Source organism: Bubalus bubalis, chromosome 7, assembly GCF_019923935.1.
Source record: "Bubalus bubalis isolate 160015118507 breed Murrah chromosome 7, NDDB_SH_1, whole genome shotgun sequence".
Taxonomy (NCBI): Eukaryota; Metazoa; Chordata; class Mammalia; order Artiodactyla; family Bovidae; genus Bubalus; species Bubalus bubalis.
The window spans coordinates 95,843,588-95,987,766 of NC_059163.1; the positions used below are offsets into that span (position 1 = coordinate 95,843,588).

General features: G+C 38.3%; 1 protein-coding gene and 1 long non-coding RNA gene across 4 annotated transcripts; both read left to right on the forward strand.

Annotated features, from left to right (window-relative positions):
• Positions 1-16,001: 16,001 nt before the first annotated feature.
• On the forward strand, positions 16,002-58,220 carry LOC123334497. The gene is made up of 3 exons (XR_006552466.1): positions 16,002-16,308; positions 44,930-45,100; positions 56,386-58,220. It is a non-coding gene; the product is annotated as an uncharacterized LOC123334497 (long non-coding RNA).
• A 7,216-nt stretch (positions 58,221-65,436) lies between these two features.
• CXXC4 (CXXC finger protein 4) lies at positions 65,437-96,707 on the forward strand. 3 transcript variants are annotated; one of them, XM_025290342.3, is made up of 4 exons: positions 66,300-66,604; positions 66,728-66,803; positions 69,256-70,583; positions 89,899-96,707. In XM_025290342.3, exons 3-4 carry the CDS (start codon positions 69,513-69,515, stop codon positions 89,941-89,943), a joined length of 1,116 nt encoding a protein of 371 aa, XP_025146127.2. In that variant the 5' UTR covers positions 66,300-66,604; positions 66,728-66,803; positions 69,256-69,512; the 3' UTR covers positions 89,944-96,707. The 3 variants fall into 3 exon arrangements, with proteins under 3 accessions (XP_044802089.1, XP_025146127.2, XP_025146125.2); XM_044946154.2 differs by lacking the exons at positions 66,300-66,604; positions 89,899-96,707 and adding an exon at positions 65,437-66,129 and having other exon boundaries at positions 69,256-76,729; XM_025290340.3 differs by lacking the exon at positions 89,899-96,707 and having other exon boundaries at positions 69,256-76,729.
• Positions 96,708-144,179: the final 47,472 nt, after the last annotated feature.

A 144,179-nucleotide genomic window follows, 5' to 3' on the forward strand; every position in this document is an offset into this window, starting at 1 on the left:
CTTTGGACACAGTTATTGCTGCTAGATAGTCTCTATCTCAGAGTAATCTTAAGTTTTTTTCTGTGGAATTCTGGGTATATAGTTGTCCTGAATGCCTCATCACCATCTGCTGAAAAGCAGATGAGATGTGATGTGATTGCCTAACATAACTCTTTGTCTATATAGTATTGAATACATGGTTAGTTAAGAACCTTTCCTGATAAGGCCAATCACATTTGTATTAAAAAAACAAAAACAAAAACAAAACGTTCTGCTGAAACATTTCGTTGAGGGAAATTTGGATTCCAGCTCAGGAAAAAAAATGATAGATTCCTTCCAACATGTATCAATATACTGTTACTGCCCAGACATATATAAAGATACTGAGAAATGAAGGAAGGTTTCAAGAGAACATATTTTGGAGAACACACAGAGAAGATTTAGGGAAGAAGACGATTCCATATTAGGACTGTGATGCAGGTACAATAATAGCAGTTTTAGTTACCTTAGAAATTAAGTATGTGCTACTTCTGCTTTTCTCTCTCCTTTTATTTAAGTCACTACCCAAGACTGCTATTTCTGCAAATACTAGAGTACCTGGCCTTTCAAAGCATATAAGTAATATTCAATTCATATAAAAGTCTAATTTTAGTTTCTTTTTACATATTTTTTCTGCTCTATTTCACATTGATGATGACTCTATTCCTTTTGAAATTCTTTACCCCCATTTTTTCAGAAGCAACCTGCTTTTGGCCCTCCTCCATCTTAAGTACATTTGTCCCAATTCCTAAAGTGTCCTCTCTTATTCTGCTGGGAGGCAGGGCAGTGTAGTGGTTGCAAGCACAAGCTCTGGAACCAAACCACCTGGACACGAACCTTGATTTTGCCATTACTAGCTCTCTGACTTTGGGCTGCTTACAAAAACTCCCCTTGCTAGGCATTTGTGGTACAGAATTTATTAATACATTAAGATTGAAAAGCTTGAGGGGAGGAGCAACATGGCAGAGTAGAAGGACCTTGAACTTACCTCCTCTCAAGAGCACACCCAAATCACAAATAACCACTGAATAACCATCAATAAAAAAGACTGAAATCTACTAAAAAAGATAGTCTGCATCCAAAGACACAGGAAACTATAAGACAAATTACAAAATGGGAAAGGTCATGGTAAAGGCCAACATACAGTAAAGGTAGGAAATCATCCACACACAAACATGGAATCACAAATGCAGGATATTTAAAGTACATTTGAAATTAAGAGATCAGCAACTTTAAACAATCATATCTATACACCATGTACTTTATATCATGTACTATACATAAAATATAGATTGCTATGCCAAAACCTCATGATAACTGCAAACCAAGAACCTATAATACACACAAAAATGCAAAACAAATCCAAACACAACACTAAATACAGTCATCAAACCACGAGAACAAAAGAGAAAAGGAAAACAAAATAGTCCTCCAATGTACCTACCTTAACACTTGTACTTTCAGCATGCATGCTTCCTTCTGCTCAGATCCTGAACAAGGTACTATAATAGCTACTCAACCCTCCAACCAATCGGGTCAGAATTCAAAGAACCTGGAGCAGCTCTGAGGTCCATATACTCACATGATTCCTTCAATATTAAACATAACAGTAACTGCCACTTAACTAAGCATTTTGAGTCCTCGATTAGACCCTGGACATGCATTCATTTTCATTTGCTTAGGAAGACCATCTGAGGATAAAGTTACTCAAGATCACACAAACCCAGCTTGGATACTAGAACCTATGTTCTTTCTATGTCAATGCTTATGAACAGGGACCTCTCAACCTGGGTCTCTAGGTTAAAGTGTTTGTTTCCTCCTTTCAGGCTGTAATCCTATCCTGAATATAGACAGTCTTCATTGAGTCTCTGACACCCATGTGTGTCTTATTAGCCCCTTCTCTGCAATGGTTGGACCTGACTTGTGGACTCAGTTACTAGCCAAAGTTCTGCTTTTTCAGGAATGAGTTTCTGGCAACAAGCTAATTGGTCACTGGTCACTGTCCAGACCAGTATTACTGTCCCCATCACCACCACAGAAGTTCTGGGGTGGAACTAGTTCACCCAGGCAGATCTACTTTCAATGCCTTCTCCAGAATAAGTGCTGATGAGAGATGTTCGAATGGTCACCTACCATGGGCCAACATTACATTAAGCACCTAAAATTTATTGTTGAATTTGAATGGTACACATCCACCCTGGACCCTGAAATTGTCAGGATGTGGGAGTGACATCCAAGTCCACATCAGATCATGGCCAAATATGTTGACATAGTTGAAAAGCACTTGTGTAAAATATATACCAAGAAATAACAAATGTGAGATGTACACAGAGACACTCTGGATTCTTGCAGAACCTTGGGTTGTGGGTCCTAGTTCATACTGTCAGTGGGAAATTCACCCATCATAGGTTTGTAAAATTATCAGTAGTGATAAGGAAGTTAGGAAAAGTAGAGATTGGTAAGGCTGAGTCACAAATAGTCACAGGCGGGAGCATTTCATCCTATAGGCGCTAGCAACACCATGCATTAGTTTTTCACAGTGTGCATGAAAGTCACCTGTGGCTCTTGTTACACTGTGGATTCTAAGTCAGTACATCTAAGGTAGGGCCTGAGGCTCTGCATTTCTGAAAGCTTCCCTAACGCGCTGATAGCCACTGATCCTCAGACCACACTTTGCATAGCAAGCCCATAGACCTCCTTGACACAGGTATAGTTGACTTACTTAGATTAAAGTCACATGTAGGTGGCAGTAGACTCTTCCAGCCAAGGTGCATGATCTTACCCTAAAAGCAATCATTTATAGAGAAAAAAAGACCAACCCAGGGCTGAGTCTCAGAGTATGAGGGAGATGGAACCTCGGGTTGAGGGGTCTGAAACCCCATACCGAAATCGAGAGAGGGAAAGGATGGGCAGCAGTCATAGAAACAGCAACAGCAGCGTTCACCTGAATATCTGCATTTGAAAAGCAGAGAAGGTAGCCTGGGGTATTTCAAACCAGGTCCAGGGAATGCCAGGCCAAGGACACGAGACTTACTGGCATAGAAAAGGCAAACTCAAAGTCTAAACAACGAGCAGTGAAATAATCAAACCAACACCGCCAAAGGCGAGCGTAGGGTCACAAACGTCCAGAAGGCAACCCAGGTCAGTTCTCAGATGTGGGAAGTGAACTTACCTGCTTATATTCAGCTTCCAGGAGGAACTGAGCAAGGAAGTCAGTGTCCTAGTCCCAGACGAAACAGCACGTCCAGCAAAGAACCCAGGACGGGATGAAATGCCAGAGCTAAAAAACTCAACTCTGTTACTCACACGGAATACGCTGAAAAGGTACGTCTTAAGTTACGTCCTACGGAACCAATGAAAGGCCTGTATTCCTTCTTACCTCCGTGGGGCAGAATCAACACAACATGTGTGAATTAAGTGGCTCTCGCTGTGAAAATCTGCAAACAGTAGGAGGCACAAGGCACGCTGGTAAAGCCCGGAGTCTCAAAAGGAGCTTCCCAGAGCAGCAGTATCAGCATCACCTGGGGAGCTGTTAGGAAATGTGGTCTCAGCCCCGCCCCTATCCTATCAGTCAGAAGGTGGCGCGGGTGGCACCTTGTAGCCTTCGTTCCAGCAAGCCCTCCAGGTGATTCCGATGCACGCTCACAGCCATACAATCTATTGAAAACGTGTGTGTGCTCTCAGTCGTTTCTGGCTCCGAGACTCTATGGACTGCAGTCTGTCTAGCTCCTCTGTCCATGGAATTATTCAGGCCAGAATACTGGAGTGGGTTGCCAGTTCCTCATCCAGGGGATCTTCCCCACCTAGGGACAGAATCTGCATCTCCTGCTTTGCAGACAGATTCTTGACAGCTGAGACACCCAGGAAGCTAAAGAGCTAGTGAAGACTAAAGCCTGCCTACAGGGAGAAGAAAACTCAGTAGAAATTTGATAATGGGCATTAACATTTTTGCCTCTTAAGGTTTTTATTTCCCAAACACATAAATGTGTCTACTGGTAAGGACACAATTAGGAATTTTCAATAATCCAAATGTCTCTTTCTCCAGCATGGTATGGGAGACCCACTACATTAGGTAGGTAGCTCTCTGGTCAGAGTGGTCATTTAATATAAATGTATTTAACAGAGAATCCAGAAAAAAAAAATGCTAAAAATCCTGAGCCCTAAACATGTCTTCATAAAATCACACAGTACAATAAAAATGGGAATAGCAAAAAATGACATTGAAAAGTTTAATTTTCATGTCTAATCTGAACAAGGATCTAGATGCTAACCAGATTCACCTCCTAAATTCAGAATTACATAGGGTATGCTTACTTTGGGATGCTTTTGACTCTATGTAACAGAAATCCTCTTGGGGTAGACTTATAGAGAAAGGACATGTGTGTATTTGTAAATGAGCAAGCCCAGAGCTTACTTTGCTCTCTTACTTTGCTGTTCTTCACAGACTTTTGGACTCTGTGGGAGAAGGTGAGGGTGGGATGATTTGAGAGAATAGCATTGAAACATGTATATTATCATATGTGAAATGGATCGCCAGTCCAGGTTTGATGCATGAGACAGGGTGCTCAGGGCTGGTGCACTGGGATGACCCTGAGGGATGGGATGGGGAGGGAGGTGGGAGGAAGGGTCAGGATGGGGAACACATGTACACCCATGGCTGATTCATGTCAATGTATGGCAGAAACCACCACAATATTGTAAAGTAATTAGCCTCCAATTAAAATAAAAAAAACAAAAACAAAAAACACTTTGCTGTTCTTCAGGATATGTCCTGAGTTTTTCCCGTGGTTCAGTGAGGCCACATGGACCAGATTCTTTCTGCTACTTGGCTGCCCACATTCAGATTCCATTCTCAGGTTCCCCATTGTGGCAGGTTTATTGCCAGTAGTAATCTGGACTTTGTGCCTGTTCACTTGGCTTCGGCTGGGGGATAGTAGAGGGTGATGGGGAGAGCTCAGAGAGTGAAAAGAAAAGCTGCTGAATTCCTGAGAAGAGGTTCCTCCCCCAGAGCCCCTAGCAAGTTTCTCCTACTCTCTCATTGACGCACAATGTCTTAGTCTTCCCCATCCCTAAAAAGGGTGAAATTAGTATGACTAGTTAGTCTAATTTGCTAGGAGAGGGGGAATAAGACATAGGAAAATAACTGCTACAATGCCAAACTATTTTGGATGTAATGATTAAAAACTGGTGAAATGAGAGTATTTGATTAATAAAATAAATTTCATTGTTATGGAAATTACTTCATAATCATGTGATTCGAATTGTGTGTTAGGAACTATGTGGCTGCCATGTTGGAGACATTGCCATTTAAATTACTATTAAATAATTTATTTCATTAAAATAATATATTTTATATAATTAAATTATGCCCCAGATTATTTTTATGTGGCCTGTGACTAGATGATTTTAATCTCTGGACTGCAGAGGATATAGAAAAAAACACTAATCAACTATCACTCCATGTACAAACATTAAAAATGGAGACCAACTTATAAAAAACAACAGCAAAGATTACACTAGTATTTATTGTGTGAATATCTGTTCTGTTATGGAAAAATGTTCTTAAAGTAACAAATACACACATCCATCTTTCCATGTGCCTCAACTAGAAGAGCTATTTCTCACAATTATTCAAATGAGAAGGCAAGTAAAATTAGAATGGAGTGGAAAGCCAACTGAATTCTATTGAGGTATGTTCATAATCATATCACCAAAAAACACAAGTATGCCATAAGTTGCCTAGGAATTAAAGTTTAAAATTGAAATATATAAGAAGACCGGTAATATTTAAGTCCTAGAAAAACTGTGTAGACCTTTAAACTCGTTCAAGATGAATGCATCATGTTTCAAAGATCACTTGGATTTATAGATTAATTTTACAGGTCAATGAGGTTGTCTATAATTTTTACAGAATTATCTTTAATGAGTGTGAGAAATGCAGCAGAAAGAACATATTTAATTTTAGTAATCTTAGATATTCTCTTAAAAGTTAAAATTAAGTTCCATTGAACATTCTCATGCCACCAGAAGGAAAATGGATAGAAGAACTACAAATGAGGAGTAATGATGAATAATGCTATTTTATGTCAAAGGAATATCCAACCAAGTCACGAAGGTATAGTCATGTTTAATGTCTACATTAATCACCTGGAACTGGGAGTAAACAATATGTTAATGAAATTTGTAGATGATACTAAATTAAAGAGTGCTGTTAGCATGCATAATGACAAGATAAATGATTTTGAAAGAATGGAGCAAAAATGACCTTTTACTTTACTTAAAAATCAGATGAATATTATAGGTGTAATTTTTTTAAAGAGTCAGTCTATGAAGTAAAAGCAAGTCACACTAGATGTTCAGAAAGAATGTAACATCTTACAGATTTGACTTTGGTAATGATGTAAGGCACTTAAAAACTAATATAATATTTGAGGACTAGCTATGTTAAATTTTCACTTTACAATGAGAGGAAAACACTGTTTATATAGTTCTGATGAGACTAATATTTAAATATTGAAAACAATTGGATGTTTGTCAACACATCCAAATTTAGGAAAATGGGATTAAACACATCTGAAATGGGCAATAAAAATGACTAAGAAGTCAGGCTATTAAACTTAAAAGATTAATCTTGTAGTCTGCACACCCAATAAAAGGAAGCACAAGGGACAGTATGTAATAACTTTCTTCACTAAGGAATTATATGGTAAACCCCATTCACTCAAAGGGCTTGGCCTTCCTTTGTGTAACCCAGAGTATCTGGTATTTCATTAAAACAACTATGATGTGATCTCTGACAGATGGTAAATAAGCAGTTGTAGCAAGTTAAGCAACTATTTACTATGTAATCATTTCATGTATTCCAGGGCCATATGAGTAAAGAAAGGTGACAAAATCAGAACCAGTAACAGGAGCAATAACTCCTGAAAGTCGAATAGTTATCCAGTGGCAGTCTTGACAATACTGTTAATATCTTCTCAAGGAGAGCAGATGGAGTTTCCCACCTTGGGTTTTAGGCATGGCTTCAAGGTCTCTGTGATTGAGATGATCCTTTGTCAGAGCCCAAAGCAAACAATATCAGTTTGTTTTCCCACTTCTTCATTTGTTAAAAACGTATATGCTTATTTTACTCAGGAACTGTTTCAAAACTAATATGTTATTGGCATTTATTTTTTATATGCTTTTGTTTTGTCTTGTTTAATCTCAGAAATATAGATATCACATGATGTCAAACAATTCTTTGCAATAGCTATATGAACAAGAGTCTAGTCCTCTACATATAGGTTACTCACCTTTCTCAGAAAATAATTAATTTTAACAACAACCAAAAAATGGGTTCTTACCCAAAATTGGGAGCAGTTTTGATAGTTTATGTGTGGGTCAAAAGTAGGTGGTCAATAAAGGCAACAATTCCAACAAGTAATTAAAGGGAATATTTCTGTCTCATTTATTCTTCACCATCCCGCCATTCACCCTAGTTGATTTGCCTGGGCACTATAGACAGAACTGGGAAGACATGTTAACTCTAGGGTAAAATGGAGTTCAGTTGGATCAGCCCTAGAACAGTGTGTGTCTGTTCTGGAGTGGTATAAATGTGTTCTAAAATACTTACAAAGAAGGAAGGACAATAGTCTATTAAAAAACTAGTTTAGAAGGATCCAGAAAACTACTGAGTTACATATAACCTTCAGTAGTTTATGTGTTCAGGGCTAAATTCAAAGATTTGCAAGGCCTTTTATGATTTGTTTCCACTACTGCCATTCTCCTAGCACCACCCCCTCCCTCAAAATCATCCACACCAAAACTGGATATTCCCCAGGCATGTATGCACAAGTTGTTCCCTCTGATTAGAATGTTTTTCTTCCCTTTATCTGCCAATAAAACTTCTGCCAGTCTTTCTAGATGCAGTTCAAATGCCACCCTGCTTTGGGAAGCCTCACAGTACCTTCCTTTCAACATCTTCCTGCTCACTAAGACAAAATTGGTCATTTCTTTTTTGTACCCACAATACTTACATATGTTATCACACTGATAACAAAAAGCAACCACAGTCATAACAGAATTGCAAGCGTCATTTATTAGGTACTTAATATGTGCCAACACTATGGTAGTTTTCTTATCTCTACAAAAACATCTGAAGGTAGGTGTTATTCTCTCCATGCATAAATGGAGACCCAGAAATGTTGAGGAATGTGTCCAAAATCATAGGACAGTTGATAGAACCCTACTCACTCCAAAATCTGCACATTTTCTGTGATCCTCTTGCCTCTTTGGCATGTCTCAATACTCACCCTTTTAAATGGCTTCCCTGGTGGCTCAGTGGTATAGAATCTGCCTGACAATGCAAAAGATGTGAGTCCAGTCCCTGGGTCAGGAAGATCCCCTGGAGAAGGAAATGGCAACCCACTCCAGTACTCTTTCCTGGGAAATACCATGGACAGAGGACCCTGGCAGACTGCAGTCCATGAGGTCACGAAAGATTTGGATACAACTTAGGGACTTAACAACAACATAAGTATATTCAGTTGTTTTTTCTTTGTGAGGACATAGAATAACATTATCTTTAAAAAGCATGCTTTGTAGCCTTACTGTGTGGTTTTAAATCCTGCTTCTGACTCTTATTAGTTGAGTTACCTTGAGTGATTGATTTAGCACCTCCATGCCTTAGGTTCATTAACTACAAAGTGAGAAGACAACTCCTACTTCATGGGGTGGCTTTGAGGATTAAACAAGTTAATACATATAATAAATATAATAGCATCTGCCTGTTATAAGTAATCATACCTCATTACAGTACTCCATACCTGTTAGCTGTGATTATTGGTTTATACACTTCTCTTTTATATAGATTGTGAATGCCTGAAAGGCAGGAATAATATCTCATTCATCTTTTCATATCCTCCACCTACCACAGTGTCTTGCAAATACCAACAACTTGCAATGTAGAAATACAAAAGGAGATTTACATGGGTGGTGAGTAAGTGTGTGGCGGAGGGGTCAGAGGAACAGGGAAGAGAGAGTCATATATGACACCAATATATGATTGCTATGAGTCACTTTTTCCTGACAGGGGGAAAAAAAAGAAAGAACCTGTCAGCCGTGGTGGACTCCAGCGATCCATAATTGCACTCTTCCATCTGGGAGGCTACGATATAGGCTGCGGAGCCAATTTCCCCTTGCAAAAGGTACTGAACAGATAGCGAAAACCCTCAAGAGCCAAGACGGCATGCTAAGGTGTCAGGAGCTGCTCACCAGCAGCTGCTACTGATCCCCCATCCCCTTAGCCCACAGCTGCCAATTCTGCTTCTTCATGCTGTGCCTAGCCCTGCAATCCAGAATTTGTTCCCTCTGTTTGCAATGGTAAAAACTCCCACGCGGGAGGGATGTGCTTCCATGATTAAGGGCTACCGACACACCTTTGTGCTCTGCTCCCCTGCTTGCTGTTGTTCTGATCCTTTCTATTCTGATAAATTCCCTGATTTCTGCCCACTTGTCCAGGATTTCAAACTGTCCTCCTCCTCAGTCCCTCCCAAATGTCCAGTGTTCTTGGTTCCTTGTGCCCCATCTTCTGTCCTCTTGCCTTATAGCTGACTCCTGAACACACTGATGTAGGATATTTATCCCTGCTTCCTTTCATGCCGGGTGGAACTTTCCAGTCCTAATCCTGTGTCCAGCCTAGCAACACTGATGACCAGCCTCGCTGTAAGGAAGCAAATTTCCACGTATTCTCAAGTAACAGGCCCTTTATACACACACACATACACAAAGCACTCTTACAAAATAAGCTATATAGAATAGTAGATAACAAAGTCATGGGAATCAGAATTAGACAGATCTCACTTAGAATCTCAGCTCTACCATGCTTCCTCTATGACTATGGGCAAAATATTGACCTGTCTAAACCTCAGTTTCCTCCTCTGTATGAGACACACAGTGAATCTCTCCTTGTAGGACTACAAAGTTAGGTATCTAATTAATATGTAAGTTAGAATTAATATTATAATTAAAAATATTAAAATTATATAAGTTATATATTATTGTATTAATTAATTAAGTTATATATTGTTATAATATATTATATATATTATTATATATATTAAAACTATATAAAGTTATAATTAAAAATAGATTCCCAAAGTACCAGTTCAGAGATGAACCATGAATAAATATAAGGCTCAAAAAATTAAAAATCATCATTATTATCAAAATAGCTTATTTTAGATATAGAAATCACCTTAAATATCCAATCATATTCTTTACAAGATGCAGAAATTGTGAACTGGAGAGCAGGAGTCATATTTCTTTCACTTGCAAATTCCAAATGAAGATTTTTGGCCTAAATTTCACAATTGGAATTTTAACATCTTTATTCAATTTATTCATGTCTCCATTCATTCTTCTACTTATCCACCCATTATCCATCCATAAATCCACCCATTCTTTAGGAAACATTTACTATACAGTACCTGCTATGTGCCAATCTTCTTGAGACCTGGAAATTTGCAATCATAGTCCTTACCTTCATAGTGCTTTCATTCTTCTTCCTCAGACTGCTTCCCCATCACTCTAAGCTTGTGTTTCTGTCATTAGAAAATGCATCGATGTATTTTCTGTGTGTCAAGAGTAGCCCTTTTAGAAAGACATTAGCAGCAGCAAATCTTGAGAAAGTTCTCATTGATAGAACTGAGTGTCATAATTTCAACAAAAAGTCACTTAGAAGCCTTTAGATAAGTATATGTGCCATGTAAACATAGTGAACTCTCTTTTTCTTCTTGTCTTCTCTTGCCTTTGATGTGATCTCTTTCCTTAACACAATACAGTGCAACAGACTAGGACCCTGAACAAATGTAGAAAACTGAAAAATACGTGAGTTTTAATGGACTGTAAACTTCAAAACAGCAGGGACTGTATTTTATATCATTTTTGGACCCCTAACACTTTTGAGGTGCCCAAGAAATGTATGCATAATAGCAATGAAGTTTCAATGAATAGTTAGAAGCTCTTCTGCAAAATGGTTAATTAATGACTACTGTTAACAGCTGAAACTGTCAACCTTTTTCTTTTCACTTTTGCTTTTGTCTAGGATGAGTGTGCTTTGGGACTAGTCAGCAGGTGGGGTAAGTACTGCCTGACTGGCAGCTGATAGTAATCAATGCAATTAAAGAGGAGTTGTCCCTTCAGCATTTATGCCTCAAAGTGTCCCATTTATGACAAAGCTATGCTCACCCAGAAAGCTTTTTGACATCTTAAGAACTGTAGTTATTTGGAAGCTGAAAATATTCAAGGTAAAAAAGATGGGAACCTAGGGGGAAATTTTAACTATGTGGAAGCCATTCATAAGGTGTTCCTTGTAGTGTGGGAAAGATGGAAGCTGCTGGAATGATTCCTGAGCAGTCTTGTTTGATGTAGTAATGGTTGATGAAAGCTTTCTCCTTTGCTCATAAGATCCAACTCATTTATCTATGCTCTTGTTTGCTAAACAAACAACCCACAGAATTTCTTGGTCTCACAAAGAATAAATTTATGAATCAGATGCTCCTCTTAAGCTTCAACAGAATACTCACCCATCTAGCTCTCCTTCTCTCTTTGTCCACTTCCAGCCTCATCTTTCCAGTATATCTACCCAGTGCTTCAAGCCAACGATTTTGGCATCATCCTTCACTTTTGTCCTATAGTCTACATTCATTATGTCACCAGGTCCTGCAGTTCCTACCCTCAAATATATATGGAATCAGACTACTTCTCACACCACTGCTACTACTTTAGCCTGTTTATCTATTAAGCTATTTGATAGCTTCTGAACCAGTTTCCCTACATTGCCCATGCCTCCTTCAGTCTATAGTCAACAGAGGAGCTAGAGTGATTCTATTTCAAGGGGAGTTAGTTCATTTCATCTATGAACTAAATATTCATTGATTGCTTCCCATCTCTCTCACAATCAGTGCTTAAAACTGACAATGACCAGTGGGTCTCTACATAATATGACTCTCATTCCCACTGTGACCTCATTTTCCACCCCTTCCTCTTGCTCTTCCACACATGCCAAGCCCACTACTACTTTAGGAATTTTACACCTACTGTACCTTCTACCTGGAGTCCTCTTCCCCCAACTCCTCCCTGGCTGACCCTCTCATCTTCTTTGGGTCTTTACTCAAAATTATCATCTCAGTGAGACCTTCCCTATTAATAGTATCTAAATTGGTAATCTACCACGTGTACTTTCTATCTTCCTTCCTGTGCTTTTTTTTCATCTTTGTGTATTTGTATGTCTATTTCATCTAATATCATTAGATTGTGTTATCACTATCTAATGTGCTATGTATTATGCTTACTATTTATTGTATGAGCCCCTGATGAGCCTCCAAAGGACTATGAGGCAAGAATGTTTGTGTTTTATTGTTTTATTTCTAGTGCCCATAACTGTACCTGGAATAGAAGATACTCTGTGCATATTTGTCCCAAAATGGATGAATAACTTTATAGGAGGGGTGTGGTAGTTAATTTCTTTGGTATCTCATTCAGTTCATGGCCTCCTGGTATCACTTTTGTGGCAAGTTGTGTTTTCCAACATTATCTCCTCTATCACATGTTCTTCTTTAATGTGGTCTTGCCACTGTCACATCAAGAGGTAGAGGTGGGCTCATTACTGTTTCAGCTATTAGGGTTGAAGCCTCTTGGAAAAGACTCTGATGCTGGGAAAGATTGAGGGCAGGAGGAGAAGGGGGCAACAGAAGATGAGATGGTTGGATGGCCTCACCGACTCAATGGACATGAGTTTGAGCAAATTCCAGGAGATAGTGAAGGATGGGGAAGCCTGGCGTGCTGCAGTCCATGGGGTTGCAAAGAGCTGGACACAAGTGAGGGACTGAACAACAAAGCCAAGGGTCTGATAATCTAACCCTTCATTAGGACCTCAGAAAATTAACATATTAATACTTCATGCTGCTGCTGCTGCTAAGTCACTTCAGTCGTGTCCAACTCTGTGCAATCCCATAGACAGCAGCCCACCAGGCTCCCCCGTCCTTGGGATTCTCCAGGCAAGAACACTGGAGTGGGTTGCCATTTTCTTCTCCAATGCATGAAAGTGAAAAGTGAAAGGGAAGTCACTCAGTCATGTCCAATTCTTAGCGACCCCATAGACTGCAGCCCACCAGGCTCCTCCGTCTATGGGATTTTCCAGGCAAGAGTACTGGAGTGGGCTGCCATTGCCTTCTCCGTATTAATACTTCATAGAACTTCTCAAACAGATGAAAATCTTTCTAAGGAATACAGGGCATAGTCCTTCGAGTGGGAAAAACTATGGTTGGAATGTTGGAACTGAGGATCACTATCTGTGGTTAACCAGTTATTCCCGCTCTTCTTATACCTGTGCTTCCAAGCCCAGAGACCAAGAGAACATGCAGGAGGGACTATTTTCTCTATATTACTCATTAATGGGAAAAAGTAATTCTTCTCATTTTGCCATTCTACTCCTTGTATCAAATCCAATGAACATACCTTGGCTGACTTTATACCAGCCCACTTCCTCTGTAGGATCAGACTTAACACATATAATGACATAAAGTGCTATATAAACAAACAGTGTTACCATGCTCCCAAACCTAGAAAGAGAAAAAAGGAGTAACTTTTAAAGTGCAGCTAAAGAATTCAAATTTTCTCAAAGCCAAATTGGAATATGGAAAAAGATTTTAAAAATTCTAAATTTAGGTGCAATGGTTTTCATGTGTTTAGAATCTGGCAAACCAGCTTCTTCTCTGCCCTACTTTATAAAGGTTGCATAGAAGAGGGAGAAAGAAGTTCTGTTTAGCTGTAGATGAAGACTTTATGGTCCACACCCAAATAATAATACATAAATGTTTACATCATCCATATGTCAAAACAAAAAATTAAATGGATAATTTTAAAAGGATCTATTTTTAAATTATATTGCTTTCCTTGAAAGACTAAGCATGTAGTTTTTTATATAGAAATAACCAGTTTCCCAATGTAGAAACGTGTCCCTTACAGAACACAACTTTCTATCCTTGGGATAAGAATGATGCAATGAGGAAAGTTAAATTTGTGAATTTTATGATCTAATGGAAGAAAGAGTAATGCTATATAAGGGAAATAATTTAATAAGGAAATGAACACCAAGAACCTGAACCTTGAAACTTGTATTTTTATTTTTCTTTGAAATGATATTTTAGTGATAACTTTATAAGAATACAAGTAACCTGAGATCAAATTGCTTTCCTTGATGCTGCACACACTATGGCTGGTTAATACTACCATTGCTGAGCAAGGAATGGTAATACTACCCATTCCTTCTGAGATTCAGAAGGAATTTATAACCTTGTGTAAGTGACTGTTTCCTGGTTCTATTTTCTAGGCCCATGCCTTCTGGGGGAGGTTAGGTTAGGAGTAGAAGGATATAATTAGTTTTGTTAAATTCTGGTTTCCTTTAGAACATTCAGAGGGGAGACACTTGGTCTGGGACTCAGTGTTGGATGACTGCTGCAGATATTTAAGTCAGGAGATATGTGAGATTGCCCTATGAGGCAGCAGAAAGTGAGAAACCAGTGGAATTGCAAGGACCTCCAGTGTTTTAAAGGGATTGGAGGAGGAAGACCTAAAAGGAAGTGAGACGGTGGTGGTTTAGTCATTAAGTCGTGTCCAACTCTTGTGACCCCATGGACTGTAGCCCACCAGGTTCCTCTGTCCATGGGATTTTCCAGGCACGAATACTGGAGTGGGTTGCCATTTCCTTCTGCAGGGGATCTTCCTGACCCAGAAATCGAACCCAGGTCTCCTGCATTGCAGGCAAATTCTTTACCAACTGAGCTATGAGAGAAGCCCTAGTGAAATGGTAACAAGGATGAATTTATCAAAAGAGGTTAATACCAGAGAGACTGATGAGATCTGAGACAGGTCCATAGGATTTGATGACTAGGAAACCACTGTAAATTAGCAGGGATAGTTCTGGTGGGGTGGCTGGAATAGTAATTTTCAAAGGTCAGAGACATGAATATTGTTCGGGAAACATAGCCATAGATGTAAAATAATGTTAGGAATGTTTATATAAGAAGGAAAAGGAAGCATAAATATAGGGAGATAAAAATCAGTAGTGAGAGAAAAAATGTGGGACCAGTTGAAGAAGTTGAAAGTTGATAAGCCAGTTATTGGGATATTTGTCCACTTTGTTCTTGCTGCAGATATAGCAACTTGTCATGCATGGCCTCATCCAGAGACTTGACAGAAATGTCCATCAGAACAGAGGAGAAAGGGTTCCCAAAACACACCATTGAAGTCCTCCACCCAGAGGTTTCACATTACTGAAATATCTTTAGGTATCTTGTTTCAACAATATTGTTGCTCTGAGAAATTTTCTGGGTCTATCTGGATGACCTGTAGTATACTTATATTTATGTTTCCTTTGTTTTTCATTTAAATTCCCCAACTCCACCCTCTGGATTTCTCTACAGTTAGAAAGTTCCTTGGTATTTTCTATATTACTTTGCTTCCCCTCCCCACCCATCTTCTTCTTTTAACCAAGAATCATTCTACTTCCACTTTCCACATATGGTTTTGTCTTATAAAAGTTCAGTTCTCTTCAGAGAGCTCATTTATTTCCTTAGTTTAAAATCTTAAGTTAACTAAGTTGACTTTATATAATAGACAAACATGAGACTGCAAATTTTGCTTCTCACTCCATCCCTAGTATATTTTACAGTGAATTATAAATCACTTTTACATCTAATGGTCATCCCATCTTAGCCAACAAAGGCCACTATACATACAGAGATTCTATTTGGAAATGTTCCTCTCTCTTCCCAGTTTCTTAGATTAGAATATCCTTCTTCTGCGTGTCTGTCTGTCTCTTAATTTTTAAAAACATTATCTGAGTTCTCAGAGTTCTACCATTAGATTAATCTGATTTTTTGCCTTATTAAAATAATGAGTTATATTTCCTGCAGGTGGTGGAATATGGAGCAGGAGAGACAACAGGCAGGAACTTGAGAGCAGGTCTCTAGTGAGGAGCTCGTGTTTAACATTTCTCCATAGTCACCTGAGTTGGGTACTCTCCTGACCTTTGTACAAACTGTTGAAAAAAAACCTCTCTGAAACTGGTTTATCAAGTATAAGTCATCAAAAACTAAGCCTTGCCTAATCAGTTTTGAGCCTCTGTATAATAGGAGCCTTAACTTCATGATTGCAACACAATTTAAAATTACTCGGCTTACCTCATTCCCAAAGTTGGCCTCTTCACAGTTTTCCATGGAAACATTCTAATTCGACTAAAGGATTGTGGTAAGATTCTGTGACATTCTGGTTTACTTGCTTCTTTGTGTTTTAATCAGTAAAGTTCATGGAATTCTTTATTGTTATTATATTTTTTCTTTTCTTTTTTTTCTTCCATGCTTAGAATGGCAAATATTTTTTATGGATTTTTTCTTTAATGTCTTTACTCATTACACATTTGAAGGATGCCATGAATTTTTATACATCTTGGAGTTTGTCCTGTACCAAATGAGTCCCCTGGCCCTTCTCGCTCTCACTTGTACAAGTTTTAAAATTTTAAGTCAGATTTATTTTATCAAGCACTGAAGTGAATGATACCATTTTCGCAGAAGCCTCTGAGAAGTATAATTGTGTCTGAGTTAAACTGGGAAAGTTGTATTGACTGAAAGGAGAAACTTGGAAAAGGCTAAAGTTTGGAAAGAATTCCGAATAATTAAGGAGAATGACTGCTAAGCCAAGTACCATATTCTTAGTTGTATAGTCTATAGAAATTGAGAGTGGGAAACAGATGGAAGTTGAGGTATAGACTCAATATCACTGGGAATGTCAGATCAGAAATTATTTTTGGAAGTGTAAAAGGAGCTTTGTGTGTGGGTGGAGCTCAAGAGGTGGGATGCAAATCCTGGGAGGTACTCGACAAAGAATGAAAAACCAAGTCTTGGGTAGTTAGTAGGGCTTATCTGCGTTGTGGAGGAGCAATTTGATATTTCTCTAAGTACTGATTACACACATTTATCAAATCTCATAGCTGCTGAATTTTTAAATTTGAATGCAAAGCCAGATAACTTATAACTATTCCATATAAGAACGGGGCGTCTTTATGTGATTTTCTTCACTTAACCCTTCTCTTCCACTGTACTGTTCTAGAGGTATCACATGTATCTAGATTTAATTCTCATGTGGATTTTTAGCTTCTAGAGATCACAGAGTAGATGGAACAGCTAAACGGGTAAGGCAAAATAATGAAAGGATTTACCAGACTTAAGGTCTTGAGGAAGAGATTGAACGCAGGAAAGCCTCTGTGCGTGCATGCCTGACAGGACTTGCAGTGTTCATGCAATCTTGGGGAGGAACAAAGGGCTGGCAGGTGAAAGAGAGCAGCAAACACTGTCAGGCCAGGTGTTCGGCATTAAAACTCGGCTGTACCAGGGATCCCAGATGGCTTGAAAGAGAGGTGCGAATGAAATGACCCAGAGAAGGCAGGAGATGGGAGAGGAAGGCAATAAGCTACAGTTAGGGTCCTTGCAATTAGAGGGATTTCAATCGCTTGGCAGTTATTTGAGTGATAATGAATGTTTGAATCATTCCTGAATAGTGCATAGATCTATTTACTTTTGAAGAAGTATTGTCTAGCCTCTTTTGTCTTCAGCTTTCTCTAACCTGCTCTCAATTGCTTTCATTTTGAATGAGCATGAATATATTTAAGGACTTTTAAAACCAGAATGAAAGGCAGAAATTTTAAAATATATGCTATCTAATCATATGTATTATCAAAATATAAGAATCTAAGATACTAAAAATAAGTTGTCCATATTGAAATATTTACATATAACCTATATATTATATATACTATGTAATACATATAATTCTATGTATATTATATGTACATATAATATACCCTGTAAAACAAATGTGGCCTATCAATACATTATATATATATAGGCTACTTTTTTTTTACAGTGGACTAGTGGTGGGATTTTTCTTTTCTGCAGATGAAACATTTGAAATAATATCTAGTGTGTGTATGCCAATGTATCTGTAGCAAACATTCTATTGCATATACATTTTAATTCTGCCTAACAAACACAACTGAGTGACTGAACTGAACTGAACAAATAATATTCTCCATCATTTTCATAAGTAACATAAAATAATTTTGTGTATGTTTTGTATAATTATAGGAATATATAAACTTCAAAATTTTTTAATATATGTACATTTTGCAAATATAGTACTAATTCTACCAAGTGTTATTATCTTATCCTAAATTTTTTTTTTGTATTTTGGTTTTTATATATGATTGACAAGCTTATTTGGAAATATCTTCTTTAAAAAATTGAACTATTTTTTATGACATGGAGGCAAGATGAAAAACAAGTTTGCTCTAAAAATGCCAAAAACTGATAAAGACTTTATATACCTATAGACTTTGTGTATTTGAGAAGCTGAAGAAGAGGTTCACAATCTTGAAACATACACAGGTAAAGTCACTAGACATAAAATATTTAAGCTGTAAGAGAGAGGAAGGTCATATATCCCAATAAGGTTAATGTGAATATGTAATTCAGTATTTATTTCATATGGTCAGAAATTATCACAAAGTACTAAATACATTGCAAATAATTGTTGGGGGAAAATTCCTCCAAAGATGTCTTGCATCTCTGCGCATCTTGAGAGCGAGGTACAAACTGCTCTTTGTTCTAGACTACCTTTCAAAGATTTTTGTATAGCAAACATCCTTGGGAGGTAGAGATAGTGTCTTCCTCCAGAGCAGAGGGCAGACATGATACCTGTGCATTTATACATAAAGGATTCAGGATCTCCAAGTTCAGAGGTCTTCTGTAATGCAAACTATTGGATGCATTGCTCTGTGGGAAATGAAGCTTGAGGAACCAGCACAAGAAAATCCTGATACTCTGGCTATTGCTATCCCTGTAAATAACAAAATTCTTTATATCTGACTCAGGAGTCTCATGAGTCTGGGACAGCATTCATGACATTATGGCAAGCTAGTTTGTTACCTACGAAGAGAAGATCCTTTCGAGTTCCTTACAATGATTGTTAGTAGGGAAAAATTGCAAGTACCTTGAAAGTACAGAAACCCTTTACTGCAAGACTGCTTAATCATATGGTGTGCATTACAGTACTCCACTAGCAGGTGTAATAGTTTCATATGGTACAAAACTTACATACTTGTTACAATATAATGTGTCCCGATTTTTTAAGTAACTTTACAGTGCATTGGAGAAGGAAATGACAACCCACTCCAGCATTCTTGCCCGAGAATCCCAGGAACGGGGGAGCCTGGTGGGCTGCCGTCTATGGGGTCGCACAGAGTCGGACACGACTGAAGTGACTTAGCAGCAGCAGTAGCAGCACAGTTCTAGAAAGTGTATATACTATATATATACATATATATATGTATATGTATGTTTCTAATTCTTAGGAATGCTACAGAAGATTTAATGCAAAAATCTGCTAACATGTATATTTTAGGGATTTATTTTATAATGCCTATTGAGTTTGAAATATTTTATTTAAGTGATGAAGGGTCTACTCCACATTAGTTGATCATTGAAAAGATGTGCATTGTACAGTTTAGAATATTATAGTACTATCAAGCAGATGTGATCCTGGTTATACAATGAAACAGATAAGTATGGTAGCCTGATTTCTTTTGATGAGTACCTTTTCCCTTTCTCCCCTGATCATCACATTTCTCACAGCAATTGTTATTCTTTTCTTCCAAACATAATAATATATGCTCAAGTTTTTCCCTTTAAGACAAATATAGCTTGATTTTTCCTGGAAACTTTATATTTTAAATGGGCTTTCTGAAAAGATTCAAAAACAAAAACAAAAAACCTGTGAGGGACCTTTTAATCAAGGCAGGGTAGTAAAATTCCAGGTAGTGAGAATGAAACTTTCCAGCATATATCATGACTAACACCAGTCCTTATTGTCCTTACTCTATTCCAGTCCACAAAGATTGTTCCTCTGTCTCTTGGGTTTATGATTATATAAATTATGTAAAAAAAAAAATTGGTAGATTTAAAAACCTATCTATTTGGAAACAGATGACTTGGCTACAAGTCTTACTCCGAGATTTAGTTAATTGAATAAACTGAGGAAAGTTACTGAATTGCTGTGAACATCTTTTCCTTGATTTATAAAGTAGGGAAACAATAAACAAAGTTCCTTCTCATAGTTATGTTGAGAATCAAACTAAATGATATGCCAGAACATTCTTTTAATGATTAAGTTATACACAAATATAACTAGGAAATCAAAAAATGAGCAAATATCTCTTGGGGCAGAGTTGAATAAACTATGTATTTTAATTCTTGTCAAAGTCTCTATAAGTTTATATCCCTACATAAGTCTACAGGTTTACCAGCATCACACATTTAATGCTATTTTTTGAGCCAGTTCTGCACTGTGGACATGTTGAAAATTCTTGTTTTATGATTTAAGAAAAAGATGCCACTGTCCGGTTATTCTTCATTGCTGGGCCTTGATGAAGATACTTTTAAAAATATGAGTTTAATTAAGTTACTTTTCAACAATAACCCTAGACATAGCCTAGCAAAAATTGTTAAGTCTGGGGATAAATAAACGATCAGACAGGAGAAAAAAGTCACCTGAAAAAATAAAAACATGGTGGCTGACTAGCTCTGCTTCACAGTACTAAATTCCAGAATATAATCTGAGATAAAGTTTTCATAGGGCAGAAAAAAAAGATAGATCTAAGAATTGAACAGCAAGCCAAATAGTTAACAATTTGTGAGGAATATAGAAATGATACATTCTCCAATATGGAAGTGCTTAAAAAAGAAACATTATTAGTTATGACTAGATGTGAATAAATTAAACTCTACATTTAAAAAGCTAAAATTTGTATTTGAATTAGAATATATGTCTATACAGAAGCAAGTTTAATGAATAGCAGTGGAGGTGGAGTGCTTAAATAAGCCAGTACAAATCCAGATAATTTAATGTCATCCAACTATAAAAAAAATCATACTTAAAAATATTTAATAATACTGATTGGAAAGTTCAGAAAATAATACTTAATGAAAAAAGTAGAAAACAAAACTAAAGATAGATATCATTTCATTTCTGTTAAATATATTAGGCATAAAGAAGGCAGGGAAAATATCAGTATGATGACAGAAGTAATTGCTAGGTGGCATGATTATGCCTGATTGTAAATTTTATGTTACTTTCAAGGTAATGTTTAATATCTAATATTCTATAATGGCCATGTTTTACCTTTATAATCAGAAATTAAAGAAAGGAACACAAAAGAGCCACTGACAAATCCTGCACAAAATAAGCATACAAAGAGGGGGTCTGAGATTGAGAAAAAACAAGAGATGGAGGAGGACTTGCTAAGAAAGAAGATGATTTGACGATAAAGCAAACAACTAAGTCTCAAATACTACAGTGCAATCAAAGATGGGGGATGAAGGAAGTCCACTGGGAGTGTCTAATTGAAGTAGTCATGGGTGGCTTTCTCAACAGTAGTCCCAGGCTTTTGCCAGCTTGTTTGCCAGACTTGGCTACTGTAGTTTGATGCATAAATGGAGGAAGAAATCATAATTCATTCTTTTGAGGAACTTGGCTTTGAAAAGGAGAATAATTGAATTTTCTAAAGAGTAATATAAAACTAAAGGTTTTTGTTGTTGTTGTCCTTTGCTTGTTTTTTAAGACATGAAAAATTAGGCAAGAATTGAATAATGTTACTATAGTGTTTAAAAGTGAATGGTTTGAATTAGATGAACCAGACTTAAATTTGGATTTCAGGAAGATTGTGATATAGAGGGAACACGCAGTAGATGCCATTCAAGTTATGGGAATGTTATGGGAAATTTTAGTTAATTTGCTAATTTAAAATATAAATTTAAATGGGGAGTAATGAAGTATAACACATATTTTTAAAGTTGATTTTAACTTAATGTATAAAAGGACACATTTTTCAGCAAATTCTACATATAGATCAAAGCCTTTGTTTAGTTCTTGAACAGCTTTTTGGAATAAATGACACTCATAATACTTATAATATCCAGGTCTTTAAAGTGAAGTTAAAATTTAAAGCCTTTAGGAAACAAAAGCTTTGTCAAACTTTTACAGATTGTTTCTGTCCACACTGAATTAAATTACAATTTATAACTTAAAATTTTTAAGACTTTTCAAAGCATTAGGTTTAATTTTCATGGAAACTAATTGGAGTTTTTGTTGTTGTTGTTGATTTTTTTCACAAATACCTAGATGATTTACATAATATTAATTTTATTTTTGAGCAGAAAAGTTTTATTTATTTATTTATATTCTTTTAATATAAATTTATTTATTTTAATTGGAGGCTAATTACTTAACAATATTGTATTGGTTTTGCCATACATCAACATGAATCCACCACAGGTGTACACATGTTCCCCATCCTGAACCCCCTCCCATCTTCCTCCCCACACCATCCCTCTGGATCATCCCAGTGCACCAGCCCCAAGCATCCTGTATCATGCATCAAACCTGGATTGGCAATTTGTTTCACAAGTGATATTATACATGTTTCAATGCCATTCTCCCAAATCTTCCCACCCTCACCCTCTCCCACAGAGTCCAAAAGACTGTTCTATATATCTGTGTCTCTTTTGCTGTCTCACATACAAGGTTATCGTTATCATCTTTCTAAATTCCATATATATGCATTAGTATCCTGTATTGGTGTTTTTCTTTCTGGCTTACTTCACTCTGTATAATAGGCTCCAGTTTCATCCACCTCATTAGAACTGATTCAAATGTATTCTTTTTAGTGGCTGAGTAATACTCCATTGTGTATATGTACCACAGCTTTCTTATCCATTCGTCTGCTGATGGACAATCTAGGTTGCTTCCATGCCCTGGGTATTATAAACAGTGCTGCAATGAACACTGGGGTACATGTGTCTCTTTCAATTCTGGTTTCCTTGGTGTGTATGTCCAGCAGTGGGATTGCTGGGTCATAAGGCAGTTCTATTTCCAGTTTTTTAAGGAATCTCCACACTGTTCTCCATAGTGGCTGTACTAGTTTGCATTCCCACCAACAGTGTAAGAGGGTTCCCTTTTCTTTACACCCTCTCCAGCATTTATTGCTTGTAGACTTTTGGATCGCAGCCATTCTGACTGGTGTGAAATGGTACCTCATAGTGGTTTTGATTTGCATTTCTCTGATAATGAGTGATGTTGAGCATCTTTTCATGTGTTTGTTAGCCGTCTGTATGTCTTCTTTGGAGAAATGTCTGTTTAGTTCTTTGGCCCATTTTTTGATTGGGTCATTTATTTTTCTGGAATTGAGCTGCAGGAGTTGCTTGTTTATTTTTGAGATTAATTCTTTGTCAGTTGCTTCATTTGCTATTATCTTCTCCCATTCTGAAGGCTGTCTTCACCTTACTTATAGTTTCCTTTGTTATGTAGAGCTTTTAATTTTAATTAGGTCCCATTTGTTTATTTTTGCTTTTATTTCCAATATTCTGGGAGGTGGGTCATAGAGGATCCTGCTGTGATTTATGTTGGAGAGTGTTTTGCCTATGTTTTCCTCTAGGAGTTTTATAGTTTCTGGTCTTAAGTTTAGATCTTTAATCCATTTTGAGTTTATTTTTGTGTATGGTGTTAGAAAGTGTTCTAGTTTCATTCTTTTACAAGTGGTTGACCAGTTTTCCCAGCATCACTTGTTAAAGAGATTGTCTTTTCTCCATTGTGTATTCTTGCCTCCTTTGTCAAAGATAAGGTATCTATAGGTGCATGGATTTATCTCTGGGCTTTCTATTTTGTTCCATTGATCTATATTTCTGTCTTTGTGTAGGTACCATACTGTCTTGATGATTGTAGCTTTGTAGTAGAGCCTGAAGTCAGGCAGGTTGATTCCTCCAGTTCCATTCTTCTTTCTCAAGATTGCTTTAGCTATTCGAGGTTTTGTGTATTTCCATACAAATTGTGAAATCATTTGTTCTAGCTCTGTGAAAAATACCATTGGTAGCTTGACAGAGATTGCATTGAATCTATAGATTGCTTTGGGTAGTATACTCATTTTCGCTATATTGATTCTTCCGATCCATGAACACGGTATATTTCTCCATCTATTAGTGTCCTCTTTGATTTCTTTCACCAGTGTTTTATAGTTTTCTGTATATAGGTCTTTTGTTTCTTTAGGTAGATATATTCCTAAGTATTTTATTCTTTTCATTGCAATGGTGAATGGAATTGTTTCCTCAATTTCTCTATTTTCTTATTATTAGTGTATAGGAATGCAAGGGATTTCTGTGTGTTGTTTTTATATCAACTGCAACTTTACTATATTCATTGATTAGCTCTAGTAATTTTCTGGTAGAGCCTTTAGGGTTTTCTATGTAGAGGATCATGTCATCTGCAAACAGTGAGAGTTTTACTTCTTCTTTTCCAATTTGGATTCCTTTTATTTCTTTTTCTGCTCTGATTGCTGTGGCCAAAACTTCCAAAACTATGTTGAATAGTAGCAATGAAAGTGGGCACCCTTGTCTTGTTCCTGACTTTAGGGGAAATGCTTTCAATTTTTCACCATTGAGGATAATGTTTGCTGTGGGTTTGTCATATATAGCTTTTATTATGTTGAGGTATGTTCCTTCTATTCCTGCTTTCTGGAGAGTTTTTATCATAAATGGATGTTGAATTTTGTCAAAGGCTTTCTCTGCATCTATTGAGATAATCATATGGTTTTTATTTTTCAATTTGTTAATGTGGTGTATTACATTGATTGATTTGCAGATATTGAAGAATCCTTGCATCCCTGGGATAAAGCCCACTTGGTCATGGTGTATGATCTTTTTAATGTGTTGTTGGATTCTGATTGCTAGAATTTTGTTAAGGATTTTTGCATCTATGTTCATCAGTGATATTGGCCTGTAGTTTAAAATGACAACAAGTGAAACTGAAGAAAATAACTTTGGGACAACCTCAAGTGATTCTTGGTAAGCCTGCCACTCAGTTGTAGGGCACAGAATGCTCAGAGTTACAGGAAGGTGACTGGTAGCTAAGAGCACTGAGTGTATTTACAAAGGAATAGAACGCTGGTTACCAGCAATGCAGGTGTCCTGGGTTCAATCCCTGGGTTGGGAAGATCCTCTGGAGAAGGGAATGGCTACCCAGTCCAGTATTCTGACCCAGAGAATTCCACGAATTTTTTCCATGGGGTCACAAAGAGTTGGACATGACTGAGCAAGTTTGACTTTCACTTACCACTGACTTGGGTAAGTGGGGGTAGGTTAAGAGAATCTACTGTACAGAAACCAAAGTTAACAAAGAATGGAACAACATCTTAATTTTACAAATAAAGCTATATGTTGAAATCTATATAACAGAGAAGATCTGTTTCTTATCAAAAGTTCAACAGTTAAAGAATATTATAATTAATGTTAAGTCATATACCTTAATGATACACTATGTGAGACTTTCCTAAGTATAAAATGATTAACAACAACAAAACTGGTACCACATTATCCATATGAAAATATTATTTGTAATAAAAATTTGTTTCACAAGAAATAAAATTTTGAACTCTTTCTTTGTCTGGAGGTTGAAGGGATATAATTTTAGCAGGAATCTTTAAAGAAGTGGTTGAGCATCCAGGTATTTGGTGACTGTTAACTTTGAGAAACTGATGTTGAAATTTACTTTTTTGCCATTTTCATTTCTCTATGGGCTTCCCTGGTGGCTGAGCTGGTAAAGAATCTGCCTGTAATGTGGGAGACCTGGGTTCGATCCCTGGTTTGGGAAGATCCCCTGGAGAAGGGAAAGGTTACCCATTCCAGTATTCTGGCCTGGAGAATTCTGTGGACTGTATAGGGTTGCAAAGAGTCAGATATGACTGAGCGACTTTCACTTTCATTTCTCTATTGTAAATTTCCATGAAGCAAACTGGACAGTATATCAACTTCTGTAAATTTCCGCTATGATGGAAATCAAGCTCATTTTGTTAAATCTGGCTGGTTTTACATGCTGTAAGTGTTTAGGAAAATAAGGAGAGATGTATATTCCATGAATGTGGGGTGAATACACATCCTACAGGGCTGACTACTGAGACATGTACACAAAGCAGATTTCTGAGCCAAGACAAAGAGGTCAGTGACCAGAAGCACTTTCCAAAACAAGTGGTAGGCCAGAGAGGAAATTAAGCCATCAGCTGGGGAATGGAAAAAAAAAAAAAAAAAACAGTAGAGAGCCAGAGAAATTGAATGATTGGTTTGCCAAACTGGGAAATCTAGAGCAGGCAGCAGATTGCTGAGACAAAAAGAGCTCAGGCTGAGACAGATGGTGGTGGGGAGCTCAAGGGCCAGTTTCCAGTCTCGTGAACACTGAGCACCGTTACTACGTTTCTGTTTTCTGTGGTCTGTACTTCCTTTTTCTGGGATGGTCCCACTGGGTCTGAAGGTGGAGTTCATGCTTATTGCTACTTTCAGACAAGTCTTTCTTCTTTCTGAAGTGTTCCACATCATCACAGCACATTCCCTACCCCTCATTTTTACTGTCTGGTCTACTTCAGGACATTCTTTCTCAAATTTCAATAATTTATTTCAATTTATTATTTATTCTATCCAATAATACCATCTTCTTAGTTTAGACCATTTCAATATTTGAACAACGATGAGACTAGGGTGAAGCAAATGCAAAAGTGAAAGAGATACTCAGTCTTAGGGTCATGCCAGCTTTTTTTCATTACTAATCATTTCAACCCCTTGTTAAACTTAATATCCTTTCTAACTCAACTCTTCCGGTACCCCCATTCCAGTAATTCTTCAACCTTGCCAATTGATTATTCCCATTAACTTAATTCGCCCCTTGTCCCCTTGATCCCTTCACTCTTTTTGTCACCAATGATGATAATGATGGTCCATGGAATCACTGCAGATGGCGATTGCAGCTATAGAATTAAAAGACGCTTACTCCTTGGAAGGAAAGTTATGACGAACCTAGACAGCATATTAAAAAGCAGAGACATCACTTCGTCAACAAAGGTCCGTCTAGTCAAGGCTATGGTTTTTCTAGTAGTCATGTATGGATATGAGAGTTGGACTATAAAGAAAGCTGAGTGCCAAAGAATGGATGCTTTTGAACTGTGGTGTTGGAGAAGACTCTTGAGAGTCCCTTGGACTGCAAGGAGCTCCAACCTGTCCATCCTAAAGGAGATCAGTCCTGGGTGTTCATTGGAAGGACTGATGTTGAAGCTGAAACTCCAAGACTTTGGCCACGTGATGCAAAGTACTGACTCACTTGAAAAGACCCTGCTGCTGAGAGAGATTGAGGGTAGGAGGAGAAGGGGATGACAGAGGATGAGATGGTTGAATGGCATCACCAACTCAATGGACATCAGTTTGGGTAAATTCCAGGAGTTGGTGATGGACAGGGAGGCCTGGCGTGCTGCGGTTCATGGGGTTGCAGAGAGTCGGACATGACTGAGTGACTGAACTGAACTGAACAGTACTACCCTTTCTGACTTCCTTGTACTCACTTGGAACCAACACAGACCTGAATAAAGTCAACTCTCTGCCTACTTCACATTTGTCCCTATGCAACTGAATGTGATTGGAGAAAAGCATACAATCATGGCGCATGCTTTTCTATTTTTTTTTTAACATTACTGATTACTAAACTCAGGTAGGATCTCCAGGTTGCTTCCTACATGACACATTCCTCTCTCCTCCCATCCCGTCAAACACCCACCCCATCCCTCCTCATCCAGTACTAACTGTTCATTGTGCTTCACTGAGAACATTAAACATTGAGGAAAAAATATATCTGTATCTTATATATAGAGATGGATGATAGATAATAGATAGATAACCTATTTGAATCTACAATGTAAGAAGATTGAATGATAGAATGATAAAAGCAACAGTGTAAACTTCTTAAGGACAAAGAGCTTTGTCTGTTTTGTTCTTGGACAAGAGCTTGAAAAGTAGTTCAAATAAATATTTATTAAATAAATGAAGCGATATAAAAAGCAGTTTAGAATTATGCTTTATAGTATAATACATTTTAATTTTATATGAATAAATATTAAAAAAAATTTTGAAACCCATAAAACTATAAGAGCATATATTTTGACTGTGAATCTGACAAATAATTTTCTAAACTCAAAATTTCTAAATTTAAAAGCAAAGAGCAAAAATGACAAAGAAAACAGATAAACTAAGTTACATAAAAATTTAAAATTTCTAAATGACATAAAACATTACAAATACACTTTTGAAAAAAACACATATGGTAAATATTATTTATCCCAAGGAGAGCTATAAGGAATTAATATTCTTACCATGGAATCATAAAATAACTGATCAAACAGGGTACAAAAATATAAAGCTCATAAACTTAGAGAAAATGCTAAATTCTATTAATGTACAAAGTACAGATTTATACAACAGAAATCTTTTAAATTACCAAAGTAAAATAATAATAGATTTAAATTATTAGTAATTTTATTTAAATTATTAAAAATTAAAATAAACGATTAATAGATTTAATACAACTGAATTTAGAATAATAATAATTTTAAAAGTAGGATTATAGCTAGCTGGAAACAGTTTTCTCCTAAAATAATTTGAAAATATATACTAAAATTTTTTAAAGTAGTCTTATCTTTTTTATGAAATCATTTTATATCTGGTAATCATTTGCATTTCAAAAGAAAGTAACTGTTTGAAATACATAGAAGTCTTTATATGTATAAAATAATTTTATGATAATAATTTTCCTAAAAGCAAAAATTGGTGAGGAGGAAAAAACTTACCTTAGAGAAAAAGGAAAAAAAAAATCCCCAAATTTGTGTGTGCATAGCCTGGAGAATTATGCAGCCGTTAGAAATGCTATTTTTTAAAAAGAGGATTTAATAATATGGAAAACTATTTATACAATATTTAAAAAAAATAAACTTGTGATCATTATGCCCTCAATTCAGAAACAAAATATGTGAAAGAAAAGACAGGAAGGAAATATAGCAAAATGTATACAGCAGTTATGTCAAAGTTGTATCCAAGTATTAAATGTGATTCTGATTTTTTAAAAAGTATTTATATATTTTTCAAATTATTTCCAATGAGCACATTTTACTTTAATAATCAGAAAGAGCCTCTATTTATAAAAAAATAAGGAAATGAATATAGTTCTAATTTGTGGACCATCACAAGCAAATCACCATGCCTTGGGCATGTCCTCTAAATAGTTGAGGAAAAATTTATTTATATATAAATATATAAAGGGCCTCTTGATGAAAGTGAGAGGAGAGTGAAAAAATTGGCTTAAAGCTCAACATTCAGAAAACGAAGATCATGGCATCCGGTCCCATCACTTCATGGCAAATAGATGGGGAAACAGTAGCTGACTTTATTTTTCTGGGCTCCAAAATCACTGCAGATGGTGATTGCAGCCATGAAATTAAAAGACGCTTACTCCTTGGAAGGAAAGTTATGACCAATCTAGATAGCATATTCAAAAGCAGAGACATTACTTTGTCAACAAGTGTCCGTCTAGTCAAGGCTATGGTTCTTCCAGTGGTCATGTATGAATGTGAGAGTTGGACTATAAAGAAAGCTGAGTGCTGAAGAATTGATGCTTTTGAACTGTGGGTGTTGGAGAAGACTCTTGAGAGTCCCTTGGACTGCAAGGAGATCCAACCAGTCCATCCTAAAGGAGATCAGTCCTGGGTGTTCATTGGAAGGACTGATGTTGAAACTGAAACTCCAATAAAGGTTACCTGATGTGAAGAGCTGACTCATTTGGAAAGACCCTGATGCTGGGAAAGATTGAGGGCAGGAGGAGAAGGGGACGACAGAGGATGAGATGGTTGGATGGCATCACTGACTCAATGGACATGGGTTTGGGTGGACTCCAGGAGTTGGTGATGGACAGGGAGGCTTGGCGTGCTGCGATTCATGGGGTCACAAAGAGTTGGACACAACTGATCGACTGAACTGAACTGATATATTCATTCTCAGGTTGATCAATTCGGTTGACCTAGATTTATTAAATACAGTCTAGATTCTCTCACTGTATTATTTCTCTTTCCTCCAAATTTACTTTAGTTCTAGACCCAGTCTAGAACTAAAGTAAATTTAGACCCAGTCTAAATTTATTAATAGTCTAATTTACTTTAGACCCAGTCATAGAACTCCGTCTCCTACCTTTGTAATAAATGATATGAGGAGATTGCTTGAGAAGCCTCCTGGCAGCTTCTTCTTTCCGTGTACTCTTGAATCCCCTTTCTTCATGAATTAAGCTCTTTTACCTGTGGCTCATCTGGTTTCTCATTGCGAGTCCTGGATTTCTGCTTCTGTCCAGTTGCCGTGTCATAGAAGCATAAGAGCCCTTTTTGGAGGGAGGCTGTGACCATTCAAGACAGACTTTCCCACTGCTGTTCTGCCTGGGTTCTCAACGCTCCTCTTACTACTACTTAGATTGGTAATGATCCATTTCTAACCACTTAACGTCTGAGCCACTGCAGTTTTCAGGCTTTTGCTAAGTGAATGCCTGATTAGCTTCACTTATGCCATTGTCTCCCTCACTTCCCCAGCTAGCATGCCCCAACCTGTTGAACGTCTCTTGAATTCCTTCCTTTTCCCCTTCTCCTCCCTCCAGCCCTTCTTTTCTCTTTAGGGGATCATTCTTTCATTCATTGATATTTCCAGCCTATCTGTAGGAGCTGGAGCCTCCAACCTCATCAGGCACCTCTTTTCTCAGGGACCCCTCCTCTGGGAATTGTTCCTTCACAATAGCATTTACACAGATCACAGAAACATCTGGAAATAACTACAGTTTAATTCTGCTTTTCCTCAAATCAGAGGATGATATTTGTGACTTTGTGTCAGGAACGAGTTAGTTTGCGAGCACTTTTCTACATTAACGCTGAAGTTGTATGTTACTGTGAAATTATGTTCTAATCAGGTATTTAAAGATTATTGGGGAAAAGTGATAATAGAATCGTTGTTCCTGTTACTGTTGTTGTTATATTTGAATCTCAAGTAAATACTCATTTTCATACATTTAACAAGTTGCACGAATTAATTGCATGAATATGGTCTATGACTGAGATTAGTGTACCGTTTGTATGAACAAAAATACTAATTACTGAATTATGTCATGGACAATGAAACCCTAGTTCCTTGTATGTGTAGAACTTAACATCAGAAGCATAAATGATTTTTACTATACTTCCCTCAAACTTTACATTTGCTTTATTCCTTTTCCAGTCCCAAATACATATTTATATTCTATATCCACATCCTTCTGATATTTTTGCATGATGAAAACAGCAATATTAGTAGGCTCTACCACTTTGTTTAGTTTAGCCAGCAGCACAATATCTAATATATTAACAACAATGTACTACTTGTTGTTAAAATTCTGCCAATATATCTTCTAGCTACTATTTCAACCATTTGGAATTTGTACTTATACCACACTTATACATACTTTTATACCAATGTTCGTTTAGGAAGCAACCATACAGTCTTAGTAAAATCATAAAAAGTTCACCAGTGCTTTTTTGTATAAGAAACTATAGTTTCTATCATCTAATTATGTATTTTAGTAGCAAACTCACACTTTACCTACTTCAGTTGTGCTTGCTATCTTTTATCTTTCCAAACCACCTATTCTCAATTGCCACGGTCTCTTTCCAAAAAGGACTCTTAAATCCTCCATAATATGGAAACAGGGAAGAAGCAGAAATCGTCTTCTAATCTTGGTGCTATAAGAAGACAAGTCACATGCAAAGGAGCTCATTTTATGAAACAAGAAGGAGACTTCAGAGTAGGCAAAAAGAAGAGAATGCCAGGAGTCTTTTTAAAGCAATTTCCCTGGAACATTTAGTACAAGAGGAAACCAAGATCAGAGACTGTAGAGGAAAATAATTGTCAGGAGATAGGGGTCTAGATATCATTCTTTTCACCCTGGCACATTTTTGATGTTCCACAGCATCTTTTTTCTTTTTTTTAACTTTATTTTTATACTGAAGGATAATTGCTTTACAGAATTTTGTTGTTTTCTGTCAAACCTCAACAGTGTCCTGTGGACTTATAAAGATACCAAGCTGCTTCTGAGACTGTGACTTCAGTTTGCTGATCATCAGGAGGCAGGAGTAGAAGTATGTTGAGTCAGGGATAGTGCTCAGAACTGCAGCAAGGTCCCAGTATAACCAGTTGGGTAAATATAGTTCACTGGGTCCTAGAGGATCTACCCCAGCATTGGCTGCAATGAATCATAATACCTGGGTGTATGAAACCTCATCAAATTCTTTGTGGAGCAAGATGAAAAACTCCCATTTAGGATACTCTAGAATAACATTCGATGCTCGTAGGTGTTGGACAAAGGGCTCCACATGGAGTTCAGGATTTTGCCTGTCCTACTCAGAGCACTGGGAAAACATCTTTCCAGATGGCAGGAGTTGTAGATGAAAGCCACAGAGTTAGTAATTTCTGCCACCAGAGTTTCATATGGCTGAATAAGTTAGAGGAGTTCAAGAACATGTCTTACTAAGGAGAGCTCTCTGAGTTGAACTTGTATGAATGGTGGCTTTAAAATGATCTTTAGTGTGATCTGAAAGTTGGTTTGAACCATGTTCCTATAATTACTTATGGTAAGATTGCAGCTGTGGGTAAATGAATTATATGGTCTGAAAGCTATAGAAACGATAGAATGGGGTATTTTGAGTTGAGGTGTAGATTGCATTAATAAAATAAGACATGGTAGCTGGCAAAGTACCTCAGCCACATTGTCATTATGAAATGTAGCATCATAGGCACCTCTGTTGCATTCATGCTATTTATACAGAGAAGCTGGCCTTCAGATGGGAATTATTATTCAAGCAGTGGTACATTGATGTGAAGGTTGTTAAAAAATACAGATCACTTGATGGGCAAGGTCCAGGATACTTGGTTTTGTCAATTGTTATGGGAGGTAAACTGATCTTTTTCAGCTCTATCCTGCTGGTGGTAGATAATATTCCCTTAAACAGCCCTCTCCTGGTCCACTATAACAAGGCTACGCTGTGTTTCCCTGCCTTGTGCTGTTCTTGTCTCTTTAAAGGTCCAACCCAAACATCACCTCCACCTCTTCCTCTCTGTCTTGGTCCACCAAGCATCAATTTTCTGTCCCTGTTAAACCTCTGCCTTGTCTTTCAAATTCACTGCACACCATTGCTTTCTATTTCATAAGCTACGTTCTATAGGATGCGTTTCTTTGCCCAAAAGGAAGGACTGCAGTAGCGCCTCAGTAATAGGAAAAAAGCACCAGTGAGTTAAAGGATGGAGCTCAGAGTTGTACTGCTGCACTAAGAGGTAAGAGCTGTTATTAGAAACTCTACTGACAGTAGCAATACAGAAAATAAATGTAATGAATGAGACTGAGTAAGAAAGTCTGAACTAGTTCAAAATTTGCATCTATCTAGGGGGTTTCCCCAGTGGCTCAGCTGTAAATAATCCACCTGCAATGCAGGAGATGAAGGAAATGTGGCTTGATCCCTGGGTCAGGAAGATCCCCTGGAGTAGGAGGAAATGGCAACCCATTCCAGTATTCCTCCAGTATTCACGGACGGAGGAGCCTGGCAGGCTACAGTCCATAGGTCAACAGAGTCAGACATGACTGAACATAACACACATCTATCAATCCATCATCTATCTAGCTATATTTCTATCTATATACATATTAAACCAGTTTGGAGTTTCTTACTCACACTCTTATTCATTCATTTTATTTTCCATACTGATAGATAGTTATAGATACAGATGATATAAGTATAGAGCTAGAGAGACACTATTGTCTACCATACTGGGTTGAAAACTTAGGCATCACAATTTGTTCAATAAATAAAAATTCACCGGTTGTCTTTATAATGTGTAAATGACCAAAATTTTCCAAAATATGACTTGCTCTACTGGGATTCTTCCACACAGAAATGTTTTTGCATTTCAAAATGCAACTTTATATATTCATTTTCATACCATTTATTTGAGCTTTTCACCAATGTGTTAAATTATGGAGTATTCCAACTGGAGTCAATTTAGAAAAATCTGAACACTTTGGTCAAGTTAATACCAAAGGTATTTTATTCTTCCAGATAAATTTTGCCAGAAAGGATTTTGATTTCCCCCCCCTCCATTCAGGCTCTGATTAATCTAAGAAACATAATGTTGGCAAAGTAATGTTATTGATTTGCACTCAGAAATTATTCTTCCTTGTCTATAAGTTTTGCTTATTTATAATTTGAGTGTGTGTGTGTTAGTCGCTTAGTAGTGTCTGACTCTTTGCAACCCTGTGGACTGTAGCCCACCATGCTCCTCAGTCCATGGAATTCCTGAGGCAAGAATACTGGTAAGGGTTGTCAATCCCTTCTCCAGGGGATCTTCCTGACCCAGGGATCAAATCCACATCTCTTGCATTGCAGGAAGATTCTTTACCTACTGAGTCACCTGGGAAGATGGAGTAATAAATGTCTATAATTTAATAAATTTAGAATGATAAATTTAATAAATATAGAATACCTCTAATTTAAGAATTATAAAAGGAGAGTACCAAGGATGCTAAAACAATAAGATCTGGTGCTAAAGTTATATTGTTTCAGTGTTTCCTAGAGCATGAAAGATGAATGTGCGTATGTGTAGCACTCATCAAAGTAACAGAATAAAAAACCACTTCCAAACCAGGTTAGATAAAATAATCAAACTTCACACCAAGTCCAGAATGATTAAAAGCTCACTGCTGACACCTTATGACCCCACATTCAGTATCTTATACATCCTATAAAGCTGGTAAGCATCAGGCCATGCTGAGTAATATAAAAGATTTTCTGGAAAACACAGCTTTCTGAAAGATATCTGAAGATGGAAGCACAAAATCCCTGCTCCACTAGAGAGCACTAATGACCAGACTCCCATTGCTGAAACTTTGGCAGAGATAATTTAACTTTTTATCCATCTCCTCAATACACTTTAACCATTCCACCAAAGAAGCATGGGATTTTTCTAATACATATGAGGAAGAATATTCTAATAGGATCTTTAATAGAGAAGATGCATCAGTGTTTGGTCTTATGATAGTATCTGGCCAAAAATATAGAAGTAGATTGCAAAATCATTCATATCACCTTGTTGTTTTTTTTGTTTTTTTTTTTTTAAACTCCAACATACCACCACAGGACTTCAAAGTTGCAAACAATGTCAACACTAGTAGGGGGGAAATGATAAACATGACAGTGTGGGATATGATGTCATTCCACTGCTCAAAATGCTGACTTGATATCAGCCAGAGTTATTTAATGCTCCCTGAGGTTCACTGGCAATCTTACAGGGATCTTCTAGTTTTTAGAGACTAAAGAAATCCAGAAAGCAATAGCCAGATTATTACGCCATTATCAAAAAACTACAAAACAATTGGGTAGAAGTGATGGTGATGGGTATTAAAGATATTACATGTCAGTAACACGGAACTAAAAATAACAATTTAAAAGCTTCCAACTAAACTAATTTTTTATCAACTTGCATTTGTTTTATGCTGAATTTATTGCCAGGAAATATAATTTTGCTTCTTTTATTTCTTCAGGGATATCTTCTTCTGTGCAAACTCAGCTTGTGATTTAAGAACAATAGGTTCTTTTTCAGTAAGATCATCTCCCTGTAGCAGGGTGAGCTCCTATATGAGTTAATCCACCCATGAGCTCTGTGAATAAACAGCACACCCTAAGGGGCTTTGTTCACCTGGATGAGCATAATGATTAGAGAATCTACATTAAGTTCAATGTTATTCCACATTTTTAAGCAAGTGCAGCAAAAAAGTCAGCAGGGTTTCTGCAACACTGACCATGTGCTCAGATCCATTGCTTTTTCTAGGCAAACATACCAGTTCCACCATTGTAGCAATGGAATGGCACAAACTTGTTTCTATAAAGTGACATCTTTCTGATACTTTGTGGCTTTTCACATATGCATATCCTTGATGGCCTGAGTCCACAGGTGTTCTTAAGGTGATCACAAAGATTTAAAACTCTTGATTTGCATTATTTTGTGGGACTTTCTTGGTCAAGTGCGCAGCCTAAGAGATCACCTTAGGCTACCTGCAGGAAGAGCAAAATGAAATATTTTTGAAAAATATATTTTTATCATGTCCTCAGAAAACTTGAGAAATGGTGTTCTGTGGAGAAGTCTTGTACAAAGATTTGTTTGGTTGCCAGCTTATTCTGAGTCAAAATCCACAGATAATGATTGAGAACTCAAACTTCCTATAATCAAATGAGTATTGGGTATAGAATTTCTCAGACTCGGTTGTAAGCATGATGATTTGGGATCTCTTTGGTATAATCTCATTCCCTTTGCTGTGGGTATCACCTGTTTCATAGCTGGCTCCATACTTCCTGCTTAAATCTGTGCTCTTGCCTGTTTTTCCACTTTCATTGAGATACATCAGTCCATTCAATCCATTTAGCTAGAAAATTGTGTCATCAATCTCTCTCCATCCAACTGGCTAAGTCCTACTGACTCTCCTTTTTAAAATTTGTTATTATTTTAGAATTATCTTCATTTATTTATTTTTATTGAAGTATAGTTACTAGTATAGTATACATACATATATGTGTATATACATGTATATTCTTTTTCCGATTCTTTCCCCTTATAGGCTATTATAGAATGTTGAGTATATAGTGGGTCCTTATTTTATTTATGTATTTTATACATAGTAGTGTGGATTCTTCTTAAACCCCCCTCAACTCTTTCCTCTCATTTCTAGCCTCTCTATGATAACTTTAGTTTGGCCCTAATTTCTCTCACTTAGATTTAGAAATTATTAGATAGTTTATCCCTCTGTTCCAGTCTAACTTTCCAATTCACCTTCCCTATTAGCATAAGTGTTTTCTCTCTCAACTATCTAAGTGATATGTCATTCCCTACTTAAACACTCAAATACTTGTATGGCTCCTTATTGCCTGTGAGAGTGCTCTTTATATTTTTTAATATTACAGTATGTTGTAATAAGTGCTAGAGTTGACATATGCAAGATATATCCATGTTGCAAAGGTGGATAAGAGCAACACTACTCTATTATGATGCAAAACCTCCTTTATCATCTTCACTACTCATAGGAGGGATCACACCCTTGGAATAAGGGACAATTTACCAAAAAGTAGGTGCTAAAGTAAGCTGAAACTAGAACACAGGCTTTGGAGTCAGTCATAAATTCAATTTTTGAATCTATTATGTACAAGATGCACATTTGGACAGGTCACTATACCTTTCTAAATCCAGTTTTTCACCTGTGAATTGGGAATAATTATGCTTGTATTATTATTATTATTATGACTCATTGGAAAAGACCCTGACACTGGGAAAGATAGAAGGCAGGAGGAAAGGGGGACGACAGAGGATGAGATGGTTTGATGGCATCACTGACTCAACGAACGTGAGTTTGAGCAAGCTCTGGGGGATAGTGAAGGACAGGGAAGCCTGGCGTGCTGCAGTCCATGGGGTCGCAAAGAGTTGGACATGACTGAGTGACTGAACAACAACAACAATGTCTCTGTTAGAGCTTCTATGACAGTTTGTTAAGGCAATTAATTTAATGCCTTGAACACAATGCCTAGTGCAAAGCATGTATCCATAAGTGTTATTTCTTGTCCCTGTAAAGACACTCAGGAACACAAGAGAATGCCTTACTTTGAAAAGCTATTTCAAGCAGGAAAAATTACTGTCCTGCTGTACTTCACTCCTTTTAATAGCTGAGTAATATTCCATTGTAGATGTGTACCACACCTTCCATTTATCTGTTGTTGGACATTTAGGTTATTTCCATGTCTTGACTATTACAAATAGTGCTTCTATGAACATAGGAGTGCATGTATCTGTTCAGATTATAGTTTTGTCTGGGTATATGCCCAGGAGTGGGAGTGCAGGACCATATGGTAGCTCTCTGCTGTTCTGTGCCTATCCATGGAGAACAGTGTGGCCTATTTGAGGAACTCTAAGTGGCAAGAAGCAAGAAAAGGAGAAAAAACAGATGAGAATTGAGAAGAAAGTAGTGGCTTGTTCTTAGAGGGTCTTCTATTTCACCTTCTGGCCTTTCTTCTCTTGATCTCTTCAATCAAGCCTCTTCAGTTTTCTTGTCATTTTTATTCCCTTCTTAACTAAGTTTATAGACCTCGTAGGTCATATTCACTGCTTCTACTTCCTCAGCCCACTTCAATCTAGAACCTAGCCCTATCACTCCACTGACATTATCATCATCAACATCACCAACCAATTCTAATAGTCACATCTAATGAACACTTGTCAGTCCACAGTCTTCTGGAACTCTTGGCATGATTTTGCTATATTACTAGCCTTTTGGAAAGTAACTTCCTTCTTGATTTTGATTATGTTTTTCACTTTCATGGCTTTATTTTTATCTCTCTGGACCTTCCTTTCCCATCTCTTTCAAGAGATTTTAATTCTTTGCTATCTCTTAAATATGTGATTCTGTCCTTGAATCTTTCCTTCCTTCATTCTGATTCTCTCATCTTCAAAAATAACAACAGGCATCCACTATGTACTTATGACTCTCGAATCTAAAATGTATCTGTCGACCACATCTCTCTACTTAAAACTTCCATCTCCCCACTGGACTAAGTTTTATAAAAGCCAAGTCATATCTTTCTTGTTCACTCCTTTAACAGCTGTCTAACTATGGTGGATAGCACTTCTCTCCTCAATTCTTGGCCCCTTGCTGTATTCACACCCATGTGACTTTACATTCCCTCCTATAGAGATAGGATTCTTTCCCCAACAGATTGATATAAGATTTGGCCAAATGACTTGGTTTGGTCAATGTAGTACAGGCCAGGTGACACTATGTCAGTTCCAAACCTAGTCATAAGAAATGCCATGCCATCATTAAGAAGTCCACAAACAATAAATACTGGGGGTGGTGTAGAAGAGGGAACCATCCTACACTGTTGGTGGGAATATAAGTTGATACAGCTGCTATGGAAAACAATATGAAGGTTCCTTAAAAAAACTAAAATTAGAGCTACCACATGAGGAGGGCATGGCAACCCACTCAGGTATTCTTGCCCGGAGAATCCCCATCGACAGAGGAGCCTGGCAGGCCCTGGTCCATGGGGTCGCAATGAGTCAGACATGACTGAGCAACTAAGCACAGCACCACACAGAGCTACCATATGATCCTGCACTCCCACTCCTGGGCATATACCCAGACAAAACTATAATCTGAAAAGATACATGCACCCCTATGTTCATAGAAGCACTATTTGCAATAGTCAAGACATGGAAACAACCTAAATGTCCATAGACAGATGAATGGAAGCTGTGGTACATATATATATACAATGGAATATTACTCAGCTATTAACAGGAGTGAAGTAATGCCATTTGCAGCAATAGGGATGGATCTAGAGATTATCATACAAAGCAAAGTAAGTCAGAAAGAGAAAGACAAATGCCATATGATATTACTTCTATGTTGAATATAAAATATGACACAAATGAACTTATCTATGAAACAGAAACAGGTTCACAGACAGAGAACAGACATGCAGTTGCCAATGGGGGAGGGATGAATTGAGAGTTTGGGATTAGTAGATGCAAACTGTTACATGTAGAAGGTATAAACAAGGCCTTACTGTATAGCACAGGAAACTGTATTCAATATACTGTAATAGCCATAATGGAAAAATTATGAAAAAAGGAGATGTATATGTGTGTATATATATATATATATATATGAATCACTTTGCTATGCATTAGAAATGAATTCAACATTATAAATCAACTATATTTCAATAAAATAGATTAAAAAAAGAAGTGTCATGTGTTCCTATCCTCCCCTCTGGAGGACTCTGTCATGAAAAGAGCTTCCACTGAGAAATTGGTGCCCCTTCAGCCTGAAGCCCAGAATAACTCTGATGGAAGAGAACCAGCCAAGCAATCCCTTAGGTTTGCCGAGTGAAACAGACCAGCTCCAATCAATCCACAGTTTTGTGAATGAGATGATAAAGGAATATTTTTAAGCTGCTGAATTTAAGTGACTTGTTATGTAGTATCTTTGTAATGATACCCAACAGATATACTAGCTACAATTCAACCCTTGTGATGGAAAGTTAGGGAACATAGGAATAGATGCAGATAGACTTACAGATTTAATGCTGTGGTATTGGAGTTTTTGCCATACTACTTTTATTTCCTTAATGGAGAATGAGATACAACTACTTGAGAAGTGGACTGGGTGCAGAAGGAAGAATGAGAAAAAACTGAAATTATAAAATAAAAATCTTAAGCATAGGGAAGTGGAATATGAGAAAAGGAAATTGGTTGGTTCTTCAGGCAGTCCAGCACTTTTATTCATAAGTTTACTAGCCATGCAAATTTTGACTTTTGTGACTCATATTTTTGTGTGAATTTCTACTTAGTCTTAAAAATATGAGTTTTAATTTTCTTTTGAATTTGTGTTTTTCATAAGCCAGGGTATGATGCTTTGGCATGTTTTTAATAAGTATTTTTCCATTCAGGAGGTCACCTTATAAATATTTTGTTTATAATTTGGGGCACAGAGAATATTTTATTTTTATGCCATAATGTTTTATTTGATTGGTGAAATCTGTCGGTCATTTCCTTGGTTTTAGTGTTCATGCTTCTATTGAAATTTTATAGAAAGTTCAAGAAAATAAAGTTTATTTATTTATTTTTTTTTAGAGCCAGATGTCATCATTTTCATATGATGAATTTCATTCAGAAAGATGCAGTCTAGAAAGGTTAGAACACTGACTCAGCAAGTGGTACAGCCTAGGGCAGAGAGCAGTTCTGCCTGACTCGTGGGCAGCTTATGATATTAACTGATTGTTCCAATCCCATCTCTTTTGACCATTTATAACATTCCAAAGCTAGGGACCCTCAAATTTCACCTATGCTTCACATGACATTGAGATGATGAGAACAGAAATCTACTTTGCTCTCTGGATAATCTAGAGGAGTAGGCTTTTTGGGTCTTTTCTGGTGCTGCCAAACTTCAATTCTTGTTTATGACACCTGTGTCTCTACAAGTGTCTCATGGCTTTTTTAAAAGTTGAATTTCAAACTGCACCTAAGATACTGGGCTTTTGTTTGAACATGGGATGGGTTTCAAATACTATTAAAAGTTTAAAGCATAACAATATAGTTATCTGCTGTAACATGATTTAATATTTTTGGCAGTATTAATAAAATTCTATGCAGTTTCTGCTTTTGAAGGGAATCTTTCCTATACAATAGTATTTTACTTCAGTTGCTAGTGCAAAGAGGGAGCAAAAAGGAAAATAATTTTTGAGAATTTTAACATGTAAACACTATCACAGAGATGTTGGAACATGGTCCTAGGAACATAGAGGCACCTTATCTGTATGGATTTCAAAATAAGAAATTCCCCTCAATATCTTTCCTAGATAAAATTTATTCAGATATTAAGTAAAATTTCTAATAAGTAGTCACTTTGCATTAAGATCTTTAAAAGAACTGCTGAATCAGATGTTGTAAAGAAAAATTTTGTATTCAAATTTGGACATTGAAAAGATGAGGGAATCTTTCTAAATGTTATTTTCCACAAATCCGCCCCAATGCTAGTCAGCAAAATTATGTTGCAGCCATTAATCCAGACAGGTATAACTTTTTCCACATGATGATGTGAATGTCTAAACCACCACCCCACTAACAAGAGCACAGTAACACTTTTACAAAGACATAAAAATATTTTCAGCTGGCAGAAGTTCTTACCAGGTTAGGAGATTTTCACTAGTCCTGCTATTTACATTGTGATCATGACTATGCATCTCTTAGCCATCAGTATGGGCCATCCTAGTGGCTCAGTTGTAAAAGAATCTGCCTGCAATGGAGGACACCAAAGACTGAAAAATCCCCTGGGTCAGGAAAATCTCCTGGAGGAGGAAATGGCAACCCACTCCAGTATTCTTGCCTGAAAAAAATCCCATAGACAGAGGAGTCTGGTGGGCTACAGTCCATGGGGTCACAAAGAGCTGGACATGACTAAGTGACTAAGCCACCACCAGCAGCAGCTATCAGTATCTGTAGCTTGAGAATACTCAATATCATCCCCGTGGATTATATCTTTTTATTAAAACTCTCCTCAGAGAATTTGTCTTTTAGTAAACATAGCCTGTCTTAGTCTTTGCCAATTTGCATAATGAGTTGTGTGCAGGTATCTGTATGCTTGCGTGCATGTGTAGACCTGTGGCCCAGTGAGCTTTGTGCTCTGAGTCTGAGCAGCTTGTTTTTCTTGGTTGTGTATATTTTCTAGGAAACAAGAGTCCTTGGCTGATGAGAACTATATCTTAGAAGGGAGCAAGTCCCTATCAGCTAGGTTTTTGGTTTTATGTGCGGTTTTTGTTTTGTTTTTGTTTTTTTTTTGTCCAATTTTCCATAGCAAGGAAGAGTTGTGGCTTTCCATTTCTGATATTGAATAGAACAGCTGAAACACTTCAGAATGTACTTATGTAGCCAGAGTTAGAGGTTATGGGTGAAGGAATCACTGCTATGTTATGGATTAAGTCCAGCCAGGTAACATGTAAAGCAGTGAGGCTATAATTAGCTTGGCAGCATATCTGCATCTATATTATCATATTTCTCAGCTGGGGTGTCAATAACATTGCATGTAAACAGATTCTTTATTGGACTGGATTTTTAGGAATACACACAGGATAGTTACATCCTTGGTCACTGCCAACAATATGCAAGTTATGCACCTCAGTCACTCTGATGATCTGAAATGCCCGCCCCCCATCTTAACTCACACACCTTTTCAAGACGTTTCAAAGAGCAACAGGTGACACCCTAGACTGCAAACCACTAAATAAAAGATTTCATATAGATGCTATCAATACATTTAATACAATTTTCTAAATTTTCCTAAAATGTTATATTTTCTATTCTTCCTGAAGTGTAGGGCAGTTTTTGGTCCATAATGTTTCACAAAGCACTGTATCCAAATGGGCTTTTGTTGTTTGCTCAACAAAAAAAAAGTGTGGATTCCATCTAGGATTCTGTTTCTGCTGCCACAAACTTTGGGTAGAGATTTAGAGAGACATCTCTAAAAGAGAATTCTTTGTGCCTCTCTTGAGTTTCTCTTGGAGATTCTCTGCTTCCTCCACTCTCTCAACTGCTTTGCAACTCAGGGTTTAAATGCCTAGTCTCCAACAGGTGAGAGACTAGTTGAGTTGAGTCACCTTTCACCTGAGGAAGAGATGAAAGGTCCTGAGTGATGTTCTGTGTACCTGGATTAGTAGTGTTGCTAGGCAGGGTGGAAGAAATAATCCATGGAGAAAGTAAAAAACAGAGGAAATAAAAATCAAGAATAAAATGTTGCTAAGTAGAGAATATGTAGCCCAGTGGGAGGGGAGGTGGATTTGAACTATTTGCACTACGTAGCAGAGCTGCATATTACCTGTAAGGCAAATCAGGGTCATCTGGGATGAAAAGAAGTATCCTGCTCTCTGTACAGTACTGAGGAAGGCTCACAGGCACCCCCAGCTAAGGAAAACAGCACTGATGCAGGGAACACAGGGGGAATTACACGGATTGATTCCATGCTGAGGCTTCTGCAATGGCTCTAGTTCAGGTCTGACCTGACTTCTTGAACCCATAGTGGATTTTGTTTTTATTTCTGTTTTGAAACTGTCTGACTCAGTTTAGCAAGTCCATAAACTTGTTCTATCCACTTCTGCTTTTGCATATGGGCAATGAACTACACTCATGACTTGAGACAGACAGGGAACCTGAAGTTTTAGAATAATGTGTGTATGTTAGTCGCTTAGTCATGTCTGACTGAGCCATCCCATTGACTGTAGACCACCAGGCTCCTCTGCCCATTAGAAAAATGTAAATGCATCTAATTAGATATCACAAAGGTCATATGAAATAGTATTCTTTAGTTTCATACAACAGAATAAAGCTGTACTTCTTTCAGAATAAATAACTTTAAGAAAAAATATGAGTATAGCATTTCAACACACACACACCTGCATGGAAATCCAAAAATATGAAGAAAACAAGTATAATGACTTATAGACCATCTTCTCTGTGTCAAGTACTTTATCAGACAATGAACTTATAGAATCTTTAGTTCTGTAAAGATTCAGTTCAGTTCAGTCGCTCAGTCATGTCCAACTCTTTGTGACCCCATGAATCGCAGCACGCCAGGCCTCCCTGTCCATCACCAACTCCCAGAGTTCACTCAAACTCACGTCCATTGAGTTGGTGATGCCATCCAGCCATCTCATCCTTTGTCGTCCCCTTTTCCTCCTGCCCCCAGTCCCTCCCAGCATCAGAGTCTTTTCCAATGAGTCAACTCTTCGCATTAGGTGGCCAAAGTACTGGAGTTTCAGCTTTATCATTCCTTCCTTAAGCATCATTCCTTCCAAAGAACACCCAGGGCTGATCTCCTTTAAAATGGACTGGTTGGATCTCCTTGCTGTCCAAGGGACTCTCAGGAGTCTTCTCCAACACCACAGTTCAAAAGCATCAATTCTTCGGCGCTCAGCCTTCTTCACAGTCCAACTCTCACATCCATACATGACCACTGGAAAAACCATAGCCTTGACTAGACGGACCTTTGTTGGCAAAGTAATGTCTCTGCTTTTGAATATGCTATCTAGGTTGGTCATAACTTTCCTTCCAAGGAGTAAGCGTCTTTTAATTTCATGGTTGCAGTCACCATCTGCAGTGATTTTGGAGCCCCAAAAAATAAAGTCTGACACTGTTTCCACTATTTCCCCATCTATTTCCCATGAAGTGGTGGGACCGGATGCCATGATCTTTGTTTTCTGAATGTTGAGCTTTAAGCCAACTTATTCACTCTCCTCTTTCACTTTCATCAACAGGCTTTTGAGTTCCTCTTCCCTTTCTGCCATAAGGGTGGTGTCATCTGCATATCTGAGGTTATTGATATTTCTCCCGGAAATCTTGATTCCAGCTTGTGCTTCTTCCAGCCCAGCGTTTCTCATGATGTACTCTGCATATAAGTTAAATGCAGATCACTAAAGTCCCGTAAGGTGAGTACATTTTACAAATGAGGAAACTGAATTGGAGAGAGTTTGAGTTACTTGGATATTGGACATGCAATATTTTGTACAGCCAAGATTTCAACCTAGTCTGTAATTTCAAAATTTATAGATTTTGATATTATTTTCAGTGCATGAGATTAGATTACTACAGGAGTAAAGGCAGTATTGTTACTTTTTGGGAAGTGATTTGTCCCAGCCAAAGAAGAATATCGATAGTACTGTTTTCAGACATTTTTCCAAGTTCAAAAAAGAATGACTGAGAAGTTATGGAGAACTTTGATTCCATAGCTATCAGCCATAAATTCTTTAAATTATTGATAATATTGGGCTCTGAGAAAATAGATAAAGACATAAGTAGACTACTGTGGGCTTCATTAAGCAAATAAAGGAGAGCTGATTAGTGAAAGAAAGCAATAGGAACTTTGCAAGTAGTCACATAATTTTGAGTTTAAATTGGTTTGTGACAAGGGCATTTATTTCAGAACTTATCATGTGGTTAAGAATAAACTTTGGAAACTAGAATGTTCCCTTTTATGGAAAGTTGAACAAATTGTGATACATGAAAACCCTGGAAAATTATATAGTCATTCAAAAGAAAGCATTAGATCTATGTCAATTGTCTGGGACAGAGTCCATGATTATAGTGAGGGAGAAAAGCAAGACACAGAGATGAATACATAATGTGATCCATGACTCAGGTTGGATTCTCCAGGAAGCAGAAACTGAGATGGAGTTAATGACTCTAGGATATTTATTAGGGAGTGTTTTAGAATCCACACTCATCGGCATGGAAAAAACCAAGACTGGGCAGAGGGTGAAAATCAGCTGTGAAATGGGCCTGATGAGAATCTTGGCTGACCCAAGGAGATCGTCTAGGGATAAAGTGGGCCATTAGAATAATGTCCCTAATCTGGGACAAAATGGCCAGGAAGTCGTACTGTGACCTGGATCAGGCACTTACTTGATGTGGGCTGCTCAGAAAATAGTGTGATCTTGGGTGAGGTGTTCTCTGAAGCTAAGGCAATCCCTGAAGACAAGGAGAGCTGAAGGCTGCTGACAGCACCCTGGGTTCTAGGGCTTCCCATCACAATACCTGAAGCAAATTATGCCCAGACTCAAAAGGGGCAAATGCATTTGTAAATGATTATATAAGCATGGGGAAAAGTAAACCTTGGTGATGGGGAAAGTAATTGGGCTGAGGGTAGTGTAAGGAATCAAAACAAAACAAAAGGTAAAAATATTAATAACAAAAAGGTAAATCTTATTTAGGTAAAATTAAAAATATATTCATATAGTTCTGAGAAAGAAATATTAAAGAATGGCCATTTGATAATGTTTATCTAGGTTGTAATATTACCTGTCCATTGTACATCTCTATACCATTTAAGTAAAATTATTTAGAAAATTTGAAAAATTATGATGCTATTAAAAATTGATAGCAAATTATATCATTACTAGATATTCTTAAAATAAGATCTTAAATAGAGTTTGAGACTTTTAGGTCATGTAGAAAGATGTTCTAAAGCAAGATGATTTTTGACACATCAAAATTATAAAACCAGTCATAACCTCCAAAAGTTAAAGTTAATAAATTAAATCTTCATATATAGCTTGCATTTATTCAAATATTTCTTGGGGACTTTCAATAAACCAGGATCTGTTCTAGGATATTGGATTATACCTGAAAAGAATGCAAACAAAAATTCCTGCTCATGTGCCTTTCACATTCTATAGGAGAGAAAGAAAAAAAAATAAGCAATAAGAACAATAAATGAGTAAATTCTATGATAGGTTTACAGTTGTTGAAGGCCAGTTCACAGGGAAACAGACTGTCAGACTTTGAAATTTGCATTCAGGAATGTTTTGGAGAATGCTCTTGGGAAGAACAGCTAAGATGAGAGGAAGGAAATATACACAAGTAACCCAAAGTGACCTATTGGCAGCCAGAGTTTCACTCTCACTGTGACTCCTGCTGGAAGTGTTCCCATCTGGCAGCAAGTCCACTAGGCTAGTAGAAGCTATGGCTGAGGTCCCTTCAGACTCTATGTCTTGATTCAGAAAAGGAGAGTTATCACAGCGCTGAACCAAGACTGTGAGACTATCCTGTTGCCCATTTGAAGTGAATACAAGTGGTTTCCTGCTCACTTTTCTGAGGAGGTGGGAATAAAAGCTCTCTGGCCAGACCACTTACTCTATATCATGTACCTGAGGCAATGTGACCCAGTTCTGGCAAATATACTACATCTAGCAAAGCAGATGCACTTGGTATTTCTAGGCTGAGTTTTCAATAAGTGGCCCACTCTAAACCAGGATCCATCTGGGTTTTGTAGGGACCCAGCTGGTGAATTAAATGGAACTATGAGATGGATCACTAATCCTGAATCCGTTATATCTTTAATAAAGGCAATAATATTTGCTTATTTTCCCCTGGTTTCAATATAATATATCCAGATACATCTGAAGGGCATGATTCAGAGACTTTGCCTTTGCATAGCCCACTTCGAATGTTCTTGACCTAAAAGTCAAACAGCCAGTAAGAGGTATTTTCAAACGCTATGCATGTCCATTTCAACTGTGCGTTCAGAGGCCAAGTGAGTATGAAAACCCACTGGTCCCAGTGAACTCTGTGTGAGTCATGCCTGGGGCTTGTCTCCATTGATTAAGTCCCCTACTTCTGCCCTGAACTGAAGGGCCTTAATGATGCTGTGGGCCTCCAGGTAGCTATGTCAACTTGGAACCTGTGTCAAGAGATCTTGAAAGATTTGGACTTTCTTCCTCACTCCAGTGTAAAGTTACTCAAGCAAATGTCAAGGTCCCCTTGGAAGCTACTAGGATAATCATTACTATATGGGGACTGGGTACCCTTTCCATGGTGTTAACAGTTTCTTCCTTCTACAGTACATGTCTCTCCTTCAATTAAAAATTTCTAGGTCTATATTAATGCATATAGACTTCCCTGGTGGCTCAGATGGTAAAGCGTCTGTCTACAATGCAGGAGACTAGGGTTCAATCCCTGGGTCGGGAAGATCCCCTGGAGAAGGAAACGGCAATCCACTCCAGTACTATTGCCTGGAAAATCCCACGGACAGAGGAGCCTGGTAGGCTACCGTCCATGGGATTGCAAAGAGTCGGACACGACTGAGAGACTTCACTTTCACTTCATGGAATCTTGGGCTTCCCTGGTGGCTCAGTCAGTAAAGAATCTCCTTGCAATCCAGGGACACAGGTTCAATCCTTGGGTCAGGAAGATCCCCTGGAGAAGGAAATGACAACCCATTCCAGTATTCTTGCCTGGGAAATCCCATGGACAGAGAAGCCTGGTGGGCTACAGTCCATGGAGTCTCAAGAGTTGGACACAACTTAGTGACTAAATCACCACCACCACCATGTGGAATCTTGAAAAATGGTACTGTGCTAAGTCACTCAATTGTGTCTGAATCTTTGCAACCCCATGGACTGTAGCCCTCAAGGATCCTCTGTCCATGGAGATTCTCCAGGAAAGGATACTGGAGTGGGTTTCAATGCCCTTCTCCAGGGGATCTTCCTGACGAACCCAGGTCTCTTGCATTGCAGGCAGATTCTTTACCATCTAAGCCACCAGGAAAAGCCAGGAAAAAATGGTACAGACGAACTTATTTGTAGGGCAGGAATAGAGATGTAGACATAGAGAAAGAATGTGTGGTGGACATGGAGGGGAAGAGGAGGGTGGGATGAATGAGGAAATTGGGATTGACATATATACACTGCTGCTATTGCTGCTAAGTCGCTTCAGTCATGTCTGACTCTGTGCGACCCCATAGATGGCAGCCCACCAGGCTTCCTCGTCCCTGGGATTCTCCAGGCAAGACCACTGGAGTGGGTTGCCAAAATAGATAGCTAGTGGGAAGCTGCTATAAAGTACACGTGAACTCAGCTCAGTGCTTTCTGATGACCTACATGAGTGAAATTGAGGGGCAGGGGGAAGGAGGGAGATCCAAGAGAGAGGGGATATATGTACACATATAGCTGATTCACTTCATTGTACAGCAGCGACTAACACAACATTGTAAAACAATTATACTGCAATAAAAAGCAAAAATTTAATTAAAAATAAAAAAATTCTAGGTCTGAAAACTGAGCCACGTCTGGAATCTGGGTAGGAAAAAGATTGAAACTTTTTTTATTAGATTAACTGCCTACAGGCTTCTGATCATCCATCCTTTATTTTTATCGTGCAGCTTGAGCACAACCTTTGCTGGCTGCCCACATAGAACCATCTCTCTAGCTCTCTGCAGGTCCTCTTCTGGCCTCCGCTCCCATGTTTATGTTCATTACAGTAATTGCCCTAATGGGCACACTGCCACCTTGCCTCTATTAACTAGAGATCCTAGGAGTCCCACTGCTGTCAGGGAGCCCAATTATTAGCGGTTATCTCCTAGTGTTATCCCTACCCTCTAGAGAACATCTCAGTAACGCTTATACTCCTCTCACTACCATATTGCTTATTCCTTTGGTAAGTGGAATTTTCTCTCTTGGAACATAGTAGTCTGGTAGGTTTTCTGACCTACTCAGTGTATCCACTCAGGCATGCCTATCTCTGTGAGCTCTTTGATCCCTCTGCAGCTCTAAGCCACAGCAGTTCTAGCACTTCTGCCTCACAGAGTATATAGTCCACCACCTTCTCTAAGCTGTGAGGCATGACCCTGTTTGCCCTCCTCCCAGGGTTTTGCATGGGTTTTAAGTCCTGTAACCTAAGAAAGTGCTCTCACATCAAAAAACTCTCATATCTGACATCCTTAGAATGCAATCCCATGTATACTCTCCTGGATCCAGCCAGTACAGATTGGCTAGCTCTTCCTTCAGCTTGCAGTCCCATTGATACTTTAGAATATTCAGCACTTCCCCAGATGAGTTAGTTGGTGATGTGACCACAGTTGTTGGCTTAGACCAGGAGAGAGGGAGGGAGAGAAATGGAGGCATATCTTGAGAAAAGCACATTGTCTTGCAGAAAAGACACCTCACGCAAAGGTAATCTAGCCTATTAATTAACAAGGAGAAGTGTCTTACTTTGATGGTCTCAGAGGGTTCAGGAGTATCTGGAGATTTAATGTGTAGAAGTTCTGCAACCCAGACATCACATCCCAGTTTTCAGAGTTCTACTACTTCCCAACCAGGGACCTGACTTTGCCACAGCAGACCTCCTAGAGTAGAGTATTATACTTTCTGAAGAGCTCTGTGTGTTCAGTTGCTTGGTCATGTCCAACTCTTTGTGACTCTGCAGACTGTAGCCCAGCAGGCTCCTCCATCCATGGAATTCTCCAAGCAAGAATACTGGAGTGGGTTTCCATGTCCTCCTCCAGGGGATCTACCTGACCCAGGGATCAAACCTGTATCTCTTACATCTGCTGCATTGGGAAGAGGATTCTTTACCAATAGTGCCACCTGGGAAGGCATCACCAACTCAATGGACATGAGTTTGGGTAGACTCCGGGAGTTGGTGATGGACAGGGAGGCCTGGCATGCTGCAGTCCATAGGGTCTCAAAGAGTTGGACACCACTGAGTGACTGAACTGAACTGAAGTGCCACCTGGGAAGCTCCCTGACCCCACCAAAAAAAAATCTCTACTCCTTTTTAATGAAGATATAATACTGAGTCATCAGCTTTCACTCTCTGCTGGCTGCAGGGGATGAATTATAAATTGATAGTAGACTGCAAGAGAGAAGGAGGCAAGGAAAAGGCCAGTCATGAGGGTCTCTAGGTGAGACATGCTGATGGTATGAACCAGAGTGTTAGTGGTTAAGGTGCTAAGATCTGATTCTTGATATATTTTGATAATGGGGCAAATAGGATTGGCTAATGATTAGATGTGGATTGTGAGAGATAAAGAAGAGTCAAGAATGACACTAACATCTCTGACATGAGTAACTACAGTGATGTAATTGCCGTTAATTGAGGGTCAGTTTTGGCGGCGTTATGAAGAAAAGTGTTCAATTTAAAATAATTTCAATGCAATTTTCAGGTTGTTACATGTAACAGTTCAGATAGGAGATCTATATATTGGAGTCTTTAGAATACAGATGTAATTTAAAACCGTGAGATTATATATACTATCAGGTATATAGACAGCTAGTGGGAAGCCATTGCAGAGCACAGGGAGCTCAGCTCGGTGCTCTGTGATAACCTAGAGGAGAGGTATGGGGGGCTGGTGGGAGGGAGGTACTTGAGGGAGGGGACTTATATAATACATACAGCAGAAACTAACACAACATTGTAAAGAAATTACACTCCAGTTTAAGAAAGAACATATTTAAAAAATAAAATCATAATATTGGGTGAGAACTGTAAGGGAGATGAACTTTGGATTACTGCAGTGTTAAGAGGTTAATAATGCAGGAGGTAAACCAGGAATATGGTTTCCTAAAAGCTGTGTGAAGAAAATGCCAAACGCTGCTGATGGGTCAAATAAAAGTAAAGCTGAAAACTTCGGATTTAACAAGGTGCAAGACATTAGAAATCTTGACAAGAGCCTAGTTGGATTGCAGTCAGTTCAGTAGATAAAAAGGATATTGTGACATTGCATATACACCATTCTTTCAAGAAATCTTTCTGTCAAAGGAAAGAATAAACTCCAGGTTGGCAGGGAGAGTGGAATTATATCTACAGATAGATATAGATGGATATCAATGAGTTCTGATAAGGAGATGAGTGTATGGACATACACAAAGGTTAGAATCTACGGACCGCTCTTCATCTTAATGGAAGTGTGGGGACCTTCATCAAGAGATGACCTAACTGCATAGTTATCCATGTAACCATAGAGTTTTTTATTTTTTCTTAATGGCCAAAAGTCCTTCCTACTAATTTATTGGCTTCTGTAAGGGGTAAACTCAAATACATAGCAGGCACCTCTAGTTTCTGTTTCTCCACATAAAATAAATGATAATTTCCCATAAATAATCAAATAACCAAAGTTTTGGCACATATATCGGCAGAAGTCGATCATGAGGTTGTACTCCGAGCAGTAATAGTAATGGAAGCATGCCATCTCTTCCCAAACCAATTAGTGGTGAAAATAAAACTGCTCTGACTACAACCCTAGGATTGCCCCTGGCAGCTTCTTTCAAGGCTTTCTGGACCTTTCAGCATCATTATTTCTGTGGACCACTCAGCAGTTTAGGAATACCCTTCCTTTTGGGAATTCCTGTCACTATCTCCCTTTCTGATATCTCTTTCTGAGTCACCTTCCTTGTCTTCTGAAGCTCATCTGTCCCTTAAATAGACTGTAGGCATCCCTAAAATTTTCTACTAGATCTCATTCCTATTTTATTCTGTGACAGGGATCTGAATCTTAAATGCCCTCAAGGGACAGAATGTGTCTCCTTCCTCCAAATCATCTTCTCCAACATACATCAGAGGGACTTCTTCAAAACCCAAAAAACTGATAGTAAACATCCCATATTCAAAACACCGAATGACCTCTTTTTACTACTAAGCAGTCTTTTTTTACTTAGCATAAGGTTGAACATTGTGTGCAAATTTGACTCTTTTTCTTCTTGGGTCTCATTTTCCATCACTTTTTGTCTTCTTAGGGAACCCTTAGCTGGAGCCACATTTATTAACACATCAATTGTGAGTTCTGATATATACTTGTGTTCCTTTGCTTCCCAATATTCTTTCTCCTCTTCTTCTAGTCAGTCCAGTTCAAAGAAGCCTTCTTTTGTGAGGTCTTTCTGAGAAGCATCTCAATCTTCAAATTGCCCAGTCTTCCCTGTTTGCTGTCATGACACGGTGTGTATGCGTGTTAGTAACTCAGTAGTGTCTGACTCTCTGCGACCCAGAGTATGGACTGTAGCCCACCAGGCTCCTCTGTCCATGGGATTTTTTTCAGGCAAGAATACTGGAGTGGGTTGCCATGCCCTCCTCCAGGGAATCTTCCTGACCCAGAGATTGAACCCACATCTCCTGTGTCCCCTGTGTTAGCAGGTGGATTCTTTACCAGCTTAGCCACTGGGACACTTTGTTTAACATACTTCCAATATAGATATTTTCATAGTCTGTTTTTGTGTTACACTTTACCTATTCATTTAAATTCTTCTTGTTAAAAAAGAAGTGAGATAATTGTCATTAAATCTGTGTGTGTATGTATGTGTATGTGTGTGTTTTCCCTGTCTGAGTACTCTCTATTAGATTATTAACTTCTCCAGGGCAGTTTTTTATTCTCTCAGTACTTCATACTGTGCTATGAATATATCTGGTGTTAAAGAAATGTTTACTCAATTAAAATATGACAGGGAATAATTGAGGCTAGAAAGGAAAAGTGAATGGCCATCAGCTCAATAAGGACATGCCGCTAGAATGTGAGTTCCAGAAAAATAGGAATTTAAAACTGCTTTGTCTTTTGGGAGTGCTGTTAAAATTCATTGAATAAAAAAGACTAATATAGGAGATTTTACACTTTTATTTCAACACTTAACCTTGAACAACATACAAGAGTTATATGAAAGGTAGGGTTTGCTACAGCCCAAATCAAATGCACTTTTCAGAAATGGTGACTATTTTCTAAAGTTTTTACAGTCAACCTTAAAAAAATCTGAATATATGTAAAGGAGAAAAATGTTTTCCCAAGCACAATATTACAATAAAATAGTCATTCTTCTTTTCATCAAACTTTTAGGTTTAAAGAATGCTCCTTAATTCTATTCAATTTTTATATCAATCACTCTTGTGCTGAATATTTTTAGATGAATATGGCACTTTTGCATGGATCCATAAATAAACAAAACGTGCACAGCTTTGTTTATGTTAGGAACCTTCTGCTAAGTGTTGCTTCTATTTATTTACTTTTAAATTATGCCAGATTTTTGCAAATTTGAGTCAGTCTGGGGATCAACTTGAAATTTTAAAGACTGGCTATTTACTTTGTTTCTCATACCTCGCAAATATATTAAAGTAATAGTTTTAAGGGCCAGCAGAAGTTACAAGAGGAAATTATTCATGATGGACTTAGTTATGGAAATAGACACGATATACCATTTCTCAATTTATTTTAACTTCCTCATTCTCTTTGCTTTCTCCTCTTATCCAGAGATTTTAGCCCCATCCCTTATCTTAAGCTCAAATATTGCCTAATTTGCATGTCTAAATGCTAAGTCATTTCAGTTGTGTTTGACTCTTTGTGACCCCATGGACTGTAGCCCTCCAGGCTCCTCTGTCCATGGGATTCTCCAGGAAAGAATACTGGAGTGAGTTGCCATTTCCTCTTCCAGGGTATCTTCCTGACCCATTGAAACTGCATCTCCTACAGCTCCTGCTTTGCAGGCTTATTTTTTACTGCTGAGCCAGCTGGGAAGCCCACCTGATTTGTGTTCAGTTCAGTTCAGTTCAGTCACTCAGTCGTGTCCGACTCTTTGCGACCCCATGAATTGCAGCACGCCAGGCCTCCCTGTCCATCAGCAACTCCCGGAGTTCACTGAAAACTCATGTCCATCGAATTAGTGATGCCATCCAGCCATCGCATCCTCTGTTGTCCCCTTCTCCTCCTGCCCCCAATCCCTCCCAGCATCAGAGTCTTTTCCAATGAGTCAACTCTTCGCATGAGGTGGCCAAAGTACTGGAGTTTCAGCTTTAGCATCATTCCTTCCAAAGAAATCCCAGGGCTGATCTCCTTCAGAATGGACTGGTTGGATCTCCTTGCAGTCCAAGGGACTCTCAAGAGTCTTCTCCAACACCACAGTTCAAAAGCATCAATTCTTGGGCGCTCAGCCTTCTTTCACTGTCCAACTCTCACATCCATACATGACCACAGGAAAAACCATAGCCTTGACTAGACGAACCTTTGCTGGCAAAGTAATGTCTCTGCTTTTGAATATGCTATCTAGGTTGGTCATAACTTTACTTCCAAGGAGTAAGCGTCTTTTAATTTCCTGGCTGCAGTCACCATCTGCAGTGATTTTGGAGCCCAAAACAATAAAATCTGACACTGTTTCCACTGTTTCCCCATCTATTTCCCATGAAGTGATGGGACCGGATGCCATGATCTTCATTTTCTGAATGTTGAGCTTTAAGCCAACTTTTTCACTCTCCTCTTTCACTTTCATCAACAGGCTTTTTCGTTCCTCTTCCCTTTCTGCCATAAGGGTGGTGTCATCTGCATATTTGAGGTGATTGATATTTCTCCCGGCAATCTTGATTCCAGCTTGTGCTTCTTCCAGTCCAGTGTTTCTCATGATGTACTCTGCATATAAGTTCAATAAGCAGGGTGACAATATACAGCCTTGACGTACTCCTTTTCCTACTTGGAACCAGTCTGTTGTTCCATGTCCAGTTCTAACTGTTGCTTTCTGACCTGCATACAAATTTCTCAAGAGGCAGATCATCTTGAGAAGAACCTGAAGGAGTCTATTAAGGATATGTTAATAAATCAAAGCTTTACCCAAAAAGCCATGTTGCTAAAAACAAGCTCTACTTATAGACATTCATAGCTGAAATTATAATTCACTAATTCACTCATCATAAAGAGCTGGTGTCCATGAACTGACTTCTTATCATGTGTAATTTGGCATGATTCATGAGATTTAGAGCTGGTTAGCTTTTCTTAGTGGAGAAGGAAATGTCAACCCACTCTAGTAGTCTTGCCTGGAGAATCCCATGGATGGAGGAGCTTTTCTTAGAGAGCAGAAATGAGGTGATGGAGTTGTGTAGGGTAACAATAAACACTGATACTGGTCTCACCAACATTCATCTAATCCTCCTACTTCCTTCTTCCTCTTTCGTAACTGAACTACAATTATGTTCAGGTATTTCCTATCCTTCACACTGGCATGTGCTTCAGGATGATCTCATCTCTAGCTTTATAGATTATTGTTATTATTTAGTCACTAAGTTGTGTCTGACTTTTTGAAGCCCTGTGGACTGTAGCCTGCCAGGGCCCTCTGTCCATGGGATTTCCCAGATAAGAATACTGGAGTTGGTTGCCATTTCCTTCTCCAGGGGATCTTCCTGACCCCGAGATCAAACCTGCATCTCCTGCATTAGCAGGTGAATTCTTTACCACTGAGCCACCTGGGAAGTCCAGCTCTATTACCTACAAAACAAGTCAATCTCACTCTCTTTGAGAGTGGTTGATTTAAGCATGGGCATATGGCCTAATTTTGGCTAATGAGATCTTAGTGGAAGTCAACCTTAGTGTTTCTAGGAAATTTCATCACTAGAGATAGACACACAAAAAGACAGTCATTTTCTTTCCTTGATTGCTTTCTGTGCCTGGGTATGCTGACTGGACCTGCTGTAACAGTACCTGTGAGGGAAGGCTGCCTGAGGGAAGAGCCAAGAGGATGGGAATGGCGGAGTGAAAGAGTGGGAAGAACCTACACCACCCATGACACATCGAAGCCTCAGACTGTTCCTGCCTGGAGCCTGCCCAACCTGGGACCACCTCATTCAAGCCAGTTTTGAGCCGTTTTCTATTACCTGCAGTCGGTAGAAATCTGACAACTTTCCTTCTCTTTGTGGTTAAAGAAGAAAATTATGTTTTATATGTGAAAAAGACACAGATACCCAGATTCCTTTTGGAAGTACATTAGTGGCCATAACATAACTGGAGATTAGCTTTCAATGGACATTGTTCAAGTTTTGGACACTTGAACTTTGGTAAGGAAAGAAGTGTAATCAATTACTGCAGCCATTGGGTAACAGAATTATTTCGTTTTCCCTAATGTAAGGTAGCCAACATTACAGGAATAGAATAGCTTTAAAAATAGAAACACTCAAAAGGAAATGCCATCAAATCATCATGCATTTTAAAAGAGCTAAGTTACAAATAGATTTAAAAAAAAAACAATTGCTCTTCCTAGCAGTTCAACCATTGCAAAGTGTTAACAGCTAGCAGAAAGACACTAGGGTGTGAACAGTGGCCTCCTCTTATAAAAAGCAGGTTTTCCCAAAGAAAGAAATATAACATTATTATGACTATCCAACATACATGACTGTTTGAGTCATTTTGTTAATTTTCAATTAAATACAGCTCCTGTTTTCTGTTGCAATGAGTTAACACAATTAAAATTTTCATATTATTTTCATCCTATTTGTAAAATAGTTTATATTAGAATGTGTTTTAGGATGAAAATAGGTCCACAAAAACGGGGTAAGGATAAACTTGAATATGATTTCAAGTTTAGTCTAGATATAGTGTTATAGGATATAATTTCAAAGATCAGATGCCAGATTTTAATGCTAATTAAAGTGGCTATGACATTCACTGCTCTATTTAATTGACTTATAGCTGGGATACTGACCAGGCCATTTCTGCTCCCTAGAATGCCTTTATGCAAATGAGACCAGGACATGGCTTGGCAAGCAGAGCAATGGGCTGGATTCCAGTCCCTACTTGTCCATTTGGCCAGGCATTGTTGTGTGGTGAACAGCCAGCACAAACGTACTCGGGGGCCCTGGGTTGCAAATTCCAATGTTTAGGCGGACAAGTGTTAGATAATAAGGAGTGCAGAGAATGGGCAGACTAGAGACCCCATTTCTAATCATAGCTCCAGCTACTGTTTACAGGAGGGAAAGCAGACACAGTGTTTTCAGACCTCCCAAGTTTTGAAAGAGGCTGGAAGTCTAATTCAGTTTATTTAACACCATGGACCCAAGCAACATGTGTGTGAGGCCCAAATTGAAATTATGGACTAGATGCTTGTGACTCTGATTTGAGCGCATCACCACAGCTGCTTACTCAGATTCCATGGTTATTCTGATGCTGTTGGACTTGGGAATGTGTGCGCTCTTGGAGGTGATGGTGCAAGTGAGAGATGTGGGACAGAGGTGATTTGTCATCCAAGGTAAGATTCAGGTAGGAGAGGTCATAGATATAGATATGAAGGGTGGGGGGGAAAGGTAATAAATGTGATATTAACTCTGAAGAAGAAAGGAGTGTATAAGATTAAGTACTACATGGGGAGGGGGAAGTTGTGATTTTCAGGTAGTTTGCTTTTTATAGTACTGTCCTACTAAATAGCTCCAACACGTTGCTAACATTAATTAAACCTCACAAACCCTTGAGATACGTAATTACTATAATTAAACTGATATTCCAGATCAGTAAAATGAGACTTAGAATGCCCAAGGTCATAGTGAGATTGTGTGGCCCAGTTTGGCAGACAAACTGCATATTCTTATAATGTATTACTTTCCTGGAAAGGACTTTTCTAGCTCTCTCTTTCAATCTCTCTCTCTCTCTCTCCCTGTTTAGGTTAAGAAGATATAATGATAAGATAAATAAATTTGATCACTGAGAAGTTAAACCTGCAAGTTGATTAGGGAAGCTTAAAGACAATATAAAAAAAAAAGCCTAGATGAATGAACAATTCATAGTTCTAAACATTTATAATATGCAAATTCCAATTAATTGCATTTGTTTAAAATATTTCCATTTAAATTGCTGGTTTAGCTAAATGCATCAATAAATCAAGACATCAGGGCATGTAAAGCTTTCTTTAGTTTAGAAAAGACTGTCATTAGTTTGGAAAAAGAATACAACAGACAGACAGAAGGAACTCTTCTTGTTGCTATAACTACAGCATAACAAAGGTCAGCACTGGGGAAAATAAAAAACAATACAAAACAACAAACCTTCCTGGATTGAACATTAATAACTCAGGGATATTATCCTGAATATTTCCTCCCAACAGAGAAAGATAATAATCCCTTATGTTGAGAATAGTTAAATGAAGATAAACCAGACAATGGAAACCTACATTTTAAAAAAACCAAGCATAAAAAAATTGGTTTTGATTTGAAATCTTGAGAGCAATGTCAGAAACTTGTGCTTTTGCAAATAGGGTCATTCAGGTTACACTGGAAGTCAAAAATCTCAGGTTCAGGAGAAAAAAATAAAAATCACATTTTATGAAAAATCTTTCTTGTATTTAAAATGGCAAATCAAAAAAATTCCATTAACATTATTTAATAGAGAATAGTTTACAATAAATTTAATTTCCAAGTTGTTCGACAGAGCTAAAAAAGTATGATTTTTATAAGCCTCATTTTATGTCTCTAGAAAGTTAATTTTAGAAAGAACTTCATTATTAAAATTCTTTGAGTTTTTTGTTTGTTTTGAATAACTGGGCAAGTCCTATCTGTTAATTTGAAGATTCAGAAGCCTATTTATAAGATGCCTAGTTTCTGCATATGAATTCAGTTTCTACCTTTGAGCTCAGGAGAAGAGTGATTACCTGAGTTACTGGGTTTGGGATTTTTCCTGAGAGTAGGAGAGGGACTGAGAGAGGAGATTCTGTCACTTGCTTTCCAGCTTTCTGTAAATCCCTGTCAGATAACACTTGCGTGCAGAGAGAATACCTGAAAGCACATGGAATGCCGCTGCCCTGTTCTGGACCGCGCTCTGGGAAGCAAGGACACCGCGGCAGCGCTTGTTGCCGCAGCTATAGGAAGTGTTCTCTGGTCAACTCATAACGGCCAATTTCATCAGGTTCCTAAATTATCGGAAACAATCATCTCTTATCCACTTTAAGAGATACTAATAAATTTCAAGAAAGCATACAGATGGCTCCATGCCTAAGACAAATATTCCCAGGAGAAAGGTCAGTGAAGGGTGCCTGGATACTGCCAGGCAGAGGAAAGAGAGAACCCCGCAAGAAGGAAGTTGGGGCTCAAATTGCAAATTTGTGTTTATATCTTTGAGTGTCTGGAAGCTACTCACTGTGACTTGTTTTTTGTCTTTTTTAAACCAAAATTGACCTACTATTTCGTGTGAAAAAAATCTGGAATGTTATTGCTTGGGTTTTCTAATACTCCAGTGGACAAAACATACCAAATATTTATGGAAAAATACAAGGAATCTCATATATTACAAAGATCAAGCCAAATTAAGGAGTCTTATGGAAGAAATGTTCTTCTAGAGATTTTCATTTTTAGCCTATTGTTATTTCATCTGTGTGGGTTTCTGCATTTGGGGACAACTCCTATTATCCTGCTATGCAGTATCAACCCCGTGGACTATACAGTCCATGGAATTCTCCAGGCCAGAATCCTGGAGTGGGTAGCTGTTCCCTTCTCCAAGGGATCTTCTGAACCCAGGGATTGAACCCAGGTCTCCTGCATTGCAGGCGGATTCTTTACCAGTTGAGCCACCAGGGAAGCCCAATAGTTTTATAGAAATGAGAATTTATATAATGAGAAGGAGTGAAAAAATAAGAAATGGCCTAGACCAAATTAAGTTTTGCAAAGAACAATTCTAAAAATTAACGCCCAAGTTAGTGTTTGGTACAGACTGTCCAAATTGTATGTAAAAATATGTGAATGTGTGTCCTGATTAACAGAGTTGATTAGAATATGCTGCTAATGAGGCCAAGGTAATGGGTTTAACCCTGTGAACCCATTATTTTCATTATCCTCAACAGTCACAGATTTTATCCCTAACAGTGGTCAGCCATTCCATAAATGCATCCTGTTAGTCATTAGGAGGGCAGGGCAACAGAGTATAGATAGCTTAAGACAAATTTATTATTGCTAGAAAACAGCTCAAAGTACATGACCTGTGGTTGGCAGGTTAAGAGTGCCAGCTACGAATATGAAGGTCAACACTATGATAATGATGTATAGATATTTAATTAAAAGTGAAAGAAAATAACAAGTGTGCAGAATATTGATTTTAAGGATTAATTTCATCAAATTCCCCTTTGTTGAGTCACCAAGAAAATCTCAGAAAATTTTAGTTCATTTAAGAGATTTAAAAGCATTATTTTATTATAATAGTTCATTATAAGTAAAATATATCATATAAATAATAATAACTTCATCTTAGTTTATGGTTTTTTATCAAAGAGTTTGTATGATCATGGTAAGGTGATGAACATTTTCTGGGAGAAGTGGATCTGCTAGAGTAGGCAGTTCTTGCCAGGTGTAACATGAGATGAGATTCAAAACATGGGACAAATTAAAGAAGGGTTTTGGATGCCAGTTTATTAATTTTGCATTTTCATCCTACAGACCACGGGGGAACTTACTTCCACATATTTTGTATGCTACTTTCTTCAGTGTGCTTGGCACAGAATGTAAGAACCTTCTGTGGGCCAGGTGATGTATGAGGTGGACACAAAACTGATTGTGACATCAGACACAATCACTGATGTCAAGGATCTCCATTTCTGGCAAAGAAGACGGGTCGATAAAAATCCGAGGTAGCTATAGTCAGAGAAGAATTAAAGACATTATTCCCTATTGTTTTATTGGCCTAGTCCTCCTGTGAACGTGGCAGTTATTGTATTATTATTTGCAGTATTAATTACTATGGAAAGAGGCAGCCCTCAGAGACTGTATGAACAGGAATTGGGAAGCTGGGTTCTAAGATGGGTGAGAGAGTTTCAAGCACTTTACCTAACCTGAACACTGAGTAGATTTTGTGACTAACAGGGAACACATTATTGGTGGAGGGATTAAAGCTTACCTCTGGGTTTTGAAAATATCAGTAGACAAGCTGCTAATGCCTAAGATTTATCTCCAAGTCAGTTTATTTTAGATTTATGGCATTTCCTCTGCTTGTGTTACTTCTGTTTCTTTATTCTTTAGTAAATTTTTGTTTGACTATTTTATCCATAGCTTGGCTGTCCTACAGGTATTTAAGAAAACATAGTTTGTTCATAGTTGCCAAACTTTTCCCAAAATCATTAAGACTGCTTTTAATGATAATCTCTAAGGATGGTAATCAGCAAAAAATGCTCGCAAGGGAACTGAACTCTCATGGTCGATTGAGGGTTGTGTGGGCCAACTTAACCTCTCTGATGGGTTATTCTCCTTCCAGTGTTACTCTTCTGGGAAACTGCCAGCTGTCCACCAAACTGTTTTTCTACTCCACAGTAATAGAGTTGCATCTAGGAAGTGACTGTCCAGCCCATCTCTGCAGCTAGCTGCGGCATGTGACTGGTTCTTGACAATTGTCAATGAGCCATGGTGCTGTGGGTTACTTCAAGATGAAATGCTTAAGAAGGGATCATGCCCCATTCTTGGCCTTCTGCTCATTAGATGTAGTTGATTCGTAGTCTGTCAGGGATGACAAGGTCCTGTGATGGAAGGAAACTAGATCCATGAATCAGTCATAGAGGAGAGCCATCCTCTGATCTGCAATTCCCACCCTGGATTGTGACTTAAACAACAAATATACATCTATGGCTTTTGGATTGAAACATTTTGAAATCTATTTGTTACAACAGATTACCTTTTTAGAGATTCTGGATAATGATGACAATATTGACCATGATGAAAGCAGCCATGCTTTAAATATATTTCATAGTACAGCACAAAATTTCTGCAGAGTACAGGACACATTTTCAGGTGATACGCAAGTTAATTTTTTCCCATGAAGATATCAGTGAAACACCCAAACTTCTACTGCAGATCACAAAACATACAAAGCAGAGTAAAGGCACAAACCACTTCCAAAAAACTGGAAGCTGTAGCAGACATTTTGCAGAGAAGGAACCTTAAGTTTTAGTACTTTATAGAAATGTGAATTCCAAAGAAAAGTTAATAGAGGACTAAGTGTTCTCAACAATTTACCTAAAAACTCTGACACATTATTCTGAAGAATACAAAAAAGAATGTGGAGTAATATGAGAAATGGCAGGTACGCAAGTGCTAAAACTAGCGTATATAAACAATAAAGAATATAAGATATTCTAGACCAGAAGAGAAATGTTGCCCTTTATCACATTTGGCTAAAGTCGCTCAGTCATGTCTGACTCTTTGCGACCCCATGGACTATATATTCCATGGAAATCTCCAGGCCAGAATACTGGAGTGGGTAGCCTTTCCCTTCCAGGGGATATTTCCAACCCAGGGATCAAACCCAGATCCCACATTGCAGGTGGACATTTGGCTAAGGATGTCATCAATTCCCTCAATGCTTCCTGATGGCTGCTCAGCCGTAAAGAATCAGCCTGCAATACAGGAGACGCAGGTTCTATCCCCGGATCAGGAAGATCCCCTGAAGGAGAGCATGGCAAGCCATTCCAGTTCTCTTGCCTGGAGAATCCCACAGAAAGAGGAGCCTGGTAGACTATAGTCCTTGGGGTCACAAGGAGTCAGACTTGACTGAAGCGACTGAGCACACACATGCATGTAATCAATTCCCTAGCAGGAAGGAAATGGATGTTGTATCAGAGCTAGGAGATATACTGTTTAAAATATATTCTGTATGTCATATAAATGAGGGGCTTGTGATCATAATTAAAGCTAAGGTTCTAGGATGCAGAGAGGGCTATTGGTTAATTAATTGTTAATAGTGAGACTAGCGGAGAAGGCAATGGCACCCCACTCCAGTACTCTTGCCTGGAAAATCCATGGACAGAGGAGTCTGGTAGGCTGTAGTCCGTGGGGTCGCTAAGAGTTGAGAACGACTGAGCGACTTCACTTTCACTTTTCACTTTCATGCATTGGAGAAGGAAATGGCAACCCACTCCAGTGTTCTTGCCTGGAGAATCCCAGGGACGGGGGAGCCTGGTGGGCTGTCGTCTATGGGATCGCACAGAGTCGGACACGACTGAAGTGACTTAGCAGCAGAGTGGAGGTTATAAGCACAAAACTTTGGAGATTCAGGATTGGGTACCAATTTCAGCCTTGTTGTTGTTGTTCAGTCACTAAGTTGTGTCCAACTCTCTGTGACTGCATGGACATACTAACCTTTTGACCTGAGTTATCTGATATCTACAGGCTTATTATTTCCACTGAAAATAATAATAACTACCTCAGGGTTATTTCAAGGACAAAGTAAACTGCAAATTACTCCCTACAGTGTCTGACACAGATGGGTCATTAATAGTCACTTGTATTAATGATAAAGGCTAAGCGTTCTGAGTTTTCCCATTATAATCTAGAAAGTAAAATTCTTTGGAATTTAGAGCTTATTTTCTCTCATTTGTTTTCATTTTGAAAGAGAGCTTGAGGCATTCTGAAAAGGAAAGCAAGTTTGGCATAAGAAAGCATGATATCTTTATTTGATTTTTGTATTTTTAATTTTAATAATGTGTTGGTTTCTGCCATACAACAATGGAATCAGTCATAATTATACATATATCCCCTGTCTCTGGAGCCTCCCTCCCACCCCGCATCTCTCCAGGTCATCACAGAGCACCAGACTGGGCTCCCTGTACTATACAGCAACTTCTCACCACCTATCCATCTTAAACACATGACACTGTATATATATATTGATGCTACTTTCTCCATTCATCCCACTCTCCCACCATGTCCAAAAGTCCATTCTTTGTGTCTTGTCTCCATTCCTTCCCTGCAAATAGGTTCATCAACACCATTGTTCCAGATTCCATATACATGCAAATATAGGATGTTAGTGCATATATATGGAATCTTTGATTTTAAAAATCGTTTATTTACAAATTTCAAAACATCGATATTTTAAATATTTTGAAAAGATGTCTGAGAATCTATCATTTTTCCAGTATAATGAGTATAGGTACTCATTAAAAAGTGCCTACATTTTGCTGATACACTTACCATGATGTTCAGTTCAAAAAAAAAATCAAATGCAAAATTCTCTTCTTTGCTTTCACAAAGCATCAATAAAAGTATAAAAATGTCAATTAACTTGAATAATAATTACTAATAACCGTCTAGTTATTTTGTCTATAAATACCAAGTCACTGGTTTGATTGATTTTATAGCCAAATTTATTCTATCTTTTTAAATTACAAAACATACTTGTTAATGAGTCAGAAAACAAGCTGCCCCCATTTCAGTAGTTGTCCACTCTTGGTACAGCACCTTCATTTATGTACACCACAGTTGGTAACAACTTATCAATAATCAGTCTTCCAGAGTTGGCAGAATCTTTATATGGTCAAGGTCAATCTTGAAAATTCAAACACAAAGTGCTTTAAAATATCTTTTCAGCATTTTGTTATTGTAAAAGAAACAGCTCATTATCATACTTTTCGTCTTTCTCTGAAACTATATTATTGTATTCTAGAGTACAGTTTTAATTTTAAAAGAGAACTTTATAAGATCAATTTAAATAATCTGAACTTTTTTCTTTCCTACTTTTGTACCTTGTTATCAACCATTTTTCTTTAAAACTATCCAAAAGATTCATATTTTATATGTTTCATATAAATATGAACATACTTCAGTAGTGCGATAGCATGTAGCCAGGAATATCTCATGTGCTTTAAGGCAGCAGTGAAGAAGTTAATTCATAGCTGCATTTATGAGTGAGTTTTATTTATTTTTGACCTGTGGTAAAAAGATTTATCTTTCAATTACTATTTTCCCCAAGTGTCAAGAAGTCATACTAGATTAATGTAGCTATAAAAGTAGTTTTTGTTTAAGTAAAGTTTGGAATTAAAAATAGGATAAGTTACAAATCAGATTTAATCATTGGAACAGTCAGATGGAACAGTAAAAGAATGTGGGGGATGAGGAGAGAGAAAGAGATTGATTTTGAGCTCGGTCAAGCTCACTCTGTTTTTTTTTAAACATTCTGGCATACTAATATTTAGAAGAGCTGGACAACCAGAACACCGATCCATTTTCCCTTAAAGATTTAAATGATCATGATTTTTAAAGTCTTCTTGGGTACATCAGTAGTATTATTTAAAAGCCATGCGGCAGAGTGTGAAATAAGAGTATTTTTCAAACAAACACGACCTTTTCTGTTTCTTGTACTGCTTTCTCTACCCAGCCAGAAAACCCAGACAAGTTTATTTACACACACACCCGCACATGCACACGCACACACACACACACCCCCACACACACGCAGAGTGAGAGAGAGAGAGTGGCGGAAACGCCCTCTTTCCATCCCTTCCAAACAATTATCTCCGAGAGTAAAAGAAAATAATCAACAGCCCTCTGTGCTGGGCGGCTGAGCCGGAGAGCCAGGCGCGAGGAGGAAGGGCGAGCAGCAGGCGAGCCGGGAAACGTGGCTCCTCCGGCGAGGAGAGGATTTGTGAAGGGGAGCGCCGGCCCGCGTGCGCCTCTTGTTCCCCGTGTAATTTGCAGCCAATCATCAGTAGGTGTCCGCGTCCCTGCGTCCTCCTCACCTCGGCGCCGACCACCCCCGCCCCCGCCTCCGCCCCCAGCCTCCCACCTCCTCCTTCGCCTTTCTCTCCCGCTCCCCTCCCCCAGCAGCCGCACACAGGCACACACACAAACAGAGAGAGAGAAGGGGGGGGAGACGGAGAGAGGAGAGAGAAGAGACTGAGAGGAGAGAGAGAGAGAGAGAGGGGAGAGAGAGGGGGAGAGAGAGGGAGAGAGAGGAGAGACTCCCCGGCTCCCTCCCTCCCTCGCACACAGCGACTGGAGACGGACGGAGAGCAACGCGCTGGGAGAGGAGAGACCACCGAGAACAGCCCCGCGCTCTCACACATACACTCACACTCGGCTCTTTCCTCCTCCCCCCCACCTCCTCCTCCTTCCACCCCCACCACTAACACCATCTCCTCCTCCTTCTCTCTTCAACAAGAAAAAAAAAAAGCCATTTACAGGTATATATTTTTTTTGATCCGCATATTTATTTATCCCCCCCTCCCCAACAGTTTGTTTACAAGTATTAAAGTTGTAATTGGGAGCTGCCAAGACACATCTGGATTTGTGTTTCTTTGTGTTAGGGGGTGATGTGCAACTAATTAAAGGCAGACTGGCAGCGTCTGCAAATTCTAAGGCTCCCCAAATAAAAAGAGACTGGTAAGTGATTGTTCTTTCTCTTTCTCTGGCTTTTTGCTCTTAAATGTTTGCTGTCCGTTGGGATTGTAAAAGTAGATTATTAATGCTGGACTCCAGCGATGAAAGGCGTCGCTATATTAATTTATTAATTAATCTGCACCCGCCCCTCCTCCTGAATGTTAAATATGACCTTTGATCTCTGTGTCTCTGGTAGACCAGACATACAATATTAGGCATGTACAGTCACATTGTTTAAAGGCAAAACAGGATCATGAAGTATGATGTCTAATTTAGCTTTGGAATATGACTATAGTTATTTGTGTGTGTTTTATTTTGTTTTTTAAAGAAAATCCAAACAATAGCTGTGGCTTAGGTACCTTTTTCATGCTCCAGAGATGCATTGATTAAACAATAATGACCTGGATACTGGGCACAATCATTTTCTACAGTTTCTGGTGGCATTAAACCTTGAGGGAGGAAGGGGGGGGGTGATGGTAATAAGGAAAGCTTCTGTTTGGAGACACCACTCTAATACTCCGAAAAAGGGACATTAAATGATTTCTTTATTTGGAACAAGGTCAAAAGACTAAAATGTTGAAATTTTTCCCTCCACTCAATGCGCTGGTAGCTAATGCATGGTTGGCATAACTAGTTTTTACTGAGTAGCAGTTATTATGGTCTTGCAGTTACAATGTGATTCGCAGAAACTGAAGCTATATGCATATTCTTGCTGTGTCTTCCCCCATCACCTTCCCAGCATCAAGAATATTTAGCCAGGAGCATTTTGGGGGCACCCTTTGTATTGCCTTCAGACCTCTGAAGGGAGCAGTTTTCCCTAATGCGAAACCACAGAGGTGGTTCCTGAGTGATTAGGGACTTGCTGTGATTGAAAGATGCCTGCTAGCTTCTAATCCAGCCTGGGGTGAGGTTCCTTATCTTGATTTACTTTGCCTAATAGGGATTTGTTTACATAAACCTCTCTTTTTTTTAGGGCGCCTTCTCATCAGGACTTGAAGTTTTTGCACTTGGAGTTTGGGCATAAATGGCTCATTAATCTAATTATAAGCATAATTGCTATAATTGATATCCATTTTGAACTGAATATTTGAGACTGAGACTGCTGGGCCCCCATTTGATATTCCCTGAACTCCACATTCTAGACCAGTATGTGGGTTTCAGAAGATGTCACAAAAAGATATCTATGTCCCCCCACCTCCCCCCGCCAAAAAAAATATCTGGAAACAAAGAAACTGGTTTTTTAGGTTAATATACACTTTACATTTTTGCTTTACTTCTCAAAAGGCTCTGATGCACCTCACCCCCTGTAATAAACAACTAAAATACCTCTGCCTAAGCATAATAATGCCCTCTAAGCAAAGAGATGAATGCAAATACCCAGTTAATATTAAACTTTCCTCTTAAACAGAGCTAAAGAAAAAAACCATCTTAATGAATATTTCTTCATGGAACACCTTAAATGATGTCCTCCTACTTTTACTCAATGTAAAAATCAGTGACTGAAGACAGCCTCAAAGTCCATGCTTTCCTCTTGTCTTGGGAAGAGGCTGGAGTCTCCATTAGGAATTATTGGGAATATTCTTAAAGTGACTACAGGCACTTGGTTTGAAACCTAGGACACGGTTTGCATTATTTAAAAAAAAAATTTTTTTTTAATCTAGTCCATCTTTCTTTTCTTTCTTTCTTTTAAACAAGTAGAATACCACTCTCTTACCCCCTCCATGCCCCACCACCAAATGGCTTGTACAATTGAGACCTGTCCTTGGTCCATTGAATTAAGACCCTAACAGAGCCAGCTGTGCTGGGATTCAAACTAATGACCGCAGACACAGAAGGACACTGTGGCAGCTGGTAGTTCTTTTTTCCCTGCCTCTTTAGTTCAGATTGTATGTGGGCAGTCTCTTAGCTCTCAGTTGTATTGTGTTTGCTTACAGTTTATACTCGGATGTATTGTAGACTTTCTCAGTACTTCATTTGCTAATTTCCTGTTCCTCATAGGGCCATAGCTGTTTTCTACTTTAGAGCATTTGCATGCCCAGGCAGCACTTGTTCACACATTTCATAGTGTTTAAATGCCCTCTGCTTATAGGTAGTATCGCCCTCCCACCCCTGATTTGCATGTCTTTAGCACTCCAATTGCCCTTTTCCCTCGGCATTTGTCACCCCCGTCTTTCCTCTACCCTGGGTATCCTGGCTATTAATACATTTTCTCAGGAGGGTTATAAGAATAGGGGGGAGGAGCCGTGGTGTGCTTTGGGGAGGGAGGGATCGGGGTTGGGAGCGTGGGGGAAGGATGGGAATGAGGGGGGGGTGTCACGTCTTGATGATTGTTATGCAAACGACCTGACGAAGAATGTGGGAGCTTTCTGTGTCGGCGGTGGGGTAGTGAGGGAGGCTGTTTATTTTTTTATCTTTTTCCTCGTGCAGCTCGTTGGAATGACTTTCTTTATTTTAGTTGTAACAGTTGGAGGATAATGCAAAGGAAGACGCTGCCTGGGAATTCACCGTCTGTGGAAATGCGCCCCAGAGAGGAATAAAGCAGTCCTCACCTTGCTCTCCCCACCTGGACCCACTTTCCCCTCCCGCCTCGGCCCCCACCCCAACATCACCATCACCCCCTTCCCTCCCCCCCACCTCCCCCCCTTCCCCACCCAGGTGTCGGACCAGACGGTCCCCACTTCCACCCTGCACCCCTTCTTTCCCCCTTGCACCATGAACACCAATGTCTGCGTGGAGCCCGGGCCGAGCCCGGAGGCCCCGGGCTTGCCCAAGGAAAGCCACCTGCCCGAGGGGTCCCTGAACAGCCTTGTGGATTACAACTCGGAGATGGAGCGCTACCGCTCCTTTGCCACCTCCTTCTACAAGACCAACGGGGGCGCCTTCCCGCAGGCCGCCAAGATCGCGCGCATCACCACCCCCATCTTCCCCAGCAGCGCCGCTGCTGCCGCGGCCGCCGCGCGCATCGGCATGTCCCCCTGGAACTGCGACAACGCGGCCACCGCCGCCGCCGCCACCGCCATGCTCTGGGGCAGCGGCGGGGGCGGGGGCGGCGGCGGGGGAGGCGGCGGCGGCGGTGGGGGCGGCGGCGGGGGCGGTGGGGGCGGCAGGAAATCCTCCGCCGCCGCTGCCTCCTCCTCCGCCTCCTCCTCGGCGATCCTCCCCGCCGGCGGTGGCGGTGGCGGTGGCGGCGGCGGTGGCGGCAGCGGCGGCGGTGGCGGCGGCAGGACCAGCATGCACCACCGAAACGACTCCCAGAGGCTGGGGAAAGCTGGCTGCCCGCCAGAGCCATCGTTGCAAATGGCAAATACTAATTTCCTCTCCACCTTATCCCCTGAACACTGCAGACCTTTGGCGGGGGAATGCATGAACAAGCTCAAATGCGGCGCTGCTGAAGCAGAGATAATGAATCTCCCCGAGCGCGTGGGGACTTTTTCCGCTATCCCGGCTTTAGGGGGCATCTCATTACCTCCAGGGGTCATCGTCATGACAGCCCTTCACTCCCCCGCAGCAGCCTCAGCAGCCGTCACAGACAGTGCGTTTCAAATTGCCAACCTGGCAGACTGCCCGCAGAACCATTCCTCCTCCTCCTCGTCATCCTCAGGGGGAGCTGGCGGAGCCAACCCGGCCAAGAAGAAGAGGAAAAGGTGTGGGGTCTGCGTGCCCTGCAAGAGGCTCATCAACTGTGGCGTCTGCAGCAGTTGCAGGAACCGCAAAACGGGACACCAGATCTGCAAATTTAGGAAATGTGAAGAGCTAAAGAAAAAACCTGGCACTTCGCTAGAGGTCAGAGGAGATGATTTCTTGTTTCCCAGTCTCCCCCCTTCCCTCCTCACTCCCCTCTCCTCTCCCCTCCAGGGCTTCTTGTCTGGCTTCAAGATGCAGTCCCCTTTCCCTGAAGCTTCATTCAGGTTGTAAGATACAGTTGGTGGTGGTTTGCGGAGGGCATGGCCTCTCCTCGTCCCCTCCCCACCTGCACTTCGCCTGGAACCGCCCTCCAGATGCGGAAGGGCGCCCCCTCCTTTTTTTTTTTTTTAGCTCTAGGAGGAAAACTAATGTAATTGGTTTGAAAAATTAGAAGTTTCACATTCAATATGGTCAAAAATTACCCTCAGTGGTTTAAAATGCCCCCTTCCCTCTTATTATTATTTTTAAAAGCATCTCTGCCCAAAGGGTCGGATACATCACATTCTATATACTTATACTGGGCAAGAGAGACCTATTAGTGACCCAGTTGTAACTGAGGACACAGTTTGTGGCACACAAGCCTACATTCCCTTTTACACTCACACACACACACACACACACACACACAAACACACACAGAGTGATCATTGAAACTAACATGCATGAATTCAAAAGGGGATTTTCTACACTCTTCTAATTTTTTTTCCTTACCATGACAAAATTTTTCTGTTTTCCATTTTATTTTCTGCATAGTTGGTATTTTTTCAGAAAGGGGAAATAGTAGAGAAAACTGAACACCACTTGCAGTTTTTTTAAGGAGAGATGACAATTTGTAGCAGGTGAGATGGTAATTTTATTTAAGAATTATTTTATTTACATAGTTTAGAAACTAAGGATTCCTAAAACTCAGTTACAAAAAATATAAACTTGGGGTTCTGTGTTTAACAAAGTAACCACTATGTGGTCACAAAATCGTTCTACACATCAAGCACTGTTTTGGTTGATACACTATATGGTCAATGACAGTTTCTTTTCCTATGTGTGCTTAAAACAATGTACAGATAATCACTAAAGTACTTGTTAAATTAGGCTTTCGGTTATGTTAAACAAAAAGATTGATGTATTTGGTGGAAATTTCATACAGTGACCTGATCACAACAAAAGGGAGAAAACGGAAAATCAGAAGTAAATGGCTTTGGTGATATACTTAGTAATGAAATATGGACAGATAATCATATTTAGCCTCTTGATATAATGCACAGAGTTGATGGCTAAATGCTCATATATAGGTGATGGATTTAGCATTAGGGAATATTCTATGGGCTGGACTGTAGGCTGAGAGTGGTTCTCACAAGTTCTCATCAGAGGGAAACCTGCATAGGAGTTTTCTCCAAGAAGGACTGGCCTTTGAAAGGAGACTTAAAGATCTTTGCAGGTTTGGATGTAAATAAGATACAGATTTTTTTAAGTTTTATTGATATAAATCAAAGCAAATAGCACTTTGTAATTCTCCTCAAACAAATATATGTTGATATCATCATTGATTATGATCAATTCCATCAAAATATTGCATTTATTCCTCCTTATAAGAGAACCCATGTCTGCTGAAAGTTTGACTTTATTCTAGGGTGGTTTATTACATTGCCTTTGGCAACTCTTCTTAAGCAAAGATAGTAGCAATCATAAAGACATGGATCATGTGTTTTCTTAGGTGGAAAAAATTTGTTTTTAGCTTTGAAATATCTTCTCTGGATTAATTTATTATAACTTCTTAAGGTCTCCAAGGCCCATGGGAAATTAAAATTCAGTTCATACTTAAATCTTCTGTTAATGCTTAGTCGATGAGCACTACCTGGCTTTAATTTTTTTACCCTTGAACTATAGCATCTAGAGTTATAGAATCTAGAATTATAGATTTGCTGTGGTTAAGTGGACTTCATCTTTAGCTAGACCTATGTACTGCCTGCATTCCAATTTATTGTATGTAGTAGGTAGGACCACTGAATAATTCTGATTTATTTAGGAAGCAACCTCTCTGAACAAGTTTAATGTGAATACCGGTAGGTTTTCTGCACAAGTTTCTATACTGGTTTATTAGTCTAAACAAACTTCGTAAGTTTCTTTTTTCTTCCTTTTGATAGCTTTCGCAAAAACTTCTTGTGATCTTTACGTTCCTTAGCTTTTTTTTTAATCACAAAATTCCATAGTATTACCTTTTCTTCTTTTTAAAAATTCACATGGAAAAAGTTTCTATTGATCTTCGGAAAGTGGGAGGTAGTTGAGAGGGGAAACATACTTCTCTCTTTGTAGAGCTCTCTGAAGATGTTCTCCTACCTATATACCCTTTCCTACCAGAGAATTGTTCTTGGTTCAAGGCTAAGATTATTAGTGGAATGCAATTTGGCAGAAAGAAAGCAAAAAAAAAAAAATTAATGGGCTAAGATTCTATCTAGGTCACTTTTAAAAGGAAAGGCAGCATGATTGCCTCAAGCACATGTGTAACCACACAGTTACGGTTGTAGGAAACCAGCTGGAAGCATGTCAGAGTGGCAGGGTTTACAGGACTGAACCAGAGCTGAAACAGTGGTTGCAGGATGGTGCAAAGTCCCCCTGCTGACCTGCCTCCCTCTCTAATTTGGTTTCTGTAACTTATCATCATCTGTGGAGATGTTTTAGATGTCAGATAGACTCCGGAGCTGAGGATAGTAATTTGGAGATTCATTATGGATATTACCTGTGGATTTCAGGTGTAAGTTCAGTAGCTAATATTTATTGGCTTTAAATTAATATCTGGACTATAGTCATTGCTGATACTAGTATTTATCACTTCAAGTCCCACATGCTCTTCTTTCCTTTGACTTATTCTCATGCCAAGGACTGGAGGCATAATCAGATTTTCAGGGTGAGTAAACTGAAATTAAGACAGATTCACATGGGTGTGTTGGGCCTCTTGCCCACATTTTTTAAAGCCTCCTCTCTGGCATTCCTTTTAAAATTGCTTTACTTATTTCCACATTTTCCTGATAAGTCTCAGGTGAAGGGCATCTTAATTCCTTAAAAATTTATTTACAAAATCACTGCTTTATAGTATTTCATATGATAAAAATGCACATAAAATAAATTTAGCTTTTTGGTGTTATTGTGATCTATATAGTTGCGTATAACACTCTTCGTTCAATCAATTGCTGTACTAAAAAATTATCACTGATTATTCAAAGCAGTCATGCTGTATGCCCTTGTGTGGCAAAACTTCTCTTAAAAGCTTGTATCCTAAATGGTTAATATTAAGTTCTCAAATATTTTTTAAAACTTATATATCATGATAAGTTCTATGATAGACCTTTGTCTCATACAAAAGTAATCTCATACAAAGGTATTCCTTTAGTTTTCATATTCACAGCAGTTACATTTCTTATACTAAGATCTAACTTTTAAAAATCTCTCAGCCTAATCTTACTCAAGGGAGAAAGTCGTCCCGTGGGCCACCCCAGCCTCTCTTAGTCCCTGAACATTGTTCAGGTGACATGATTGATCTCCGTGGGACAGCATTAGAGACCACACAGATCTGGTTTCTCTCCCATTAGCTGATTTATGGAATTACATTAGTCAGCAGGGCCTCAGGAGTGTTCCCTGCCCCCACTCCTGGCTGCTGGGTACACAGCACCAAGGCCACCGCCACGGATGCTTTCCCTGAGCTGGACAAGGGACTTAGAAGAGGCATGTTAGAGTGAAAGAAGCTGGAAAGTCAGGAGCAAGACAGTCTTTTTTCCCTCTCTTTTCTTTTATCTATTTTCAATTATCTGCTGAATGTACAGGCCCTAAATTATTTCCCACAAGTCAGGTCAAGCTCCTAAGGTGGAACCCATGAACTGTAACACGCCAGGCCTGTAGGCACACACATAAAATAGTTGTGTTACTCAGATTCAGAATCTGTATGGTTAAATAGTGAAACTGGTCACCGATTAAACATGTCGTATAAGTTCTTGAAGTTGATGACCAAACAAAAACTAGAGGTAAAATATGAATGTTTCATATCTTAAATTGTGATACATAGTGGTTTATCATTTTATATCATAATTCAAAAATGGGTTTTCAGATTGAAGAGTCAGAACCATGCCAGTATAAAAACAAAAATTTTTTTGATTGGAAAATGTAAATATATAACTATTAAAAGGAAAGAAGAAATTTTTCAATAAATTCAAACAAAATGATAATATATTAACACTGGAATGTAGTATAGAAACAACATAGAGAAAAGATCCAGAATTTCATAAATGTTAAGAAAAAAGCACAGAAAAGTTCAGCTTTGGCTGAAGTCAGAAAATAGATTTGTAGCCCAGGCAGCAAAGTATTATACAAGTCCAATGAGATTCTCTTTCCATCACTAGATTTAATACAAGGTAGTCAAAGTTGTTTTTAAAAGAATCACACATTTTTAAATAATTCCTAAATGAAAATAATTCCCTTTCCTATCCAAGCATCATGTAAATTCTAAGCAATCTTTTGGATGGCAATTAGGAATAGTAAAATGAAAAAAATTAAAAGCATTTGTAAATTATCCTATAAGAATGTTTGAAATTCAGTCAGCACCAAGCAAAATTTTTTAAAAATCAGAAGCCGATAAGAACAAAAACAAACTTTAGACTTTAATCATATAAAAATATTTGGATATTTTAAACAAGAATGGAAAGTGTATCTGGTGATGAAGTAGATAAAAATTACTTGATTTTTAAACTTTTTAATTAATTGATTACTGAAGCATTGTTGCATATTTTTGTTAGTCAACTGTTTTTCTGGGTGAATAGTTAAGATTTTGGCACAGTTCAGACTTACAGATTGACAAATACAGGACAATTTATAAAATAGTCTGTAAGACTGAAAATTGAAAGGTGTGTCAGAAGTGATGGGTGTTTCATCCGTATTTACTCTAGAGTACACAGTTGGAGACTGAAGATCTATGTCGGGGTGACTGTGAAGACGCTGGTAGAATATTCCTTCTGGATATAAACATAAAACATTATTGGAGTTTTCCCCAGGAATAGGTTTTAGTGTGTCTTTAAAACATCTCTTCTGAAGTAGTTGGTGCTCCTAGAACTTACTGTTCAATCTGAGTTGGTCAGATTGGTCTTGTATTAGTTTACTTTTACTAGAAAACAATTCAGTTTTTATTTTTGCTTTGGAAAAACATAACAAAATGTCCTGCTATCCAAACATTTCACAAGCTTGGATATGCTCAGTTTCTTATGTTTATTTTTATTCAAATTATACAAAATTTTAAAATAAATTCATTCATCATATATAAAAATCACTACTTAAATCAATAGGTTAAATTCAGGATTTATTGAAAGGCCCATGTAAATATGCAAGTTGGAGAAAGGACTACTTCTCTTTTAGTTTTCTCTTATTTTTAGATTAGTTTTTAAAAACTAATAATGAACCCAAAGTAATGGTAAAGTCATTTTATAAGTGTGATTTTTTTAGTCACTGATTAAAATATCAGATGATCTTGGCTGGGAAAGTAGAACACCCTAGAAAAAGTGTTTGTTTGTTTTTTTTTTTTAAAAACTTGTTTTTAAGAAAGTACTTTTTTGGTGGGATTGGTATAAGTTGTGAGGATTTTGTGTATATATAATTTAATTTCTTTATCTGTCCTGCAGTGCTTCTGTTCATTCTTAACATACTTTTTTCATTGAGCATTTATGCTGTTATCCTTAGCAGTTTCAAATTATTGGAGGAGGGGCACATGGGTGGTTTTATCCCTCAGTCACATCTTGTTCCATCACATGCAAACACCTGTCCTGAAATTGAATTATTCTGCAGGGTAATCGAAAAGCCTGCCTCCATCCGGCATCATATGTTTTCTGTTGTTTATTGAGTTATGTTGCACCATGCTTCAGATGCGACAGCCATTTAATAATGTTGAAGACTTAGCTCTGCAGGGGCTAAAAGGATCCCAGCAGGCTTGTTAACTTCTACTCTAAAACATTAGGAAAAATATTTTTTCCTCTGTGAAACTTTAGGGGTTTCTCTTAATTTATTTCAAGAACATGAGCATCCAAAGCCAGATATGAGAGTGAGCCTGTGAAATCTGTTTCTGTTTTTTTATATTTAACCTCTTTATTTCATGGTATGTTTCTCATTCAAAAGAAAGTGGCAAAGCAAACAACTGCTTTTTCAGAAAACTAATGACTAAAGATAAATTTCTTTGGCTGATATAAAACCAAATATAAATTCTATTTAGAAAATATACTACTAGTTTCTTGGCTTTTCATTTCTTTCATAATTAAATTTGTATTTGGGCCACGTGGCCACATTTAGATGATAGGTGGTGGCAGGAGCTACCAGTTTCAGGTAACTTACCCGTGGAACAATGTTAGCTCCATCAGCATAACTTCTCTGAACATTTCCTCAACTGTGAAATGGACATAACAATATCAACCTTCATTACAACTCTTTGATACTGTATGTAGGTTCATATTCTCTGCATCCTGAAAGATGCTATATGATTTCTCATTCCTAATTTAAAGTCATCAATAAAAAGTAGAGAAGATGATTATATTTACAGATAATTCCGTACACCAGCAAGTTATTTGTAGTTATCAGCAATTAAAGCCTAGATAGATTATTTTGTGATTTTGAGTTTTCTGAATATTTGTTTTAATCATGCAGTTCACCAAAGCTCTGGCTTGATTTCACTTGGAAGGGGATAAACCTGATAGACAAGTTTCCCTTGTTCTTGTACCTGTATTGTCAAAAGCCTGGGAAATCTGCACAGGTTACCTAGTGACCTTTGTCACCATGGTGACAAAGGTGAGCCAATTTAGATAATTTAGTGCTCTTCCTCCTTTCTCACCAAAGGTACACTACTACCATTAATTTCTATATCTTTTAATAAGATTGTGTGTGTGTGTGAGTGAGTGTGTGTTTCACTTTACCAACTCAGTACCTTTGTTCAGCTATTATTTTCTTTATTTGGGCACACACAGGGAGATGTTCTAAATGTGCATTAGTGAGTTTAGGAAAATCATTGTAAGAAATGGTTAAATGCTTATCACAAATTCTGATTGGAGATTGTATTTAACAAATACTGAAAAATTGTAGAGTTACTCTTGTTCGGAAGATAGGGGCATGTGTGTATGTATGTGTGTGAGTGTAGGAAATTAAACAGGTAGATAAACATTTTGAGATTAAAAAATAAACTGACTGTAGAGCTTTTTCTCATATTAAGAAGAGAGCATTTATGAAATGAAAAAGTGAGCAATAATAGAAAAGCCTGGTGGTTTTCTGGGAGAAAATAATGTTAAATCCTAAAGTATTTGAAATACTATCCAAGAAAGCTTTAAAAACAAGGGAGAAAGAAATATGCAAGCAGGCTGCAATGCAGTATCTAGAAGGAGTTTTGTAAAGACAGGATATGGATGTCTGCTTTGCTTCAGCAGTTATAGAAGTTTCGCGGAGAATGGAAACTATAAAGAGGGGAAGATAATGTTTTCATATTTGACTTAGTATATTTAGTTTGGAAGTCAGAGCTAAGTCTCAAGTTCAGTGGAGTGGCAGCTGACTCAGAGACAAGGAAAAACAGATTGTGTTTTAGATGATGTTATTATATTTACTTATGCCTTTGAAACATTTGGTAGAATAATTTCAGAGTGTAAGTGAAAGAAGACATCCAAGATGGGTGGAAAATGGGATCCTATTTGGGTGTCATTTTCATCTAAATTCATGTTTCAGAGGACATTCTGGAGCAAATGAACAAAAGTGTCAAACTATCGGGGAAACTGGGCTGAAAGTGCTGTTTCTTGCTCAAGGACTTAAAAAAAAACACAAAACCAAAAACCTCTGAATGATTGATTGTATCAAAAGGATAGAGATCAAGTAGGATGAGAGAAGAAAGGGATAAATTTATAGATCAGGAAGAGTCATGGGCATTTCTGTATAGTTCAGCAAATCTGGCAAGTTCCAGAGAAGATACATTTTCTCCAAAACTTTACAGAGTGAAAGGAGATGAAATGAATTTTTTAAAGAATAATAGACTCTATAAGTTTAATTGTGTGGAAATGATGATTTATGAGTGACAGTGAATCAGTGGCAGAAAAATAACTGCTGGGGGAAGACTTCTCTATGGTAAATGTCTTATTTATAGGTTAAATGAGATCAAGGTTGGTTTTAATGGAGTCAAAAACAAGTAAAAGAGATAAAATTCTCAGTTCTACATAGATGGATGCGAAGTGAGATGTGGAATCTTCTAACAAACCCTAAATATGTTGTATGCTCTAATTTTCACTCCTGAATAGCAAAATGGAGAACACCAGCCTTTAAAATTCCAAAGGCTATAAATATTGGATCTTCTATATAAGGCTGCTATCTATCTGTTGTTAAATGTGTTATGATGTGGAGTGGTTTTCAGTTTTCCTCATGTGATGCTCTTCACATGTATGTGTTATTTGTATGGCATGAACTTGTAGATAGCACATTGGTGGTATATGAGACCAATGTGTTGGCTTATGGCCAGGATTTTTAGAAAGTAGAATAGATTAGAGTGGAGGAGAAAATATATGAGTACATCACATGTAGTAAGAGCACATATTGTTAAGCTTCTGTTTTAATTATGTATGTACACATAAATGTGTGTGCATGTTCTAGGCTGCTGTGTGAAATGTATTTCTAACTTGGTTGCAGTCAAAAAAGTTTGAAAAACACTAGTTTAGTGACAGCAACAAGTCTACTGAACAGATATGTAGTGAAGAAAGAAATTATATTTGTAAATGGAATGATGTTAACAAGATAAAGAGTAAAATTTAAATGTGTTTCTGTAAGTAGCGTGTCTTCTCTCAGGCAGGTCTGTACATATGAGGTAGATTTATAAATTCATGGTGTATGCTTAACATATGGTAAACACTTGATAAGTTCCATTCAAAATATCTTTAGGTAGCATGAGATTGTTGGATGGCATCATCAACTCGATGGACATGAATTTGAGCAAGCTCTGGGGATTGGTGATGAACAGGGAAGCCTGGCGTGCTACAGTCCATGGGGTCACAGAGTCAGACGTGACTGAGTGACTGAACTGAACTGAGGAACTATTATTTTCTAAGATTTGTAAGCAAGCGCTGTGAAACACGTATACACATACATACACCTTGGCGTAAAGAACTCAAACTTTTCTTTGTTTCTAATTACCTTCTTAAAATACCCATGTAACTCCATAACTCTACTTCTTACTCTTTCATCCAAGACACTTAGCTTCCTAATTACGTTCTTTATTCTACGGCCACAAAATGGACACATTTCAAAGATATGATTGTACTTTTAGAAAACTCTGAATGCAATCTCACACCTATCTAAAAGCCTTGAATTCCTTGCTTCATCCTTGGCTTAGTTCTTCCCAGATCTAGATAAGAAACACACAGTGCAGTTGTGATTTCTATTTAGCTGCCTCATGTGGTTATGTGGTATAGTATTGTCTTCTATTAGTACTCCAGAATTTTTCAAGGAGTAAGAAAAGAAAAGAAATACTGGCCTTGAATATTTGAACACAGCGAGAATCTACAGTATGACTTGTTATTTCAAGTGTATTTTATAGAGTGCTGGAAACCTTTGTATGAGCTGAATAAGGGAAAGGGCCACATTGAAAGGAAGAAGTAAAGGAAGGAAGAAAAGAAGGAAGGGAGGGAGGCAGGCAGACTGTAGTGTTACAGTTTAAAGGGAACTAAGAAAGGAGCATTCTGGCAGAAAGGACTGTCATGTTCAAGGTCATCTTCTTGAGTCTGGTTTAAATAAGAAATTAGTAGAAATGGTTAATGCCTCAAACTTTTTTGAAAGATTCCACGAATTTGGCTTGGATTCACTAGAAACACTCAGCATCATTTCATTTACCTTAGTGGAAAAAATAGTTTCCTGTAAACTGACTAGATTTTTTTTTTCTTCTAATTTCTCTTTAAGAGTTACTTGTTCAAGTCTGCAATTGGAAACACTGAAATGACAGGATGGGAAAACTAATGCTCAAATTGATGAAGGAGTTTAGGGAGATAGAGGCCATTCAGCATCTATAAACAACTAACTGTTCAAATTGGCAGGGTAATTTTTAAGTGATAATTCAGAGAACTTCCTGGAAAATACAGAATTGCGCATATAGAAAAGACTCCAGAAAATTGATGAAAGAATATTAATTATGTCTTATGAATCCTATGTCTGAAAAATGTTAGGCTTGTTAATTTACTCTGCTAGTTAGTTAACTATGCAATTGTGACTGTGTGCATGAAGGTGGAGCATACATGATACCATAGAAAAAGAAGTAGTACATGGAAAACCCCTGAGGAGAAATTTGACTTTTAAGGACTTGCTCAGCACAAGATGTGCTGGTACCCTGTTAGGAGAGGATGCTTAAGAGTGTGTGTCCTCTTAATGATGGAGATGACTAACTAAAATGCATTTCCAAAGAGGTAACATGTAATAAATTGATTAAATTATAATTGTTGATTATGTACCTCTTAATTTTATTATTTAAAAAGAAAATTAAGGAAAGAAACCAAAAAATTAATGTAATGTCAACTGCAGTTATTAAAAAAACTTTTTTTAAAAGAAAAACTCCAAAAGCAACATGTGATTCTCAGAAGTATAGTTTTAACCAAGTACATTTTTTTTTGTTTATGATAACATCTAATGACTATGAAATGTTTGGCATTTTCCCTAAATTCCTCCAAGTAATTAATGGACATAAAACCTGCTTTGATTTCTAGGCTGGGTCTATCTCAGGAGTTGGGTTTTTGTCATAGAAGATTCTGAACCAAGTGAAGTTAAGTGGCTGCATTCAAAACACTACAGAAGTTAGTCTAAGCGAAAATTTCTATTAAACTTCTTTTTGGACTTTATGTAATACAGAAAAAATAATATTTCTCAAATTCCTAGATCTATAATAATCAAAGAAAGGAACTATAATTTGAATTCTTTATAGAGATTAAGTATAACTGTTGTATTTTACTTGAATGTAAGTTAGAGGCTGTCCAAATCATAACTTTTGAATTTTAAAAATCACCTCTTAATTTTTTAAGTGACCTCCCGTTTCTTCACATTTCACATGAATATTTCTTCTTTTCAGTATGAGGAGACAGTTCACTGTCTGCTTTAAAAGGAAAAACAGAATTTTTAAAAATTGCCCCAACAACTTGATCATGAAGAGAATATTGGTGGTTTTTCAATAATTAATTAGCAGTGATCTCACCTTAAACGTATTGTTGCAGTCAACAGTAATTAGTAGAGTGATTTTGAGGGCAGATAGAATCATTTAACTTGTGGCTTTGCCATATATATGAATTCATATATTCATATGTATATTCAGATTCATTTATTATATAACCATATCTATTTGGATATATATTTTTCATAAAGATGTGTCATTCTTGACAATATTGATTTTATTAACCTAATTTTCACTTTTCAAATATCAATTTTATTTTCATTTCCTTTCGTACTTCCCCCTATACGTAAGTGAAAAATAGTATCTAAAATAAATTTTCAAAAACTTCTTTTAAATTTTTGGATTTTTGAAAACGTTGCATCTTTCTGCTTATCCTGATATCATCCTATTATATTTTATTTTTATAAATCCAAGTATATTTTAATCACTAAACTACCTATGTGTAATACAATAATTTACTTATTATTGGAAGGATGTGGTTTGAAGTGTTTTTATCAAAAGTAATTGAAATATGATCCTTTACAGCTTTAATCAAGACACTTGCCTGAAGTAGTTATGTTAGATACTAGGACCAAAAGTGGGTGCATTTTTGGCCACTTGTAGGCCAGTTTGAGGAGAAGGCAATGGCACCCCACTCCAGTGCTTTTGCCTGGAAAATCCCATGGATGGAGGAGCCTGGTAGGCTGCAGTCCATGGGGTCACTAGAGTCGGACACGACTGAGGGACTTCACTTTCACTTTTCACTTTCATGCACTGGAGAAGGAAATGGCAACCCACTCCAGTGTTCTTGCCTGGAGAATCCCAGGGACAGGGGAGCCTGGTGGTCTGCCGTCTGTGGGGTCGCACAGAGTCGGACATGACTGAAGCGACTTAGCAGCAGCAGCAGCAGCAAGCCAGTTTGAATCTTGGTGTCAAACTGTTACTATTCTTCCTACCAACCCACTCTTTTCCCATACACACATCTCCCTTTCGACAGTTGTCTTTCTTACTGGTTTAACTACCAGGTTGATTTGATTTAGCACTTTTCCAACCTAGTATACAATCTCATCTTTCCATTTACAAAAGTTAGCTTAGTTTAAAGTCATGCCATTGCAGTGGTGATGGGGAGGGTGTGGTGGTCTTGTAGAAGGAAGGAAAAGGAAGAGCCCTCACATTTGCCAGGCATAGGGAGTAGCAGGAGCAATAGACCACACAGAATCAATACTAATGAAAAAGCCATCTCTGGGTTCCACCATTAATCAGAGAAATCCTAGCCACAGATGTCAATTTGGAAACCAGTAGTTTGGAATGCTCCTTATAATCATGATTAAGACCTCCAAAAATTTGGGTCATAAAAGTTATGCAGTTACTTATTTGGTGCTTTTCTCCCTTTTAAAGAGGGGTCTAATACTCCAGTTAATGGCATGTGATAGGTGTTTTAAATTTATATCTGGATCATGGCCAAGATAAGCTGTGAGTATACCAAAGATTTATACAGTTATAAGTGAATCTGAATTATAAGAAAAATTAATCTGATAGATATCACATACATTTTATAACAGGAGAAAAAGAGAAAGTAAGGAAGATGTGCTTTAAAAAATGGAAACATTGTGTACTTATATTAATCCATATATCCTAAAACATTGGAATTATTATTGAAATATTGGTATTATTATTAAGATATAAAGTTGCTTTTATTACAGTAACAGTGAATTACTGGACTGTGAGCTTATCATTTATCATAAATTACTTGTTCTCTCAAACTAACTGACCTATGCTATACTTGTGCTTGCTAATAATTCTTATAGTTATTGGATTATGATGTTTAAAATATACTATTTATAAATAGGATATAGAATAATAGTTTTGCCTAAAATGTTTGAAAGTCTCTAACATTTACTAGGTATAATTTTAGACCATATTTATTAATCATACAAATTTGTAATCACATACATGTGCATGTGTTTTCACATTCACAATATTGTACATATAAAATATATATATATGTATATATAAAACAATTTTACATTTCTCCAGTTAGGTTTTGAAATTTTGTCAGCACAAAAATTAAGAACCTATATAATTTAATATTTTAGCATTCTCTGTGAATCAAATCAGAAAAAGTAGTGTTTTTTCTTTTTTTTTTTACCATCAGGATTTTTCCTTTTGTTCATCCATAATGCTCCAAAGTTTGTTTCATATGAAGCCAAAACAAAATATAATCAAATATCTAAAGGCAAACCATGAGCCTTAGTATTCTTTATCAAATTTATTTATGTGTTTCCTATTGCAAAATTGCAGTGATTCATTAAGGCTTTCAAGTTCTATTGCAAAGAGACAAATCGAATGCAGTAAGAGGTTCCGGCTTCAAGGACTTAGATGCTCAGAAGTTTAATAAACTTATAGTGGGGCTTCTCACAGTGAAAACGACACTTCGAAAGAGTTTAGAAGAGGCTGTGTTGGCTAACTGCAGTTCGAGATTGCTTTGTTTTTGGGTGGAAAAAGCATACTTCCCATTATTATATGGGGATCAGAAAATGATTGGATGATTTATGCTTCTTCAATTAATAATAAATGGGGAAATAGGACATTTTTGATGAATATAAGAGTAATGGTACCCCAAAATACTGACTTCAGCTTAGAATGTATTGTATTAAAGCCATCCTGTTTCACAGCAGAGTTTTGAAGGCCTGGGTGAACCACTGAGTCTTTGGATTAGAAACTACATGAATACATATTGGAAGGATATATTTAACTTTAGTTATAGAATTTGCTAATGTCTTAATTATATCTCAGTTTATAACTTTCAAGCATTATGAAGCTAATTTCAACATCGAGTTGTCTTTTATATGGTCTTTGAAAACATGTGTCTAGCTTTATTAAAAATGATTAGTTTTGTTTGGTGTCCTGAATACTGCAACAAATTTTACATACGTATCTGGCTAGACATGAATAGCCAATCCCATAAAACTCATATGTATGAATATACAGATACTCAATTTCAGCTTTTAGGAGATGAAGTTTTTATTAGAGTGAACATATTTTAAACAAGAATATGTAGATGTGTGGGGCTTCCCAAGTGGCACTAGTAGTAAAGAACCCACCTGCCAATGCAGGTAGATGCCAGAGACAAAAGTTCAATCCCTGGGTGGGGCAGATCCCCTCGATGAGGGCATGGCAACCCATTTCAGTATTCCTGCCTGGAGAATCCCATGGACAGAGGAGCCTGGAGAGCTACAGTCCATAGGGCCACACAGAGTAGACACGCCTGAAGCGACCTCACACACTTGCTTGTACATAGATGTGTGCCCAACCTAAAGACACAACAGTTCATGTGACTGCCTCGCAAGCACCAAAAGAGAAAATTATGCTCAAATTCTTAAGGTAGCAGATTTGGGGATGTCTCTTGGTTTTTAGGTCATTTAATAGTTTTTTCATTGCTGATTTAATGAGAATCAAACTGAAATACATTTCTGCCAGAGACATATTGATAATTTTTTGTATTCAGTTTTTTAAAAGAAGTAAATGTAAAATGTACTTAGGCATGGATTACACAGTTATGTTATTCAACAATTTGCTTTTTAAAGTTACTTAGGAGGAGAACAGAAGGCATTCCTTTTTTTTTTTTTAATTTCCCTGATGATCAGTGAGGAGCATCTTTTCTTCCTTTTTTTTAAATTAATTCATTTATTTTAATTGGAGGCTAATTACTTTACAATATTGTAGTGGTTTTTGCCATACATTGACCTGAATCAGCCACGGGCGCACATGTGTTCCCCATCCTGAACCCCCCCTCCCATGTCCCTCCCCATCCCATCCCTCAGCGTCATCCCAGTGCACCAGCCCTGAACATCCTGTCTCATGCATCAAACCTGGACCGGCGATCCGCTTCACATGTGATAATATATACGATTCAACGCTACCCTCTCAAATTATCCCACTCTCGCCTTCTCCCACAGAGTCCAAAAAAGACTGTTTTTTACATCTATGTCTCTTTTGCTGTCTCGCATATAGGGTCATCGTTACCATCTTTCCTTTAAACCTGAAGGTCGTCCTGGTGTGGCGCGTGTAGGGATGAATTCCCCTGACATACTTCACAGCAGTCCCAGAAGGAGAACTAGGGGCTGCAGGTTTCTCCCCAGGCCTCCTGGGAGCAAGGCTGCTGTTTGTCAGTGTTGGCACCTGTGTGAGCCGTGAAGGCTGCTGATCAACTCAATTCTATTTGTTACCTCCCTGCTCCCTTCTCTTCCTGGGGAATCTGGCTTCTCTGTTACTCCCAATAAGGGATAACGATTTCCTGCAAGCATCACTGAGATCCAGAAAGTCACTGTAATCTCATCAACTGTCTGACTCCCCCACTGGGACTCTTGAATTTATATAACCCGATGGGAGCTGGTCAGGGTGCTTAATCGCCCACATTGCTGTGCTGAGTCCCCCAGTCATTTAAAATAGAAATCCTCTCATAAAGATGACCTCATTATGGCCCCAAATTAGGACAGACTTCATCAGAACCCATAGTTAAACCCAGTATTTTACCTGTGAAAACAGTTTACTACCCTGTCCTGGCTGAAAAAAATTCAGCCCAGGCCATAAGGAATTTTCCAATGATCCCAGTGAAGATTGGGTAGGAGGCTGGATATACATCCAGTCTTTTTGCATGGCCTGTGGGACGCTGAAGAGTTTTGTTACCTTTTTTAACCTGAAATAAAACAGAGAAGCCTCACCTCGAGTTTCTGGTGAATGCCTTGAAGATTTATTCCAATTAACGCACCTGTGGTTTTCCTAAATTTTCTCAAACATTTTAGGGGATTTCCCAACTTATCATTTTTAGGGTTCAACCGCAAAGATTTTAATATAAGGGAGAAATAATTTTTAAAAGAAGCATCTCTGCTTACCTTCTCCCTTCCTCTTTAGCAACAAATTGTTTGGAGATACATATCAGTCTCAAAATTGTATACATACTAATATATACACATCAGTCCTATGGACTGTAACCCTCCAGGCTCCTCTGTCCATGGAATTTTCCAAACAAGAATACTGGAGTGAGTTGCCATTTCTTACTCCAGGGGATCTTCCCAACCCAGGGATAGAACCCACACCTCTTGAGTCTCCTGTATTGGCAGGCAGATTCTTTACCACCATGCCACCTGGAAAGCCCTTCTCACATTTGCATTATCTAATTTTTAGTGCTAACAAGCATTGAGAAGTGATTATCTTTTTCTTTACAACCATGACCTTTGATTGCAGGTGGCGTCTTATAAAGCTTGCTTTTTCTAAATATTGCAAATAAAATTGAGTGGCGGAGAGGGGCACAGGAAGAGCCAAGAGTTGGAAGAAGGATTTAAAAATGAAACTAAGGCATAAGGAGTTCATCTTATTTAAAAAATGTGCTCCATATATATTTCTTCTGTTTATCTTCATGAACATATATGTTTATCATGATACAAGATATATAAGTATATACTTAGAGTCCTGTTTCCAGTTGGCATCTGAAAGCAAGTTGGCATCTCTATGTCATATACTGTACACATAAATGTGAATATATATGAATATATATGCACATGTTTATTTTTCATATGTGATTCTGCAATGCATGGATATGCTTGGATCTAACTTATCTTGTTAAAAATGACTACATTTATATAAGTATGCATACTTATATAAAATGTATTCTTAGTTGGCATCAGGCAGCAAGTTAGCATCTGGTGTAAACTAAGTTTTCATTTACTGCTTATATATGTGTGTTGTAAATTATGAATATTAGGATGAATGAATATGTTTTCTTATAATTTCATAAGTACCTTTAATAATGATTAAATATGTGTCATGAGAATGTATAATTACATTTATCATTTAAAAGGTAATTGTAAAAAGTAGTAAAGGGGTTTTTCTCCTCAGCCAAGTCAAATGATGGGATCCAGGTATGCAGAGTGAACTGGAAAAAGGAAGACATATTAAACTATGAGGAATATGGATTACAATATTAATAAGTACTATTTTTATGGGACCAATGGGCCTTTTTTTAAAATTTATTTATTTTAATTGGAGGCTAATTACTTTACAATATTGTAGTGGTTTGTGCCATACATTGATATAAATCAGCCATGGGTGTATATGTGTTCCCCATCCTGAACCCCCCTCCCACCCTCCTCCCCATCTCATCCCTTTGGGTCATCCCAGTGCACCAGCCCTGAGCACCCTGTCTCATGCATTGAACCTGGGCTGACAATCTGTTTCACATATGATAATATACATGTTTCAATGCTATTCTCTTAAATCATCCCACCCTTGCCTTCTCCCGCAGAGTCCAAAAGACTGTTCTATATATCTGTGATTCTTTTGCTGTCTCGCATATAGGGTCATCGTTACCATCTTTCTAAATTCCATATATATGTGTTAGTATACAGTATTGGTGTTTTTCTTTATGACTGACTTCATTCTGTATAATAGGCTCCAGTTTCACCCACCTCATTAGAACTGATTCAAATGCATTCTTTTTAATGGCTGAGTAATACTCCATTGTGTATATGTACCACAGCTTTCTTATCCATTCATCTGCTGATGGACATCTAGGTTGCTTCCATGTCCTGGCTATTATAAACAGTGCTGCGATGAACACTGGGGAACACGTGTCTTTTTCAACTCTGGTTTCCTTGGTGTGTATGCCCAGCAGTGGGATTGCTAGGTCATAAGGCAGTTCTATTTCCAGTTTTTTAAGGAATCTCCACACTGTTCTCCATAGTGGCTGTACCAGTTTGCATTCCCACCAACAGTGTAAGAGGGTTCCCTTTTCTCCACACCTGGACCTTTTTGTTTGTGCTTTTAGAAAATACTTTACAAGCTAAATATTTTTTGTATACTTATATGCAAATTTGAATTAGATAGTGTTTGTTCTTAACACATTCATTGTGATGTATATGGTATTGATTATGAGAACAGTTTTTTAAAATCCTTTTTAGTGCAGATAGCCAGCATGGTTATTTTATTCATTTAAAATTTCATTTGAAGCTTAATCAATTAATAACAGTTAAAATTTTAGATGACATTTCTATGGTAGGATTGTGTCAACCTAATGAGTCATATATGAAAAGTAAATAAAAGCTAACCTCGATTATTAAAGAGTATTTGTAGTAGAATTTTTATATATTTTCTGAAAATTCAGGTGCTGTTAACACTGTCTTAAGATGTGTTTATGAGGAGTGTGTGTGTGTATGAGTGCATTCTTTTATACCTCCTATATATTTTGGTAATATTCAACTTTCCAATTTATATACTTATTCATCTTGAGCAGCTATCTTATAGGCTCCATAGGTTTGTTGGACAGGTCTAAGGAAGAAAAGGAAGTTTTTCATTTGCCCCATATCAAGATTTACTCTTAGCTAGTTCTTCCTCATGTACCTTCAACATATACTCATGTGATCCTGTTTTATAAAGAAGGGTATGGAATGATGAACTACTGTAATGTTAATATATAAAGGAAAATTTGACAGCTTAACTACTGTTTAGCAAAATCCCCATAGTAACTGTAAACTTCTTGTTAAAAGAATTACTCATATGTTTAGTGTTGCCTGTTACTCCATTGGAAAACTATAGTATTTTTCTGGTGCAAAAAGATATTTTTGCTCTATTGAGTATCATTGGTTAGTTGTAAGTTTGTTTTGTGTATATGATATTAATTTGCTGCAAATGCAGACATTTTAAAATAGAGGTATATTTTTCAGTATAGCTCATATCAAATTATATGTAGGAATGTTTAGCATTAGTAGTTAAATATAGAAGCAGTGTTGATGTTACATTTATTGTTGTCCTGTCATAAAAGAAATTCTCCAGAATGAAGAAACTATTTCACTAAATTTGAAACATCAGCCTTACATAGGCTGCGTATGTAGCGGATACAGATTTTTAAGTACACTTGGTGGCTGATCTTCCTACTACTGGTTAGTAGTCTGTACATTCCCCTTTCTTCTGATTGCCATCCATGTTCTAAGCTGTGTTTCTTCTATTTTTTAGATCAGTGTATTTTAATCATTATATTTAGTAAATTAGCGTTAAATTCAATATTCTAATTTTTGTAATATTCTAAGATTAAACATTTATTTTTTAATTAAATGTTGAAATATGCAAGTCATTATTTGTGTATTGCTGACTAGAAATATTGTTGAAGTGTAAAGGAGAAAATCTAATTTTATATTGGCATAGAAAGAAAGCTTAACTTGTTTTCTTGCTCTTTTTTTATAGAGAACACCTGTTCCCAGCGCTGAAGCATTCCGATGGTTCTTTTAAAGCAGTAGTATATCTTATTTTCAAGGCATTTGGAAGTGAAGGGCAAACTAATGTCTTGTTTTAAGAAACTGCTTAGTCCACCACTGAAGAAAATATCCAGATATTATTTTCATTTTATGTATAGGGGTTTCTTCAAAAAAAAAAAAAGTGGGGGAAAAGAAAAAAAAAAGACATATAAAAATAATCTGGGAGCTTGGGGAATTGGCCAGTCTATTTACTTTCAATACACTGATTCTTTCTTTGATGTAATTTAGCTATCCTAGTGAAGTTGTTGTCTATTTTGAAAGTGGCTGTAAAAAATAAGTCTGGGTAAACCCCTGCTGTAAAATCATGTATCTTTGCAAAGTACATATCTATACTTCATTTTCAAATATATGTGTTTCAGGACTGTAAACTGTACAGATAGCAGCTTGTATTTTGTGTGTTTAGACAAAAGAAGACAATCATGTCTGAGCATCTATGGAGATTAACAGTTTGTTCACAACACTCCGGTTCTGCGAGTTAAATCTGGAGCAATAAATTTTAGCTTTAAATATTTTTTTGCCAGTTGTTTCTAGGAGCAGCAACAGCAGTGGCGTGTTTTGCCATGCATCTTTTCGTAGAGACTTGATGCCAAGTTTTACAAGACTAAAAGATGATGATGCATCCAGCAGTTACCTTCCGTTGTATTGTTCTAAGAGGGGAAGATATTAGGAAAGTTTCAATTAATCTTTTGAGCACTATATTAGAGTAGTGGTTATGCACTTGCATTGCTTACAAACAAGCTGTACAGAAGGGTATACCTCCCAAATCCTTAGTGTAGTTGACTTGTCTTGGGTGGCACTGTAAGACGGAGTACTCAGAGTAGTTGAAACATGCAGAATCTGTTGTATAACTTTTTTTTTTTTTCTTTCTTTAAACAGTGTTTTCTAGGATACAGGCTAGAGTATCATATCTTAGGGGAGAAATTCATGACTGACTTTTTTTCCCCCCAGCCCAACATGGGCTTTTTTTGTTTGTATGTATTTTTTTGTTTGCCTGTTTTTCTGCTTCTTTTTTGGTAGAAAAAAATAAACACTTAAAAAACATATCCAATGTTTAAATTCCATGTATGATATTAAAAGTGTAGTTTTGTTTTAAAATTTGATTACATAAAGGCCTCCTGCATCGAGACATGGCTGGGTACATTTTTAAGTTCAAAAGAGTGAAACACATTCATGGAAGTGAGGCTGTTAAATCTCTTTTGATCTTCCTTTCTCACAGCCTCCCAGTTAAAACCATGGCCTTCTAGTAGCCCTCCGTGAAATGCTCCATGTTTCCCATTCCTGTTCTCATCACCATCACCGGATGCTTCCATTCCTGAGAAGGCAGGGCCACAGTCTATGGAATTCCATAAATGCAAACAGCCCCCAAACAAAAGGAGCTAATGCTTCTTAGGACCTGAGCTACCTTTTCTCATAATGTTTGGTTTTCTTCTGCAGTCGGTGTTCTTTAGGCTAACCCATTAGGATGAATGTTTATGATGGCATGATCCCTAAGAGTTTTAGTTCTCCTTTCTCTCTCTCTTTTTTTTCCCCCCAAATTATAAAGACTGTTCTCAGCTTCAGAAATAAGACAGAGTTTAGCAAAAACACATAGAGTATGCAAGTTTCCATATTACTGCATCTTTTTGTTCTCTAGTCACTAGCCAGCTATTTTAGCCTGTGACATCCATTGACCTGCTGACAACTTAGCAACATGGATCAGGTGAAGAAAAATAACTTGAGAAGAGAGAGGGTGATGAAAGGAACTGTAAAGTTTTAGAAAGACTAGCAGATGAATAATTTTAAAAGGCTAGTTGTAGTTATGAATGGGAAAAAATATAGACAGAGGAGGTTTTTTTAAAAGCAGAAGGAGCACTTCATTGCTCGAGTGCTGGCAAGGGGGGGAGAAGGTACTTACAAATGCCAATGTGAAAAACAATATGACTTAATTTGCCTAGAGTATGGATACAAGATCTACAGTTACTGTCAAATAGCCTTTTTGAAGAAAATTCACGATGTATTACACTTATCCATGTTTAGAGAAGAAAATTATCGCAAATTAAAACGTGCTGTATATTAATTTTGAGATAGCTTTCTACTTGGTGTATATTCCGTTGAAGGTTCTAGTTAGAATTTCTATTTCTGCTGTGGGACCAATAAGAGCTATATGAGTTCTTTCTTGTTCCATTTTTAATTTTATTTGACTTTTTTTAACCGATGTGCTAATGAATTACGAGTAAGTGAAAACTTACTTTCACACTTGAATGGTAAGCTTGCCTTGCTTTTTGGAAAGTGATCATTGTTGTCACAGAATTGAAACAAACTTTTATTCAGGCTGCATTAGGCATACAATAACATGAAGATCTCATCGCAATGTACTGAGTCTAAAATACATGCTGGTATTGCATGTCTTGATGTGTTTTTATTTGTTTTCTTAAAGAATTAATGAGTTTGTATATTGTAAAATGTGATTTTTTACATGTGAATTCAATTTTTTAATGAAATAATCTGTTAATTATTGATATGGAGGAGTGCAGCTTTTCTTGAATTCCTTATGTGTTTTTATTCCTGATGTTGTTCTTTTTTAAACTACCCATTTTTTAATGTTTTGGGTTAAGCTATTTATGTAATGGAGGGTGCATATAAGGTTCCCTTTGGTGATGCTGAAGAAAGGTATCACTCCTCTGGCCTCCCCTCAGTCTTCTCCCTTGTAAGTTCATGTATTGAGAACTTGTAAAGCACATCATAGCAGCACTGAGGGAGTGATTGAAAGGTTTACACTTTTCTTGATTCTAAAATACCAATGAAGTGTAACTTTTAAAAATTCCTTGCTGTATGTTTCATATTCAGAATCAAGAAAATTCAGAAGATAGCAGTCAGCTGTAAATCACATGGGGTATCTTTACAACTTAAAAATTACATCTCAGATAAGCCGAATAAAAAACTTCGTGTGAGAGGTCACGTACAGAGGTGTAGGTGAGGAGGTGCCATCATGCGTCAGCGTTTGGGAAGACTATGGAAAGTACTCGGGCTGCTGCCGTGTAGAGCAGTGGGCCCATCCCTTTCCAGCTCTCACTCAGCACCCTTATATCACAAGAGCATCAGAGTGCAAATCTCTCTCTTTCCAGGCCTTCAACCCGAAGTGGCTTTCTGATGGATTCCGCCTGTCTGTGCACAAGTGGGGGGCATATTTACAAACTAGAAATGTGTCCATTCTTGGGAGGGAGAACAGTAATAGGCTTCCCCCAGGGTAAGAGTATATAAAAGTGTCTCCTGTTGCTTAATTCCCAACACCCAACTTTCTTCTTCTAAACACATTCATAGGGAGCAAGAGATGGAAGACTTCCTATGAATTAATATTAAGCAGTCACTAAAAGAAAGGAATATTCCCTTCCTTTCATTCAGAACCCCTGGCATGTAAGTTGTACAATTAATACTAATGCATATAAAGTATTTAAGCTGATAGTCTCTGTAATCAAATAATGAAAACAAGAAAGCAGTTAAATGAATACACTATTCAGGGTCAAATATGTTCAGCAAAAAACCGTTGTGGGTCTTTGATCATGGCTAGATTCACAGTGATATCACACAGTTGGTTCTCATGTAACAGCTAAATGTTTCAAATTTTGTTTTTATTAAATTTGGCAGTTTCACACTGAGATCTGTATTCCTAGTGAATAAAAGACAGTTACTATGTTAAGAGGGATTTCATTTTCACAATTGCAAGGAAGTCAGAGATATTTCAGGAACATGAGCCACAAAATGTACTCCTTTCACAGTGTTCTCCTATTCTGAACTGTGCAGTTATCTATTAAATTTTCTAATAGATATTTGTGTAAGGTGTATGTATGCTTGTGCAATTATTAAAAAAGCAGTTTTGGAAACAGTGTATTTATTAAAGAAAATTACTTATGGGGCATGTACAAAACTGTAAAAAAAAAAAACTAAAAAAAAAAACACATTCAATTTGCCCAGTAAAGTTGTTTTTGTGAAATTTCTGTGTTGTTGAATAAAGGACTTTAGTATTCAAAGATCTCTTTTTCCATGAACAAATTTTTATTTGTGAGATTTTAAATAATCAGCATATGATCCTGAAAGTCTAATTTTTTTTACGATAAAAACATTTTTCGTTCTAAACTTGCTCCTACATCAGCAGAATGAATACTGTTTATAAAATTTTCATAAAATATTCCCGTTTTGTTCATCTTTTTTCTTCATATATTTTGTCTTTCTTATATATATAAAGGAAAGAAAGAACATGATGCCTTTTATATTTCTAAAGGCTATATTCTTGTTGAAAGCTTTAAAAGTTCCCCAAAATAGAGGAAGAAATGAGTATATCCAAACTTTCTTCCTTCATTCATTATAAGAGTGCCGCGAGAAAGCTTTCCATGAACTCCTTGTGCTGTGAATGAAAAGTCTTGGTGATAATACTTAAAACCATTAAGGTACATGAAGAAATACACAATACTGGAATTGTATCTTCAGCCACTCCCAGCAATACTCTGAGATTACCTTTTTATTGTGTTACTTTTTTATTGTAGAATATTGTGGTCCACCCTGCTTATTATTTGGTGGTGAAGGCACTTAACTAGTACTTCACTGCTTCCCAGAACAAAGAGCTAATTTTTTTTTTGCTGCTTCATAAACTACAAGAAACTACTGTAGAACACAGTATTATATCTTGGAAATCATTAATATGGTTTCAAACATGGAGCATTAGACAATTGAAAGAGTTCATGTTCACAGAAAAAAAGACCACATGAGAAGATTTTTGTCAATGTTATAAATTTCAAGATGTGTTCTGTTAGAATATCACTAGTATAAAATATCTTGGCCTTGGCAACCGAACTGGATTATATAGTGTGAGAAAGATGAATTAGGTAACTGGAATCATGAGAGTTTCTGGGTATTCAGCAATTTTGCAGGTGAGTTGCTATTCTTCTTTATTATATTTTGGTGTAAGCAACAATATGGCAAAACCAGATTTTCATGATAATACTTTCCTTACTTGACATCTTCAAGGATACAAATGCTTTGAGGTTTATACGTAATGATAAGAGAATAATTCTTAAAAATAGCTTGAATTAACTAAAAAGGGAAAGACAGGGGAACTCTATAACTTATTTAGACATTGAATCAGATAATTTCATATGGTTTCTGGAAAATAATACACATTTTTAAGTGTCTTTATTGGTATCAGTTGTTTTAGTTGACATATTTTAGCAGAAGTTATTCCCCATTTTATTTCTACTCTTTTTTTGATGGAGAAAAAAAATGTTATTTGAAATAAACACAGTGAACACAAATTTGAGATTTTATTTGCATGCATATCATAAGTATCATAGGTATAAGGACATTTTTGCTTATTTGTAACTTTTGTTTCTAATCTTTTAATAACTTGGTTTAAGAACTATCTTTATGTCCTTTGCAATTCAGATTTTTTTGGCCATTTTTAAGTCAATATTTCTTATTTTCCATGTATTTATGTAAAATGGAATGTCAACTGAACTGTCTTTTCATTCTAAGTCTGTGCTTTGTTTACAATATGTTTCTTATGACAAAATCATTCTGGTTAGCAGGTGTTGTAATTTCACAAATTGGAAGCAATGTCCATGTCTCTTTCCAAGAACAGTACTTTTAAAAGCCATTCTAATCGTGTACAAAACTACATGTAAAGCATTCTTAATATGGGACTGAATTACTGACTTCTTTAATAATTAGATGTTAGGAGAATCTGGTTGCTTGGTTTGAATTATGATCTGCTTACGACTTTTCTGAAAAGTGATCTTCTGTTTCAAATTATATGGCTTCAGGAAAATTGCACAGTTGGAAGGGAGGTTAGAAAAGAAAAACATTTAAATGGCACTGTTTAACCTTTGATACCATCATGAAACATATGTAACTGAAAATTCTTATTCATTATGCCCATCAAAACCTTTTCTCACTTTTCATGACTTACCATGTAATTTCATTCATACTTTTAATTATTTATAAATATTTACAGTTGTATTAATATTGAATTAATGTGGGGGGGATGGAAATAGATTAATCTGTGTGTGCATATGTGTGTGTTGTTTTTAGCTGACACAATTCATTTTTCCAATAGCTAAGGGTCAGTGTAGATTATTAAACATCTTTCATGTAAAAGATTCTGCCACCATTCAATTACAGTTGCAATTGAACTTAATGATTCAACATCTTATAATACTTCATATCTTCTCTGGGAATCAGGGAATTTGGGGAAGTCTACATGAAATCTTTTGAACATTTTAGGGGTGTTTTAATAATTTAACATTTCACTGTGTCCCACTTGCAGTCATTTGGAACTGTTTTGAAAATTATTTACACAAATTGCTCCCCAAATGTGTTATTTTCTTCATATAATTTGGACATTTTAGGTATATTTATGTATTATTGAGATGTCTATTTATACACATGTATATTTGAGCTTCAAGTGCACATGCAAACACTAATAGATTATTTAATCTGTAGCTTGTATACTTTGACCATAGGAAAAGACCTCTATCTCTCTAAAATTTGTGATGTCTATGGAGCAGCAGCAAGAAGAATATTGTGAATAATTTTTGTGTTTGCAAACCAGCAATTGATTTAATTTTTCATTTATTCAATAAGAATTATTGTGATCTTCAATATGCCAACTACTGGAGATATCAAAATAAATAAAATGTTCCTCCTGACACATTTACCATCATCATGAAAGTCAACTGAGTGATTGAAATAAATACACAAATAAAATCAGTGGAGAGTGTTTGTGTTGAATGGAACAGGCATCATGTGAATGCATCGCAAGAGATGGTGGAGTGAAGCTTTTTCATTGAAAATTTTTCCCTGTTGAAAGAAGAGGGCAAGGCTCAAGTAAATACTCTGGGGTTGTAAAACCTGAGGTTAAAGTAGTGAACCAAAGAGACTGGAATGGCAGAAGAAAGAAAGAGGAAGGTTCAAAAGACCTGAGACATGCCATCGTCCTAGTCCAAGTTGCTGTCATTTCTCATGGGGGCCACTTGAATCGCTACCATAGTATTCTCTTTCCATTCATTCCTATCAATTTTCAAACATTTTCTATGTTGCAGCCTAAGCAGTTCTTTTAAAACACATACACACAAGTTCTTGGGATTCCATGCTCATTGTCAGCGATCTCCCGTTGCTCTTAGAATAAGATCCTAAATGTGGTTGCAAGGATCTTGCAGTTTAGCTCTGCAGTCTCATCCCATTTCATGTCATCCCTTTCTCCATGCTCCAGCCATTTAGACTTTCTTCCGTCCTCATAGTTGCAAGATGGGTTTTGCCTCTCACCTCAGGACATTTTGTTCATTTTGTTATTAATATCTGGAATCTTTGTTCCTTCTCTATTTTCCTGGATAATGCCTCTTTATTCTTCAGAAATTAGCTAATACACTTTTACAAGAAACTTCTCAACTTTTATGACTTTGTTAAATTCACCTATTATAGGCGCTGAAGTAACTTGTACCTCTTCATGCTGCTGCTGCTGCTATGTCGCTTCAGTCGTGTCTGACTCTGTGCGACCCCAAAGATGGCAGCCCACCAGGCTCCCCCGTCCCTGGGGTTCTCCAGGCAAGAACACTGGAGTGGGTTGCCATTTCCTTCTCCAATGCATGAAAGTGAAAAGTGAAAGTGAAGTCGCTCAGTCGTGTCCGACCCTTAGCGACCCCGTTGACTGCAGCCTACCAGACTCCTCCATCCATGGGATTTTCCAGGCAAGAGTACTGGAGTGGGGTGCCACTGCCTTCTCTGGTACCTCTTCATAGCCCTTATTAATGAATTAATTCATTCAATAAAGAGATATTACACATTTATCATGTGCTCTTCTCTCTTCTAGGCAGCTACAATATGTTCATAAGCACATAGGACAGAAATTTCTGCCCTCATAGCGTTCATATTCTAGTGGAAAGAAATAAGTCATAAACAAAGAAGTAAATATAAATGTCATATAGTAATATATAATTTAGATACAAATAAGGAGAGAAAATGAGATTAGATATGCCAAATGGGGTGAGAGAATGTGGAAGAGAGTTGGAATTTTAAATGAGTAAATTTTAAATGAGTTAGGGAAAGCCTAACAGAGAAGGTAACATTTGAGGTACAGCCTGAAGGAGGCAAGGGGCTACCCAGGTGGAGCTAGTGGTAAAGAACCCGCCCACCAATGTAGGAGATCTAAGAGACCCAGGTACTATTCCTGGGTTGGGAAGATCCCCTGGAGAAGGAAATGGCGACCCCCTGCAGTATTCTTGCCTGGAGAATCCCATGGACAGAGGAACCTGGCAGGCTACAGTACACAGGGTTGCAAAGAGTCAGGCATGAAAAGTGAGTTAGCACACATGCTGAAGGAGGCAATTAAGTAGGTGAGTAAGCAATGTGGAGATCTTGGAAACAGCCTACCTGGCAAAGGGAATACCAAGTAACAAGACCTTGTGACAAGAAAGAGCCTGGAGTTTTCAAAGACCAGCAAAGTTTTCAAGTCCTGGTGTCTGGGGTGCAATGGGTAAGAGAGAGAATAGTAGGCAATATTAGAGGAGGAACAGAGACAAGACTGTGCTGTGTCACATGAGGACTTTGACCTTTACTCAGAGTGAGGGGAAATATTTGGAGGGTTTAATTGGAGAGAGACATGATCCAACTTATAAAAGGACTACTTTGGCTACTGGGTTGGATTAAGAAAAAGACTACAGAAGGTCAGGAATGGAAGAAGGGAGACCAGTCTGGGGAGACCATTGCCATATCCAAGTAAAAGAAAGTGGTGGAACTAGAGTGGCAGACTTGGAGGTTGTAAAAAGGTTGAATTCAGCACATAGTTGGAAATGAAGGAAATAGAATTTGAATAGACAGGTAGAGCTTTTAGGTATGTAAGAATGAGAGAAATTACTAATAACTCCAAGGCCTTTGACGTGAATAACTGGAAAAGTGAAGTTGCCCTTCCCTTAACTGAGAAGCAAAGGCTGAATTTTGGGTTTGCTGCTGCTAAGTCACTTCAGTTGTCTCCGACTCTGTGCAACCCCATAGACGGCAGCCCACTAGGCTCCCCCATCCCTGGGATTCTCCAGGCAAGAACACTGGAGTGGGTTGCCATTTCCTTCTCCAATGCATGACAGTGAAAAGTGAAAGTGAAGTCGCTCAGTCGTGTCCGACTCTTAGTGACCCCATGGACCGCACCCATCAGGCTCCTCCGTCCATGGGATTTTCCAAGCAAGAGTACTGGAGTGGGGTGGAATTTTGGGTTTAGATGTGCTAAATTTGAGCTGCTTCTCAAACATTCAAGATGTCAAGCATACAATTGGATCTATGGACTTGGAGTTCAAGGTAGATTTATGGGCTGGTGATATAAATTTTAAAATAATGAGCCTGAATGAGATTGTCAAAGCGAGTGTAGATAAATAAAAGAGAGGAAGGGCAAAGACTGAGATCTGGGACTCACCTGCCACAGTTGTATGTTCACCTTCATTCTAATCATCATTTAATTAGCGCCCTTCTTCCATACTGACAAAAGTACAGAAGAAATGGAAAGTGAAGTCACTCAGTCATGTCCAACTCTTTGCGACCCTGTGGACTGTACCCCACCAGAATCCTCCATCCATGGGATTTCCCAGGCAAGAATACTGGAGTAGGTTGCCATTTCCTTCTCCAGGGGATCTTCCCAACCCAGGGATCAAACCCAGGCCTCCCGCATTGCAAGCAGACTCCTTACTGTCTGAGCCACCAGGAAAGTCCAGAGAAGAAATGGAAACCCAGGAAAAACTACAGGGTGAATTCTTCCATTTCCCCCTCTTCCCAGTGACCCATATTCTTTTGACCTTTTGTTACCTCAATCCTTACCCTTCATCCACAAGAGACTGATTATTCATCCCCCTCAATTTATCCCATCTCCACTGCATGCAAAAGCTTACATTCATTATTTGTATTTTTTCACAAACATTCTAATGCAATAATTATATACAACAATCTTTTCTACTAAAATACATGTATATACATGAAGTTCAATGTTTAATGCTGACCAAAATTAGTGCATTAAAAAAATTAAGCATAATTCTGTACTCAGTATAATTTATTTGTCTGTTAGAAATTCCATCAAAGGATATAAAATCATTTCTCTTATTTAACATCTCTGGGAACCTAAATGTTTGAGCAGAAAGTGGATAGATATTAAAACTACAAATTGAGAATGAAGATTGTTTAGTTGAATCCCAGTCATAAGAAAGGAATGAAGTTTTCAAACTTGTCTAAACTTTCCTTCATGAAGAGCAAGCTGGCTCATGACTATAAAAGTGAGAGTGAAAATTTCTTAGTATTTGTTGTTTTTCTTCTTTGCCCTTGATTCTTTACAGAGATAGTCATGCCTATTTTCATTAATAGCCTAAATGCACTTCAGAGAGTGTGACTAGAAGTATTCCTTCATTATTGTATACAAGAGAAAGCATTTTGTACCCGAATTTCCTTAGACCTGAGTTTCCATTCCAAACCTACCATTTGACAGAAATCTCTGTCTGTCACAAGTTTCCCGCTGAATCCTTATCACCAGAGTTCTGAGGATTAAACAATCAGTTCAGTTCAGTCGCTCAGTCGTGTCTGACTCTTTGTGAGTCCACGGGCTGCAGCATGCCAGGCCTCCATTACCAACTCCCAGAGTTTACTCAAACTCATCTCCATTGAGTTAGTGATACCACCCAACCATCGCATCCTCGGTCATCCCCTTCTCCTCCCACCTTCAATCTTTCCCAGCATCAGGGTCTTTTCAAATGAGTCAGTTCTTCCTATCAGGTGGCTTAAGTATTGGAGCTTCAGCTTCAGGACTGATCTCCTTTAGGATGAACTGGTTGGATCTCCTTGCAGTCCAAGGGACTCTCAAGAGTCTTCAACACCATGGTTCAAAAGCATCAACTCTTCAGTACTCAGCTTTCTTTATAGTCCAATTCTCACATCCATACCTGACTACTGGAAATACCATAGCTTTGACTAGATGGACCTTTGTTGCCTAAGTAATGTCTCTGCTTTTTAATATGCTGTCTAGGTTGGTCATAACTTTCCTGGCAAGGAGCAAGAGTCTTTTAATTTCATGGCCGCAGTCACCATCTGCAGTGATTTTGGAGCCCCCCCAAAATAATGTCTGACACTGTTTCCACTGTTTCCCCATCTATTTGCCATAAAGTGATGGGACGGGACCAGATGCCATGATCTTAGTTTTCTGAATACTGAGCTTTAAGCCAACTTTTTCACTCTCCTCTTTCACTTTCATCAAGAGGCTCTTTAGTTCTTCTTCACTTTCTGCCATATGGGTGGTGTCATCTGCATATCTGAGATTTTCTCCTGGCAGTCTTGATTCCAGCTTGTGCTTCATCCAACTTGGCATTTCACATGATGTAGTCTGCATATAAGTTAAATAAGCAGTGTGACATTATGCAGCCTTGATGTACTCCTTTCCTGATTTGTAACCAGTCTGTTGTTCCATGTCCAGTTCTAACTGTTGCTTCTTGACCTGCATACAGATTTCCCAGGAGGCAGGTCAGGTGGTCTGGTATTCCCATCTCTTTAAGAATTTTCCTCAGTTTGTTGTGATCCACACAGTCAAAGGCTTTGGCATAGTCAATAGAGCAGAAGTAGATGTTTTTCTGGAACTCTCTTGCTTTTTCAATGATCCAATGGATGTTGGCAATTTGATCTCTCGTTCCTCTGCCTTTTCTAAAACCAGCTTGAACATCTGGAAGTTCTTGTTTCACATAGTGTTGAGGCCTGACTTGGAGAATTTTGAGCATTACTAGCATGTGAGATGAGTGCAATTGTGCAGTAGTTTGAACATTCTTTTGCATTGCCTTTCTTTGGGATTGGAATGAAAACTGACCTTTTCCAGTCCTGTGACCACTGCTGAGTTTTCCAAATTTGCTGGCCTATTGAGTTAAGCACTTTCACAGTATCATCTTTTACAATTTGAAATAGCTCAACTGGAATTCCATCACCTCCACTAGCTTTCTTCTTATTGATGCTTCCTAAGACCCACTTGACTTCACATTCCAGGATGTCTGGCTCTAGGTGAGTAATCACACCATTGTGGTTATCTGGGTTATGAAGATCTTTTTTGTATAGTTCTGTGTGTTCTTGCCACCTCTTCTTAATATCTTCTGCTTCTGTTAGGTCCATACCATTTCTGTCCTTTATCGAGCCCCTCTTTGCGTGAAATGTTCCCTTGGTATCTCTAATTTTCTTGAAGAGATCTCTAGTCTTTCCCATTCTATTGTTTTCCTCTATTTCTTTGCACTGATCACTGAGAAAGGCTTACTTATTTCTCCTTACTATTCTTTGGAACTCCACATTCAAATGGGTATAGCTTTCCTTTTCTCCTTTCATTTCTCTTCTTTTCACCGCTATTTGTAAGGTCTCCTCAGACAACTATTCTGCCTTTTTGCATCTCTTTTAAACAATGATTAAACAATGAGTAGTTCCAAATCTGAAAGAAACAAATGGTAATTATTTCAGTCCTTTAAAATCTCAAGGACCCTCAATATATTCAAAACAAGAAAACAAGGAATGACTACAACAAAAACTGAAATGCTTGATTTCACAGTTTGACGGAAAATGTTGAGACCCATACGAAATGTGAAGAATAAAAAACCTGAAAAAAATTTAGTGGTAAAGCTACAGTTGACATGTTCTTTGGCAATTTGAGCAACTTTGTCCCCATGGATAGCTGTAGAACTTCTGAGGGTTATTGACAGATTCATCATTAAGAAAAACTTTACATAAGTTTCCACTCTATCTGTTGCATCAAGTAAGGGTTAATTTATACCCTGAATTATTAAATGCACTCCCATACTATGACAAAATTGTAAACCTGAGAAAACGCAGTACTTTCCAGTTTTATAAAGTCTGTCAGAGACTTTCTTAAGTGGCTAATTTAGAGGAAGCTGGCACACAATTTGAAGATGTAATTTGAGTCGTGGCTGATGATATACTTTTACTTGTTTAGCCTTTTATGCAGCTTGTTTGCATTACTTGAACAGATTTGCTGTTTCTATTCTAACTGCATTGTGTATGGCATGAGGAATGCTGATTAATTCTTGTCCGTAATCATCACAACTCTGCCAATGTTGAACATTTATATCCTTCATTACATAATCTATGTATGCATTCCTTATGTTATTAGTGGGAGTAGCATGTAATAGGTAAACAAACCTGTTCTTGATTTAAATTAAAAATCACTGTTGATCCTTTTCCATCTTTAACAGAAACTGCCTTAGATGGAGGAATCTGGCATAGGTTTTATCTGTTTCAAGTAGCTTTAATTAGAATTCTTTAATTGTCCCTACAGCTGCCACCAATAGTAAACTCTAAAATATCAATTGTAATTGGAAGATAAATTTGCATTTTATTCATGACATAAAGTTAATATGTCTTACTTTGTGAATTTTGAGACAGTGAGGCTATTCATTGCCGTTGGAGTGTCTCTGAATAGCCCTTTTCAATCATTTTGATACTTACACTGTAGGTGACTGTCTCATCTACTTACCTTTAAAAAGAGAATTAAGTAAACAATGACTCCTAGGTGAGCCTTATTTAATAAATTACTTACTGGTTTATTCAGAGACTCCTGAGGAAGTAGGTTCTTAAATGATGGGTTATAGTTTGAAAAAGGCATTTCACTAGAAGTCCTAAAGCATTTAAAAAGAAATAAAGTATGTCACTCTTTATGTGTGCATGCTAAGTCCCTTCAGTCATGTTTGACTCTTTGCCACCCTATGGACTGTAGCCCGCCAGGCTCCTCTGTCCATGGGATTCTCCAGGCAAGAGTACTGGAGTGGGTTGCCATGCCCTCCTCCAGGCAGTCTTCCCAACGCAGGGATAATTCCATGTCACTTAAGTCTTCTGCATTGGCAGGCAGGTTCTTTACCACTAGCGCCACCTGGGAAGCCCACTCTTTATGCCCCTAGTCAAATTACAACTGCAGAGTTGTATAAAGGATGAAAAAATAAATAGATAACAAAAAATCTAGTGTATCCATATCTTCATAAGTTTATTTCCAAATTTCTCAGACTTTTCTTGAGTTGCTAAGTTGGAACCACAAATCAGATGGTTAGATTCAATATAATTAGCTTCCTGTTTTCTAGAAGAGTAAATGAAGTACTGGTTTGTAGGAAAATCATTCTGTTGAGAATTTTTTATTTCAGCAAGTCACTTTAAGGTAAAAACTGTAACTACTCACAATGGTAGGAATGAAAGGAAACAATGAAAGGAGTTTATTATGTCAGGTAATTGAAAAGTCCTAAGGAAAGACTCAGACCTCTCTGCCTGTAGCACTGTAAGTTGATTTTATTTTGAGGCCTTATTGGTGTATGTTTTGGCCACTACTGCCTGTAAATGTTTACCTTCCATTGCTAGGAATTTGTGTAAAGGGAAAACTTTTCTTTCCTGACAAATTTAGCAAAAATCCTGGAGCTAATTCTTGGTGGATCCAATTGGCCTATACTGGATTCTGTGCCCAACACTTAGCTAGTCCCTGTAAAGAGTGAAGCGATGGTTTATCTTATACAAATGTAATATGAAAAATTTTGTTTAATCTTGGCCTGTCCTTAAGATCTGGGTGGAGATCAGCCTCTCCCTACCACATTTACTGAGAAGGAATTAATAGTAGTTTCCAGGGAAAATCGGGGTAATGACAGAAACAAAAAGGGAAATAGGTACCGAGGGCAGAAAAGAAAAATGAATGAAAGGGAGGAAGAAAGGAACGATTGAAGAAGGAAAAAAAGAAGAAGGAGAGAAAGTACAAGAGAGAAAAGAGAGATAAGGAAAGAGGGAAGAAAGGGAGGAAGAGAAGGGGGAAGGAGGGAAGAAAGAAGGAAGGGGAGATGATGATAAATACCTACTACATCATGTTTTATTGAAGGGTTAATGGACAAGGAAGCAGCAGGAGGGAGGAGGCAGAGAAACATCTTCACTGGAATTCTAATAGGATAATTAATTTCTGTATAATTGTATGATAACTCTATTTAGTTAACTTGAAAGATCCATTTTTATTAATTAGTCATGTATATGCATAAACACACACAACACACAGGTGCACACAATACCATTATGTCTCTGATTGGATCTACATGAGCACAACACTATTTCTGGGATAAAGAAGACAATTTACAACGAGTTTGATAGACTTACCAGCAAAATTCCATTCCTTACGGTTAACCCGTTACTTTATAGAAATGTGTACAAATGTTGATTATGAGGAAGATTAGCTGTAGGATTATACACGAGAGGATTTGTTTCAGGGAACTAAGGTCATAAAATCTCAAAATAGAGACTAGATTTTCGCCACCAACTTTAATGCATTTCTCACAGATTGTTCAGTTGTATTTGTTACTTCATGGTTGAACCTTCATTCCACTGGATTCAGCCCAATGAGTATGATGGAAGCCAAGGGTTTATCCAGTTTCAGCACACTTAATTTTTTTCATCTTGATCTCAATTACTTTATGCTCATGAGAAAATTCTTATTTGTTATTCTTAGGAATAGCAAAGTTGCATTTCCCATTTATTATCAAATGTATATAATGTGTATATAATAGAAGACTTAAATGATTACCCTGAAGACAAAGATGGTGCAATTGAAGAAGCTGAACTATGGGTAGAAGTGATAGCTTAATATATTTGTTGTTTGGTGGAAAAGAAAGTCTAAATCCTGTACACCAGACTTTCACTTAGGAATACAGGGAGCTCAAAAGTGTACTACCCTCAACTCTACTAAAGGAGTGGAGAATCAGTATAGGAGGAAGAGCAGAGTCAAACCATAATAAGGGGGAGTGGATGCAGTGCAGGTAAATGCAGTAATTTTCCACTGCATGGGGAAATGGACACTCTCATCATTGCCAGCACTTAAATCTCTTACTAGACAAGGAAGAAGTGGAGCCTGTTATACTGTTGGAGAAACAAGGCAGTAAGTAATTGAATCCATACTGTTTCTATGGCCAACATGAGGGAGACCACCCTCTTCTCTCTGTCTCTGTAGCTAAGGTGGATTGATTTCACATCCTTCACACTGAAGAGGAGGAGGGAGCCCATTTTGATTAATAAATGTATAGACCAGTGATTCAGGGGTGAGTACAAGATCTTGAGAAGCCAAAGCAGATTAAAATACATTTGTATAAAAATAAAACACCTAAAATAGGTAATGCTAAGAAAGAATAATTTGTAAACTCCTGAATTAAGATTCTCATTATATTTGAATAGTAAGAGGCAACTGTTTTTCATTAAAATAGAACTTTACTACAGATATCAACATGAAAAGTTTGATCCAGGGACACTGCTGTGAAATCTAAGTATGACATTTAAATATGCTTATCAGAAGTATAATTATGCTTGCTTTTATTTATGACAATGAATGCTTTCAATCTATATGGAATATCTTATTTATAATAAATGGTTAGACAATAATGACTCTCTATCCATATTTATGAATTTTCAATTTATTTGTCATTCCTGAGTCATTAATAGAATTTATACACATACGTATTAACACTAGATTTTTTTTTAAAGAGATGGTTGTCATCCTAAAAACAAGGCATTTATGTTTACAACATTGATAATATTGATAAATTCACTGTAAATTCAATGTAAAAGCCCAAATGACAGTTGACAAAAAGAATTCTCATGTAATTTGATATTAGATAATTCAAATATAATTACTGCTGTAATTTTTCTGTAACATTTCACAAAAGTAAATGTTTAGTTATTTATTTGCATGTTTCTTCTTTAGGGTAAGGAAGTCACCTAAGTGGATCCAGTACTGTGTTCATTCCTAAAAAGATAGCTCTTCAGAATTAATATCACAAATAGCTCACAAACTTAAATAATTGCATGAATATTATATATTTCTCAAAATCTTCCACTAAAACATGCATGTGTGCTAAGTCACTTCAGTCATGTCTGACTGTGCAAAGCTATGGACAATAGCCTTCAGGCTCCCCTGCCCATGGACTTCTCTAGGCAAGAATACTAGAGTGGGTTGCCATGCCCTCCTCCAGGGGATCTTCCTGACCCAGGGATCAGACCCACCTCCCTTAAGTCTCCTGCATTGGCAGGCAGGTTCTTTACCACTTGCACCACCTGGAAAGCCCTTCCACTGAAACAAGTATACAAATAATGTTGTGCTAAGTCACTTCAGTTGTGTCTGACTCTTTGTGACCCCATGGACCACCAGGCTCCTCTGTCCATGGGGATTCTCTAGGCCAGAATACTGGAGTGTGTAGCCTTTCCCTTCTCCAGGGGATCTTCCCGACTCAGGGATCAAAGCCAGGTCTCCAGCATTGCAGACAGATTCTTTACCAGCTGAGCTATCAGGGAAGCCCTTTAAAGTAGACTCCAAATAAACACATTTTAATAAGCTTCATGTATATTCAATGTCTGTAGCAGCATGACATTAATTTTCATTTATATTACTTTTTTAAAGGAATGATTGATATCCTTCCATATTTTTATTATTTTGGAAGCAAAAACATATGTAAAGCAATGGACATAACTGAAAAGCAAGCACCAAACAAAGGCAACTTTGAAAGAAGCCTGCACTGTTGAGGTCTCTTCTCTTACCCTGCCTTCAGCCGTGGAAGCGCTCTTTGATACAATGACAAATAGTTCCTTCTTAATTGTTAGTTAATGATTTTTTACTGGACATCAACACTGTGGTGTTTCATTTTTAAATGAATGAATTCATTTGTAAAGGTATTAACTTTTCATATCTGATCAGGTAACACTTTCTTAACTTCTGTGAATGCCTGGTCCCTCTCTTACTTCACCAAAGCTCTGCTCATGGTGAATGAAGGACCTCCTAACTGGGCCTTGGAGTTCTGGAGACTTCTACAAGGCAAGTTGAAAAAGAGAATTGCTGACCTCCTCTTATTTGCCCTTGGTTAGTCATTTTAATATAACTGTATCACCTACCCACATAAAGGATATATCCATTATTATCTCAAGTTTTTAAAAAGTTAAAATGATTTTCAATTGTTTGATTCCTAATCCCTTTTTTCTCACCCTGAATCCCCAATTATGATACTCCCAGCAACCTTTGTTTATGTTAATTACTTGCTATAAATAAACAGTTATCTCACTACAACACCTCACCGAGCAGGTGGATATACGATTTTAAGGTGTGTTATCAGATCTAGACCTTAGTTTCCAATCTCACGTCCTCTTTTTGCTTCTATGAAACCTTTGACTGGGTGTGTTTACTGCTTGTGCCAGTATAAAACAATCCACACCAATATTCTTCTCTGGGAAACCCCATGGCCAGATGAGCCTGGTGGCGACATGACTGAGCTACTAAACAACAACAACATACGTCCACCTAGAAGCAGAAAATATAATAGGATTAGAGGTGAAAGAAATTTATTCTGGGAAGGATTAGGAGAAGGAGGGGAGGACTTGCAGATGGAAAAGTTGTGTGGAAGGAGCATGCAGGATTGAAGTTTGGGTAGCATGCATGTTGTCATGTAGAACCCTTTCAAAAAAGATCTTAGGCTGATCAATCAAGTTGTGAATTTGCCCACTCCCTGAGGGCTTTTGTCAGGAAGCTAAATTTGGAGAAATTGCCCCTTTCATCCAAGTCAATGAATTTTTCCTTACCTAGTCTTATATTCCAACCCTCTTGATTAAGCACTTTCTAAATGCAAACGCTGGGCTACTTTCCAGGCTCTTGCTGGTACAGGCGAGCTAATTCTCACAAGTACATTCACATGCAGTCTCCATCCTCCCTTATTAAGCCCAACAACAACCAGCTGGGTTTTCCCAGGATTTAGCTTTAGTTAGGTCCTGGAATCCAGGAGAGGAGATGGAGGTTGGTCCTTTAAGGCAGGAGTCCCCAGCCTCTGGGATCGATGCCTAATGATCTGAAGTGGAGCTGATGCAGTAATAATAGAAATAAAGTACACAATAAATGTGATGTGCTTCAATCATCCCCAAAGCATCCCCCCTTCCCAGGTCCATGGAAAAAATTTCTTCCATGAAATTGGACCCTGATGCCAAAAAGTTTGGGGACCACTGATTTAAGGGCTATCAGTTGCCATGCAGAATAGTAGCTTTTGCGGCATCTTCTAACCCGTGGGGGTGAAGCTATAGGCCACCTCTCAGTGGTCAGTGCAAGTTCTGAGGGGTCAGTGCAGAGCAAACACCTTCAGGAGCAACTGTCTGCATGTCCCCACCTCATATTTTAAGATCTCAGGTTTTCCCAAACAAACCCCTGCGTTTTGTGTGATAGATCTTCCTCTTCTGAGCATTCTCAGGTCTCTGGAACTCTGTGACTTATTGGATCTTTGGTCTGCTATTTATCTGATCTGTTCTTCATTCAAGTAGATAAGGGCTTTTTGTAGCTTGCTGAGAATCTCCCTGGGCTTCCCAGTTGGCACAGTGGTAAAGAGTCCACCTTCTAATATAGGAGATGCAAGAGTTGCGGGTTCCATCTCTGGGTTGGGACAATCCTCTGGAGTAGGCAACCCACTTTGGTATTCTTGCCTGGAAAATTCCATGGACAGAGGAGCCTGGTGGGCTACAATTGATGGGGTCACAAAGAGTTAGACAAGACTGAGCGACTAAGCATGCACACGAGTCCCTTTAGCTCTTATGCTAACTATTTATAATGCTCCTTAGTGTCCCATTCTCTGTAGGATGTTAATATCAGTACAATAGAGCAGTAGCCAGCCAACACAACCCTATTTTAAATGTCTGAACCATTATGCCTGAAAGGCAAATCATCACCCAGAGTGAAATCTTTAGCAATTGGGCTTTGTGCCAGGGCATTTCTGTGACCCATCTTTCACTCAAAGTGGATGGTTGCTGCTGCTGCTGCTAAGTCGCTTCAGTTGTGTCCAACTCTGTGCGACCCCATAGATGACCTCCTACCAGGCTCCTCTGTCTCTGGGATTCTCCAGGCAAGAACACTGGAGTGGGTTGCCATTTCCTTCTCCAATGCATGAAAGTGAAAAGTGAAAGTGAAGTCGCTTCGTTGTGTCCGACTACCTCATGGACTGCAGCCCACCAGGCTCCTCCATCCATGGGATTTTCCAGGCAAGAGTACTGGAGTGGGGTGCCATTAGTGAGACATAATTAAATACCCACCTTGCCACTGTTTTCTCTGTTCACTCTTAGTACCACGTGCAATAGTTGGGGTTCACAGAGAAGCAGATGCCAAAAGAGGGTTAGACAACATACAAGAGATATATCGAAGGAAGAAACAGCAGAAGGTGAGGGCAAGCTTCAGATCATGGTATAGGTTTGACAGCTGTGTTAGGAGAGAAGCAGGCAAGGGGAATAAAGTAGAATCACTGCAACACAGTTCCCATAAGATTTGGTGAGAGTGATGGGAGTCCTTGAGCCAAAATGCCCATCGGAGGAGTCCCACGTGTATCCTCCTCAGGGTCTGTCATTGAGTGGGAGCAACTAGCAGGAGATGTAGTATTAGAGTAAGTGCAGAGGTGGGCCTAAAGGGACAGTGGTCCTGTTGGGGCATCAATCAAGTTGCCCATTGGAGCAGATGTAAGCAGTGCGTTTGTGTGGACACCGCAGTTGCTGTTTCCTGAAAAACGATGGCATAGAGACTGGGAACATAGACTTGGGAGTCAGATTGCCTGAGTCCCAATACTGCTGGACCACCTACTAACTATGATGACTTGGCCAAGTTAATATATGTGGTCTTTCATTTTTCTCACATTTAAATTGATAATAATATGCTCCTAGAGCCATTGGAGGATTTAAAATGGATCATTCATGTAAAAGCTATCATTATTATGATGATTATGCCCACAATTCAGTCATGCAAAAAAAAGAATAATTTTCTTTTTCTATAACTGAACTTGTTTTTCATGTTGATCCCTAAACCTAGCCGGTGTTAGAAGTTAATCTTAGGTAGCACAATGTGTCTTCCTTAGATTGCACACAAAAAATTGTGAGCCCTATTTAGAATCAGATGACGGGGATCCAAAGACCAAGTCTGCCATTTCTAATGGAATGGCTTTGGACATATTATTTAACCTCTCTGTGACATAGTTGTGCATGTGCCTGCTCAGTCGCTCAGTTGTGTCAAACTCTTTGCGACCCCATGGACTGTAGCCCACCAGGCTCCTCTGTCCATGGCATTTCCCAGGCGCAAAACTGGAGTGGGTTGCCATTTCTTCCTCTAGGGGATCTTCCTAACTCAGAGATTGAACCCACAACTCCCGTGTCTCCTGCATTGGCAGGTTGATTCTTTACCACTGAGTCACCAGGGAAGCCCTTAGTTGTATGGCCTATAAAATGGGGTTACTATAATGGTCAGACCCTCATAATCTGGTTATGATTCAAGATTGGTCAGAATAATGCCTGACCCTATTCAGTGTTTGATCACGACTGGCCCTTATTGTTCTCATTCTGGGGTTTGACGTGCCCCTATCCCAGTTTTGGTATCTCAAGCCTAAGGGTTTAATCATGCTTACTGAAGTTAAAGGAGGGCACAGGACAGGGTCCTTTTCAGGAATTTAACGACATCTAAGCCCTAGCTTCCTCCTGGGTTACCTCCCATTTTTCTTAGTCTGTGCAATCTTCATGTAGTCTGAGTAGGGAGGTATAGTTCTTTATTCCTTGTTTATGGCATAAACGTATTACCTTGAATGGTTCAGGGCTTAGCTTCTTTCAGTGTAAAAGCCTTGCCTTTTGAGGTTTAAAAGCTTTGGTTTTTGAAAATCAGAAGATTTTTCTTTGTGTAGTCTATCTTTCCCACAATGTGAGAGGAGGAATACAGTACAAAGAGTTAAAGGAAACACAAGAGGCAAATCTCAGTTAATATCTCAAAATATTATTCCTCTACAATGTTTATGTTTAGGCTCTTCTCTGTTCCTGAAATTCCTTTTTGCTACCAATTAGAATTTTATATATTCAAGCCGCAATTTGAGTGCCTCCTCTTCTTGGGAGCACTCTTTCATCACTCCAGTCCAGAGTGCTTTCTTTTTCTAACTTTATTAATGCAGTCGTTACCACATGCCTTTGAAATGGCCTGGTACATACTCTATTTTCCCCCACTACACTACATGTGACTTGGGAATAAACTCTATACATTTTTTAATACCTATATTCTCTCTAGTACCTAACATAGGACTTGACAAATAAAGGTAGTTAAAAATGGTGAACATAGTGGGTTGGACAAAAAGTTCATTCATGTTTTTCCATAACATCATGCAGAAAAGCTCGAAGGAACTGTTTGGCCAACTGAATAATTAAACAAATTGCTTGCTTAGTCGATCAGTCACATCCAACTCTTTGAGACCCTTTGGGATTTTTCAGGCAAGAATATGGGAGTGGGTTGCCATTTCGTCCTCCAGGGGATCTTCCCAGACCCAGAGATCCAACCCCAGTTTCCAATGTCTCCTGCACTGCAGGATTCTTTGTCTGCTTAGCCATCTGCTGCTGCTAAGTCGCTTCAGTCGTGTCCGACTCTGTGCGACCCCATGGACTGCAGCCTACCAGGCTTCTCCGTCCATGGGATTCTCCAGGCAAGAACACTGGAGTGGGTTGCCATTTCCTTCTCCAATGCATGAAAGTGGAAAGTGAAAGTGAAGTCTCTCAGTCGTGTCTGACTCTTAGCGACCCCATGGACTGCAGCTTACCAGGCTCCTCCATCCATGGGATTTTCCAGGCAACAGTACTGGAGTGGGTTGCCATTGCCTTCTCCGCTTAGCCATCAGGGAAACCCAATTAAACAAATTACGAGAAGATTTTATGCAAGGACTTATATTTCTTTCTGAATCTCTACCTACCTTTTCTTGGTGTTTTGAACAGGCCCGTGTGTTGCTATGGATCCTCGCTTGATATTTATGTAACTGTTGCAGGAAGGGGGACGCCTTCCAGGGCCTGAGAGTGGACTCTTGTCTGACACTCGAATATGAATCATTGGAGGAGAAATGCATACTAACAAAGCAGAAGACTTTATTGGGTAAGGGCAACTGGGCGGAGAGCAGAGGAGTGAGGGAAGCCAAGAGAACCGCTCTACCACAAGGCTCCCTGTGCTGTGCCATGCGAAGTCGCTTCAGTTGTATCCTACTCTTTGCGAACCTATAGACTATAGCCGGCCAGGTTCCTCTGATTATGGGATTCTCTGGGCAAGAATACTGGAGTGGGTTGCTGTGCCCTCCTCCAGGGATCAAACCCACGTCTCCTACGACTCCTGCATTGTAGGCCTATTCTTTACCTCTGAGCCACTGGGTTAGCCCAAGTGGCTCGCAGTCCAGGTTCTATGGTAATGGGGTTAGTTTCCGGGTTGTCTCTGGCCAATCATCTTGCTTGGCCCACGTTTGGTCTGACTCAGGGTCCTTTCTGACAGTGCGTGCATTTCTCAGTCGAAGCAGATTTCAGCGTGAGGGTTTCTGGGAGATCGACAGGAGGGATTGGCTGGTGTCTACTTCTCCTTATGGTCCCTCCAGAATTCTTCCAGGTTAGTTTTATGAGACACTTCATGGGTTGGCCTCTCCTCCCTTGTTTTGGCTCCTCCAGAATTCTCCGGTTAGTTTTCCGGCAGCAGCATGGTGTTCTTAAGGACCTCTTATTGTGAGACAACTCAGGCTAGTGGTTATTATCATGACTGGCCGAGGTGGATGGTTTTGGTCAACAATTCTTTAACATAGCTAGATACAATGACTAATCTTTATTCCAGTTAAAAAACATTAAGCACGCTATGTGCCAGCCATTTTACCAAACTCGGAAGATGCAAAATTGAGTAAGGCTTGCCATCCAAGTTAGAGGTTCTTAAAACAAGCAATTTAAATGATACATATCCCAAGTGGCTCAGCGGTAAAGAATGGCCTGCCAATGCAGGAGATGCAGGTTTGATCCCTGGGTTGGAAAGATCCCCTGGAGGAGGAAATGGCAACCCACTCAAGTATTCTTGCCTGGAAAAATCCCATGAACAGAGAGAAACCTACGGGGCTACAGTCCATGGGGTCACAAGAGTCAGACACAACTTAGCCACCGAGCAAGCATGCTAACCTAGTAAAATATCTGACTCATGGGAGCCCCGAGAACTTTATTAGAGAGAGAGTAAGTTAACAAACGGATGGAATTAGTCATGAGTTTACTTCAGAGCGCAGAGCAGATAACTTTTGTTTACTCCAAGGAAGTCTTGAAGGAGACTGACCAAGCTGAGTCTTAAAGGATGAACAACAGCAAAGAAAGCAAAAGTTGAGAGACAAACTTGACAGCATAAGCAAGAACATGGTGGTGGAAAGCAACAAAATTATGTCCTTTACGTTAAAAAAAAATGCAGCTTGTGTTTATATTTTAGCAAAAATGCATTTTCTGTGCAACATAAGATTATGGCTCAGAGTGTGGACTGTGGAGCCAGACAGCCTAGGTGTAAATCTTGGTTCTATCACTTTTCACTTGCTCTTTACTCTTAGTGAAATATTTTACCCTCTCTTGCCTGGGTACCCCACTTGTTTGGAAATCATACTTAATGTTATCATGAACTTCAAATGAAGCAATACATTTAAAACCTTCAAAAGTGTCTAAAAAGTGCTTGATACATTTTAGTTTATGAAGATTAAATATCATTTTATTTATTTTTTTTTGCAACATTTCATTAGAAGTAGTTCCTATTTACCATTACTGTGATCCTTGTTTTCTGCCCAGAGATTCTTAGTAAGAGACAATAGGAAGAATGGTCCATGCTCTTAGTAAACTCAGTAGAATAATTTGGGTGTAGGGTCATTTAAAATTACGTATCTATTTGGCTTCCCTCCTTCTGCCCAATTTCAGATGTACTGTCACCTCTTTAGTTAATCACTGTTAAGGGAAGGGGAAGAGTGCACTGTGACTTTAATACAGGGATGTTGGGACAGAAGAATGACTTTGAATTTAATTTTATAGGCATTCTACATACAGAATCAAGACAGTTCTAGATTAAAATAGTTGAAATATCTGACCTCAGGTCTCTTCATGTTTTACCGATTTGTGTTGGTCCCAGAACTAGGAAAATACCAAGAAAGTACACTTGTTCTGGATATACCAAAGCCTCAATGACTTCTAGTAAGTACACCACAACCAACCCATTTCATTGTTTTCTTCTGATGACAATATATTTTTGAACATTTTTCTACAATGAGTCAAGATAAAATAGAAATGAACAGAAAACTTTTCAATGTTTTGACTCAAAAATCATAATTTTTAAGTTATGACAAAGAAGTTCTACATGATAAATATTACTTTGTGCAAGGGTGGATTTTGGCTTACCTGTAGTTTTCATTTGCTGGAGGAAGTAGTTGGAAAGTGTGGTATGGGAATGTGGAGTGTGTTGCAATGTTCTCTTGGCTCCAAGGTATTTAAAACCTGTTCATTTTTCAGTTAGATCCATCAGTCACATTTACAAAGACTTTTATTTAGCTAAAAGTGATTAACCATTAAGATTTTTTTCCATGTGTTTTATTCCTGACTTAACACAATTTTAATCAAAACAAGTCTTATCTATTTGGTCAGAAATATACACATTGTGTTAAACACAGGTTGTTGCTTTACTTGTAAAGTGAAATAACTCTTGAAACTAAGATTTAGATGATAAAAATACAGGATGCTATGCTTTATTTTGGTTTTTAAAACCATGTAACTCAATAGAAATTGTAATTTAAAACCTGGGACATCTTATGACATTGTAGTTTAGTGACTAGGGAAGGGAAAGGGAAAGGGAGGTTGCTCAGTCGTGTCTGACTCTTCGCGACCCCATGGACTGCAGCCTACCAGGCTCCTCTGTCTATTGGATTTTCCAGGCAAGAGTACTGGAGTGGGGTGCCATCGCCTTCTCCAGGTTTAGTGACTAACATACGGTTAAATTATAAAATAATATTCTGCATTCATCCATAACTATAATTACAGTTGACCCTTGAACAACATGAGTTTTAACTTTGTGGGTCCGTTTATACTTGAGGGTTTTTTTTTTACAATAAATATACGGCAGTACACAGTCTGTGGTTGGTTAAATCTGTTCCTGCTGAACTGTGGATCTTGAGGCCCAACTATGGGACTTGAGCATCCTTGGGTTTTGGTATTTGCAACAAGTCCTGGAATCAAGTCCCTGAGGATACCAAGGGATATTATAATGCAGTATGATGATGCAACAATTCAATGTAGGTGTGGCATTTTGATGTGCTACAAATTGCTACTTTCAAACTACTTTTTAGATCTAGTCTCCTATACCAGATACATCGTAAATAATTATATGTAATAATAATGATATAAATTTGTGCAATATTTTGCATTCTTCAAAATATAACAGTTTTTAAAGTTCTTTCAACTTCATGCAAATCAAGTAGAAGAGTAGCCTCCATTAGAAGGAATAGTAGTTTAGGATTAGAGCACATAATATATGTGAGACATTGTGTTAACATGCATTGACATGTAAAATTTAAAATGACTTAACTCTTCTAATCCCACGGACAGAGGAACCTTGTGGGCCAAAGTCCATAGGGTCTCTAAGAGATGGACATGACCGAAGTGACTTAGCAGGCACACACAACTCTTCTAATCCTCATAAGAAACCTCTGATGAGGGACTAACATTATCCTCATTATACATAAAAAGGAACTAAGATGGAAACCAAGTTAACATAGCTGCTTCCTTGTAGAAGAACAACTGACACAAACATATGTCTGATGTGGAGTCTGCATTCTTAAGGATAATGTCACACGGCCTCCTATAATTTTTCCTTGCTATCCTTGATGAAGTCACTCATTTCTTTAAAAAAAAAAAAAAATCTGATTAGGCTACATTGACACCACATGATTCCAACCTTAATCAACTATATGATTCATTAGAAAGTCGTTCCTTGCTGGGAGCCGGCATATTGCATATTGAGTGCATATTGCATATTGAGTGCAGCACTTTCCACAGCATCATCTTTCAGGATCTGGAATAGCTCAACTGGAATTCTATCACTTCCGGGAGCCAGCGTGAGGCACTCCGCCCATGACAAAGGTCATGAGGAAGGAGGCTCGGCATACGCAAAGGCGGGATCGAGCCTCAGGAGTCCCCCTGGAAATTCTCGAGCATCTACCCCCAAAACCAGAGTCTGCCTACTTTCTGCTTTGTGCTTTCACCTACACCTCTGACTTTACGGGGGGCTGTCCCCCACTACCTCTCTCTGAAAAAAGAGTTAGCTCACAGCTCCAGTTAATAATTCCTGGATGTGACAGTGTTTCAACCTACAAACTCCTTTGGAAATCCTCTAGCCTGCCTGAATGGGTTTTTCCGGCCACATGTGATTGTTCAGAGCCTCCCAACTGTGAGAGGCAGGAGATGTTCTAAACTGCCTAAACACAGATTCCTTTGAGTAGTTAAAAGATTGATTAGAAAATGTATTGGTGAAGGGTTTTTCACTTGTTGGGCCAATGTTTGCTGCTAAGTCTCCATACTCCTTACCTACTGTGTCCTTGGCAGTGTATTGATTGATATAATGGGTGTATAGAAATGTAAAATGCCGCTTTGTCCAATGCTTTTTGGAAGGCTGGCGCCTGACTTTGGAATAATCACCTTTAGAGAAAGATAAGCTTCTTAAAATGTTAACAGGCCTCCGGGCCAGAAGATGATGTCAATCACCTGAACTTTTGCATATGATAAGTTTGCAGGAAGAAAGCCTGGCTTGCTGCATGACTCTACCCCTTCCCCCATTATCCTCTATGCATACCTTAAGGTATAAAAACTACTTTGGAAAATAAAGTGCGGGCCTTGTTCACTGAAACTTGGTCTCCCCATGTCACTCTCTCTCCCAAATTCCAGCTGAGTGTCCATCTGGAGCGCGGATGTCCTCTGCGACCATTTATTTGCCTGGGCTTCTAAGACCCACTCGAGAAGGTGTCTAAGGTGGGGCACCTTCCGCTATTCGAGAGGGCGCCTGCGGCCTCCGTGGTCAGAGCTAACCTGGTGTCACGTGTTATATTGATTTTCTGCGTAAACCAAGCCACTCAGCTTCTTTTCTCCACTGAATTTTCCTACTGAGCTATCCTTATTTCAGCCGCTTTTCTCCACTGAATTTCCTCACTGAGCTATCCTCATTTTATTATAAATAAATAATTAAATAGGTCGCCGACGCCGTCCCCGCTTCGAATACCCTGGATCAGCCGGGGCTGGACCCCGGCAGTTCCTTATACACAGAGTGTAAAAGTTATCAGCTTAGCAAAGAATTAATTTTTACAAGTACAGTTAGTGAAAGCTATCTCTCATTGTTGGGAAAGCATTCGTTTCTATCCAGACGGGCCTGGGTCCCGATCATCTCATCTTTTGGTCTTATTTCCTCGTCTTCCTTAAGAACCTACATTGTCCTTGCAGATCCTGCTGGCTGAGCAGCCTGTCATTTCTTGGACAGTCTTTCCAAGCTGGCAGACATGCCATTCCAAGGCTCTCACAGTTGTTATGAGTTTCATGGGAGATTTACAGATTCCTTCCATGGATATCTCATTTTCCTGCTGATACTACTGCTTGCTCTCCTTGCTGTAAATCCTTATTATCTCACTTTATTTCTCCATTTCTCCTTGCTTTCTAGCCATACTGCTGCTGCTTCTCTCCACTCACTTCTCTTTATCCCTGTGCTGTTGGCATTCTCATTTAGACATCCGTCTTGTTATGTCTACTTGCTTATTTGTATATGCAGGCCTTCCTATTTTTTCTTTTTCCATCTATCCTCCATAAGCATCACCGTTTTGTCAGAAAGGACCACCTTCTGGGTAACACCATCAGGAATACATTTCTCCCCCAGGAAATATGACAAAACCCTTTCTCTCCAATGCTTTCCGTTCTTTCCCTTTAAAGCATTTCTCTGCTGAAGCAGCTAAGTGGCTGCACAACATAATCCTGTATAAAGCTGGCAGAAATGCTATTTCAGAGAATTTGTGTAACTCTTTACTGTCCATTTTGTGTAAGAGGCAAAGCTATGTGAATAATCCTTCAATGAATTTTCACTCAACATACACTTTTTAAGCAATTAGGATCTGTCAGCCCTTTCAGACCCCTCATTATGTATTTTATTGTTGTTGTTCCAACGTATTCTATCCTCAAACACCACCCTTCAAAGCAAACCATATAGGCTGCATCAATGGGCTTCATTTCTCTCTGGCTTGTGGTTTGGGCTCAGGATATGGGAGACGCTAACTAGCCAGGGTCAGGGGCTCCCCAGATGGCTCAGTGGGTAAAGAATCTGCCTGGAGATGCAAGAGACACCGGAGAAGCAGGTTTGATCCCTGGGTTGAGAAGATCTCCTGGAGAGGGCGTGGCAACCCACCCCAGTATTGTTGCCTGGACAATGCCATGGACAGAGGAGCCTGATGGGTACAGTCCATGGGGTTGCCAGAAAGAGTCAGAAACGACTGAAGCAAATGAGCATGCACACGGGCAGCAGAGAAGAAGAAATATTTATTATCTTAGTTCTTTCTCTCTATGGAGTCTGCTTCAGGTTGATGGCATCACTGTTGAAAAGGCCACCATTTTGGGGTCACAGGAAGCCCTCTCTATATAATGACCCTCTCCAGGTTCTGTAGTTGCTCCCTTCCCTTATCCTTCCATATGGGTTTTCCTCTCTGTTAGCTTCCAAGTTCTGACTTATCCATTATTGATTCCCCAATTCCTGCTATACCCCTTGAAATGAGTCTCCTTATTGAACAGCCCTCAAGTTAGAAACTCTGAGCATGACATCTGTCTTCTAAACTGACTGGCACAGACTTAGAATATTAAGAAATTAGATATAGCTGTTGCCTTTAAGAAACTTGCAACTGTTGAAAAAGGAGTCAATCATGTAAATGCCTAAGTGACTTACGAATTATAGAACATGTGATAGAAACAGATACAAGGTACAGTGAATTCACACTGGAAAAAGTGATTCATTTCATGCAGGAAGAGCCTATCAGAGAGGGCTTCTTGGAGTAATGTTCAAGTGATGCATGGAGTGATGAACTTGTTATCAATGGCTTGATGAATGGATTGGGCTGAAACTGGGGCAGAAGGGCCACTGTCAGATGAGGGAACAGAACTGGTAAAGCAAGAAAGCCTGGGACATTATTCTCTGTGCAGACAACTTCACACATGATAGCCAGAGGTTACCGTGGGATAAGGGGCATGTAAGTTCAGACAAATCTGCAGATCTGAGAGGCTTTAATATCTCATAGTGAGGAATTTGGACTTTACTGTGTACGTTGTGGGGGAGCCACAGAAGTTTGTATGCTAAAATGTAGAAAAATAGGGCTTCCCTGGTGGCTCAGTAGTAAAGAATTCATCTGCCAATGCAGGAGACATGGGTTGGACCCTTGGTCCAGGAAGATCCACATGCTGCAGAACAACTAAGCCCATGAGCCACAATTATTGAGCCCACCGAGCCTGTGCTCTAGAGCCCGGGAGCCGTAACTACAGAGACTGTGCTGCAGCTGCTAAAGCCGGGCCACCCAGGAGCCTGTGCTCTGCAGCAAGAGAAGCCCCCACAATGAGAAGCCCGCACACGGCAGTGAAGAGTACCCCCTGCTCACTGCAACTAGAGAAAAGCCCACACAGCAATGAAGACCTAGCACAGCCAAAACTAAATTTTTTTTTTTTTTTTTTTCAAAAAGTAGAATAGTCAGTTTTGTCTTCAGAGCATTTTGGTGACAGTGAAGCTCATTTGAAAGAGACATGGGGAAGAGCAAAGAAGCTGAGAAGAGGCAAGAGGCTGATTAAAGCAATAATAATATAAAGAGAGATTAAAAAGCTAAAACAATAAAACTTGTCCATCTATTAGAAATGGAGGTGAAGGAAAAAGAGCCAGCTCTAAGATGATACCCAGATTTCTGGCTTGGTGGTTGGTAGTATCATTTCATGAGACTTGCAGTGCACAAGAAGGATGTATTTGGGGGATAAAATAATAAGAAAAGACAGTTCATTTTGGGATTGAGTTTTTTGTGGGATACTCACATGTAGCAACTGAATTGTGAAAGAGAACTTTGGAGCAATGATACAGATTTGAGCATCACCATAAAACAGATGTAGATGCCACTGTAGAAGTGGTGGAGATAACCAGGAAGGGTGTTTCTCTTAGTAAGAGAAGGGCAAGCAGAGTACCAGCCAAATTTATGTGATAATTAAAAAAAAGAGAGAGTATTCAGAGCATGCTAAGCATTACAATAATCAATTTCTTCTGTACCTTATTTGACCTGAACCATATAGCTAGATTGTAGACATTTTATTTTCCTAATTTCACAAATGAAGAAACTCCAGGTTAGAGAGTTAAGCTAAAGTCACAAAACACTGGTAACAATGAGGCTGGAATTTAAAACTTCTAACTCTTTCCCAGTACATCATATTGTCTTCTTACTGCTTTATTTTAGCAATGCTGGAGAAGGATATGGCAACCCACTCCAGTACTCTTGCCTGGAGAATCCCATGGACAGATGTGCCTGGCAAGCCACAGTCCATGGGGTCGAAAGTTGGACACAACTGAAGAACTTAGCACGCATGAACAAAACAGGGCTTCCCAGGTGGCGCTAGTGGTGAAGAATCTGCTTGCCAGTGCAGGAGATGCAAGAGACGTGGGTTCAATCCCTGGGTTGGGAACATCCCCTGGAGTAGGAAATGGCAACGCACTCTAGTATTCTTGCCTGGGAAATCCCATTGACGGAGGAGCTTGGCAGGCTACAGCCCATTGGGTTGCAAAAGAGTCGGACACAACTGAGCGGCTGAGCACTGCACTGATGAACAAAAAGCAAGGAATAAAGAATAGGAAAAAAATATAGACAAAGGACACTTGGGATTCATCAAAAATAGCTCTAGTGATAAAAATGTTTGCCTATCCTCCATAACCTGCCATTGTTTAAAACATTTCAATGTGAGGAATGCAACCTTTTTAATTTTACATGTTTGGAAAGTACACTTCAAATTTCACTCGTTCGACTTTTTTATGCTCTTGTTTTCTTGACCTAAACCTACTTTAGCCCTTCTCTGCTCACCCTGACTGTCCTTGTAGCATTTGCTCACTGGCTCACAGTAAGGCACACTGTAGCCTCTTTAAAAGAGCCAGGGCTCTAAAGACTGGCATAGCCTTCTTTCAGAACTGCACCAGTTTTCACTTACAATTCAGCATTACAAGGGATATATATAGTTCTTGAAACTAATTTGGAAGCAGAAGAAGGTATTTGTTTCAGGTTTGTGCTTCACACTTACTTCCATATTAGTTTCCTGAATCATAGTCTAAGGCCATGAATTGGAAGTGCCTTGAGAAGGTAAATGCAAAGATAAGAGTGCTTAGATTAACGCTGATGCTCTGCATTATGCAACATGACCCATAAACCAGAATATTCTTATTATTCCATGATGTAATCATTTATAGCTGACTTTCGCAGGATGGAGTCATGATTTACTAAAGGAAAAGAGTTCATCAGAAAAGTCTTTATATACATCCTGGTGCCAATTTCTGGGTATTTTGCTGAAGCCTTACAAGTCAGCTTTAAAAAAACAGATTGAATCAAAGGAGACTCATCATGTGGGCCTGCTTCCCTCTGCAGTTGAAAAGAAATGAATCTGACAGAATGCCTCCATCATCAAATTAGATGCAGATTTATTTGGTAGGGCGAGGATGAGGAACCACTTTTACAAATTGTGAATTGCTTCTGTTCCCTCAGTGAAATAGGAAACAAAGTCAGCCTGAGAGTCAGTGAGTGAGGAGCTGTTGGGGATAAGAAGAAAAAGGAGGGGAGAGACAGATAAGTTTGAGAGCACAGGAATGGCAGTTAAGTGTTAGTCACTCAGTCGTGCCCGACTCTTTGTGACCCCATGGACTGCAGGCTCCTCCGTCCTCAGTCCATGGGATTTTACAGGCAAGGATACTGGAGTGGGTTGCCATTTCCTTCTCCAGGGCATCTCCCCGACCCAGAGATCAGAACTCCTGGGTCTCCTGCACTGCAGGCAGATTCTTAACGGACTGAGCTACAAGGAAAGCCCTGTCAGTTGACTGGAGAAAAGCAGTAGGTTTATCGAGCTGGGTGGGGAGGCAGAGCTCACTTGAAGTTAGTGGTCATCAACTAAAAGTGACACCTGTCAGTTTTCCTCCATCTGTTCACCAGAGGAATGTAATCTCATGTAAACAGATTTAGCAAGAAAGAACTCTGAAGAGATAGCAGGACAAGGCAGTTATGTTTATGTATTATAGTGATTATACTGATATAATGCAGAACCTAAGATAGTTAAGGAGAGAGAATATGAGGGGATCATGGGTAGTAAAAATAAGGACAGCCAATCAATAAAATTGGTGAATAGTGGAAAAAGGTATCCTAGAGGATGACATGGATTAAAAAATAATCATCTTAGATTTAAAAAATTACTGAGTGAGAAATTATAGAAAAAAAAGTAAGAGAATAATAAATAATCTAGATGTTATAAGTTTGAGAATATTGCAGCAAAAATGTATGAAGATAGACATAAGGGACATTTTTTTCCTTTGGCTAGACATCTGGTTACCTAGCTTAAAGTACATATTTGAACAGTATTCTCTTGATTATCTGCTAAACAAAGAGAGTTTGTTTCATGCATTTAAATGTATGAACATCTCACAGTTAGATTCTAATTGATTTGTACATTGTAAACCTATCACATAAGGCGGGACCAAGGTATGCTAAGTGTCTGTTTAAAATGCCCTGAATTTCAAAGGACTGTAGCTCAGGAATTATGTTAGCCATATGATCTCATATATCATAATTTCTTGACAGGATTATCCTATATTTTATTTTATATTTTCTCCTAGGAAAGGAGAATTCTGAAAATGACAATGATGTGAGCTTTCTGGAAAGGTATTTACTTTCCATTAAGTCAAAATTTTAAGAAAGCAAAGGCTCTCATGAATTTGGCAAAATGATTTTAAGACAGTATATACCAATTAAACTCTTAAGTTAGTATCTCTGCTTAATACAGCTTCATCTCAGTATTGGCTTTTATTATTGTATTATTCACTAAGTTTTTGATAAAATAGGATCTCACGGATATTTTAATGGGCATTTGTCTGGTTACTAATATGATTAAAATCTTTCTCTCATTTTAGTCTCATATTTTTTGGGTACCAATTTACATCTTTTGTCTATTTTCTACTTTCAGTTTATTTCTTAACAGCTTGTAAAACATTTTTAAATAATATTAATCCTCTAAGTTTGGGGACAAATACTTTGTTTTTCATTTAATTATTCAGAGTTTCAGACATGCATTTCATACATAGTTATTCAAATTTCATAACAACTGTGCACAATAAGCATTATTATTCCCATTTTGCTTATAAGAAAATAGTGATCCAGACAAGGTTGAATAATCTGCCCTCAGTCCCACAAAGTGAATTTTTGATGAAGGTTTATCTGGCCCTAGAACTCATTCATTTTTTTCCCGGTTACTCTGTAACTGGACACACAAAGTCTGATGATCAGAGCATTTTAATAGGAAACATTTAAGAGAAGGATAAAGCAAAAAATATAGTGAAGAAGGGCCATATTTGGGAAGTATAATTACAGCAAGAGTTGAAGAAAATGGATGTATAGAACAAAGGACAGTGATGAGTTGACAATTACTCCAAGATTTCCTGTGTGGCTGGCTGCTGATATCGTGGCATTACCCAGTGTGACAAAGGAACCAGGCACAGAGCTCTGTCACTGCAAGATGATGAGCTGAATTGTCTTCTCCACATTTCATTTCTGTTAGTGACAGTACATACAGTTTGAAATGCCTTGTACAGAAAACTCTCACCAAGTGGGGTGGAAAGGCCAAGTTCACAGTTAGACGAGTAGATTTGGACAGGTTTACTGTACACATATGGAATGGAATGACATGTCCAATGTTGGGTGTGTGGCAGGAGGAGCAAAGCATCTACTAATTTTCCAGAAGAAACTCCATTGAAACAATTTAAGAAGGTAGAGGAAGATCGGGCAAGCTGGAAGAAGAATTTCGGCTACAACACGGTATACAGGTTTCTGAAAATTCTTGTGCTCCACAACATTTACAGAAGAGTAGCAGGGCATATAAGAGGATAGGTTTGGGGATGTTCACTTGAAACTTTTAGGGTTTTGTGAAACTTTGAAACTCTTTGAAAGTTTGTAATTAATGTACTAACAAAACCTCAAAGCAATCTTAATAAAAATACTAACACAGTTTAAAAGAGATGTTAAGTTCCTTATACATGGAGAATTACTAAACACAGGAAACCTACACTTTTTTTAAAAAAGTAGGTGGAGCAGGCTTATAAAGGAGTTTTATCAGAAGGCTGAGGTTGCTGTGTTATGGAGACAAGGGGGAAATGCAAAACCACCAGGAAGACTGTGCAATAAGTACTATTTCCAAGATAGAGCTCAGAGCCAGAGCCTGGGGTGAGTGGGCACCATGGCCAATATGCTTCCCTTGTGCCCTCCAGCTGTGAGAAAGCTTGGAAGAATATGATCTTCACACCAGCTGGGAAAAACCTGTTCATGAATCACTGAAACTTCCTTGTTATACTGTTGTCAGTCTCTTATCTATAAATCATGGTTGAGGCAATTTGCCTCCAGAATTAGAGAAAATTGGATTTCAGACTTTAAGGTCATGGAAGGTCTAATTCATAGTCCTAAATATCACTCCCACCCCAGGTACTCTTTTACTTACTATATCATTTTCCTTCTTGCATTTTATCACAATTTGTATCTTTCTCCCAGTTGATGCTAAGCTCTATGAGGGCAGGGACTTTATTTTATTTATTACTATGTCCGCTTTGTCTAGCATAGTGCCTGGTGTATATGGTATCAATAACTATTTGTGAATTGAATGAATACAAGCAGCATAATCCTGTATTGATTCAAAGATAAATGCTTACTATAAGCCAGTCTATGTATAAGCTGCTAAACCTGTAGCAGTGAACAAGGCTGGCATTTTGCGAAGGTAGCAAGCTAGATCTAGTGAGATAGATAAATATGCAATTGTAATACAATGTGTGTGATACATGCTTAAATAAGGTAGGCACTAGGTGTTCTGACATCTCTACACTAGAAGAGTACAGATTTGGCTTTGGGGAAGGGAGAACAGTTTTCAGAAGAAGTGAAGTTTCATCTGAAATCTGACAGGTGATCAGCAGTGAGAGAAATTAAAAGAAAAGGGAGGGCAGAGAATTTTAGATATTTAACAGCATATGCCAAACCTAGAACTGAGTGAACACTTGAAATATTCCAGGAAAAGCAGGTAGCTGGGGTCACACCATAGGATCATGTAGAAACGAAGGGGATGCTAACTGCTATTAGAAGTAAACCACAAGTTCTAATCCTGGGGCGGGGGTAGGGACCGTCCTCCATGTCATAATCCAGGAATGTGTGCCTCCTTTGTCTTCTGGGATGATCCTTTCCTAAATCCTCACAGTCCTCTTTATTGACCAGGCAGATGCAAAAAAACACACCATGGGAAAGATATATCCGTTTTAACCAGTCTAACTCAGAAGAGACACATTATTCTTTTTTTTAATTTATTTATTTTTAACTGAAGGATAATTGCTTTGCAGTATTGTGTTGGTCTCTGCCAAACATCAACACAAATCAGCCATGGGTGTGCATGTGTCCCCTCCCTCTTGAACCCCCATCCCAGTTTCCTTCCCATCGCACACCTCTAAGTTGTTACAGAGGTTTCCTGAGTCATACAGCAAATTCCCATTGGTGATCAATTTTACATATGGTAATGTATATTACCATGTTACTCTACTCTCTCCATACATCCCACCTCTATTCTTCCCCTCCCCCCGCCCAATTGTCCATAAGTCTGTTCTCCATGTCTGGAGAACGTTTTTTCTTGTTCACCTTCCATTGGTCAGATTTTTGTCACATGGGTACCACAAATGGCAAAGAATGCTGGAAAATGTAGTCTAGCTGTGAGAACAGTTGGAAAACAATTGTTTAAAAACATTTTGTTTTGCCATTTTTATACAATTTTTAAATGTTACTTTCCATTTATAGTTTTGGCAATTGTTCATACTGCTGCTATGAACATTGGGGTGCATGAATCTTTTCAAATGAGTGTTTTTTCTTTTGTTTTTGTTTTTTTTTTTTCAGATATATACCCAGGAGTGGAATTTCTGGATATATATTTGAAAAAAAAAATGCAATTGTGATCTGGCCATTTCAACTTAATAATTTTAGAAAAAAAATGTAACTCTTATGGAATAAATTCTTGGTCTTTAAGAATGAAAAAAAAATGTGTTTTAATGAACATTTGGCAGCCTTTGCCATGGATGAAAGTAATACTTAAAAACAGTAAAGTTGGAGAATCAGACTAGAACTAGTTTATAAAGGATATTTTTGTCTTTAGACTTTACCCTGAAGAGAATTAAGTGCTACAGAAAAATTCTTAACTGAAGTATAATAATATCATATTTGGACTTTAGCAGAAAAACATTTATTTCTGCTTTATTGACTATGCCAAAGCCTTTGACAATGTGGATCACAATAAACAGTGGAAAATTCTGAAAGAGATGGGAATACCAGACCACCTGACCTGCCTCTTGAGAAACTTGTTTGCAGGTCAGGAAGCAAGAGTTAGAACTGGACATGAAACAACAGACTGGTTCCGAATCAGGAAAGGAGTACTTCGAGGCTGTTTATTGTCACCCTGCTTATTTAACTTATATGCAGAGTACATCATGAGAAACGCTGGGCTAGACGAAGCACAAGCTGGAATCAATATTGTTGGGAGAAATGTCAATAACCTCAGATATGCAGATGACACCACCCTTATGGCAGAAAGTGAAGAAGAACTAGAGAGCCTCTTGATGAAAGTGAAAGAGGAGAGTGAAAATTTTGGTTTAAAGCTCAACATACAGAAAACTAAGATCATGGCATCCGGTCCCATCACTTCATGGCAAATAGATGGGGAAACAGTGGCTGACTTTATTTTTTGGGGCTCCAAAATCACTGCAGATGGTGATTCCAGCCATGAAATTAAAAGATGCTTACTCCTTGGAAGGAAAGTTATGACCAACCTAGATAGCATATTAAAAAGCAGAGACATTACTTTGTCAACAAAGGTCCGTCTAGTCAAGGCTATGGTTTTTCCAGTGGTCACGTTTGGATGTGAGAGTTGGACTATAAAGAAAGCTGAGTGCTGAAGAATTGATGCTTTTGAACTTTGGTGTTGGAGAAGACTCTTGAGAGTCCCTTGGACTGCAAGGAGATTCAACCAGTCCATCCTAAAGGAGATCAGTCCTGGGTGTTCTTTGGAGGGACTGATGTTGAAGCTGAAACTCCAAGACTTTGACCACTTGATGCGAAGACCTGATCCACTTGAAAAGACCCTGATACTGGGAAAGATTGAGGGTGGGAGGAGAAGGGGATGACAGAGGATGAGTTGTTGGATGGCATCACTGACTCAATGGACATGGGTTTGGGTAGACTCCCGCAGTTGGTGATAGACAGGGAGGCCTGGCATGCTCCTGTTCATGGAGTCTCAAAGAGTCGGACATGACTGAGCTACTGAACTGAACTGAACTGAACTGAGACAACATATGCAACTGTTAATAATAAATTGGATAGAGCCAACTTAAAAATAAGTAATAATGCAGATTCTAGTCTAGGCAATGGTGGCCTGGATGGGGGTAGTGGTAATTACATTGATTATAAAAGAGGCATTACAAGAATAGAGCTTTTTTCAGTATGTGAGGGACCATGAGGAAGAGAGAGGAGTCATTAGTTTCTCGCTTAAGACAAGTGGTTAGATAGTGGTGATGATATTTGTTGAGACAAGGGACAAATAGAGGTGGGCTGAGGAGTGGAGATATAGACAATAGTCTCAGAAAGAATGAGACTCTTTGATGACTGTGGTGTATTACCTTCCTCAATTTCTAATTCCTGTGTTGTATTTATTGTAGAACTCAATTGATACACTTTCATTGTTAATCCAAATTGTGGTATTCACTGACTCAGATCTGATTGGCTATTTTGAATCAAAATTTCAGTAGAATGGAAAGAAAAACGTATACAAGAGAGTATCTAGGAAAGGTTTTGCTTCAGGGACGTTAATATACATGCTGCAGGAATTTGGGTTAAAGCCCACTACCTCCATTTTATAGTTATATCAAAGCCAATATTCTTTTTTTTTTTTTTTTTCATTTTTTTTTCATTTTATTTTATTTTTAAACTTAACATAACTGTATTAGATTTGCCAAATATCAAAATGAATCCGCCACAGGTATACATGTGTTCCCCATCCTGAACCCTCCTCCCTCCTCCCTCCCCATTCCATCCCTCTGGGTCGTCCCAGTGCACCAGCCCCAAGCATCCAGTATCATGCATCAAACCTGGACTGGCAACTCATTTCATACATGATATTTTACATGTTTCAATGCCATTCTCCCAAATCTTCCCACCCTCTCCCTCTCCCACAGAGTCCATAAGACTGTTCTATACATCAGTGTCTCTTTTGCTGTCTCGTACACAGGGTTATTGTTACCATCTTTCTAAATTCCATATATATGCGTTAGTATACTGTATTGGTGTTTTTCTTTCTGGCTTACTTTACTCACAATTTCAAATTGCAGAATAACTCAGAGGTAGAAAAGGAAGGGCAGAGGAGAATTTACCAGCATTTTGAATGGGGTTGTATTTGACTGCGATCCTCAGGAGATTTGTGTCAGGAATTTCATCAAGCACGATCTATAGAAACCAAATATTCAGTAAGGCCAACAAGTTTACCATAATGTTTTAGCCTCTCCTGAGCACACTCACTGGTGTGGTTACGTTGTAGCAAAGAAGCAGAATACCCTGGAACTACAGCTTTCTGCTTCTGCATGGATTACACCATTTTATTGTTTTTAATATTTTTAAGATTTTCTAAAATTTAATTTGATTTAATTCATTTTTATTGAAGTATTGTTGATTTACAATGTTTCAGGTATACAGCAAAGTGATTCAGTCATATATATATATATATATAAAATATATATATATTCTTTTTCAGATTCTTTTACATTGTAGAGATTTCATCATTTTAAGCAAATATTTATTTATCACCTAATTTGTGTAGAGTCCTGCATAGGCTGGGGTGATATATTTTGTCCCTGTCTTCAACAAGAATTATAATCCAGCTGGTGGGCGAAATGTTAAATTAACACTAAATGTTAAATGAAAACACTAATTACCATATTCTAAAGACCAATTTAGTGTCTATAATAGATACCAAGTAACTATCTCCTGTCCCATTCTGATGATGAAAATTGGCAGCTCAGAGCACTGTGTTTAGAAGGATTATGAAAGTAATCCTGAGTTCTGGAAAAAAAAAAAAAAGTACCTCAGTTTTTGATGTCTGTCCATGGTGAGGGAGAGAGAGGTTCAGCCTTATCTATGTACTGAAATTTACAAGTCACAAATTTCAGATGTCTGGAAGTTAAAAATATTTTAAAATTTTATTCATTCAAATACTGAGTACTAAGCTATCTAATAGTCTCTTGTGAGTAAAATATATGCCATATTTGTCTTCATGGCCTCATTGGCTTGTCATTTCTTGTGTGTGTGTGTATTTTTTTTTTTTAAGTTGGCTTGTATGTGAATTTTGATAAAGGGTACTCTTGAATTCACTTGAACATCTTTCAAAACATATGCACACTCGCACCGGATGCCAAATTGCAGCGAAGGCCACCGCAGTGCATTTAGGTGTGGAGACTCGGGGGTGTTCTGGGGTAGAGTGATGAGAACAATTGGATAAAAAGAATGACTTGATGAAAGGTGAAAAGACAGACAAATGTTAACAATGTCCAGGGACCAACGAATTGGAGCAGAGGATTCTTGTAAATAAAATGTAAAGATAGGATTGCAATATTAGTTATGTTTCAGACAGTAGAAGTTCTTGAACTGTAGACCAACTGGGCATTTATTATCTTGTGTGCCGTGGAGACATGTTGAAATTATTTAATATTTTAGCAGAGGAGTGAAGTGGGCAAAGCTGAACTGAAAGATCTTATCAAATCTTATAAGGGAAGATGAAATATCTAAATGTTGTAGATAAATAGAATTTTTTGACTGCCTATTATGGGACTTTGCATTTCAAAGCTTTTACTGTGTGCAGTCATTAAGTTTTGATAAACTAAATGCCACTTGGTATGTGTGTGTGTGTGTGTGTATATATATATATATATATAATGATGAATTTTATTGAAATTAAGATTTACTATAGTTAAATACTTTTATTGTTATGGGCTCTTATAATTTTGGGAATATCTATCAAATGTATTTTGATTAGAACAGAAATTTTAAACTGTTCCTTGAAAATCTAGCCTCCTGCATAAGTAAGTACTTCAGGAAATCGCTTCAGACTCAATTGGAATTTTGCCGATTCTGACTTGCAAGTATCATCCAGAATCCCTAATATGAAAAACTTTCATTTACCAAAGCAGCAACTTTGTAGTAACTTGTTACTTGCATGATAATACATGTGAACTTACATTTACATGCCTGCTTTGGTCATGTACTGTGTACAGTACTTCTACTTCCAGTTCATTGGGAAAAATATTGGTTTTGCTGCCCAGAACATTAGGAAATTGCCAGAGTTAAGCACGATTCTAGGCTGGGTTGCTAATCCTTTCTCTACCTACTACGTTTGTACATTTTATGTACCTCCTTTTCCATTCAACAAGTTCTGTTTGAAAGCTACTTGTGCACCTTTTGTCTTTCAGCTCTGTTTCCACCCTTTATTGTTCTCCTTTGTATACCAACTACCTTTCTAGACGCCCTAGTCAGCTGGCTTTTCCTTTGGTTCTGCCAATGGGAGGCATTAGTTGGAGTTTGGAAGACAAAAGGAAAAGAGAAGCCAGTCCCAGTCCCAGCTGCAGGAGATGCTTCCTGCAGTAGCCAATGGCAGGGAAGACAAGCCTCTGCTTAGGTAATGCTTTTCTAAGAGCAGAAGCAGAAGCACCTCCAGAGGGATTAGCACAAGCTTATGCTCCTGGGTCTCCTTCTTCAAATGTGATGTAGTTCCAACAGTGCCAGAGTGGTAGTGCCTGGGCTCCTGGCTTCAGCCGGGTCTCTGGGTAATGCTCTTCTCTGTAGTGTATCACCAGCCCCAACTTTCTTCTTTTAGTTCCAATAGCTCTTTCTAACTCCCTGGTAAGGAGTTCTTGACATTAAATTTCCCCCTGCTGGAAACACCTTGAATGGTGTGTTTTTGTTTTTTTGTTTTTTTCTGATTAGACATTGACTGACTGATGTGTCAGAGCAAGATTGTGTATTAGAGCTAGTGGTGAGTGAAAAGACTGAAAACCAGACTTGACAGAACTAGAGAACACACCGAACTTCCTATGTAATACTTTAAATATTGTCTAGGTTATTCTCCTGTATTAGAATATAAGCACTATGTGGGCATTGTGCCCACTATTGTGGACATGATGTAGTCCTTTTGTTGGTAGAGCCTGTCACACACTGGCTGAGACGTAAAGACACCCGGTAAATGCTCTCTAGTTGGATCCATGGAAGTATAAAGGAAGGTGATGGGTTCAATGCCTCTGTCTATGAGAGGCAACTCACTTGCCATGTACTTCACTTTCTTCTACTCTTTCCTTCTTCCTTATATTTGTGATTTATTTAGCCAAATACTGTATTCTTATGGGCCAAAATATTGAGATGGGGGGCAGGGGGGAATGAACAGCAAAGAGGACTAACTCAAACAGAAATAAATAACACTGCATTTTAAATCTCTGTCTAGGATATTGATATCTCTTGGAAGAAAGGGCACAGAACTTGTGGAACAAAGCCTTTTTCTTTTAGATTTGCACAAAATGTCAAGATATGAAGCTGCCCTTTTATGATGCAAGCTCAGACTCTTCCTACATAATGGTTTGATGCTCAGTTTTGAATTATCTCTAATACCAGGTAGGAGCAGAAATGGTTGAATACATATTAACTTTATTTGGCTGGGTGGTGAAATTTACATCAGTGATGTTGATTGCAAAATAAAGATTTGATTATTTTAACTACCATGTTGGAGAATCTATTAACAAAGGGAACATTCTCAGTTTTCTTGGCTAGATAGACAAATTCAGGAGAAATTCCAAGTTATTTCTCAGACTGTTTTAGCCATTGTAGAAGCAGTTGATATTTAATGAAGATAAGAATGCTGCGGAGTATAATTCTTTAAGTATTTCACGTTAGATACAATTGTAGTGATATGATCAAAAAAGAAATGCCAAAAAGATGATGAAAATTTATCACAGCATATTTTTTCCAACTATGGGTGTAAGAATAATAAACAAAAACATTACTTTTTTTTTCTTTTTGTCATAGACACTCATATGCCTATGCTCATTTTTACTGCACATTTTGTCATTGCTATTGTTTATTTTACTATGTGTTTTACTTGGTTTAGGCTTAGAAGCCAATGTATTGATAAGAAGTCACCTTCAAAAATTATCCTTTTTACCTTGACTTTTAGTCAATTTTCTTAAAAACAGTTACTTTTATTCAGCCCATTTAGAAGCACAGGGCTTAACACTACTGCGTAGGTGTTGCTTTCCTCCTCCCTACCTTTTTTGGGGAAAAAATTTGTTAAAAGTCCTCATTAATAAAACTCCATCATAATTCCCCTTACTATTGCTGAAAGATTATAGCCACCACTTCACAACATTACACCTCCCTGGGAGATGCAGAAAACACAGATAATGTTTGTTTTTGCAAATCTCTAATTGAAGGGTTGAGAGAGGGAGGGATTTGGAGAGGGAGGAATTTGTAGACAGATTAGACTGCTGGGGATTTCTCCTGTTAGATCATAACTGTTTGTGTTATATACCCAGTTGAAAATTGAGCTAGCTGGCTTGTTTTCTCCACACTGGAGGGTCAAGAAAAAAAGAAATGACTCTAGTGGGGCAGCATTTCATAAACATTTACATTTTATTTATGGGTTCTTGGTGGTAACTTTAAATAAAGTTAGTACTTGGAATGCCATTTCCTCAACAAAGAACTCAGAAAGCAGTTTGGTGTCTTGCGCTTTGAACTTTTTTTTTTTCCTTGTAATAATTCTGAAGTCCAGTTACAGATCAGTTAAAAACATACCTGTGGGTTAGCATCTCTAAAACAAAATACGCGTGCATGAGAAAGTGCCTCGAAAGGGAGTTTCCAAGGTAACTTGTGCTGAGGAGTGTAAGAAGTTTAGTTCCTATTAAAATTATTTTAAAATTCAATAAATAAGTAGAAAAAAGAGTATTTCCTTAAAAGAGTACATCTCTCTCTCTTTTTTTTTTATCCCCAAACAATTAAGTCAATATCACTCTAAATAAATTCTAAGAAGCTTGGGGTATTTTTGAAGGCAGATCCCTAATGACCTGAAGGTTACCAGCCATATGCTTCCTTTTTATCTTCCAGCATCCAGCCCCATCTCCCTGATCTTATGCTACAGCCTCACACCCCATCCAGGGTAGGCCCGATAAGCAGTCATAGAGTGGTTTCAGAGGTTGTCAGGTGGATTGTGCTGTGCTAAGTGAAGTGTGCAGGGAAAGCAGAAAAGAAAAAAAAGAAAAAGAAAAACTGGAGTTATATGCCAGTTCCTCAAGCTTTGGTAGGTTGACAGCCTCCCAAGGCAGCAGAGGTGAAGGTGGCCCCAAATGATGGTCTCAGGTGAGCCCTTTCTTGATGTCACTCCTCTCAAGGATCTGACCCCAGCCTGGCAGTGTGAAAAGCCAGATGAATGTATGTGTGGCTTACTGGCCACCTCCCTCTTCCTCATTCTCATTAATCATGATAATCCCATCACTGGTAGTGATGGAGAACCTTAGTTGTTTCTGGGTCCTGCACCTCCATGCCCTGAGCCTCTGAGTACTAACGTGAAAACAAAGAGGAAACAACCCAAAGTCAGGAGGCAGGCTCCTTGTCCCCTGCACGCAACTCTAACCTAAGCCTCTTTGCACTGGGCTGGCCAAGAAGCGACATATTCATCAATGAGGGTGAGTAACACAGAAATTTAATTAACCACTTTCTTGCCCACATTTATCTCTAAATATCTCTACAGATATAAGAACAAATCACGACATGATATAATTGCATGATGGTATAAAATTAATTTATGGAGTTATCAAGCAAAGAAAAGAAAAAAGGAAATCACTCATGCAATAATTTTAGTGAGAATAAATTATATGAAAAAAGACCATCTACAAAGGTGCTCTCATCTACTAGAAGAAAATGACTTTGCTTTCCATATATTATGAGTATTTTCTCTTGTACATATAGGAATCAAATAAAATAAACACCATTTGGTTATAGAACTCTGAAGTTGCCAATTTAATTTGTAGTTGGGTCCCCTCCCCCAAAATAACACATCATGAGCCTTAAAATGCAATACCTTCCTGTGACTCTAAGTAAAAGGTAAAAATAACATTTCACTCCTTAAAGCTTTAAATTCCATCTTGTTTTTAATCAGTTGTCTGGAGTGACTATACAAGGTTACATGGACCTGACTGATTTATGAATATAATTTTTGTTTTAATTGAAACAGCAACATTTAGGTTCCACCTTAACAGTGCACCTTAAAAGATTATCTCGGTTATTTCACAGGCACCGAGCCGGCACTAATAGTCCAAGGCAGATATTGAAAAGCAGCACAGGGCCAGGCAGATCTATTAGAAATTCCCATCCACGCGCCTCATACATATTGATTTCTGACACCAAGCAGCAGTGAAAGCCCCCGTGGGAATAATATATTTAGCAGGGTTCGCTGCGAGGAGGTCACAGAGTGCATACAGATTAGCTTCAGAGGACCAAGGCACTGGTGTTGGAGCCAAATGCTAGATTTTATATCATTTTAATCTGAACTTTTATAATCCTTTTAGTTCTTCTTTCTCTGGATGGCAGAGAGAAGGCTCCTTCACATGTATCATGCATCTTTTTCTTTATTCCTCCTATAAATGTGCAAATGCCGTTGTAATGGGGAGGAATGTTCCTTCGCATAAGCAGCAGAGCCCCGACCAGATTTGCTTTTATAAACGGTGGTCAATTCAGATGAAGACATCTTTATTTAAAGATTTCTTTCCATGGGGGAGGGAAAAAAATTACAAATCCGTATCTCCAGTTTAAAGATTGAAGCCTAAGACCTGCTCTTACTAAAAGAACCATTCCTCCCCTCCCCCGCCTCTGATGCTAGGGCTCATTGAGCAAAAGTTGCCTTTATACTGTTACATCTGTGAACACAAAAATCTAAACATTTTTTTAATTACCTTTCTGATGAGTAGGGTATGCCTGCTCATTATGCAAAGAAGTGTTGTGACTGTATCAGATAAAGGTGTCAGAGGAGAGTCAAACAGGCATTTTGGAGCCTGGAGAGATGCCAGCAGTGAGAAGGGAAAGGTTAAAGTGGACACACTCTGACAGAAGGGTGAAATACATTCAGACAACAAAGGGAAATAGGAGGTTTCCCTCAACAGACACAAAGGCGTATTGTCTTCCTCTAGACTGCATTTAAATTTTAGGTGTTCTATGAAAAGTTCCCATGATTACCAATAATCAGAAACAATGAGTACATCTTTTGCATCCCACTATTTTCTCTGGCATCGACAAGCATAAAAGGCTGGGGAAAAGGAAAACAGTGTAGGGATAAGCAAATAAGACATAGCTTTGAAAATATAACAATAATTATAAGGAAAAGGTGAATTTGAGTTTTATTTTATTAATATTTGTTTATAACAAACAAATATATTTATACTATTAAAATCTGTTTTACCAATAAGGAATAATTAAAGTATCCAATTAATACCTGGAATTTTGCCTGTCCAATTATCTAACTACAATATGTCAGGCATTCAGATTCATTTTTCAGGACTGTCTCGAAGATATTATGTGAATTTTTATTTTCTAATATGTTCAAGCTGAGCATGGACCAATTAAAGAGAGCCAGTAAGTTTGGCAAAGAAGAAACAAGGGAAATAAAAATCTCAAAATTTTTAAAATGAACATATACTTACGGTGAATGCCCTTGTCAGAAATGCTTGGCCAAGGTACTGCCTAAAATCCATATTTAAATCACACAATGAGGTAGTCAAAAACATTAAACTTTGTATTTGGCTTTTTTGTGGAATTATAAGGATCCTAAAAGTTAGAACAGACCTAGAGTTATCAGCAACTACAGAAATGACAGGATTACAAATTACCTGATGTTGAATATCTGAGAGCCTCTCAGTCAGATTATTCTGGTCTGAAGAGATGGTACCAACACACTCAGATTAAAGGAAGCAGATGCAGAAAATCAGAGGGAACTGGATCACCTAAGCTAGCTGACAAAATAAGAGGGATGGAACTCTGTAGAAGTTCCTTCCATTAGGAAAGGACAGTGTGTGTGTGCGTGTCTATGTTCACTCTTGTGTACTTGGTAAATTGCAGTATAACAAAACAGGATATCTGGTATAATCAGTCATGTTCGCAGGCACATGGTGATCGATTTGAGAAAAGTCCAAGGTAGACTTTGACCCGAGACTAGATCATGTCAGTCTTCCGTAGTGGAAGTGAGTAAAAGTCGCTCAGTCGTGTCTGAATCTTTGTGACCCCATGGACTATACAGTCCATGGACTTCTCCAGGCCAGAATACTGGAGTGGGTAGCCTTTCCCTTCTACAGAGGATCTTCCCAACCCAGGGATCGAATCCAGGTCTCCCACCTTGCAGGCAGATTCTTTACCAGCTGAACCCTCCCTTATTTGGGACATTTTTGTATGTTGTACTGATTTCTATAATAAGTGACCGTCAGGCTCTGTGGATGCTCTTTAGCTGAGGGAGATGCCTTCTGGTTAGAAGAGGAGGACTGGGCAATCTTGAACCTAAAGAAGCCTGGGATAAGCCTGGAGTCAGCAAGGACACACTCAGGACTGGGTGCAATCTATCAAGAATGCTAGAGAACCCTGTGGAAACAAGCTCCTTTATCACAGCACCAGGTAAAATCCTTGGGCAACATATGGCAAGGAGACCTTGAATATAATATCACCCATCTTTCCCAGTTGTCAGCACATTTCTTAACTTCCTTGTACCTAGATGTCAGTCAAAAAATATTAGATGACTTGAATAAATTATATTAGACAGAAATTATACCTGGGGGACAGAGACCAAAAAATAATTGGCAAAAAGCAAAAAGACAACAAAACAACAGATAGCAAGTCATTCATCCAGCAGTTCTGTCTTTAAGGTGTCCGACATCCTTCTTGACTGCTTCTTTCTGAACAGGCTGTGGATCTGTGCTAGGTAGACAGTATGAGACTGATGAAGCTGTTCATTTTTGCCTGAGGGGGGAGGGGCATATTGTCCCTCTCAGAAACAAGCTCCTGTTAGTACAGGGCAGGGTTAGTACAAGTATTGATAGCTGATCTCCTGAATCTGACTGGAGTTCCACTGCCCAGGTGTCAGTTCGCAATTTACATTCCATTTTTCACCCTGAGCCCACACTCCAGAGCTCTCTGTCATATAATCCCACCTGGCACCAATACTGCTAGCTATCTGTCCTGATGAAAGTTTAAAAATGGAATGTTACATTTCTTCCACTTGCAACTCTGAGCTTGTTTTAGTAGATGAATGGGGGATGTTACCTATTCAATGGCTAGTAACAACAACAGAAGAAGCGCCTCAGAGAACTAATACAAACCTTTATGTACCCTCGCCTCTAACCAGATAAGTAACACATCCTCCTATTTATTATTATGTTGCATTTATTTTTATTATACATGTTGATGAAACTCCCCCGCAGGGGAGGGGCCAACCACAATAGCAGGTGTTCGGAAGCTGGTTTGGTTTCCTATCAGCATTTAACCCCCCCAGTCAGACCAGAGGCTTCATCCTGCTGGCCATCATTTATAGGGCCTCCTTGGTAACTCAGAAGGTATCCTTGGGCTTAATGACAGCAGAACGCAGGTGTTTGCAAAGCATTTTCCCATGGGAAGAAAATTCAGGGTTTTTATTCACTGAATATACTATATAATCTTGGAAATCCTGAAGAAACGTGCACCTTAATTTTAATTATTTATATGAAATCTTTGCCTCAGTCAAAAGAAACTGGGTGGTGGAGTCTTTTGGGATGATTTTTTTGAAAACGTAATACTTGATTTCTACATAGTTAAGGAAGTGTAAAAATAAACTAGAAATTAAGTGGTGGAATTATTCCTGAAATGAATTTGGGCTCCCAGCCTTCCTAGCTGGGTTACATATTTCCTTTATTTCCACGAAGAGCTTAAAAAATAATGGGCAATGTGTGTGAGGAAATAAAATGTGAAGGTATTATAAACCGAGAGCATAAACTATGTGTGTGTGGTCTACAATTCGAAATTCTGACAATGTCCACAGTGTAAGAGTAAGATGCAGAGAGAATATACAGATGCCTTTGTGAGCAGGAAACGGGAAAAAGTCCCTTTTAGTTGGGGGCAAAAATATGCATTTACTTTCAGCCGAAGTAGACACACTTAAATCCCTGCTGAGCGCTGGGGAAGGGTTGGATGAGCTGTCTAGAAAGCATTTTCTCTCTCTTTATAATGTTAGAAATCCTTGGACTGCATTGTGCATTGCAATGCAAGGATTCTGCCGTGTAAGAGCACATGAGGGCATTGAGAAAGGCTTAATGCGTTCTCATTAGAGGAGGACGGGGAGGGGGAGGGGAGGCGCCTTGGGGGACGGAGCCGAACTCGACCACTCTGGGAAGCCTTACAATTTTGTGCGTTCTCACTTCAACTCCCTCAATCCCCTAGCTTTACATAGCTCTTTCACAGACAGTTCAGTAAAATTCCTCCCAAGCCTCATGTAAAGAGAGCAGTGTTGTATATCGTTGCTTACAGTTTAACAGTTTGTTTGCTTGGGCCTTTTAAATATTTTTTTCCCTTCCCGGGCTGCCTCCACAAACCTTCTTTTTCACATTCACTTCTAATCAGAGGAAAACTGGAAAGGAAAAGAGGGCCATCTGATCAATGAAAGAAAATCTAGATGATTTTATAGCGTTATTAAGCTCCGCAGAGCCGCCCCTAAGGAAAGTCCAGAAGGCGCCGGAAAGCGGGTTTTATAATTGGGATTCTTCATAGCTGGTTTGATAACTGTAATCTTCCAGACTAATTTGCTTCACTTTTTTTTTTTTCTTTCCAGTTTGCTTCTTTTCTAGGAAAAATCAAAAATAGGCTCTTTTCAAGAACATTTTTTGTTTGGGGATTTTTAACTTAGAAAGATGACCATGTGGGAAGACTGCCCATGAAGACCAATTCATCTTATGATGAAGCCTCCTGCAGCCAAGCAACCAAGTGAAGATAAGGTCCCTCAGGTATAAAGTGTTGAAAATAGCTGGTGACCCCTTGTGTTCTTTAGCTATGGTCCCTCCTAGAGGGACCATTGGAATTTTGTGCTACAGACACTGGGCTAGTCTACTCACTCTTGATATCAAGATTTCCTAAAGTAGATTAATAACCCAGGGAGTGGGGGGAGTGTGAAGTTCACTCTAGCCATTTCAGTTTTGAAATCTCAAATTACTCTAAAAATTTTCTACTTGGAAACAATTATAGAAATACAGATAGTATGTATTCTCACAGAGAAAGCCACCAGACTAACTAGACTGCCCTTTGTGATTCTAGTGAAACTGGGGTCTTTGGATCCGCTGCTGCTGCTGCTAAGTCGCTTCAGTTGTGTCCGACTCTGTGCGACCCCATGGAGCACGGCAGCCCACAGGCTCCCCCGTCCCTGGGATTCTCCAGGCAAGAACACTGGAGTAGGTTGCCATTTCCTTCTCCAATGCATGAAAGTGAAAAGTGAAAGTGAAGTTGGTCAGTCGCTTCCGACTTTTCACAACCCCATGGACTACACAGCCTACCAGGCTCCTCCATCCATGGGATTTTCCAGGCAAAAGTACTGGAGTGGGTTGCCATTGCCTTCTCCGACCTTTGGATCTGACCTGGATATTTTGTTTTGATGAGTTTCCTAAGTATGGTCTCACAAGATTCACATTTATTGTTCTTGCCTCTACTGAAAAAGTGAATAGTTTCCAGCATTTATTTATTTTAAAAAGATCTGGCAAATCTATCAGTCAACCAATATATATTTGAAGCTCAACATTCTGAGATTTTCTTCTTGCAATCCTCTAGTTTGGGGAAATTATCTAAGAACTGTTTGAATTTTTTTCTGGAATGAGGGTGGAGGGAAGAGGGGTGGCAATTGAGTACTAGCTGTGACTTCGCTGGTAAAGAATCTGCCTGCAATGTGGGAGACCTGGGTTTGACTTCCTGCATGGGGAATATCCCTTGGAGAAGGGAAAGGCTATCCACTTCAGTATTCTTGGGCTACCCTTGTGGCTCAGCTGGTATAGAATCCCCCTGCAATGTGGATTCACATAGAACCTGGGTTCGATCCCTGGGTTGGGAAGATCCCCTGGAGGAGGGAAAGGCAACCCACTCCAGTATTCTGGCCTGGAGAATTCCATGGACTGTATAGTCCATGGGATCACAAAGGGTTGGACACAACTGAGTGACATTCACTTTCACTGAAATAGGGAGTAGTGAAAATTTTCAGACAAAATTCTATCCTTATTAATATAATTGGACACCTGTTCAATGAGGGGTTTATGGGATTGGGGAAGAATACGAGCATTTGGTAACACAAAGTAGAAATGATTGCCAAAACTACTGGCTACTGACCAATAGAAACATAATTTCTAAGCTTTCTGAAGGATGACTATTTGTGTATCTTATTATCAAAATAGCTAAATACTGGACTTAGATGGGGAAACTAAGTTTGTACCCCATTTACATAACTGCAGTTTCACCAAAACCATGCTACATATAAAGCTGCCATTCGACTGAAATTAGAATGACATTACTATTATGTTTTGTATACGCCTTTCAAATTTTTATAATTGCATGTTGCTATGCATTAAATATGTTAAACAAAAACATGTTGAATATTTTAATAGGATGGATTTTATAGTTTTGGCCAAAAAACAATGTTGACTAATTTTTATGTATTTATTCTTAGAGATATAATTAAATTGAATATAAAAAATTAAAAAATTAAATCAATTTTTGTCCTCATTCTAACATTGTTTCCCAAATTATAACCTGTGCTGTGTGTGCTAAGGCACTTCAGTCATGAACTCTTTGCATGTTGAACTGTAGCACTCCATGGACTGTAGTACTCCAGGTTTCTTGGTCCATGGGATTCTCCAGACAAGAATACTGGAGTGGGTTGCCATGCCCTCCTCCAGAGGATCTTCCTGACCCAGGGATCAAACCCATGTCTCTTAAGTCTCCTGCATTGGCGGGCGGGTTCTTTACCTCTAGTGCCACTTGGGAATTCTCATTCTCATTATTTGAAGTTGAGCAATAATTTTTATTCCCATATTTTCAGAAAAGGTATCAAACATGACAAAACGCTTTATCCAGTTAACTGAAGTCAAGCCCCAAATAAATGACAATGTAGCAATTCCTGTTATCTTAAAATATTAGATTAAAAAGCTTAAGGCAAATAAATAAATGACTAACATATATCTGTCTTTATTTTGAAATTTTCAGTGCTGGCTATTAACTTATTAACTGTTGATTTAATGTAAAAAGAGAGGTTTTGGCTTTTGTTTCTTTATGATGATAATACTAAGAGTTAACATAGACTGAGTACCAGGTTCTATGGTAAGAGTTTTACATGTGTGATTATATGTAGTCTTCACGTGGTGCTATGTGGTAGTACTATATTCTAATTTTAAATTTGAGGAAACTGTGGCATAACTAGATTAGATAATTTACCCAAGTTTGTAAAGTTCATAATTAAAGATATCAGGATTGAAAGCAGTTCCATTTGACTTCAAAGTTTTGTGCATTAATTCTCTAAAGATTAGAAAATATCATGAATCATCCATTTTATGCTAGCCATTAGAGTAACTTTTCCTCAGAAGGTAAACAAAATTTTATCACTGATTGAATGGAAGCTTTTAGCTAATCTTTCCTCTTGGATAATCCATTCATTTATTTGTTCAAAAAGTATGGGGCACTGATGGTCTGGGTAATGTCACACTGCTTTAGGTATTGGCGTGCCTCAAATCTAAATGAACAGCCTGAAAAGTGTCTGCTTTTATTGTATTAATATTCTACAGGAGAAATATTTATCTCCATGGGAGATAAATAATTATAAAAGTGAACAAATTTTTAAAAAAGATTGTGTCAGAGAATGATAAGTAGTTTGAAGACAATCAAACAAGATGACATCACAAAAGGTTTGGAAGGATTTATCTTAGGGTGAGTTCTCTGAGCAAAGGAAGAGTTCTCTGAGCAAAGACCTTAGAGGCACAATCTAAATGAAGAGGAGTCAATCACCAAAGAATCTGGTGAACTGGAATCTTCTGAGTTGTAAAGGCCGAGTACTGTGACCCTGGAAGGTCTAGCTTGGTATGAGTATACTATCTTGTAAACCATGGGAGTGACTGCATTTTATCTTAAGAGCCATGGGAAACCTCTAAAGGATTTCATTTAGGGTAATGCATGATTTGTATTATTATTATTATTATTATACTTGAGGAAGCTTTCTCTATTACTGTGTGCAAATGGATTTTGAGGAGCAAAAAGAGGGCATTGACACCAGGAAATGAAAGCTCTCCAGACTGTTCTCTTCAACATTATATGTCAAATTCCATACTATTTATAATGTTATGTCATAATGTTATGTTATGGTGTCTTCAATTATAGTCACAAGTTATGTCCAGTGGAGTTCTATGAGACAGGATAGCATAGTTATTAAGGTCACAGAACCCTGAAGCCAAACAAACCAGGAGTAGAATCTTAACTCTTAACACTTTATAGCAGTGTGATTTCTTGCAACTTTTATTAACCTCTCTAAGCCACAGTTTCTTCATATGTAAAATCAGGATAACTAGAGACTCCATTGACCCCACCTCACTGGGTTGTTATGAGGAATAAATAAATTTGTAAAAAGCAGAACAGTTCTTGGAACCTTGTAAATCCTATAAAAATGTTTGTTAATTAAATACAGTAAAATTTGTGCTTGGTATCTCACCTCCAGAGAACTGGAGAAACTCTTTGAGAGATCAGAGAGGTGGGTTTCTGTCCTGGCTCCTCTGAATTTTGCCTTTTATTGAGCTCCCTGATTATATGTGGGCTTCTTCTGAGTGTACCATGCTGATCTGTTCTGGGCTGTTCTTTGTTATTTCAGGCCCCGCATTCCTAACCCTTAGCAGATGCATTTGTTTACAATTGCCGTTAAACGGGCAGTTTTTATTGGAGGCATTACCATGGAAGCCTTCCTTCC

Bases quoted from the DNA above. Each gene is read 5' to 3' on its own strand.
- CXXC4 (XM_044946154.2), top strand. From the start codon at position 69,513: ATGAACACCAATGTCTGCGTGGAGCCCGGGCCGAGCCCGGAGGCCCCG.